At 38.0% G+C, this 142,350-nt stretch overlaps 4 protein-coding genes and 2 long non-coding RNA genes across 6 annotated transcripts in view; 4 read left to right on the top strand and 2 right to left on the bottom strand.

The window, feature by feature from the left end:
• The first annotated feature begins 8,746 nt into the window (after positions 1 to 8,746).
• commd5 (COMM domain containing 5) lies at positions 8,747 to 68,735 on the top strand. Its single transcript, XM_065253810.2, has 7 exons — positions 8,747 to 8,973; positions 9,190 to 9,344; positions 43,670 to 43,698; positions 43,862 to 43,912; positions 44,180 to 44,275; positions 46,373 to 46,448; positions 68,276 to 68,735. The coding sequence occupies exons 1-7, from the start codon at positions 8,859 to 8,861 to the stop codon at positions 68,375 to 68,377; spliced, it is 624 nt and encodes a 207-aa protein (XP_065109882.2). The 5' UTR covers positions 8,747 to 8,858; the 3' UTR covers positions 68,378 to 68,735.
• Positions 32,513 to 36,240, top strand: LOC135757488 (zinc finger BED domain-containing protein 4-like). Its single transcript, XM_065272029.2, has 2 exons — positions 32,513 to 32,834; positions 33,930 to 36,240. Exon 2 carries the CDS (start codon positions 33,930 to 33,932, stop codon positions 35,769 to 35,771), a length of 1,842 nt encoding a protein of 613 aa, XP_065128101.1. The 5' UTR covers positions 32,513 to 32,834; the 3' UTR covers positions 35,772 to 36,240.
• A 3,082-nt stretch (positions 68,736 to 71,817) lies between the features above and the next one.
• rnf128b (ring finger protein 128b) lies at positions 71,818 to 114,568 on the top strand. Its single transcript, XM_065253809.2, has 7 exons — positions 71,818 to 72,305; positions 74,943 to 75,181; positions 102,455 to 102,526; positions 102,663 to 102,745; positions 106,563 to 106,650; positions 106,804 to 106,906; positions 114,048 to 114,568. Exons 1-7 carry the CDS (start codon positions 71,873 to 71,875, stop codon positions 114,131 to 114,133), a joined length of 1,104 nt encoding a protein of 367 aa, XP_065109881.2. The 5' UTR covers positions 71,818 to 71,872; the 3' UTR covers positions 114,134 to 114,568.
• LOC135757476 (uncharacterized) lies at positions 81,333 to 94,391 on the top strand. Its single transcript, XR_010536261.2, has 5 exons — positions 81,333 to 81,630; positions 81,746 to 81,946; positions 82,185 to 82,303; positions 93,405 to 93,619; positions 94,102 to 94,391. It is a non-coding gene; the product is annotated as an uncharacterized lncRNA (long non-coding RNA).
• LOC135757475 (uncharacterized) lies at positions 94,678 to 97,124 on the bottom strand. The gene is made up of 3 exons (XR_010536260.2): positions 95,805 to 97,124; positions 95,321 to 95,539; positions 94,678 to 95,236 (listed from the first exon to the last, which is right to left on the bottom strand). It is a non-coding gene; the product is annotated as an uncharacterized lncRNA (long non-coding RNA).
• Positions 114,569 to 140,075: 25,507 nt separating the features above from the next.
• The window catches only part of gjb1b (gap junction protein beta 1b), a 4,872-nt gene continuing 2,597 nt past the window's right edge, over positions 140,076 to 142,350 (bottom strand). The window contains exon 3 of the mRNA XM_065253787.2: positions 140,076 to 142,350. This exon is cut by the window's right edge and continues 644 nt beyond it. Coding sequence (XP_065109859.2) covers positions 142,153 to 142,350 — 198 coding nt within the window. The 3' untranslated portion in view covers positions 140,076 to 142,152.

Below are 142,350 nucleotides of genomic sequence, written 5' to 3' on the forward strand. Positions count from 1 at the left end.
GAGGAAACTGTACATACTTTTGAGTGTGTAGCAAAAGAGTATGCACGTTCTGGGACGTACTTCGATGACGTCATGCAACGTGAACGAAAACGTGGTTGCCTACTCAGCCTATTGACTGTTAACAATATTTCATTCATTCTTGTAACTTATATCAAATATAATTTTACTTACTATTCCCATCTTTATTTCTCATCGTTTTTTTTTCACAATACATTTTACAATGTGTTCTACCAAGTTGAGGAGTGAAGCAGAGTGTCATTAGAACCAAACGCAGGTCGTTTGTGAGGCGGCTGGTTCTGACGTTCATGTGCAAAGCTACTTATTTTAAAGTCCAAATATTAAAAAGTTTATAGTATAACTATTGTTTAACGTATTTTATACTTACATATAACTCAAAAATACCCAGATGAAAATGAACCATGCTTTTACTACAGTAAAAGTGTAGGAACCATGTTTCTTTCGCTGGACTAATAAAGTAAACATTTCTACAGCCACAGTATTACTACAAATAAGCAAGAGGGTCAGTGTGGTTAAGCTCCTCCCTCCCGCACGCAATGGGTTGTGGGCAATATTAGCCGTTAGAGTGTGCATTGATCCAAAGAGTATAGAAGTACAAGAGGGGAAACTCTCATTCGTTTTTGGTGAACAGTCACTAGGTGGCGCTTCAGTAGCGCGGCCACCATTTTGGAATGAAAATTCTCACAGCCAATTCATTCTCAGTTCATTCACAGCGAAGCCAAATCAGAAGCGCAATAGTAAGTTTCTTAAATTAACATTTTGTTCACTTGCTACACTTACACAAAACGCTGTATTGTCTTGTATGTATGTTGATCAGAGAGAGACGCTGAGAGAGAGACGAAGAGAGGAGTCGCAAGCCCGAAGCTCCGTTGAGCTTATCAGCTAAATCCTATTTTTTCACTATCTTATTCCTATTTATATAATATAACTTATTAGTTTATCTTAGGAATACTTTACCTTGACGATTACTGAATTGTATTACTAAGCGAAACGATTTTATCACTAGTAACACCCAGTGTTAGCATATAGCCCGCTAGCATTTCTTACTGTCTGTTTACTTAAACCTGCCTTCGTTGGCGATCTAATGGCGGATTCATCCGAGGTATGCTTTTCTGATCTGTCCACACCAGATCGGGAAGCTGTGAAGGAGGTGCTGCCCAGCCTTCGCAGAGTCAGCGTGCCTCACATCACCCTGACCTCAGACGCTCGTAGGCGGCCGAGGCGTACTGGGAGCCAGCACCCGTCTCGATGCAGCTTCACGGACCGCGTTCAGGCGAACGGAGACGCCATCGCCCAGCATGAAAATGGTAAGACTCCGCTTGTCATTGTAACCTGCACTACTTGCCACATGTACAGTTTAGCTTCTTCCGTCAGCATAGAGGGGTTTACATGTGCTAAGTGTATTGAAGTAGTAAGGCTGACGGAGAAGGTTGCTGAACTAGAAGCGCGCATCCGAACGCTAGTTGAGGACAGTAAGACCGCTAATGTTAATGTTACAAACACTGTTTCGGGTGCGCCTAGTGTTAAGCGTAATACACATGGCTCGGTTCTGACTTCAGAGTCAAGGCGGCTGACTAACTGGGTGACTGTCAGGCGGCATAGTCACATTCGGCACCCAAATCACGCTCCTGTTTTAATATCAAACAGATTTTCTCCACTCAGCAATACACCGGCTGAGACGTCTGTTAAAAGTACCTTGGTTATTGGAGATTCTATACTCAGGAACGTTGACATTGAGGCACCAGCCACCATAGTCGATTTTATACCGGGAGCCAGAGCGTCTGACATTAGATCCAAATTAAAAGTGCTGGCTAATGCTAAACGTAAGTTTTCTAAGATTGTTATTCACGCCGGCACGAATGACACCAGACTCCGCCAGTCGGAGATCACCAAAGATACTATTAAAGAGGTGTGTGAAATTGCAAAAACAATGTCAGACAATGTAATTTGCTCTGGTCCCCTCCCCGCCTACCGGGGGGATGAAACTTACAGTAGATTAGTGTCTCTTCATGGCTGGATGTCAAAGTGGTGCCCTCAGCATAACGTAGGGTTTATAGACAATTGGAAGGATTTCCGGGGAAGACCTGACCTGCTAAAGAGAGATGGCCTCCATCCGTCTCCGGAAGGTAGTGCTATACTCTCTAGAAATCTGACCAATAGTCTTACTTTTGATATTGTCTGACTATCCAGGGCCCAGGTCAGGAAACAGACAGATCGGCTTACCCATCAGTCTGTTAGCTGCCTTGACATGTCAAGATCACATATATCCCAGCACATAGAGCCTTTTTTACCAGAGTACCAACACATCTCGACTGTGTCTATTCCTCGAACAAATAAATACAGAGCACCATTTACCTCGTCTCGTACAAATCTTATTAACATAAAATTAGAACACAATACATTAAAAGATGAAACTCAAATGTTAAAATTCGGCCTTCTTAACATTAGATCGCTTACCAATAAAGAACCTATTATCAATGAAATAATTACTGAGCAAAACTTAGATGCACTCTGTTTAACAGAGACCTGGCTTAAAGCAGACGATTACATCAGTTTAAACGAATCCACCCCACAAGACTATTATTATAAACACGTTCCTCGTCTAAAAGGGAGAGGGGGTGGTGTAGCTACAATATATAACAAAATGTTCAAAGTAAACCATAAATCAGAACTAAAATTTTATTTGTTTGAAATAATACTGTTAAACATGGAAATAGCTGATCGTAACAACAAACAGCTTTCGTTCATTTTAGCTACCATATATAGGCCTCCGGGCCACCACACAGATTTTCTTAAAGAAATAGCAGACTTCCTATCTGAGCTTACAGTCACTGTAGACAAAGCTCTTATCGTTGGTGATTTTAACATCCATGTGGATAACTCAAAAGATGCATTAGGACGTGCGTTTATGGATGTTCTAAATTCTCTCGGTATTAAACAAAACATGTCTGGACCCACGCATACTCGTAAGCACACATTAGACTTAATTCTGTCACTCGGACTCAATATTAATGACAACGAAATATCACCCCAGAGCGATGCCGTTTCAGACCATTGCCTTGTGTCATACACAATACTTCTAGATAGGACCGTTCAGTCTACAACATGCTACAGATTAGCCAGAACAATAATTTCCACCACTAAAGAAAGCTTTATTAGCACTCTTCCAGACCTGTCTCAAATGAAACATGTAGCAGATAACCGTGAAGATCTGGATATGATAATAGAAAACCTGAACAACGTTTGCTCTAGCACGATGGATGCCGTTGCTCCCATACGAAAAAAGAGAATCAAAGAAAAAACGCCAGCTCCATGGTATGACCATCATACTGCAGCCCTTAAAAAAGTAGCTAGAAAAATGGAAAGAAACTACCGAAACACAAAGTTAGAGGTATGGCGTTCAGCATGGAAAGAGAGTGTTCAACACTACAGACAGGCTATTAAAACCGCCAGATCTACCTATCTCAGTATGCTTATTAAAGAAAATCATAACAACCCTCGTTTCCTCTTTAGCACAGTTGCGAAACTGACTAGAAACAAAGAACAAACAGAAACCAATAGTAAATTCCAACACAATAGTAACGACTTCATGAACTTCTTTACTAACAAAATTATTTCTATTAGGGAAAACATAGAAACTACGCAAGCAGCCACCACTCTACCCAATAGTACATTGACTACTAGATTATCATACGAACATCTTGAGTCATTTAAACCTACTACAATAGAAGAGCTCTCTAAATTAGTAACGTCATCTAAATCATCGTCCTGTATATTAGACCCCATTCCCACAAAATTACTAAAAGAGGTATTTCATGTAGTGTCCGACACGGTACTAAATATCTTTAACTCATCGCTAGAATTAGGATACGTTCCAACAGCTTTCAAACTAGCAGTTATTAGACCGCTCATTAAAAAACCAAACCTTGACGAGGGAGATCTTAATAACTTTAGACCAATCTCAAATCTACCTTTTCTTTCTAAAATATTAGAAAAAGTAGTGGCAAGCCAGCTACGCACATTCATAGCGAATAATAATACATATGAAAAGTTCCAATCAGGATTCAGGCCCCACCATAGCACAGAAACAGTGCTGCTTAGAGTTACAAATGACCTCCTATTAACATCCGATCGTGGTGAAATCTCAATCCTTATATTACTAGACCTTAGTGCAGCCTTTGACACAATAGATCACAGAATCCTACTCAATAGACTAGAAAACTATGTTGGCATCAGTGGTCAGGCGTTAGCCTGGTTTAGATCGTATCTAACCAATCGATATCACTTTGTTTATGTAAATGAGGAAGAGTCCTATCACTCCCCTGTTAAATACGGCGTACCTCAGGGATCAGATCTAGGCCCTATCCTATTCTCGTTATATATGTTACCTCTAGGAGACATTATCAGGAAACATAACATAAGTTTTCACTGCTATGCGGATGATACCCAGCTTTACATCTCGTCACATCCTAGCGAAACCCACCAGTTTGCTAAGCTAACAGACTGCATTAGTGATATTAGGGACTGGATGGCACATAACTTTCTTATGCTAAACTCCAATAAGACAGAGATACTTATTATTGAACCAAATCGCTCCAAACATAATATGTCAGATTACAAGTTGCCCATAGATGGCTGCACGGTGGTGCCATCTTCCACGGTTAAGAATTTAGGCGTAATGTTTGACAGCAATCTATCTTTCGATAGTCATATCTCCAACGTCTGCCGCACAGCATTCTTCCATCTTAGAAATATCTCAAAAATACGCCATATGCTGTCTGCATCCGATGCAGAAAAGCTTATCCATGCTTTTATGACCTCTAGAATAGACTCGTTACTCGGGGGATGCCATGCAAATCAGGTAAACAAGCTACAGCTGGTTCAAAACGCCGCCGCAAGAGTGCTTACTCGATCTAAAAAGTATGACCACATTAGTCCAATTCTGGCATCTTTACACTGGCTACCAGTTAAATATCGCATACAATTTAAAATATTACTAATCACCTACAAAGCCTTAAATGGCCTAGCGCCCTCGTATATTAAAGAACTACTATCAGAATACAATCCACCACGTAAACTGCGATCACAAAATTCGGGTTACTTAATTATCCCTAGAATATCAAAAGTGTCTAAAGGTGGTACTTAGCCCCTAAGCTCTGGAATGATTTACCAAATAATGTTCGAGTATCAGACACAGTCGAACAATTTAAATCTAAACTTAAGACATTCTTCTTTAACAAAGCATTCACATAGACTGTCCAGTAAATGTACTTTTCCCGCAGTAGTTATTTTGTCTAGAACAAAGCACTCACATACCTCATATGGGTAATTTACTCTTGCCGCAATAGTTAGCCTGTCTGGAACCGAGCTGAATTAAACCACTATAATGTATGACACTTGCATTACATGCGAACAGCCCCTACGCTAATAGAATTCTGTTTTTGTCTCCCTATCTCGTCCTCGACCCTGAGGACAATGAGACAAACAGACCCAGTTCCTGTTGCTGTGAAGGTCATCGCACCACTGATCTACTGGCTGTCCTTCAACGTGACGCCCAACCGATGCGCGACCAACGGCCACCGGCTGAACCAGTTTAATCCGCTTACACGCTTCCTATCCCTACCGTGTCTATATATTATAAATATTAATATTAATTTCTCCCTAGGGTTTTTTGTCCTTCTAGGAGTTTTTCCCACCGGGTTTTCTCCTAGGGGGTTTTTTAGTCCCAGGGAGAGTCAGCCAGCTTTGGCTTAACTTAGCACTTTACTGTATACGTTACATTATTAATATGCTCGCTTACACGGTTTTTTATCCTTAGCCGCTATATTCTACTTCTTATACTATGTATTGATTTTCAATGTTCTCCTCTACATCTACTCATGTAAAGCTGCTTTGCAACAATTAACAATTGTGAAAAGCGCTATATAAATAAAATTGAATTGAATTGAATTGTTGTTATCAGTTGTGGAATCCAATCATTAAATAGATACACATTTGAGGTAGTTTTTTCTTGCTTTATTATGTAATTCTATTTTATGTTATTTCATATTATGTCAATGTTCAGCAGGAACTGGTACTCTCTCTCATGATCTCTCGCTGTTTTTTCTTCACATTTGAAGGGTTCCCAGTGATACAGGCATGAGGAGGCAATGGGAAGTTGCTATAGACGGTTTCATCGGATGCACGTGATACACGTCTGGATCCGAACCTTACTTCCGGTTTCGTTTTTTTTATGGTCTGACAAGTTACTAAACTGATCTCTTGAACGAATGCCTCGTCGAAAATAACAAATGTTTTGGTTTCCTATGTAATCTATGTGTTGTTTTTTTGCTTGTTATATAAATAAACTACGTTTAAAGAACTTTGTTGTTATTTATTCTTAGCGGAGTTTACCGGAAGTTACGTGCGGACCGCGACAGCTGCTTGTTTATGTTGTTACTGCTGAAACAGTCTATAAAACGGGAGGGTTTTGTTGTGACAGAGTCGTCAAAGCTCTGTAGCAAAGAGTATAGAAGAACAAGAGGGGAAACTCTGATTTGTTTTTGGAAACAGCCACTAGATGGCGCTTCAGTAGCGCGACCGCCATTTAGGTATGAAAATTCTCACAGCCAATTCATTCTCAATTCATTCATATTAAAATTAATTTAATAATCTAATTACAATACCCAAATACGTAAAAATTACATAAAAATTTTGTACTAAAGTACTTTTTACTTAAGTAAAAGTAAAAAAGTAGATGTTTAATGTACTTAAATATTAAATATAAACCAAAAAATTGAAATTATGAAATGTAGTGGAGTAAAAATTATGATAATATGCTTTGGAATATAAGTTTTCCAAAATAAACACTGATAAAATACAGATATGCCATACTTAAAGAGCATAATACAAAGTATTTTAGGATGAAAGCAGTATTTTTCAATGTGTGGCAGCGTCCTGTATCATAACTTAATCTCTGCCGCTTATAACAACTCAAACCGTGTGAAAATCCGGTAAGAATTATGGGAGTTATGATTATTCCTCATTAGAAATGAATGCAAGGGAGCGCACTGGAGACCCATCAAAGATGGCGGCCGCCCGATACGTCAGCTCCAACAGGCAGCTCAGTCCATAGACATCATATAGGTAGACGCCCTATCGACCGCTACTGCCTACTGGCGCGGTGAGATATGGGGCCGCCATCTTAGATCGGTCACCCGCTCCACTCAGTGTAATCTGTATGACTGGTGGATTGAGCTATCAGCGCATTTAATTAATCATATCTCAGTGAATACCGAACAGATTTTCACGCGGGTTTTTTTGCTGCAAAGGTCATTCATGGAGCTATGATATAGGACACATGGTTCGGCGTATTTTAACCCCTTATGTGCCGCAAATCCTGTTTGAGTGGGGGTGACAATGTGATGTACATCTTTAAATTAATATTTCTCTGGGATTCTTTGGGCTAGAAACCTAATCTTGGTCTTGTTTTAAAGAAGACAATTTAGGGTTTTTCACAAATGAGTTAGAACGTAAAAATATTAAATATAAATATTTTTATAGCCGTTTACCTTTATTTTAATATATCAAATTATGCAGTAACATATTAATTTATAAATAAAATTGCATAAAAGTTAATGTTTCACACAATAAATAATGTTAACATGAAGCAATATGTCTCAAGTAGTTGTGATCCAAATCACAAAAAAATTATGTTTGGGTCACAATTTTAATGGTTTTACCAACAACTGCCACTAGATTTTGCCACATACTCTTGTACTCTTCAAAAATATGTGGTGTAGGACATAAGATATTTTATAATTCACACACTATAAATATGACAAAGATGCAGAAACAGATAGTTGCAATAAAATAAGACTTTTTAATATGGTGAAGAAACAATTTAAAATGATTTATAAACCCCCCCACACACGCGCGCGCACGCACGCACGCACACATACACACACACACACACACACCCCTGAAAGAGGACTGTTTTCCAGAGCTTCTTTCCCGTGCTCCCTTTCTGTAGTTCAAGAGATGTGAGTTTGGCAACATGGTGGAGCCTTATCTTTAAAAACACAGACACAACCAGTGACAACGAGTCAGACTGATAGTTGTCGATTCCAAACCGAGTCTCCTCAATGTCCTCCCTACGAAGGAAAACATCCTCTGTCCCTGTTGACATCTTAGCTTTTTAAAGCTCGGCGGATCACGCAGCTCACAGCACCTTATAATAATAATAATAATAATAATAATACACATTTATATAGCGCTTTACACAATACTCACAACAGAGAAACTCTTGTAATTATTACTTTACTTTACCCCACTCTCCTTGCAGGGTGAACAGCGGCTGGTGCAGTAAACATAGCCTAGCGAACGTTAGCTGGCTACGATTTCAGTACAGTAAAATCAAAAAGCTGGCTCTTTCTCAATTTTCTGTTAATATTCTATTCACAAAATACAACCAATAGTACCGCGATGTTAAAAAGTACTTGTGAAAATAATCCTCCGGGCTCTATTTGCGATCGTCGGCCGATTAGAACAGGAAAATGCTCCACAGTGCTCTGACATCTTATCTGCTGCCATGCAACGAAACTAGGAGAACGACCGGTTTAAGATGGCCGCCGTATTTCTCAGTCCCCAGCGGCCAATAGGGCATCTAGTCTTCTATATGATATCTATGGCTCAGTCTACGAGGTGTCTACGTATATAATGTCTATGGCCGAAATCACCCATCGTCACTACGCACAACAGTCACATGACACGGAAGTGCTGCTGACGGTTCACGGGTGCTCCTGTATATCAAAAAACGCAGATTGTATTAATCTGTGTTGTAAAGTTTGTATTAGGAGGTAATGATGTCATCTGGTCCTGTGAGTTTATTTGGAGGTGCAGTGCCTGCAGATGTGGAGCTGCTCTCCAAACACCTAAAGGATCTAGACAGAGACACTTTCAAACAAATACTCGTAGGTAAGCTTATTTATTAATCTCGTTTGTATCCGTAAGTAGTAGTACTCTCTGTTTTCAGCATTGGATGTTCTGCACACCCATGCCTCCATCGTTGCAACTGGATGTCAGTGATCTATAGTCTTTATTGTGCACAGTGTGTTGCAACTGTAACAACACCCAGCCCCATCATGTGCTTATATTGTCTTGTTTTGTGAAATGTTCTGCTCTCTCACACAGCTGTGGTGAATGCTGTTGATGGTCAGGACTGCAGTGAGTCTATGAGGCTGATTGCAGAGAGTGGTTTAATCTCAGAGGAGACCTTTAACCATGTTGTGGCTGGATTATATGCCGTGATGAAAGAAGCTCTGTGTTTGCCTTCAATAAGACAAGAGGTTTGCCTTCATTCCTTTAACCGATGGCTCTACATTTGGTTCATTTAATTTATTTGCTTAAATATGGTCCTTTCTGGTCTAATCACAACCATGATAATATAGATTTATAACACACTCCTTCCACAACTGAAAACATAACATAAGACAGTACAACATTTACTGTACTGTAGGTGTCATGAAATGTACTTAATTTGAGAAATAACCATTGCGCTTTGAAATTGGCTGTAAGCAGTGTTGCCAGATTGGGCGGATTTTGAATTTGATTGTGCGGGTAAAAATTGGCTTGGCAGGTGTGCAAAATTTGGGCAGGTTTAAGATCAGTTGGGCGGGTGTGAAACGTGCATTTTATAGGCTAATTATTCAACAAAAAAACCTGCAAAAAAACAAGTGTGCATGTATTCCATCATGACGATACTAAACACATGCCAACTGCACGTGTTTGTGTTGACGGCATGTTGATGATGAGCCTGCGTTTAGCCAATCACAAGTGAAAGCAGCCAGCTCTGTCTCACCGGCAAAATTAAGATGTCAAAGTGGGAAAATATATAGAAATTATAGAAACTGGGAAAGTGACCCGAGCCTGAAGCAATGGATAATGCATCTAAATTGGAAAATAGCACTGCAAATTCTGCAACACAGACTCTGGATAGCAATGTATACACATCAGTTAATGCCGTTGGGGAATTATCGGAGCATTTCAGGTGCACAGAACCGGTTGTCGTTCAGTCAACCAGGCTGTACGTTATAGTTCTGAAAAGTTCAGATGTTCATGTAAAAAAAGATCATTCCTCAGCATTCTTGCAAGTTAACGCACCACCAACAGCATACTATTGTTCTGCATTTAAACGTTAAAGGAACAGTATGTAAGAAATTTATATCAATTAATCATAAAATGGCTCTGATATGTCACTAGACATTAAGAAATCATTTTCATTTCAAATACTTATATCACTCAAAACAGTGGTCCGGCCAGGATATTGTCATTTAAAAAGTGGAGTTGCAGCCCTCAACTGATGTTTATGTTGTCATGTTGTGTATTGGCCACCAGTTGTGAGATTGCAGTACCAGTTTTAGCCACAAGTTTTGTGATCGCAGTACCAGTTATGACCACAATCCTACATACTGTTCCTTTAAAAGTAAGACTATATGATCTCTCGTTCTCACTCACATACCTGTTTAGCAGGAGTAAAATACCTGTATATTATTAATTCAATTCAATTTTATTTATATAGCGCTTTTCACAGTTGTTAATTGTTGCAAAGCAGCTTTACAGGAGTAGATGTAGAGGAGAACACAGAAAATCAATAGATAATATAAGAAGTAGAATAATACAGTACAGTGCTAAGTTAAGCCAAAGTTGGCTGACTCTCCCTGGAACGAAAAAAACCCCTAGGAGAAAACCTGGTGGGAAAAACTCCTAGAAGGACAAAAACCCTTGGGAGAAATTTATATATATTTATATATATAGACACGGTAGGGATAGGAAGCGGGTAAGCGGATTAAACTGGTTCAGCCGGTGGTCGTTGGTCGCACATCGGCTGGGCATCACGTTGAAGGACAGCCAGTAGATCAGTGGTGCGATGACCTTCACAGCAGCAGGAACTGTGTCTGTTTGTCTCATTGGCCTTGGGGTCGAGGACGAGACAGGGAGACAAAAACAGAATTCTATTAGTGTAGGGGCCGTTCGCATGTAATGCAAGTGTCATACATTATAGTGGTTAAAGTCAGCTCGGTTCCAGGCTAACTATTGCTACAATAGTATATTACCCATATGAGGTATGTGAGTGCTTTTTTCTAGACAAAATAACTACTGCGGGAAAAGTACATTTACTGGACATTCTATGCTAATGTTTTGTTAAAGAAGAATGTCTTAAGTTTAGATTTAAATTGCTCGACTGTGTCTGATACTCAAACATTATTTGGTAAATCATTCCAGAGCTTAGGGGCTAAGTAGGAAAAGGATCTACCACCTTTAGACACTTTTTATATTCTAGGGATAATTAAGTAACCAGAATTTTGTGATCGCAGTTTACGTGGTGGATTGTATTCTGATAGTAGTTCTTTAATATACGTGGGCGCTAGGCCATTAAAGGCTTTGTAGGTGATTAGCAGAGGCGCACCTTGTCAACAGGCAAGGCAGGCAACTGCTTGGAGCCCCGAGCCACTAGAGGGCCCCCGAGTTTGTTTCTCGGATGGCTAGCTACACAGATGAACAACATGACTGCATATCAAAATTCCGATTGGATGGAATGTTGATTGACATTGGCTTAGCCCAGTCAAAATCCAACCCAGGTGGATAACTTGCCAGTTTTAAAAATGAACGTAGCGAATGGGTGACTATGTATCATTCAGTCGTAATGTCGCAGTTGATCCGTATGGATCACAACCCACGGTTTGGCTCGCATGTGATTGCCAGATTAATACGCAAATTTAAATAGGAAAAGTTTATCATTTGCACGTGTTTCAAAGGCTTGCAAATGATAACACTCAAGTGATTTAAAACAATTTAACCGCATATAAAAGGCGCTAAAGTGAGCAGCCCTCTGTACCCACATGTGGTTTAATGTGCACGGTCCAGCTCCAGTCAGGCACGTGCCCAAGTGTAAATCTTCTGGTGTAAATCTCAAGTTTAAATTTTAACAGTTAACTAGTGCAATCCTTTACAAAGACAATCGCGGCAAAAACAGATCTATATGCAATGTAGTTACCCAATTTACGGTTGTAAAAGCGACGAAGCAGTCGCAATGACGCGTGCACGCACGTATTCATGTCCGCGCGCATCTTTGCGTTCATTCGCGCACAACCGCATTCAAAAGACGCCACGCGAGTGAGGTAGCTTATGAAAACATGACGAGACTAAAGGAAGTTTCTAAATAACAATGCTAATTTTATTTTGACTCGATCATTATTGGCTTCTGTAGATATACATCAGAAATGTTTTGTGCAAAGCAGGGAAAGGGAAGCAGAAAGGAGAGATGATGACTTCATTAAGGGAGGTAAGACAAATTACATCCCCACCCTGTCAGGTCTCAAACATTATCAAACAAATCTCAGAAAAACCTTTTGTCAAGTCTGTAGAATTGCATTGTTGCTGAGAAAATCAACAGATGTATGTGTTATACTGTTCTGTATTTTCAGATATGAAATTAATATTTAGTTTACTAATATTTAACTCTGGGACACTAACTTACATAACAGTTAGCAGTAACTATGACTGAGATTATTTAGTAGCAGTCATAAAATGACTGGTTTCTTAAAATATTCTTGTAAAAATATTCTTGTAAAAATAAGTAATTAATCATTGCTATCATTGTATAATGTAGAAAATATTTCTCTGCTGTCATTATTTCCAAACATGTTATGCCATTTATGCATCCAAACATGTTAATAATGTTAGGTATGATGAGGATTATATGTATCTTTCGCAGTAACTATTGCACTGTAGAATAGTGGCAAAGGATATTGTATAGAAGTATTGCACACTTCTTGTACACAGGGAATTTTCTGCTTGGGGCCCCCATAGACCCTAGAATCGCCTCTGGTGATTAGTAATATTTTAAATTGTATGCGATATTTAACTGGTAGCCAGTGTAAAGGTCTTGACACACAGGGACGTTTTTCGTGCGCGTTTATCGTCGGCGTTTAACGTGACGTTTTTCTGCTTTCACACCTGTTAGATCTGGTCTCCACACCACAGACAAAATAAAAAATGATCCAGCCCCGGACACCAGATCACATCAGAAAATATAAGTTTACTTTGTTAAAGCATCTGTCAGATACAAGGCTGATCAATCGTTGCTAGAGGAGAGCATAAACAGAGTCGTGAGACGGAGGTTTAGATGATAAAAATAGAACAGAGTTTTATTGATGGACAGATAGTTTCAGTTGCATATGCCTCAATGTTCAAACCTCGTCTAACCCAGGAATACAGCATGCACGGTTATATCCAAAATTGCTCAGCTGCATCATCCCTTAGACCTTGGGCTTCCATAAACATTCTCTTTATCTATCTTGTTTACACACAGACAGAACAGCTCTATGAAACTTAACCACAAAGAGACATATAAAATATAGAAATACAATGAATTAATGAATGATATAATAAAATATAGAAATATAATAATGAATGAATAAATGAATAATGAATAAAAACAATAATGAATAAAATAAATTAATAAACAATAATGTAGTAATAAAAATGATAATAATGAAATTGATAATGATAAAATAATATTAAATAATCAAATACAATAATTAAATGGATAAAAACTAATGATTATAAAATGATTATGATGATTATGTAAATAAATGATTAAAGATAAAAAACACAATAATAAAAACATTCTGCATGTGAGGATCTAAGGTAGGATCCTTCACTCCCCCCTCTTAATCATATATGACCAAATTAAATGATTATTGCAAGCAAACTTTCATAATCTTTATCAAAATGTATCTTTGAAAAGCTTGGATGGTACCTATCCATACTTTTCCCTTCTACACATTCTTAAAAGAACAGGTCATTTCCGTCATTCCGCATACCAGCGTCGGTTGAGGGAGTGTGTCTTACACTGGATAATGGCCTTGATGGGCCTGTCACAGTCAAGTGTCTAATAAGTCAAATCAACACTTTTATGGCAATGCACAAGAGCAAGATGATAAACACTCCTGAAATTACAACTACCAAAGGTGCCTTCAGATGATTCCAAAGTGGTCCTCATATTGATGTAAACCACGCATCCCAATCGGATGAGAAAAGACCATGGTCTTCATTTAGTTTAGCTACTTGTTCGTGTAAAACTTTAGCAAGATTATGAACCACTTTCCCAGAACCGTCTGGAATGTATAGGCAACATTCGGACATTCGGCCGCAATTACCTTACATGTGCCCCCCCTTGAGAAGCCCATAGCATGTCAAGCGCCATTTGATTCTGCAAAACAACTTTTCTAATTGCATTTACTTCGTCCGAAATATTAGCAATAGAAATGAGAGTGGCATTCGCTGTATCTTCAAATGCTTCATTTAATGCTTGTACTTCGTTTTGTAAATCAGTTACTTCTCAAAATGGAATAAATCTTCCTGACCATTTCTCAGTATCAGAAATCAAATGTTTAGTATGTCTCATGATTAAGTGCTGTTTCACATAATCCTCTGACACTACTCATATGGCTGATAAAGGTACAAATAACAGGTTACCTCTCAACCCTTAGGAAGTAATGGATAAGCTTTGTTACCAGAAACGAAGTGTGTACCATTAGGAGTAATTAGTGTTTCATTTGTCATTATCAGAAGAGCTTTGTCACATCTGGAAAACTGGAAACGCATTTCTAGTTTGTGATGTTTACCCCGTTTCCTTCAATATCAGAAAGAATTCCCTTCAAATTTACATTTAGAACAAATAGATGGCTTGATTCAGTACTGTTGTACACAGGTAAATACCAGGAATTACTTGGATGGGATAACTTTTTGTAGTGGCAAACACTGCTTGTTGAATAGCAGACTGCTTTCCCATGAATAATCGACAACCTTAAAAAAACACATTTGTACGAATTTGACATTATCAGTAGTTCAATAATCATACACGTTGACACCAACTTCGCCTTGTGATTTGGTACAATTAGAATTCCCCCCAAAAAATCATGAAAATATACTCTTTACCACCCCTAAATGCCTATGCTATGGCCATTTCCAACTTTAACAACTTCCGCCATTTTCAGCATCTCTTCCCAGCAATAGGGCATAGTGAGATAAACAAATTGTCTGGTAAGGTTGCAACTTTCATACCAAAACCATCAACTGTGTAAACCACTTAGAGTGTTCAAAGATGGAATAGAGGTGTCGATTATCAAATCAATTAGAATTTTACAAATGTTACCCATGTTACTTTGTTCAATGATGGAGATCAAATCAGATAGCGGTAATATACGTACATACAGATGTAGACTTTTGAAGAAAAGATTGTCATATCCAACAATTGGAAATATTAGACATCTTAGCGTATGTATGAGCTAGAGTTACTGCCGAATTAAGATTACTGTGATTTCCATGGATGAAATAATGACTCTGAATTGTGAATCAGAAAAGAAATCAACACAGCAAATAACATTGTGTTTGTGTTAATTTGGCTCATACACTTCAGTGTCATAATTAAAAATGACCCATTTGCCTAGTTTTAATCTGGATAAATTTTGTATAACAGCCAAGTGTCTTAAATTTCAACACAAAACCCTGTACATATGTTAATTAATGGCAATACAAATACTGAGTGCATACAGTTAGAGTGAATCCATGAATCATTCTGAACAGATGTGAAACACACATCACATCTCTGACTCTGTGTCATGTCATGAAGACAACACTTGCAACTGTGTCAGTTGTGATTCTTGAAACTCAGAATGTCTCTGTTCATGGAATCAACTGGAATCCACGAAGTCTTGCCAGTCTGTCCTTCCGGCAGAATCTCGAAGTACAGCGGAGTTCCAACTGCTGTCTGCTGGAGGTTGGCGCCAATGAGACTCGTAAACATAAGGCTTTATTTTTCAGCGAATTTCTTGAAGGCCGCCGACATATATCTCTGCGAAAACATAAAAACAAAAGAGAGGAAAACAAGAGAGCTCCATGGCCAAAAAACAACTTTGTATAAACAAATTTATTAGGAAATATCTTGTTTTGACTATTGCTAGGAAATATCTTGTTTTGACTATTGCTAGTAAATAACTAGCTTTGACTCCCATAGAAACTATAGACACCCTCAGACGACTAGGCTGGTTCTGGAGAAGCTAAACATTTGCCCCCCACCCCATATCTTCAACATGAGGTGTCCCCCCCGTCCTAAAAAACGGGGATCTTCTCATGACCCTCCATCCCACAGCATTTCGCCTGTCTAAGATTTGGGGAGTATAAGCTAATTTGCATCTAGTTTTACCTAGCAACTTCACTGCTGAGTTTTACTGGTGAATTTTATTATTTTATTGCTGAAGGGGTACCTAGCAATAAGAATCGCCTTATTTTGGTTTTAGACCTGAGTATTGTTATTTTTATAAATTATTTGCCCTGGCACAATATTATGTTGTACATAATTTTTACAGCATCCTGAACCTGATTTTGCTTTTTTTTTGTACCGCTTCAGTCAAAGCCATACAATATGTAAAAAGAGAATCTGATATTAAATGTAAATTTACTTCTGCAAGGTCTGAAGTTCATGGCAGCTATGCCATTGAATCCCCAAAAGCCTACAGACTTCCTGAAATACCTGACCAGTAAAGTATTTACCCTGATCAGAATCAATAATGTTTAATTTCATCTGGAATGATGTCTCGAACCAGCATATTAGCCATTAAGGCAAAGCCTTTCTTTGTGAAAAAAACCTTTACACCAAACAAGAAAATTATCAGTTATAATTGTAATATCTTGATAACCCTTGCATTTAGGTAAGGTTATAAAGTCACTCTGCAATTCACAAATTCACAAAACAGCCCTGAGGTGTTCTGCTTACAACTGATAGAATTTGGGGGTGCCAAATTGTGTTTTTGAGAAGTTACGCATCCGCAAACAATTTCTTTAGCATGTTTCCTAAAACCCCTCGCCCACCAATTTGCATTAAAATGTAAACACATTTGAAAAACACGCCTAAGCGTCCGACACTGTATATCTGTGTGACCAAATAAGGAAAAGACTTCTGGATTTACAAATCGGTGTTAAAATTTCCAAATATTGTCATCCGCCAATTTGCAACTATTTTCAAATCATTCTCATTTCTCCTTTCTGGAGCAGTGAATTTGAAAATCAGCTTCTCAGCTATGTCTGTGAGCTGTGAGTAGTTTGTCACCATAGATGACACATTTGAGCAGTAAGAGTTCATGCCGTTCATGCGGCTGGCAACCGTAGCTGCCTGGTCAGCAAGGTATTCCCTTTAATATCACTAGAATCTCCCTTCAGGTGGGCTTTTACCGCAACCTGTTCCCGGGACATCTCAGGAAACCTCTCTGCTGCCAACCTGCTCGAGATTTATGCACAGCTCCCCAGGCATAACAAAATATTAAATATAAATGTTAGGTTTTCTGTTACTAGCCAATTCACATGTTTTTTGTGATTTTGCCTTTCATTTCCTTTTTGTCCACAAAAGATAAACATCATTGTAAATCAAATTGGAATTTGTAAGTGACAAATTGTCTAAGAACACTTAATGTTTGTATAATATCTACACAGTCACAATCATGGCTGTTTGGAATTGCTTCAGACAGACCAAGTAGTTTAGCTGGATTTGATGGTGTGCCTTCTTCAATGTCATACGAGCAGCTTTCTCTAAAAAGATAATAAAGCATAAACAGATTATGTTTATCAAATGGTTATCTTTTGACCAAGCAAGGCCAAATACACTGCCTGAATCGCTCGTAAACAAGGCCCCAGCTTTGTAAAACAAAGTCAAGTTGAGTTGTTGTGAATAATACCCATACAGTACAGGCTAATTTCGATCTTCTTGTATTAAAACAGATGTCATATTACCCCTTTGTTCGTTTACATACAATGTAAAAGACTTTCTGTGATTAATCATGCAAGTGCAGGAGCTTCGCATAAGGCTTCTTTCAATCCCTCAAAAGCTATTTTAACTTCAGGAGTCCAGTTAACTGAGTCTTGGGCCTTTGGATTACCAAATTGTTTAAGGGTTGTGATTTTTCTGCATACCCTTCAATCTAATTACATTTGTAATTACATAAACCCAGAAAAGAAAGAGATCTCAGCTCTTGAATAGTTGTTAATAGATGTTTTTTTTTTTTATAACCTCACAGTGACTAGGTGTTATTCGCCTTTTACCCTGCGATACACTTTGAATTTGGGTCAAAGATTACTTCTGTTTTGTTTTGTGATCTTTATTGTACAAGAAATCAAATAACCTGACGTCTCTCTCATGTTCAGCCTTGTCTTCTGAACAAATCAAAATATCATCAATATATTGAATGATGTCTGATGTTAAATCTAAATCTTTCAAATGTCTTTGATATCTTAAATGTCTTTAATGTCTTTAACAAAGACTGCTGGTATCTTTTTTACCTTAAATTGTAAAAGCAAATAATGATGAAATTTCTTTTACAATTGGTATAGACCAAAATCCATTAGTCACATCAAACACTGTTAACCATTTGTGTTCCGGTTTTATCAAGCTGAAACTTGTTGATGAGTCAGACACAAGAGGTCTTATCTTATCAATGTATTGGTTTGCTTTGCTTCTCTATAATCAACTGTGAGTCTCCATGATCCATAACTGCCATATTACATTTTAATTCTGAATTGCAAATCTGAATTCAAATTAATTAACACATCCAAACCAAGTAATGGCTGAATAATGTCACCTACTACACTGCAACAGTGACTACATGTGGGACTAACTGAAAAATGAGAGGAAGATCTAAACATCATGGATGAGTCCCCATTTATGTTACGAACCCCTGCCCAAAATATGCTTATCGGAAAAGGGTTAAGCAACATAAATGACACGTGACACTCACTCACACATCTCATTTCCCCTATTCTCGACAGGTGATTAAATGTTTAAATTATACTTAAATTTTACTTTAACACAGAGAAACATCAAAATAGAACACAAGTTATCTCGATAGGCCAACATCATGACGCACACAGAATTCACAGCTCCGTACCGCACAGCAAAGCTGCTGCCTAGGCCATAACACTGTGTTTCTCTGAGAAATTTCAAACTTTCTCCTGTTGCTTCTGTAACATGAAGCTTCGTTTCTGATTTTAGAGAAACTTCTGTAAGAAAATCAGATGGAAAGATTGTTATCTCTGCTTTTTATCAATGAGAAGATAAAATATGTATTTAAAATATGGACTCATAACATATAAAATAGAGTAGGCACATAAGCACTCTCTCTAAAAAGCTTTAAAGAGAGAAGAGAAAAGCTTATCGTTGTTTTGTTTTTACTTCAGCAATTGCTGGAAGAACAGATACAGCGCCTCACAAACCCCCTCCTTCGCTCACACAAATGTTCAGTGATTTTTAACACTTTCATTTATCCTTCATTTACAACTTGCAATTTCATTTCAAACTACTTACTATTGTACTACTATTGTACCTTCCTACATCAAACCAAACCTAAAGGTTTATCCAAACATCTCTTTTAGCTCTATCGTCAGTTAAATGTTCACTACTCAAAGTTTCACCAAGAACCTCTTCAAACTTTTTCCTGTCTGCTCATAACAGATTGACTGAAACTATGCTGAACCCATCTCTGACCAATAAAGAAAATTAAATCTCTTTCAGAGCTTCCAAACAGTTAAAACTGATCTTGGATTTAACATTCCCTACTTCCTTTGACCATCATAAACTTACTCCACTTACTCTAACCTTCATACACTTACTTTGAGCCCTCAACTCTATGAAAAACAGCACACTGTCTTTCACACACACCATTCGTATCTGAACATAAATTTACTGAGCATATTTTATTTAGTTAACAAAATGAGAGTTGAAACACTTTACCTTTATTTTACCCATTAAAATTTTTGAAAAATATTCTGTGGTTGTGTACGCTCCTGTGGAGCTTAATGAAATAGTCCTTTTATCAGACAGTTGATAGCAGCTGTAATCTTAACTCTAATTTGGAAGATTCAACCACAAATTTATAATCCTGTCCCTTAACTGTTATGTTTATACATGGCAAATTTCGAAAAGCAACTTCCTTAAACATTGTACAATTAAACGGCATATATCATATATATCATCGTATATTAACTGGCATTTGCAAAGGCAGATCTTCATTGCCAAGCACAGTATAGAAGTAGCAAAACCAAAATACAATTCTCATCTGAACTCACGAAGGACATGATTTACCCTTTTACAAACATCATTGTCTGTGTCAAAATCTGAAACTGGTTGTTTGGATGTCACTACCAGTGTTGCATGCATTGATGTCACTACCAGTGTCGTATGCATTTAAAATCTGGTAAAACTGACGTAATTTCCTTTTGATTAACAAAGAGTTGTAACTTAAACATAAGCCATTTTAGATTTTAGTTTATTTTCAAACTGAGCTTTTAACTTTTGACTCTCTATCTAATAACCCCTTCAGCATTCCCTCCATAACTTCTTTTATCTCTGTTATGTTTGTCTTGATTTTACATTTTCACTTTTCAATTTCTACATTTAGACAAAGTGACAAAAATCCAAGGGATACGCTTCGATTCTCGGGTTATCATTTTTTGAATTTTACACATGTTTTTTTTTTTTAACTCTTTATATACGTCTTTAATATGTCTTTACTTTTACCTTTGTCTTGGGAACCTAAAGACCGCTCAACGTACTTTGATGTTATATTTAGCAACTGAATTTTTCTTTTTCCTCTTGTTTGATCTAAAAGTTCTCTTTCAGCTGTTGTTTTAGCTAGCTTTTTAATTATATCATCTAGCTTGATCTCTGTCTCTGACTGCTCCATTATCAAAGTAATATAATCTGACCAGTAGACAAGTTACCAACACAGTACGTACTGAATTTTCCAAAATGTCAGAACAGAACACACTCACTCTTGCTTTTGCTTAAGTGGATGAGTCAGGAGAGAGGACACCGGACCAGCCAAGGTTAACCCTCCGTCTTCACTCGCGGCTTGGAGTCAGCAGCCAGTGGTCTGGAAACATTTACATCTGGATGTGCGAGAGAAAATCCCGACTCCTCGTTCGGATAGAGACAACAAAAATGTTTAAAAAATGTTATTCTATCCTGCCGACTACGCCATAACTGTTAGATCTGGTCTCCACACCACAGACAAAATAAAAAACGATCCAGCCCCGGACACCAGATCACATCAGAAAATATAAGTTTACTTTGTTAAAGCATCTGTCAGATACAAGGCTGATCAATCGTTGCTAGAGGAGAGCATAAACAGAGTCGTGAGACGGAGGTTTAGATGATAAAAATAGAACAGAGTTTTATTGATGGACAGATAGTTTCAGTTGCATATGCCTCAATGTTCAAACCTCGTCTAACCCAGGAATACAGCATGCACGGTTATATCCAAAATTGCTCAGCTGCATCATCCCTTAGACCTTGGGCTTCCATAAACATTCTCTTTATCTATCTTGTTTACACACAGACAGAACAGCTCTATGAAACTTAACCACAAAGAGACATATAAAATATAGAAATACAATGAATTAATGAATGATATAATAAAATATAGAAATATAATAATGAATGAATAAATGAATAATGAATAAAAACAATAATGAATAAAATAAATTAATAAACAATAATGTAGTAATAAAAATGATAATAATGAAATTGATAATGATAAAATAATATTAAATAATCAAATACAATAATTAAATGGATAAAAACTTATGATTATAAAATGATTATGATGATTATGTAAATAAATGATTAAAGATAAAAAACACAATAATAAAAACATTCTGCATGTGAGGATCTAAGGTAGGATCCTTCACACCCAAACGATTTTTACTGGCGCTGAGCCAAGTGAGGTGCAAATTCACCCCCTGGACATTAGATGGCGCTTAATACAAAACAGATATATGCCGGTACACAAGGGGGCGCTGCGAAACTTTATGCTTCTGTTCTGACACTCACTTGTCACACAGAAGAAGACCACACGCTAGTCAAAAACAAGTCATATGCTTGCTTTTAACAAAACATGGATATTACTAGTAGCAGCTCGATTTCTAGCAGCAGCAACTGTACAAAGACTACTTCAACTCACCATCAGCTACTTGACAGTATGATCATGTGAACCATGATTTTTTCAGATAAAAGCAAACTGTGCATTGGAGTTATAGTCATTATAATTACCATTTTGAAAACGGTGTGTTTATAATATAAATAAATATATATATATTCTTTGTACACAAAATATAAGGTAATGGGTGATCCGATGTGTGTATTTTTAACTAATCTTTTACAAGCACTTTCTCTTGTTAACAATTTTCTCACATTTCCTGCCAAATGTATTGTATTTTTTGATTTGGCTAAAGAAGTAGGTATGTAGTTATTACAATAAGAGGTCAACAATACTGATGTACAAATATATGCATAGTGTCAAAATGGCACGTTATTTTCAATTCGTTTTTTTAATCAAACATTTATTTTTGTGAATGAACTGCAGTTTGCAATAACAATCAGAGACATGACAGTAACATCAAATAAAACAGGAGTCAAAAAATGTTGGTCCAGAAAAGTCACAATGACTTTAGTGCAACTGAACGGTAGTGCAAATCAACATTTAGAAATTAGACATTTTCAAATGAATTTCTTAAATGTATAATCACTTAAAATACATAAGTAAAATGGTATATAATAAACATTAATTTGTGTGAACAAGAACTGGCAGAGCTGTAGAGCAAAAAAAGTCACAATGATAGAAGTCTAAGTGAACTGTAGTGCAAATAAACATATGTATGAAATGTACATGTTCAACTGTATTTCTTGAATGTATAAACATAAAAAAAAAAACTAAATAAAATGGTATATAATAAACATCTATAGGTGTGACCAAAAACTGGCAGAGCGCTCCTTCTGTGCTCCTCTTTCTTCTGTGCACTGCTTTAAAAATTTTTCCCTTTAGCATCTTTTAATAAGAGGTACCTCTCCAGAGGTTTGTCTCGGACTGTTTTCTTTTGTTTAGATTGGACCTTGTCACGGCTGGTGCTGGATGATCCTGAAGACGTGCTTGCTGGGGCCTCCTCACTTTTGCTCACATCATTTTTAGCAGAAATATTGCTGTGAACACTGTAAAGATAAATGTAGTTTTCATCAGAATCAATCTTTCACACTGAGGGCCATGCCACGATATCCATGAGGTCAATATTTGATTACAAATGTAATTTAGATTCATGGTATTTTATCTGACTAAACAAACTAGGTTACCTATACACAGAACACAAATTAACCTCCTAAAACCCGACCTTTGGTTTGGCTTGCATTTTAGATTTCTTCCAGTTATTTTTTTGGTTAAGAAATAAGCAATGAATGTAATAACCAAATATTTTTCTTTGAACATGAAGCAGTGTAATTGTCCACGTTTGTGTACAACAGGTTCCAGTTACACACAAAGTATTATGGTGCAAACAACAAAACGTGATATCACACGGTGTACAGGGAACATGCATGGTATGAAGTTAATCATGTTCAATGTCAGTGCATTACATATTGTAATGTAATGCACCAATAATCATTTTATTACTTGCACAGTTATAATGTAGATTTGCACTACTGGACTGTATATTTCATACTCCCTGTTCTTTTGCACTGCTGGACTACTTGAATTGCATCGTTTGCACCCCTGTACTATGTACTGAATATTAGAATAACTATTCACTGCACAATAACTTATGCCATTGCACTCTTAACTGACTAGTTACAATCCAAATTCATTCATGCACTACTTACATATTAATTTCACTACTGTTCTGTATAGCTTAATTTATTATGTACATATCCATTTGTAAATTTCTGTGTATTATGTTCATAGTACCACCCATAGTAAGTTTTTACATCGTATTACATAATCCTGAACCTACACAAATACTGATATCCTGCACTTTTTATAATGCTTTTGCACTTCTGGTTAGACCTAAACTGCATGTCGTTGCCTTGTACTTGTGTAATGACAATAAAGTTGAATCTAATCTTATGATATAGCCCACACAGCTATGTATTCTTATGTTCATATATCACGTTACCTTCGAAATTCAGTCGATGTTGTGAGGAACTCCGACACCTTCATAAACCTCCACAGCCTCAATGCTTCTTTGTGTGTTTACCTGGTCCACGTGCTCCGCAAGACCATTTTGTGCTTGAGCGCCACCAAGTCGTGTTTTACTGGAACGTCAGCAGCGCCAGGCACGTGAACCAAAGCGGAAATCTCATTGGTCGGACAACTTTTAACGCGCCGCGTCAAACCAAAAAACCGTGTCCCAGGCGTTTTTCTGAAAATGACGCATTTGCGCCTCGCGTTTTACGCGTGGGTGTGCGCACTCACATTGGGGCTCGTTCTTGAGTCACGAGACGTTAAACGTCGAATATCTAGCCCCCCCCACGCGCATCAAAAACCCACCGCAATGGAGATTCAATCACAAAATTATTAACAGTGACAGTCATAAACAGGGTTGTCTGGATTACTTTTTTACTTAATGTTTGAAACAGCAGGTTATCAACTTATGAATAACAAACTTATATATATAAAAAACGATTCAGAAGAACAGTTACAAACAATAACGTGACAACTTAAATAGCAGCATGAGTATATAGGCAGACGCAAACGTAATTAGCGCCCGCAGATTTCGGCAGAAAACTCCGCGGAATTCCGCGGATTTAATGCCCGTCATTGACAAGCACACATATCCCGCGCTTGTGTCAGCACATGATCATTTCAAATCCGTTTACAAGACAAATGCTGTTGTTGTTTAATATAAAGTTTACATTGCGTTGTAAAAATGATGAAATTATCTTCATACATGCTAATTTCATAATGCGAACGTATTAACACAAGCTTTTTATTCTGCTATAATATTTAACACTATAAACAATATGTCATTTTATATACAAACTATAATTCTATCTTGACATGCACATGAGGTTCATTTTGGTCCAATTTAATTCCCTCTCTTGCGCACAGTTGCCGTCGTCGGTCTCACTCTCAGCCTCCTTCCTATTACAAGGTGTTACTGTAAAAAATGCGTTACATATGGCATTTAAAAAACCGGATGGTTTATTTATACTTGGAATACGGATATTTCACGTCATGTTCGAATGCATATTCGAATATCGAATAAAAAGTGACAGCCCTACTGACCACTGATGCCAACATAGTTTTCTAGTCTATTGAGTAAGATTCTGTGATCTATTGTGTCAAAGGCTGCACTAAGGTCTAGTAATATAAGGATTGAGAGTTCACCACGATCGGATGTTAATAGGAGGTCATTTGTAACTCTAAGCAGTGCTGTCTCTGTGCTATGGTGGGGCCTGAATCCTGATTGGAACTTTTCATATGTGTTATTATTTGCTATGAATGTGCGTAGCTGGCTTGCCACTACTTTTTCTAATATTTTAGAAAGAAAAGGTAGATTTGAGATTGGTCTAAAGTTATTAAGATCTCCCTGGTCAAGGTTTGGTTTTTTAATGAGTGGTCCAATAACTGCTAGTTTGAAAGCTGTTGAAACGTATCCTAATTCTAGTGATGAGTTAAAGATATTTAGTACCGTGTCTGACACTACATGAAATACCTCTTTTAGTAATTTTGTGGGAACGGGGTCTAATATACAGGACGATGATTTAGATGACATTACTAATTTAGAGAGCTCTTCTATTGTAGTAGGTTTAAATGACTCAAGATGTTCGTTTGGTAATCTAGTGTTAACTGTACTATTGGGTAGAGTGGTGGCTACTTGCGTAGTTTCTATGTTTTCCCTTATAAACATAATTTTGTTAGTAAAGAAGTTCATGAAGTTGTTACTATTGTGTTGGAGTTTACTATTGGTTTCTGTTTGTTCTTTGTTTCTAGTCAGTTTTGCAACTGTGCTAAAGAGGAAATGAGGGTTGTTATGATTTTCTTTAATAAGCGTACTGAGATAGGTAGATATGGCGGTTTTAATAGCCTGTCTGTAGTGTTGAACACTCTCTTTCCATGCTGAACGCCATACCTCTAACTTTGTTTGGTAGTTTCTTTCCATTTTTCTAGCTACTTTTTTAAGGGCTGCAGTATGATGGTCATACCATGGAGCTGCCGTTTTTTTTTGGGATTCTCTTTTTTCGAATGGGAGCAACGGCATCCAACGTGCTAGAGCAAACGTTGTTCAGGTTTTCTATTATAATATCCAGATCTTCACGGTTATCTGCTACATGTTTCATTTGAGACAGGTCTGGAAGAGTGCTAATAAAGCTATCTTTAGTGGTGGAAATTATTCTGGCTAATCTGTAGCATGTTGTAGACTGAGCGGTCCTATCTAGAAGTATTGTGTATGACACAATTCAATTCAATTCAATTCAATTCAATTTTATTTATATAGCGCTTTTCACAAAAGTCAATTGTTTCAAAGCAGCTTTACATAAATAGAAGCAGTGGAAAGCACAGCAAACGACAGATAGCACAACAAAATACATGATAGCATGAGCAGTTAAATTTGCTGCGGCTATGACTCAATATTATAATTGCACGTATTACTAAAGCAACGTATAGAAGAGGAAGCTAGGTAAAGCCCAAAAAGGCTGCCTCCCCGGGGTGAAAAACCCCCTAGGAGAAAAAAAACCCCCGGGCTTTTATCCGAGGAAAAATAAGTCCTAGGAGGGAAAAACCCTTGGGAGAATGGAAATGGAGATTTAGCGGAGATTAAGCGGTTCTGCCGGTGATCGTTGGTCAGGTAACAGCTGGGCATAACGTTGAAGGACAGCCAGTAGATCAGAGGTGTGCCGACTTTCACATCTACCGGGACTGGGTCTGTTTGTCTCGTCCTCGGGTCGAGGACGAGACAGGGAGAGAAAAACAAAATCGTATTAGCGTAGCGGCCGTTCATATGTATTGAAGTGTCACACAGTGATGTGGTTTAACTCAGCTTAGTTCCAGACAGACTAAATATTGCGGCATAATTATGTTATCCACAGTTGAGGATTTAGCAAATTGGCGGGCCCAATGCGAGGGTATATATGGTAAATAAGGGTCACCTTCCGATCTTTAAGAGAAAATGAAACCTGACGACCCATTTGACTAAGGCCTAAAGCCCCACTGTCGTCGTTAATGCAGGTTCAGTGGCAAACGGGTCTATATTGTATACCATTTACAGGACCAGGAGAAAACGCCAAAAACATCGCAACCCGACCATACGTGTTAACCCGTTTGACTAAGGCCGGAAGCCCCACTGTCGTCGTTAATGCAGGTTCAGTGGCAAACGGGTCTGTATGGCATACTATTCACAAGACACACGAAAGCGCGAAAAACGCAACCTGACCATACATACCAACCCGTTTGACTAAGGCTGGAGGCCCCACTGTCGTCGTTAATGCAGGTTCAGTGGCAAACGGGTCTGTATTGTATACCATTTACAGGACCAGGAGAAAACGCCAAAAACATCGCAACCCGACCATACGTGTTAACCCGTTTGACTAAGGCCGGAAGCCCCACTGTCGTCGTTAATGCAGGTTCAGTGGCAAACGGGTCTGTATGGCATACTATTCATAAGACACACGAAAGCGCGAAAAACGCAACCCGACCATACATACCAACCCGTTTGACTAAGGCTGGAGGCCCCACTGTCGTCGTTAATGCAGGTTCAGTGGCAAACGGGTCTGTATGGCATACTATTCATAAGACTTACGATAGCGCCAAAATCGCAACCCGACCATACGTGCCAACCCGTTTGACTAAGACTGGAGGCCCCACTGTCGTCGTTAATGCAGGTTCAGTGGCAAACGGGTCTGTATGGCATACTATTCACAAGACACACGAAAGCGCGAAAAACGCAACCCGACCATACATACCAACCCGTTTGACTAAGGCAGGAGGCCCCACTGTCGTCGTTAATGCAGGTTCAGTGGCAAACGGGTCTGTATGGCATACTATTCACAAGACACACGAAAGCACCAAAATCGCAACTCGACCATACGTGCCAAACCGTTTGACTAAGGCCGGAAGCCCCACTGTCGTCGTTAATGCAGGTTCAGTGGCAAACGGTGGCAAACTATTTAATGCAATTCATTTTAAGTGTTCATGCAGAAAAGGTTTTTATTTATTTATTTGGTTGGTCTGTGTTATGACCGTGAGTGCTTTGTTCCGTGAAAATAACTATTGCGAGTTAAGAACCTTTACTAGACAAATTATGCGAATGCTTTGTTGAAGAGAAAAGTTTTAAGTCTAGATTTAAAATGATCGACTGTGTCTGATTCTCGGACATCGGTTGGTAAATCATTCCAGAGTTTAGGGGCTAAGTAGGAAAAGGATCTTCCACTTTTAGACACTTTTGATAGTCTAGGGATAATCAATAGGCCAGAATTTTGCGACCGTAGTGTGCGTGATGGATTGTATTCTGATAGTAATTCTCTAAGATATGAGGGTGCTAAGCCATTTAAAGCTTTGTAGGTGATTAGTGATATTTTAAATTGGATGCGATATTTAACTGGTAGCCAGTGTAAAGATGCCAGAATTGGGCTTATGTGGTCATACTTCTTAGATCGAGTAAGTACCCTTGCAGAAGCGTTTTGAACTAGCTGAAGCTTGTTGACCTGATTTGAATGGCATCCCCCGAGTAGCGAGTTACAATAGTCTATTCTAGAGGTCATAAAAGCATGAATAAGCTTCTCTGCGTCAGATGTAGACAGTATATGGCGTATTTTTGAGATATTTCTAAGATGGAAGAATGCTGTGCGGCAGACGTTGGCGATATGACTATCAAAGGATAAGTTGCTGTCGAACATCACACCTAAGTTCCTAACCGTGGAAGATGGCACCACAGTACAGCCATCTATGTGCAATTTGTAATCTGACATATTATGTTTGTAGCGATTTGGTTCAATAATAAGTACCTCTGTCTTATTGGAGTTGAGCTTAAGAAAGTTATGTGCCATCCAGTCACTAACATCGTTAATGCAGTCTTTTAGCTTAGAAAACGTGTGTGTTTCGCTGGGATGCGAGGAGATGTAAAGCTGGGTATCATCCGCATAGCAGTGAAAACTTATGTTATGTTTCCTGATAATGTCTCCTAGGGGTAACATGTATAACGAGAACAGGATAGGACCTAAAACTGATCCCTGCGGTACACCGTATTTAACCAGGGAGTGATATGACTCTTCCTCATTTACATAAACAAAGTGATAACGATTGGTTAGATATGACCTAAACCAGGCTATTGCCTGACCACTGATACCAACATAGTTTTCTAGTCTATTGAGTAGGATTCTGTGGTCTATTGTGTCAAATGCTGCACTAAGGTCTAGTAATATAAGAATTGAGATTTCACCACGATCGGATGTTAATAGGAGGTCATTTGTAACTCTAAGCAACGCTGTCTCTGTGCTATGGTGGGGCCTGAATCCTGATTGGAACTTTTCATATGTACTATTATTTGTCAAGAATGTGCGTAACTGGCTTGCCACTACCTTTTCTAATATTTTCGAAAGAAAAGGGAGATTTGAGATTGGTCTAAAGTTATTAAGTTCTCCTTGGTCAAGCTGTGGTTTTTTAATCAGCGGTTTAATAACTGCTAGTTTGAAAGCTGTTGGAATGTATCCTATTTCTAGCGATGAGTTAAAGATATTTAGAACCGGGGTTGACACTACAGGGAATACTTCTTTAAGTAGTTTTGTGGGAACGGGGTCTAATATACAGGACGATGATTTGGATGATGTGACTAGTTTAGAGAGCTCATCTATTGTAGTAGGTTTAAATGAATCAAGATGTTCGTATGGTATTCTAGTGTTAAGTGAACTAATGGGTAGAGTGGTGGCTGCCTGGGTAGCTACGATGTTTTCCCTAATAGCCGAAATTTTGTTAGAAAAGAAGTTCATGAAGTCGTTACTATTGTGTTGAAGTTTACTATTGGTTTCTGTTTGTTCTTTGTTTCTAGTCAGTTTCGCAACTGTGCTAAAGAGGAAACGAGGGTTATATGATTCTCATTTATAAGCTTGCTAAGATATGTAGATCTGGCGGTTTTAATAGCCTGTCTGTAGTGTTTAACACTCTGTTTCCATGCTGCGCGCCATACTTCTAACTTTGTGCTTCTATAATTTCTTTCCATTTTTCTAGCTGCCTTTTTAAGGGCTGCTGTGTGATGGTCATACCATGGAGCTGGCGGTTTTTCTTTGAATCTGTTTTTTCGAATGGGAGCAACGGCATCCAATGTGTTAGAACAGACATTGTTTAGGTTTTCTATTTCAATATCTAGATCGTCACAGTTATCTGCTACATGTTTCATTTGGGACAGGTCTGGAAGAGTGCTAATAAAGCTATCTTTAGTGGTGGAAATTATTGTTCTGGCTAGTCGGTAGCATGTTGTAGATTGAGTGATCCTATCTAGAAGTACAGTGTATGACACAAGGTAATGGTCAGAAACTGCATCACTCTGAGGTGATATTTCGACGTCATTAATATTGAGTCCGAGTGACAGAATTAAGTCTAATGTGTGATTACGAGTATGCGTTGGCCCTGTCACGTTTTGTCTAATATTGAGAGAATTTAGAACATCTATAAACGCACGTCCTAATGCGTCTTTTGGGTTGTCCACATGGACATTAAAATCACCAACAATAAGAGCTTTATCTACAGTGACTACAAGCTCAGATAGGAAATCTGCTATTTCATTAAGGAAATCTGCATGGTGGCCCGGTGGTCTATAGATTGTCGCTAAAGCAAAAGAAAGCTGTTTGTGGTTACGATCAGTTATTTCCATATTTAACAACATTACTTCAAATGATTTAAATTTTAGCTCAGATTTTTGGTTTACTTTAAACATTGTGTTGTATATTGTAGCTACACCACCCCCTCTCCCCTTTAATCGAGGTTCGTGTTTATAATAATAGTCTTGTGGGGTGGAATCACAAGGCAATGGTCTGAAACGGCATCGCTCTGGGGTGATATTGCGATGTCATTAATATTGATTCCGAGTGACAGAATTAAGTCTAATGTGTGCTTACGAGTATGCGTGGGCCCTGACATGTTTTGTTTAATACCGAGAGAATTTAGAACATTGATAAACGCACGTCCTAATGCATCTTTTGGGTTATCCACATGGATATTAAAATCACCAACGATAAGAGCTTTATCTACAGTGACTGTAAGCTCTGATAGGAAGTCTGCTATTTCTTTAAGAAAATCTGTGTGGTGGCCCGGAGGCCTATATATGGTAGCTAAAATTAACGAAAGCTGTTTGTTGTTACAATCAGTTATTTCCATATTTAACAATATTATTTCAAACGAATTAAATTTAAGTTCGGATTTATGGTTTACTTTAAATATTTTGTTGTATATTGTAGCTACACCCCCCCCCCCTTTTATACGAGAAACGTGTTTATAATAATAGTCTTGTGGGGTGGATTCGTTTAAACTGATGTAATCGTCTGCTTTAAGCCAGGTCTCTGTTATACAGAGTGCATCTAAGTTTTGGTCAGTTTATTGTTCATTGATAATAGGTTCTTTATTGGTAAGCGATCTAATGTTAAGAAGGCCGAATTTTAACATTTGAGTTTCATCTGTTAATGTATTGTGTTCTAATTTTATGTTAATAAGATTTGTACGAGACGAGGTAAACGGTGCTCTGTATTTATTTGTTCGAGGAACAGACACAGTCGAGATGTGTTGGTACTCTGGTAAAAAGGCTCTATGTGCTGGGATATATGTGATCTTGACATGTCAAGGCAGCTAACAGACTGGTGGGCAGTGTTGGTCAAGTTACTTGGAAATAGTAATTAGTTACTGATTACTGATTACTTCCCTAAGAAAGTAATCCCGTTACTTTACTGATTACTTATTTTCAAAAGTAATTAGTTACTTTACTAGTTACTTTACTAATTACTTTTCAAAAACATGATGCACGACCTGAATATGCTACAGTATGCAACAGGGCCCAGTTGCATAAAGCACCTTAAGTGTAATTTTCCCTTAAATTCACCCTTATGTTTCATTTCAACTTGTTGCAAACTTAAGCTTTTTGTGTTGCATCTCCATGGCAACAATAGTATTTTATAAACCTGGGTCGCTGTCGTGAAACATTTAACGATTACCCTTACCTAAGAGAACCATTTAAGGGATTATACTGTATGCAACACCCTTAAATTATTCTCTTACTGTAGGTAAGGGGAATTTACCCCTCAAGTGTCATACTTAAGGGAAAAACTTAAGGTGCTTATTCTATTCTTTCTGCATATTCCATCATCTGAAATTGAATCAAATGAAACATTATCTGTTTTAACCTCTTGACGCGCACTAATTCGTGGGCGTGATGGCGTCGTTTTTTTCTAAGCCTGCAAACAATATCTATATAGCATAGGGTTGGGCGATGTCCCCATAAATTGGCAGTTGACGATGGTTACGTAAACCATCGCGATGGACGATGATATTGTTAGGCGGGGGGGTATTTTAATTTTTCGTTATTATTCGTTATTATATAATTATTATTCGTTATTTTACTTTATTACTTCCACTTAAGAAGAGTTGTGCACTAGAGGTCGACCGATTCATCGGATTTGCCGATGAATCGGCGCCGATAACGATAACAATAACAATCGTTCATCGGCAAAAATTCTGACCGATAGTTTTTTACGGTTGTGTTTGTTGCATAAGCAACACAGAAGACAGTGGGGAAGCTCTGATACTGCTCTGCATTATAAAGTGGTAGATCGCCCTCTACTGGTGAAAACTAAACCTTTAATGCCTCGTGGTGGTTGTTTGGACATGTGACGTGAACCTACACACCGCAGGGATCCAGTGATTTGCCGAACAGAGGATACATCGCAGGTGGATGAAAGAATAAAACCAAGTGAAAAGGTACACTACACTACAGTTCACGTTGTCATATTATCTAATAAAAATTATATACCCGTACAAGTAAGAAATAGATTAGATGCTGCATTGTTTGTAACTTGTATGTTTCCCAATAAGGCTGAGAGGATGCTAACTTTAATAGGCTACCTTAAGCGTAAAAAACCCAACAACACACAAATACAAAACAATGTATACATGTCTTGATTGTTGCTGCGTTTTGCCTGCCCTTAGTTAATACCACATTTCACATTTTTAACGTGTCATAGCCTATAATATCAATATTTAAAGCGTCAGATTAGAGAATGGCGTTTAGCATTCATGCAGCCGAGAGAAAAGTACAAACAGTTAAGGTTTGGTCTCCGATTATTTTTATCATCATTGAAATACACAATTTGTTATTTTGATTAGATTAATGTGGTCTTAAGGCATTATAAGAAATCACATGACTCGACAGTGCGATCGAGCTGCACAGTCAGATATGCGGTTTCTTTACACAAAGTCAGATGGGCCTGCACGAACTGCTTGTCCTTTTCACACAGCGCAAGTTCCTAAGTCAGTCTGATCTTGCGAGGTTTTATGATCGCTGTACACAGCGCAGTATAGTCAGATATAGCATGCTGTAAATGATAAACTTCTGATGGTAACATCATGCCCGATGAAAATTAAAAAACGCGCTCTGTAAAAAAAGTTTAAACCGCTCGTTTGTACACTCTAAAAAAAGGTGATTTGTGTTATCCTATTTAACACATTATGTGTTATTTTAACACATTGTGTCATTTTGTGTTGATTTTTTGTTCAAATAAATTAAAGGGACAATACAAGATGTGTTAAAACAACACAAAGTGTGTTGTTCCAAAAATAACACAGATGTGTCTATTTAAGGACAACACATTAAATATGTTGTTCTTAACTAGACACAACATGTGTTGTTTTAACACATTCATTATTAGAGTGATGACATGGTTAAAGTATTCCTGTATATAGTTATTAAATTTTAAATAAGTGCATTATATTACTGTTTTTATTTTTTAACATTTTAAACTTTTGATTATTTACTTTTACCTGTAATATTTTAACTCCTATTTTTAATGTTTTTAGATGGCAAAGGCTTTGAGGAAAGTACCAGTGTGGGAGTATTTTGTTGAAGTGTCACCAGGAAAGGCACAGTGTAATATCTGTGACAAAATAATCAGCATGGGCTCAGCTACATCTTCAGGTAAAAATACCACCAACCTGTGGAGTCACCTTAAGCATGTCCATCCAGAAGCCAGTGAAGAAGCTAAAAAGAAAAAAGACACAAAAGACCCTTCTCAACCCTCAGTATCCCAACTTTTTGACAAAAAAACAGAATGGAAGAATACAGATCCAAGGTCTGTCAGGATTGATGCAGCTGTCACAGAAATGATTGCTGTTGACAACCAACCATTTTCAGTGGTGTCAGACATCGGATTTAAAAGGCTTGTGACCCTTATGGAACCAAGGTACAGGATTAAAGATGAAAAATTCTACAGAACAAAAATGCTGGATGAAACGTATTCCAGAGTTTTGACCAAAGTAAAAAGTCTAGTGAAACAGGACAAAGCCCCTTTCATGGCCTTTACAACTGATTGCTGGTCTGGTACCACCGAATCCCTGATGAGCCTAACTGGCCATTTCATTTCTGAAGACTGGTCCAGAATGCAAGTGATGCTCAATGTCAAGCCAATGACTGGATCACACACAGGCAGTTATATCCAAGAAACATTCCTCAAAATGTTAGAAGATTGGGATATTGCACCAGAGCGTGTAGTTCTTGTCCTAAGAGATGGAGGAGCAAACATGGTAAAAGGAATGACTCTAGCTGAACTACCTCATGTAAGCTGCACTGCTCACACCCTTCAGCTCATTATCAATGATGGTCTATCTAGTCAGAGAGCTGTCCTGGATATTATTGGTATTTTGAAAAACTGTGCAACTCACTTTGGGCACTCTGTACTGGCCAAACAGAGGCTAAAGACCATTCAGGAGGAGCTGGGCCTTCCAGTGCACACCATCATCCAGGCAGTTCAAACTCGGTGGAACTCAACACTTCACATGCTGCAGAGAATGTACGAACAGAGACGGGCACTGAACGTTTATGCTGGTGAACACGGCCATATCTCCTGCTTATCTGCTTCACAGTGGGACATTGTCTGTAACTTGATTGACACGCTGACTCCTTTAGAAGAGATCACATTGGAGATGAGCCATTCTGAGTCATCAGCAGCATGCATTATCCCCAGTGTATCTGTTTTAAAGCTGATGCTGCAAGCAGAGGGTCCATACACGGGGGGGATTAAAACATTACGCAAGACAATGCTAGACAGCCTGTCAAAGCGATTCTCTAAGGCAGAGGAAACAAAATGTTTGGTCCTAGCAACTCTCCTTGATCCTCGATACAAGGGCCATGCCTTTGCCTCAGAAATAACACTGCAAAATGCAAAACTGTGGCTACAGCAGGAAGCTGAAGAGCATGGTGCACCCAGAGAAGAACGTCCGAGCTCTACTGCAGAAACACCTGAAGGGGATGAGGGTTCAGAATCAGATCCTGAGGCAAAGAAGCAGAAAATGCATCAGTCCACCTTACTGGACACACTGTATGCCAAGGTCCTTGGAGCCACAGCTATTTCTAAGGGGCTGTACAGCTTTGAAAGTGAGCTTGAATGCTATTTGTTGGAGCCTGTCATTGAACGTGGTGACAATCCTCTGCAGTGGTGGCAGAAAAATGAAGTGCGGTTTAAAACACTTGCACCAATGGCCAAGAAATTCCTGTGCCCCCCACCATCCACTGTGCCAAGTGAAAGAGTGTTCAGTGAGGTGGGCATAATTTATGACTCCAGGAGAAGCCGACTGACTGGACATCATGCTCAGCAACTGTGCTTTTTGCACTATAATTTAAAAAGTCTGAAGTTTGAGTATTAAAACGCACATGCCAAAACAAACTTTTCCTAGACTTTTTGACATTTTATTTTATATCTGTTTGATGTTCTTTGAATAAGTGATCTTTGTGAACTTTAGTTCAGTCTTGTTATTCTTATTTTAAGTTTTATATTTAATATATAAATATATTTTATTTAAAAATTTATACCAGGCATTTTCAGCCAATGCTGTATTTATTTTGTAACTTTTTTTACAATAGTTAATGTTATACTGTTTACATATTTTGAATCTGTTTTTATTGTTCTTTAGTGTGTTACTTGGGTTTAGTATTATTTTAATTGGCCTACTTTATTTGTTGGTTTTGTAATAAAGTATGTTTAATTTCAGTGAATGAGTGTTGTGTTTTGAATTCAGTAAATGGTCAAAAACTATCGGTTAATTTATCGGTTATCGGCAGTTAGGTCCCACTTAAGCTATCGTTATCGGCAAAATCCAATATCGGTCGACCTCTATTGTGCACTTTTTATTTTAATATATATTTTACATAAATACTATTCTGTACTTAAAATCTATAATTTTGTTATTTTACTATCCCAACTAATGTCTCTTTCCTATAGGTTGCACATAAGGGGAAAAAGTAGCTTTAATCCACTGAAGAAGAGTTGTGCACTTTTAAGCACCTTTTAATCTCTTTACATAAATATTTTTTTCTATTTAAAAGCTATAATTTCATTATTTTACTAACCCAACGACTCCTCCGCGCTTTCCAAATTTTGCACGTAAATATCTGTGCATATGTGCCACCAGTACTCCGTCAGAGAGCGGGTCTTCAGCACCGCGGGGAGCAGCCAGCACTTCAATCCGCAGCTTATTAAAACTAGACAAAGTGAACAGGGCCAGACACATCTAAATTTAAACATGGTCTGTGTATGTAAATCCCGCGTTTCGGTCGGAGTGTTGTTCCCGTTTTCTTGTTCTTGACGTTCCCTGAATTCTGGGTTTATATCTTAATCTGCCGCTTCAGTGCAGTATAGCCTCAATGTAACAATGAGCACGATCTCCCGAGACACTACAAAAGGCTACTAATAAATGATTAATATGGGCTGTTTTCTTGTATAAAATTAAATATTTTAAGATAAATGTACAACATCTAAAAAGACAAGATTCTAGCAATGTCAAGATTAGGGATGGGCATTTTCCAGTAATTTACTAATTTTTTTAATATTTAATTTTTCGAATATTTAAGCTCTTAAAGAACGAATATTCGTTTATTTAAATTATGTTACTTAAGACATGCGTGTTTTGTATTTTTCATTTTGTCATAATTTCACAGAAGGCTTATAATTAGGAAATATCCACAGCAAGCTAAACTTATATTCTGTATGTATATATATGTATGTATTTTAAGTCGAAAACATTGTAAAAAAAAAAAAAAAAAATATATATATATATATATATATATATATATATATATATATATATATATATATATATATATATATATATATATATATATATATATTTTAAATTCTTCTTAAAAAATATCCTTCAGAAAAAAATGCGTTAAAACTTAATGCGGAGCGAGTCAAATCCTTAGTTTCAAGTCGGTCGTTAGTATTAATTCATTACTGTTTGATGTTACATACATTATATTATACCAAATATTATACACTAACCCCAAATCTAAGCGAAGTTTGAGGACTTGCGAAGTTTAAAGTTTGAGGACTTGACAAAGTAGGCTATCATCATTTAAACAGACTCAAAACATCAAGAGCCCGGAGCAAACGAAAAAACACATCTACATAACCGACTGCTCAGTCGCCATATAAATATCTTCTCAGTTTAGTTTGACGTATTTGTGAATAAAGAAAACCATATTTATCCTACCTGCTTCGGTGAAAGCCCGTTCTTCTGACTAGATACAATAATGCCGGTGCTGCGGAGAAAACTCTTCCTGATGATGGTTATCCGATAAAAACAACAGACGGATTGAAGAAGATTGAAAATCTGTATTTAACATTATTTTACAAATAACGTAAGCTGGCTCGATACATTATTTTTGACTGTGCAAAGTTACTAACGTTAGCTTAATTTAACAACATTTTACAAAGACGGTGCTTTGCTTTAAACTGCCAAGTGCAGTTATCCGGTTCATTTTCGAAAGAGCACCGCATATAATAAATGCTCTCCGTTTCATTTCGTTCTCCGTGTCTGTCTCTTTATTAACAAAATAAAGTAGACTTTATAACAGAAAGCTTACAAATCTCTCATGATGTGTTGATTCGGGCGGCGGAGAAGCACGTTTAATAACACGTGAGCCCTCACTAAGCCAGTGGCCAAATACGGCGCGGCGGGGACAAACCCGGAGATAAAAGGAAAAACTTAAATTCGTCTGCAATCTGCATTGCCAAACAATCAGAAATACATACAAATTAGTGTTCATGTATATTTTACATTTAACTCTGTAAAAGACAGTATAGATGAAGTGAAAAAGCATTAAATAAGTTGTTACCCTTTGGTGGCACATTAAAAACAAACAAACATTCGAATAGCATTTTTTAAATTCGAATTATTATTGCCATTCGAATATTCGAATATCCGTGCCCATCCCTAGTCAAGATCAAATGCCCGACAGGATATTTTCACAGACTAACACACGTCACGTCTCACGTCTTCTATTTAATTTATAGAGCAATTCACGCAAAGATATTAGGTTAACTATAGTCTATATAGAAGAGAGTAAGTGTATGTCGACTCGCAGCGGAGTGGGGAGGGGGCGTGGCATCACGATGGTGTCTCTCCATCGTGATGTCAGTCAACCATCACGATGGACGATAATATCGTCTATCGGCACAACCCTAATATAGCATACTGTCTACAAAGATTACTAATATTAATATCAACATTACTATACATCGTTTAAAAGGTCTACGGGTTTAGCATCATTGTATGGTGATTGTCTCTGTTTTGAGATACATGCTCTAGCATCAGAAATGTATTTTGTTACAGAAGTCCAGATGACTAGATGCAAAATATAAACGGGACTTCTTATCTTATAACGATCGCGAGTCGAATCCGGTTTGTTTCAGTTGTGTGAATAACCCATGAAATCAGTCTAATAAAATTCATCAAATGAAAATTTTTGTCCACAAATGCGTATAATCCATGAAATATAGTAGTCTGTTGTTTACATCAGATTTCGCGTGCACGTGAGATGGAGCCGCAGCGGTCACGTCAGCTTGTCCAATAATCCATGAAATACAGATATATAGTCTGTTGTTTTACATCAGATTTCGCGTGAACGTGTATGAGATGGAGCCGCAGCGGTCATGTCAGCAGGGTGTTCAGGGATTTTTTCAGTAAGTTTCACATTGCTGTGCCGGCTTGCTAGGTGTTTGCTTAGATCTGAGGTGGAATTTTTTCGCTGTGGATAAAAGTTTTATTCCCACGCAGAGTGTACAGCGGACGCTGATGTTTTTGTCACCTTTAACTGGGTTAAACTCAAAGTAATGTCGGTACTTCCAAGCATTAAACGCTGCATAGTCTTGTTCTCTTCCGCGCTCCATGTTGTCTTCTCACGTTCAACAATACACTGACTGACGGCGCGGCGCTCATACGTCATTGTCACTCGACTCGCGTCACGACACGAGAGAGTCTCACGAAACAAAATCAAGATTAAAAAATAACGCAGTAACGCAGTCTGCTAACGGGGAAGTAACGGTAATCTAATTACTCGTTTTGCAATTGTAATCCCTTACTTTACTTGTTACTTGAAAAAAGTAATCGGATTACAGTAACGCGTTACTTCTAACGCGTTACTGCCCATCACTGCTGGTGGGTAAGCCGATCTGTCTGTTTCCTGACTTGGGTCCTGGATAATCAGACAATATCAAAAGCTACACTGTGTAGGATCTGCTCCCATCTAGCGGTGAAATTCTATATGACAACCAACTGAATCTACCCCCCCTCCATTTGAAGCGTTTTTTAAACTCCTACGGTGGTCGTTTCATGCCATGGTTAATATGGCTTACAGTGCAAGGCAAAAGCAATAAAAATAACTAAAATTTACAGTGCCCTTTGCCTGTGTTCTGTCATAGCACACTGATTTATGTTTAACATGGAAAAAGTCAGATTTTCATGATATGTCCGCTTTAAATCACATACAAAAAGCAAACATAAACGTAGCTTAGACACTCCTTTTCCATCGACATGAGGAAAAATATCCCAGAGGCTATTACACTCAGTATAAAGATGTATTTTTGTCGATCGGATCACAAGTGGATGAGAGAGACACATCACGTTTACACCTGGTATTTAAATCCGTCTCTTTTGTCAGCTTTCGACCGCTTCTCTCCACATTACTGAGGGGATGGTCTGTGGACAAAACCCTCTCCTGTCATTTAAACATGAGCAGGAGTAATGACGGGATTAAATGGACGCAAACTAATATTATGTCCAATGCTTGTTGTGTTTTAATTTATACAATGTTTTGTCCGTGTGTATGTGAGCGCTTTCTCTGATATTGCTGGAATAAGATCGGCCAACTTTCACACGCTTGTAAAATGAAACCAATGAAAGCCGCGCAGATCAGCCGCTTTAGTTTTATCAATGAAAGGCTAAAAATAGCGCTATACATCGTGTGTTCTTACTAGTGGTCAGAAAAGTTGTAAAACATTGATCTCAGTACCTCAGATTACATAATTGGGTGGAGAGATGGCGTGTGGCTGTTCAAACACATTAAACCACTTGCGCGTTTACACTAACAAGACGTAGTGTTATGCATAACCATGCTACAGTTAGCCAAGGAACTATAAAACTTCAAGTTTACACAATAGACTGTATGGATTTAAACGAATATGCTGAATTACTTGTTAAGAAGACAGAAAGCAGGCAAATTCGGCGTCCCTTGCACCTCATGATCTTGGAAAGCGAACATTACTCCAATATTAGTTTGAGCCTCAGACGTCACGCCCACAGAATGTTGGCTAAACTTCTAATGTTTATTGTACACTGTCCTGGAAACCCTGTGGGAATGTCGAAGTCGTCTTTTGATTGGTTGAAATAAACCGGATTTCCAGGAGACGCGAGTGTCGCGATTAGTTTCGGTCCCTGGAAAACAAAGCTCCGACGTTCCATAGAGGAAGAGAATCAGCCGTGTTCAACTTAGGGCTGTGACGGTTAGGATTTCTTTCTTACCGCGGTGAAGCATCAAAAAATCACGCGGTTATGCACAAACCCCCCCCTCCCCCCGCAAAGCATTGGGAAACAGTATTCTTATTTATTATTAAAACAACAAATTATATTAGCAATAACAACATGAAATAATATGTATTTCCGTAGCTTTTTTTATATATATATGTTTTGAATGTGATAGGAATTATAGAATTTTTTTGTCATCATTTATAACCCATTTTGTACAATACATGTCATAGAATAGCAACCTGAAAAAACTAGAAAGAACATGCCGAGCTTAGCATTGTTTCTTGTAAGCAAAACCTTGATTCCAATTTCTTTAGAAATTTTTAGAGTGTTTTTCGGGTAACACTTGTGCATATAACGCACTCCTCCAAACGCAACTGGTTAAACATTAAATAATTTATTGCACAATAAAATAAGGTTACAAACAATGACAAAAAATGTTCCATAATTCATATTGAATTGAATTGAATGGAATATTAAACTCAAAAGATATTGAAAATAAATACTATTTCATGTTACTATAGTTAATGTTTAATTAGAATTTTTCAAAGCAGATATGAAACGAAATAGCCTATTGCATCATCCTGTAAATAACTGCGCAAAACTTATGGAAACTCCAATCAATGCTTTACATTTCTGCTGTCCATTTACATAATTAAGAAGATATAATAAGACTTTTCTGATCCCGAGCTGGAGAAATTAGTTTAAAGCATTAGCGAGTCACGCTGTCAGTAAGCGCTCACCTGCCTGATTACTGTCACTCTGGTACTTCGCTTCTCTCACAAAAGTCTTGCAGATTCCCAACTGTCGCTGCTGGGCTGAAGTTTTATGCTTTACTAAGGTATGTGTGGTGCTCCCAAGTCCGACAAACGCCACATGATAGTTAATCATCACAAGATGTGATTTTAGATAGTGGCATTACAGCCGATCGCGCTAGCCTTCATAACTAAAGTTGGCATGTTTGCCCATTATAGTTTTAAATAATTATGCTATTATTATCATCACCAACGCAGATTTTGTGCTGACTGGACACCTTCTTGCACCTGAATAATGTAATGTGCGTGGCTGTGAGATTTCCTTGCACTTGAGATTTTGTTATTCGCGCAGTGAGTGAGTTGGTACCGTTCCATGGCATGCAAGAAATATCAAAGCACCTGGGTGTGACACGCTTAAATGAGTAGCTTCGTGTTTAAGAAGATTGCGCCCGTGACAGTAGGCTATTTGTGTATATTTAATTGAGCATTTTCTGTAGACACCAAGTACTGAAACTAAGCAATTAAATAACAATAATCAGACACGCGCACATAATAAACCCCTATATATGTTTAATGGACCGTACCTCCCCCTTGTGCTTAAGCATTTTTTTTCTCTAGAAGCCCTTGAACACATGATGGAAGACAGTAAATTATGATTAACAATTCATTTTGTGTATAGTTCATATCATACACCATATGACTTCTGTAACTTTCACCAGCAAAATAAATAAATTATGAAAATATAAAAAAGTGCGGGGATGACGATGATGACCTCAGCACTGCGGTAGACATCTCATTACTGCGGTGATGCGGTGACGCGGTTATCGTCAAAGCCCTAGTTCAACCAAGCTGAAGCCTGTTGACGTTACATTTGTAGGCAGCATACGTCATCAAGAAGTATTAACAATTATAAAGCTGACAATTATTCTTAGTTAATTGTAAATTGATGTTATATGTTAATGCTCAGTTAACGTAAATTAACCAGGCTTTATGACGTATGCAGCCTATTAGCGATAATACTATTGTCTATCGGCACAACCCTAATTTGTACTGTCACACTGATTGGCAAATATTTCGTTCTTTTATTTCACTTCTCTTTCGTTGTCATTCGGTGTATCTGTGCCGGCTACTGAAACATCACCTAGTAATTGTTACCAAAAAAGCATCAGCACTCTTGGGTTCGGTACTCTTTGACTTAGGGTGTTTTCACACATGTTGGTGCGCACCGTGATGTGACACTAACCAAAATTATTAAATCCTAACTGCTACTCTCTGCCATGTTTGTTGTTTACCCACAATTAGGTCTGGGCGATAAAATGATATCGATATGTAGGGGAGAGCGGGGCACAACCTAATGCTTTTTGGTTTTGGCTCAATCATTCAAAAAATATTTGAGTTTGATTAATTATATTTTACACACACATCTCTGTGTGTTTGATTATATTATAAGCAACACACACACATCTCTGCTACAGATGAACATTTTAAGTTTGTTTCTAGTACTTACCATTCTTGGACAATTACACCAAACGTGACAGAAGTGAAAACGTTACAACTTACCCCATAGGTGGGGTTAATTGTAACAGGCAGGGGGTTAGTTGACAACTTGTAACACTTGCTAAAAATTAAGTGCATGAAAATATTTCAATACTATTTTGACCATCATCTTATATATTTACCTGCTTAAATGCATATTACCTACCATTCACTGCTATCATAGCCACAGGGTGGAAGTGGCACTTGGGAGAGCCTGATCAATGCTGCTTGCAGCTTTAATTAAGGAATCAAACTTTGATTAAATAGTCACTTTTTTAATCTAGTTTAACCTGTAAATATTATTCAAATGCACATTTAAACTAAGTTTTAATTTCGGTGCTTGGAAATAAAATTTCAAAAGGCCTAGCGAAATTTTTTTATATTTTTCTTCTTGTATAACAATATGCCACGTGTTTATGAAGACAGTGTATTTAATTCTCTTTGTTTTAGGTTTTCAGTGAGGACCTCAGAGCACTTAGGTAGGAGTAACAGAATAATGATTTCTTAAAATATATAAAAATGCATAATTATAAAAAATGTAAAAAAAAAGTGTAAATATTTCAATATTATTTCAACAACACATGCTATTATATTGAATAATGACTGTGCATAATTATATGGAGTGTTACTGTCTGCTAACAGAGTTACTGAAGACTTCATTGCAGATGTGTCTAGTGTTGTCTTTGGAAACAGGTATGTTTTAAATCAAGGGTTCTTAACGCTATCCCTGGAGGCCCACTGCCCTGCACATTTTGTATGTCTCCCTTATTTAACACACCTGATTCAAATCATTAGCTCATAGAAGGGATCTCCATGAACTGAACTGAGTCTGTCAGATAAAAGAGACATACAAAATGTGCAGGGCAGTGAGCCTCCAGGAATAACGTTAAGAACCACTGTTTAAAATTAACATGATTCAACATTTCTGACAGGATTAAAAGATTCAAATTGCTTTTCCAGGCAAACCTCAATGAAAGTTAGTCCTGCACTTCAGGGACCAAGTTTTCCAAAGATTGAGGAGTTCAGGTGGAGAGTTGATGTTGCCATTTCAACAAGGTATACTACTAAAATACCTCAAACTATTGTTTTTAAAAAATGATAAAGAATTTAAAGTGCCCATCATATGGTATTTTAAAGTTTCCTAATATTCTTTTGGAGTACCCTAAAATGGATTTAAGTGCATACAGGTCAAAAAACACTGTTATTGTCTCAAAATATACATTTATATATCACATAATTTCTCAAAGATTGCCGAACTTGTTCATTAGAATCGGTTCAAAGGTTTAGGGCCCTATTTTAACGATCTAAGCGCATTGTCTAAAGCGCACAGCGCAACGTCTAAATGGGCGTGTCCGATGCCACTTTTGCTAATTTAACGACGGGAAAAATGGTTTGTGCGCCGAGCGCAGGGTCGAAAAGGGTTGTACATATTTCCCTAATGAGTAATGGGTGTGTTTTGGGCGTAACGTGCAATAAACCAATGAGAGTCTCAGCTCTCATCCCCTTTAAAAACTAGTTGCCCTGGCGCTATGTTTAATTCCTATTTAGATGACGGACTTTGTAAACTGAAAAACTAAGCGGAGGAAGAAGATCCCCAGTTTAAGATTAATGTTAAATAATTTTGTTGTTTTTCACTTGTATTGAAATTGTTATTTTTTTTTTATTAAAAACTTTAAAACCCTTTTTCTTTTAGTCATGGAAGTAAAAAAGCAGGCTTTTAATTGTTTTAAATTTATGGTTATCCAATATCATCAAAAAAATAATTTACAAGTATGTAAGAAAAGGTTTGTACTTTAAAAATACTTTATTTGTAACAAACAGGAGATAAAGAATTTACAAACGTGCGGAAAGCCGTTTCAGCACTTGGACAGCTTCCTGAGTTTTTTAAGCATTACTTAAAAATGTTTCTCATCTTACCATATCCACAGGTAAAGAGTCATCATATACAATAAATCCGTGAGGTAGCATTTAAAAAAAACATTTAAAAACAGATGCATTTGTTTAAAGCAAAGCATTTATTTACTTACCAGGCTACAGGTGAAGCAGCTGTTTGCGCCTTCTATCGTCTCATAATCGGTCCTCATTTATGTCCAAGAGACTCAATAATAATCTTTTAGATTAAATGCTTTAATCTTTCATATTTAAAAGTGTTTTTGTGCTGCTGCATATTCATGTTGTGTGATAAGCAAACCCGCGTATTCGTCCCGTTTATAGACGCATATTACTAATGTGCTCTTTAAATAACAAAAAACACTATAGCGTATAACTTTTTGTTGGTCAATGGCGTAGTCTATTTTAGTTGCCTCAAAATAGCAACGCGCCAACAATGCGCCTGAACACACCTCGTTTTCAGACCAGAACGCCCATGGGCGCAAAAGGGGGCGCAAATGCATTTGCTATTTAAACAACGTGGCGCTAAACGTGAAAATGATCATTACGCAGGGTGGAAACTAGCAAACGACACTTGTGTCGCGCATTGCGCTGCATTGCGCCGGGTGTAAGATGGAGCCCTTAGTCTCTTTAAACCACTCCTTGCTGTGAGCCTACTCTGCTCTGATTGGTCAGCTGGCAGAGTTTGCTGTGATTGGTCAGTGTAGACACTGTTAGTGATGAAAAGGCCATAGGCTGGCATCATGCAAATGTGTTATGCAGTGACGTAGATCCGTAACCAATTTAAGATTCGAATTAGAGAGAACTCGTTAAAGCGATACAGAGTTGACTATTGGAAGACTACTATTGGAAGACAATAACCGTGCACTATTTACCGTGCACTTTCAGATGAACAACTTTGCAGAGCGTTTTCATTGATATACATTACACACTGCAATAAATGTAATTTTAGAAAATCCATCTGAGGGGCACTTTACAGATCGGGCTGGGTGAGAAAGCTAAAAAATGATAATGATATTTGATATCTTTTCATATGAATATTTTTTAATATTTGAATAAAATTATTAAGTGTGTAAAAATCAAGTTGAATATTTACAATATTTTTTACATTTTTGTCATCAAATTATATATCACACAGCCCTACATTCACTACACATGTATGGTTGCTGCAAGTTGTCAACATAAATATGATACACTGAGTTAAAGATTTAATTATGTCATTGTAAAATAATATGATTTATAATTCATGTTTGCTTGATTCAGTTCGCTGTCTCGAGCTTTGCAGCCCTCCGTTCTTATGCAGATGAAACTGTCAGATGGGTGTCTGCATCGCTTTGAGGTAATGATGCTTCAATGTTTATGGAGCCTCTTGTTAAAGAATTAACATTGTATTGGCCGATTCAAATTGGTTGCGGTGTGAAAAGGCGACTAGCCACAGAACCGCGCCTTTGTTCATGTTCAACTACAGTATTTCGTGCCTTATGATAGGAGATGATGGACAATGTCTGCCCTTCACTATAGAGAGCTTTAAACTTATAGAACAACAGGAAAACTAATTAAAACAAAACAGAGAAATAAAATATATTTGTTTTCTAGCACTATGAGCAATGCAGATTAGCTGGTTAGTGTTATTCCTACTGAGAAATCCAGCTAACACCAGCATAAGCTACTTGGTATTAGCTTGGTATTAGCTTGTTTTGCTTGTGTCGCAAGCTGGTCTAGCTGTGTTTTTGTCACTTTTTAAGCTGGTCTAGCTGGGCTTAGCTGGTCAGGTTGGAAGACCCGCTGACCCACCAGCTTTGCCAGGCTGGTAGGACCAGCTTAAACTAGCTACTGCCACCTTAAACCAGCTACCATCTTTTACTGGTCTTAGCTGGATTTTTCAGTAGGGATTTTAAAAGGAGACTGTGATATGCACTTGTGTTAAAAGATAAATAGGGAGTTACACAACTGATACAAACACACTGTACTATCATTTTGCAAATAAACTTGAGTTAAGATGTGCTTGCAGAATGTTTTAATACCCATGTCATATTTTGGGCCCTATTTTAACGATCTGAAATGCAAGTGTGAAGCGCAAAACACAAGTGACTTTGTGGGCGGATCTTGGGCGCTGTTGCTATTTTCCCGGCGGGAGAAATAACTCTTGCGCCAGGCGCAAATCAATAAGGGGTTTGTCTGAAGTATGTTCATTATTCATAGGTGTGGTTTGGGCGTAACCTCAAATAAACCAATCAGAACGTCATCCAACATTCCCTGTAAACGCAAGTGCGCAAGTTCCATGGCGGGTTGCTATTATTATGACGGATTTACCAGGCGCACGCCAGGAGCGGTTCACAGCCGAGGAGACCGACGTTCTTGTAAGAGCAGTCAAAGACAGAGAAGTTGTTTTGTATGGGGATGGGAGAAACCCTCCCAAATCAGCGTTGGTTAAAACATAATATGGTGTGGGAGGAAAGAGCCACAATTGTCTCATCAGCTGGCATCCCCAGGACGTTGCGCCAAGCGCTACAATGATGTCAGGAGACGGGGGAATCCCAAGCTTGCCAGCATAAATCGGGCACGCCGTGTAACGGGAGGTGGATCTGCCTCCACACATGACCTGACACCAGCAGAGGACAATCCCTGCGTCCACCCTCACCACTGAAAGTGTTGAAGGCGGTTTGGGGGCTTTGAAATCGGACCCAAGAAACGCAAGCAACCCCAAAGTGCACTTACAAATCCAGTTCACATACATTAAGGTTTCTTATGAAAGCATTTTAATTATTATTTACATAAAATTAACATAATACAGCCACCCAACAAACTTATGAAAATATTTTAATCGTTATTTGCATGAGAATTTTTTTACGCAGCCACACAATAAATAAAAACTATCACCACAATGCTCACCACAATGATTCCCCTTATCTCATGTGTTAATATTTTTTATTGTAACAATTTATCATTTGCAAAAATAACTGTTGCATCTGTGTAGATTAGAAAAGCAAAGTGTGTGCGTGTTGTGCAGGCTATACATTATGGTCAAGCATGCTCCCTTAAAATAGCAAAATGAACAACGCGCAACGCGCCACTGACTTTAGACTAGTTTTTTTTGGTCAGTGGCGCAATTGTTTTTTGAAACTGGAAAATAGCATCAGGGATGGTTTGCGCCGGAACACGCCTCCTTTTTTGCGCTGAACCGCCCAGGGAGCGCAAGTTCATTCCCTAGTTTGCTGACGTGCGTCAGGGGCGAAAATTTCATTTAAATGTTGGGGGGGGACATTAAACATAACATTTTTCAAGAACAATTTTTGAAGGGGACACCAATAATACAGGCAAAATTGTACTTGCAAGGAAATGTGTACAGATAGAAAACGTTTCTCTTTCTCTATGAACGTACGCAAATTAAATTTTAATACACATGAATGCAGAGGTGGAAAGATAATAAAATATTCTACTTAAGTAAAAGTAAAGTTACTGGTCTAAAAATCTACTCAAGTAAAAGTTAGTCATTTTAATTTTACTCAGAGTAAGTTACTTTTTTACAGCGGGGAGAGGTTTCTTGTATAGATCAAAAAGTACAAGGGAATATAAATCTCAAACTAGTTGTTTTTTATTGTAGGAACATCTTAACAATTAAAGTGCAATGATAAAAAGTTAATAAAAAGCTTTTTTATAACTAAGAAACATTTATGGAACTGTTTAATGATTTTTACTGGTGAGTTATGCACTTGAAGCAAAAATAATATGAGGTCAGCAGCTAGTAAATAAAATCACTATAGTAAGGTTGTAATTGATGTATTGCTGGTAACATACATTATTTTATTAAACTATATACCTAGTTTAAATGAGCATATAATGAGATGAGTGCCATATACTTTTATCCTTTACACGTTTATTGTATTCTAGCTTCCCAGACCTGTGTACCTGATGTCTTTCAATCTCTCTCTATCTCTCGCTCTCTCCCTCTCTGCAATGTCTAATGACATGCGTATTCCCGAGGACGTTGTTAAGTTGTTTGACTTGACGCGAAGCTGATAGACCTCGAAGGATAATGCACATGTATTAAAAACACGTCGTGCAAATTAGCGGTAAAAACCCGGCTCAATGAAACAATCGCTTCGCGTCATTGGCCAGGGGTTTCTTTCATAAGAATTGAATTGAGGGTCTGCATTAGCCCTCGCCGGTCTCGTCCCTCTCCATGGCTCTTTTTGCGCATTCCCCTGCCCATCAATCAATCATGCCTGGCGCTTCTTTATCACCTTGCTATTTTATTTTTTACTCAGTAACAGATATGATTTAAAATGTAGCGAAGTAGCCTACAATACTTTAAACAAAACATACTTATGTAAAAGTAAAAGTACAGATTTTAAACCTACTTAAAAAAGTAAAAGTACACAAAAAAACCCTCAATTACAGCAACGTGAGTAAATGTAATTTGTTACTTTTAGCTCTGCCTCACCTCTGCATGAATGCATAAAAATGTTTTCTTGTTAGTTTATCTGCTTCTGTTCTCATAAAACGAAATATGTTCATGTTTATATGTCCAAATAGTCCCGTTTTAAAACATATGAGGTTAAACTGATAAGTGATGGGAAACGTTGGTTTGTAGGTATATAGCTGATTAACGCGTCGGCTCCATACACTTCTCAACCACCCGACTGTGTGGCGCTGGCAGTGGAACAAACCACTGTGAGGCAAGGGAGGGGGAATCAAAATGTTTACAACGTTTTTTGTTGTTGCTCCGTTTGCATTTATATTGTTTTACTTCTTACAACTTTTCGTAGTTCGTTCATTGTTGCTGGTATGTCCTTGTTGATAAGTTCCCCGATATATTGGTGGTATAGTTTTCACGCTCTGCCTTGACCTCTTTTGCCATGTCGCTGTTGTGGGGTGTACAGGACGTACTTGTTGATCAAGTCACTCTCATGTCTTCTTAGGGAATGTCCTACAAATCTTAACTGCCTCTGTTGTACTTGAAGGACAAGTTGGTTGCGGCCGACTCTTTCATAAACCTCTTTATTGCTTTACTTGTCCAGACGTTTTATGCCTAGCATGCATGATTCTGTAACAATTGGTAGCAAAGCTGTTAAGTTGGTCTCTGAGTTTGCTGTTAAGGATCCAGCTCTCGCAGCCAGGATTGAGACACACGCAGATTCAAATATATAGATTTTTAGTGTAATTGGAATAGTTCTTGACTGGAATACATTCTTCATCTTCCAGAAGGCCCCCCATGCTTGACCTCTTCGGATTTTGATGTCAGATTCGCTAGAGGTGATATGGGAGCCAAGATATTTAAAGTTCTTTGTCCATTTCATTGTTTGTCCATCTAGCTCTATGTGCTGATGATTATGTGTTGCCATGTCCAGACTGGTATGTTCTTGATTGTTTGTCCATCTAGCTCTATGTGCTTATGATTATGTGTTGCCATGTCCAGACTGGTATGTTCTTGATTAGTCATAGCTTCTGTTTTGCCTATATTAACTTGAAGGCCTTCTCTCCTGGCCCACTTTGCTGTTGTTGTACACTATAAAAAATATGCAGCACACTGTAAAAAATAAAAAGTTGACTGAAATTTTTAAGGCAACTTGCTGCACAGCTTTTTTGAGTGTACTCAACTCTTGGATGATGTAGTTCACCTAACTCAATTTACTGATTAATGTTAACCTAAACCAACACGTTGAACCAACTTAAACTGATTGGGCAATGAGCAAATTTCTGTGTTTACTCAACTAGTGACTAAGTTGGGTAAAGAGTAATTTAGTATATCCAGTTCAGCTAACCTGCATGTTTTGGACTGTGGGAGTGTACACAGAAAGGTCTCCTGAACAAACTCTTTGTCTGACTTAGCTCTTGCTTGAACCAGAGACCTTTTTTGCTGTGAGGCAACAATGATGCGCGCTAACCCACTGTGCCGTCCTCTACACTGAACACACACTTCTCAATCATGGTAACAATGAACAAACATCATTCCTTTAAAATAACTCTAAAACCAACAAATAACTAACATTAACAACATAAATAAATCCAGCAAACATTAAAAAAGTAATCTTTTAGGGGCCAAGCCCGCAGGGCGGCAGGCCACTATTGCGCTTGATGGTTTTCTAATGATTATTATTATTATTATTATTATTATTATTATTATTATTAGGGGTCAAGCACCGAAGGTGCTGAGACACCTATTGCAATTGATGTTATTATTATTATTATTCTTTCTCTTGTCCACTGGGAGTCTATGGCAGCCCTATGAACCGTAAGTAGTAGAGTGATGAAATTTGACACAGTTGTAGTGGTGGTCCTAAATAGTCATGTGACCAAAAATGGGGTCTCTAGCTGTAACTCTATAGCGCCACCATCAGCTCTAAAATTCAATGTTCGAACTGTTATAACTGGTGATACATTTGAACTATGAAAATCCTACTTAGTATACGTGATTGCCCTTCTCACATTAATTGCTTTTAATACCTTACTGTAAGACTCCTCCCATTACAGTAGCGGCCATTTTGAAATGTACATTTTTTTGTTTTTTCGCTACTCCTCCTTCAAATTTGGTTCAATTGTTATAAAATTTGTCACAGGGGATCTTCAGAGTGAGCTGCATAGAAATGACTGAACAGAATTTTGATATTTATCTATATTCAAAAGTAATAAATGCGTGAACTTAACGAGGTTGACGCAAAAATGGTTATGAAGCTGTATCTCTGTCATTCTTTGATCAATCGAAATGAAATTTGGTACACTTCATGTCGACCATGAACTGGGGGTCCATATCAAATTTGGTGACAGCGCCACCTATGGGTCATGAGATATGGAAAATGGCTATATTTGACCATAACTACTGGAATGTTTGTCAGAAAATTATGTTATTGGTGTCTCTGGATTCCTTGACTCATGCCGAATATGTGGATGTGTCCAGCTGTGATTGATCAAACCAGCTGTCCGCCATTTTGAAATTTGTCATAAAGTGTGATATCTTTTGAACTATACCACATATTGGCACCAAAATTGGTAGAAAGCATCAGCATGATGTCCTGAAAGTACATGGGAAAATACAGAGCAGCGCCACCTAGGGGTTATAAACTGTAACAGAACTGCTTATAACTTTTGAACACTTTGTCAGATATTAACTTTCTTTGTATAATTGTATTCCCTGGTTCAAGCCGATTGTAACAATATGTCATTTGTCATTTTCCAAAATTTTGTTCATGTACTTTTAAAGTTTTGTTCTTCCTCATCAATTCTTCTCAACCTGTCTGTAGTTCACATACAGAGGTGGAAAAAGTAATAAAATATTATACTCAAGTAAAAGTAAAGTTACTGGTCTAAAAATCTACTCAAGTAAAAGTAAAAAGTAAATCATTTTAACTTTACTCAGAGTAAAAGTTACTTTTTTTTTACAGCGGGAGAGGTGGAGGATTCTAGTATAGTTCAAAAATGACAAGGGAATATAAATCTCAAACTAGTTGTTTTTAATTGTAGGAACATCTTTACATTTAAAGTGCAATAACAAAAAGTTTATAAAATAAAAAGCTTTTTTAAACTAAGAAACATTTATGGAATTGTTTAATGATTTTTACATGTGAGTTATGCACTTTTGAAGGTGGTCAGCAGCTGGTAAATTCAATCACTATAGTAAGGTTGTAATTGATGTATTGCTGGTAACATACATTATTTTATTAAACTATATATAGTTTAAATGAGCTTATAATGAGATGAGGGCCATGGTTATATATTTTTGACACGTTTATTGTCTTCTAGCTTTCCTGACCTGGGTACCTGATGTCAGACCTTTATTCTTCTTTCTCTCTCTCTCTCTCTCTCTCTCTCTCTCTTGTATTTCTCTTAATATTTAAACTGTTTTCTAAAGCAATTGTCAGTTTAATTTCGCAGCGCTAAATCGCGCGTAGGTATGGAGCTAGGCAGCGATTTTTCATGTTTGACTCTCGACCACGGTTGCAAGTGCACGCCGGATGATTCCATGTCAATCGAGGATGTATTGATAGCGATCAGCGAACAGGTCGGTGGTTTAAATATTAAATCTGCCTCAAGAATAAACAGAGCGCTTGTTATATTTCTTAAAGAAGTTTCAATGGTTAATGAGCTGTTAGAGAAAGGACTTGTTGTGAAAGACAACTTTCTATCGGTAATGCCTTTGTCAAATCCTTCTAGGAAAGTTGTCCTTTCAAACGTACCACCCTTCATAAAAGAAGGGACTTTGAAAGAAATCCTTGAACGGTATGGAAAATTAACTGCTCCGATTAAGATGATTCCTCTGGGTCTTAAAAATCCAAACTTTAAACATGTTATGTCTTTCCGACGTTTTACGTACATGATACCGAACTCGCAACATGAGCCACTTAATCTGGTGCTAAAAATAGCAGTAGAGGGTAAAGATTATACAATTTTTATCAGTTCAGATCATATGCGGTGTTTTTTTATGCGGCAAACATGGACATCAGAAACATACATGCCCTAAACAAGAAAGTGCTAATACTTCGGCAGATTTACAAGGGGGTTCAAAGAATAATGTTCATGAGAATAATATGGCCGTTCATGAGAATAATACTGCCGTTCATGAGAATAATACTGTCGTTCAGGAAGTGATAGATGATGTTTTTGAGAGGAATGTAGAAGAAAACAATGGAGTTGACCGGCCACTAGGTGGTGCCATATGCGCTGATACTGCAGGAGAGGAAAGTGAAAGTGTAGCAGTACAAAGAGTATCTTCTCAGTCTGAAGACAGAGAAGATGAAGAGTTATTGATGGAGGATGTAGAAATAAATGATAAAAATGATGATAAATCAGATGAAGAAATAAATGAAAATTGTAGTCAGTTGTCTGCAGCTGGCCCTAGTGCTGTCAGGTCTGATAGTGATTCAGATAATGAATGTGAGAGTGAAGGGAGTTTCTTTATGGGAGACATTGATTCTCAAACAGTCACATCACAAATGAGTGGCTGTGAAGCAAAAGTCTATTCTGTTAGAGAGATTAGTGCTTTCCTTGATGAAACTAAAGGTGTAAGGAATCCACAGCTTGACTTGTTTTTTCCAGATTCAAGAAGATTCTTAGCATCCTGTAGGGATGTGATGATGAACGCGACAGATGAGGAGTTTAGTAGACAAAAACGGTATGGTCTTAAAAAAATAATAACTAAAGTTAAAAAGACGATTAGTCAAGATATGAACAATAGTAGCCGTTAGAGGTTTGGTAAAAGGCAGCTTTGTGTAGATGTCACCTGCTGTATTAAGATATTATGACATCCTTAAATATTGGATCCTTAAATGTAAATGGATGTCGCAATAAAGAAAAGAGAAGTGCGCTTTTCAAATTTTTGGCTTTTAAAAAGTCAAGTGTGGTATTTTTACAAGAAACACACACAGATATTTTTAACCAGGCAGAATGGCTAAATGAATGGAAAGGACATACTTTTCTTAGCCATGGTTCCAGTGTAAGTGCTGGAGTAGCTGTTCTTATATCAGGAAGTGTGCAAGGAAATACTTCCAATATGATAGAAATTATTCCTGGAAGAATGCAGCGGGTAGACATTTCTTTACAAGGCCTGCCTTTTTCTCTTATTAATGTGTATGCTCCAAATGTTGGGCATGAACGAGTCTTGTTTTTTAAGAGATTACAGGATGCTATGACTAATATTCCTCATGACAACTTGGTTATTTTGACTGGAGATTTTAATTGCACCCTTGACCATACACTTGATCGGAATCATGATGAACCGTATCCTAATTCTGCAGAAGCTCTAAAGAGAACAATAAATTGTTATTCATTTGTAGATGTGTAGAGAGAAGCTTTCCCCAAAAGTAGACAGTACACATGGTTGAAAGTAAATTCCAATATAATATCAGGGGCTAGATTAGATAGAATATATGTTCAGAAATGTAGAAGAGGAAAATTCTTTGATAGTAAAATCAGTCCTACACCAATTTCTGACCATTTATATGTCTCTGTTATAGTTTCAACATCATGTACTATCTTAAAACCTTATTGGCACTTTAATAATATTCTGTTGCAAGATCGCACGTTTGTGCATTTATTTGGTTTCTTTTGGAAAGCTTGGAGAGAGAGAGAGAGAGAGACAGAGTTCAAATCCCTAAGTCAGTGGTGGGACATTGGGAAAATCCAAATCCAGTCTTTCTGCCAGCAATATGTAAAAAACAACACAAAAGAAATTCAGAAGAAAATCGAACAGCTGGAGCAAGAAATTATGAGATTGAACAGCTCTATAAGTGAAAGCGGCGGAACAGGTGTGGATTTGATCGAACAATATAATTTTCTCCTGAAAAATTTACATGAAGAAAGAGATCATGGAACAATAGTACAAAAAAGATTTACTCAACTTAACGACATGGACTCTTCAACATCCTTCTTTTTTGCTTTGGAGAAAAAGGTTCGAGAAAAGAAGTTGATTAATCATCTTAAGTTGTCTGATGGAAGAGAGACAACAGACGAAAAAGAAATTACTTCACACGTCTTATCTTTTTATGAAGAACTTTACAGTGCTGAATTTTGCGATCCTGAAGCAACAGATATTTTCTTTAATGAAATTCCAAAACTAAATGAAGATGAGAAGAATCAGCTAGAAAACCACTTTCATTTGGAGAGTTGAGTGCGGCTGTTAAACAGCAGTCTGCGGGACGATCTCCAGGACTGGATGGACTGACCGCTGAATTTTAAAGGCTTTTTGGTCATTGATTGGACAAGATTTGCATTCTGTGTTTCTTGAGTGTAAAAAATCAAGAATTCTTCCTCTCAGTTGCCGAAGAGCGGTAATAACGTTATTGCCAAAGAAAGGAGATTTAGGAGTTTTGAAGAACTGGCGCCCTATTTCTCTTTTAGGAATAGACTACAAAATACTTTCAAAAGCATTAACAAACCGCCTGAAAAAGGTTATGAGTTACATCATTCATGAAGATCAGTTGTATTGCATTCCAGGGCGTTCCATCTTTGATAATCTTTTTCTTGTGCGAGATTTTTTGCACTTCACTGAGATCTATGGACTCGATGTGGGCCTCTTGTCTCTCGACCAGGAAAAGGCATTCGACAGAGTTGACCATGGATATCTTTTCAATGCCTTGTCAGCCTTTGGGATTGGAGAACAGTTCATTACATGGATTAAGATGCTTTATACAGACGTTTTTAGTATGTTAAAGATAAATGGAAGATTAACGAGGACATTTCCTGTGCATAGAGGCATTAGACAAGGATGCAGCCTCTCAGGACTCTTATACACAATATCTATAGAACCTTTGCTAAGAGTTCTAAGAGAGAAGCTACATGGTATTTCAGTCCTTAATCCCGATATTTCTGAAACTACTACAGTAAGACTAATTGCCTACGCTGATGATGTTACGGTCATTATAAGATCTCAAGAAGACATCTTACAACTGAGCAAGTGTCTGGACTTGTTCCAAAAAGCATCTTCAGCTAAGGTCAATTGGAATAAAACTGAAGCATTACTTCGAGGCCAGTGGCGGGAAGAAGTTCCACCTCTCCTTCCACAACAATGCCACTGGAATACAGAGGGATTGAAAATCCTTGGAGTTTTTTTCGGTTCCCAACAATATATGGCAAAGAACTGGGATGGAGTAGTCGACAAGGTATTGGGAAGGTTGAAGAGATGGAGTTGGATTCAGCCACAACTATCATATAGAGGCAGAGTTTTAGTTATAAACAACCTTGCTGCTTCAATGTTGTGGCATCGGCTGACTGTTTTAGATCCTCCAGCTGGACTTTTGCAGCTACTCCAGAAACATTTTGTCAACTTTTTCTGGGGAGGACATCATTGGCTTCATCCAGGCATATTAAATCTTCCTGTGTTTGAGGGTGGTCAAGGGCTCATTGATCTAACTTCTAAATGGAAAGCTATGAGATTACAATCGGCTCAAAAACTGCTGTATAACACTGAGCCACATCCATGGATTATGTATGGTCTAGCAGTATTACGAGCTATTAGTAAAATGGGACTTGACAGACAACTGTTTTTAATGTCTAACAACGGAATTAAAGGTTTGGCCATTAAGGGGTTTTATCAGTCTGTATTAAGAGCATGGAGTATATTTAAGGTGGAAAGAGATAATCATTTTGGTCTTGAAGAACCACTTTTTCATAACCCATGGTTATGTCATCCGTCTAACTTGCCAAGCATTGGGATTAATACCTTCCTTTCCTCTGGCATTTTAAAAGTAGCAGATTTAGTGGATATAGAGAGAAAAAAATGGTTTTCTGCACAAGAAATAACAGAACAAATGGGTAAAAATATATGAAAATATTTTAAATAAGTTAAAATTATCGTTTCCTACATCATTTAACAGGTTTCTTGAAGATTTTTTTGCTAGTGGATTTAGTCCAAGCTTTTTTTCCTGATTTGTTTGTTACACCGTATAATTTGCCGGAGATTGAGGATATGAGACAAATTCTTTCCTTAAAAGACCTCCATTATGTGTCCTTTCTGGAAAGTAACAAGCGACACCTGTATATAGCTTGTGTGAAGTCAAGACTTTGTGAACTGTTTAAAAACAAGACGAATACAAAATGGAGGAGTTATCTATCTGTCCCCGATGATCAATCACCTTCATGGCATTTGTTTTATAAAAGTCCATTGCCAAAACGATCAGGTGATTTACAGTGGCGCATTTTGCACTGTGCATTAGCAACTAAAACTTTTTTGTTTAAGTGTAACTTTAGCACATCTTCTGTTTGTAAATTTTGCAATGTATCAGATACTGTGTTTCATATTTTTGTTGATTGTTATAGAATTATACCTCTTTTGAATCTTTTAGAAAATATATTTGAAGGCTTTGGATGGGAGTTTTCAAAAACAGTTTTTATTTTTGGTTTTAAATATCTTAAGTCTCAAAGTGAGTCCTGCACTTTTTCCAATTTTTTAATTATTAATTTTAATTAGTATTATTTATTATAAAAATGTGATGTTTTTCTTATAATATGATGTAAAATAAAGAAGTGGTTAAACGTCTCTCTCTCTCTCTCTCTCTCTCTCTCTCTCTCTCTCTCTCTCTCTCTCTCTCTCTCTCTCTCTCTTTCTCTCTCTCTCTCTCTCTCTCTCTCTGCAATGTCTAATGACCTGCGCATTCTCGAGGACGTTCTGAAGTTGTGTTTGACTTGTCGTGAAGCTGCTAGACCTCGGAAGATAATGCGCATGGTATTAAAAACGCGTAGTGCAAATGAGCGGTAAAAACCCGGTCGTTTTGTACTCAAGAGCATGAATCCTACCTTTCATAGGAATGAAACACTCGCTTCGCGTCAGTGGAAAGTGGTCGCTTAAATATGGCCAGGGGTTTCTTTCATAAGATTTGAACTGAGGCGCATCTGCATAAGCGCGCGCCTGTCTCGTCCGTCTCCATGGTTCTTTTTGCGCTTTCCCCCGCCCATCAATCATCCGTTGCGCGTCTTTATCACCTTGCTTTTTTAAAATATTTTTTTACTCAGTAACGGATATGATTTAAAATGTAGCGAAGTACAATACTTTAAACAAAACATACTTAAGTAAAAGTAAAAGTACAGATTTTAAAAACTACTAAAAAAGTAAAAGTACACAAAAAAACTACTCAATTACAGTAACGTGAGTAAATGTAATTCGTTACTTTCCACCTCTGTTCACATATGTTCTATTTTTGCCATGTTTGTTGTGTTTTTCTGCATTGTGGTGGTCCTGCTCCTGATTGCTATGCCTTGCGTGTTTGATGCGCTGTATGATGCTTGCTGTGCTTTGTGTGCTTGCTGTTCATTGTGAGTTTGCTGTGATTGGTGTGCTTGCTGTGCTGTGTGTGCATTGCGCCGAAGGTGCTTGACCCCGTGTTGCTGCTTGCAGCTATATTTAGGGGTCAAGCACCGAAGGTGCTGTGACACTTATTGGAATTGTTAGTATTATTATTATTCTGCTTCTTCTTCTTAGCCATTGGTGTCTATGGCAGCCCTATGAACCGTACATAGGAAAATGATGAAATTTGGCACAGCTGTAGAGGTGGTCCTGAAAAGTCAAGTGACCAAAAATGGGGTCTCTAGCACTAACTCTATAGCGCCACCAGCAGTGCAAAAATTCAATGTTCAAATGGTTATAACTGCTGATCCGCTTGATCTATGAAAATTCTACTTAGTACACGTGATTGCTCTCCTCATGCTTGTTGTTTTTAATACCTTACAGTAAAACTCCACCCATTACAGTAGTGGCCATTTTGAAATGTACTGTATTCCGTTTATTCGCTACTCCTCCTTCAAATTTGGTTCAATTGTTATGAAATTTGGCACAGGTGATCTTTGGAGTGAGCCGCACAGAAATGACTGAACAGATTATTGATCAAATTATGATCTTGATGTCTATGGATTGCTTACCTCATGCCGCATCTGTCGATGTGTATTATGCCGGGTTTGACCGAACCGCCTGTCCGCCATTTTGAAATTTCACATAATTTGTTATATTTTTTGAACTATTGGACATATCTGCGCAAAAATTAGTAAGGAGCTTCGACATGATGTTCTGAAGGTACCTGGGAAGTCAGAGTACAGCGCCACCTAGGGGTAATAAACTATAACAGTTCTTATGGAACTGCTTATAACTTCTGAATACTTTGTCTGATATTAATTTCTTTGTGAAATTGTATTCACTGGTTTATGCCGATTGCAACGATACCTTGTTTGTCATTTTCCAACATTCTGTTCATGTGTTATTGTAAAGCATATGGTAGATGATTTTTTCGCTACTCCTTTTACAAATTTTGTTTATTTTATGCCAGGTACTGCTCGTATAATGTTTGGAGCAATCCGCACAGAAATGACTGAACAGATTTTTGATATTCTGTTCTCTTTCTTAGAAATACCACTTCAAAGTTGACCGTGCCTGTGACGTTGTCTATTTGTCATAGTAAATTAATGTGACTGTATATTACATTGTATAGCATTACTATACAGAATGATCTTCTTGTCTTCAATCTCACTTGAGCTTTTCGATTCTCATATACATTGTATTTCTGTTAGTTCTGCTCTGCACTGTCATTTTTGCATCTGTGATGATTGGCATATGTCAATCCTTGCAGCACCTAAGCTGTTCTTTTGCTGCCCTTTGAGCTGTGTTAACTGAGTTGCGCATCTAGTTAACCATATGCCATGAGATTCTGAGGTCATGGGTTCGAATCCCATGTGCAGTGATATTTTGTCTTAACTTTTTTCTCACTTTTGTATTTCAGTTATTTGCGCTCTCTGTTGTCATTTCTGCACTTTTGGTAATTGCTGGATATCAATGTTTACAGCTCTAAATCTCTATTCTATAGCTTGAACAGACCAACTCAGTGGTTTAATCGTTTGCTCAGTGGTGCATGTGGTTAGTGCCGTGCTTTGAAAACCTGAGTTCATGGGTTCGAATCCCATGTGCAGTGGTTTTTTGTCTTAACTTTTTTTCTCACTTAAGTTTTGTGATTTTCATACTATACATTGTATTTCAGTTATTTGTGCTCTCTCTTGTCATTTCTGCACTTTTGGTAATTGCTGGATATCAATGTTTACAGCTCTAAATCTCTATTCTATAGCTTGGAAACACCAACTCTGTGGTTTATTGTTTACTCAGTGGCGCATGCGGTAAGTGCTGTGCTTTGGGAACCTGAGGTCATGGGTTCGAATCCCAGCTCTTACTTTCATTTATTGAGATTTCCTTTTGTCTTCCCTTTTACACGTTCTTCTCGACCTGTCTGGTTTCCCACACGTGTTATATTTTTGCCATCTTTTTTACTGTTGTTGCTCCGCACTGCAGTGGTTCTGCTCTGCATTTGCTTTGCTTCGGGTTCGGGCTCTGTATTGCGCGCTTTCTGCGCTTTGTACATTTGCTGCGTCGTGTGGTGTTTGCTGTGCTTTGAGTTTTCATTGCGCAGAAGGTGCTTGACCCCGTGTTGCTGCTTGCAGCTATATTTATTATAGTCTTCCCCAATGGGAGTCTATGGCAGCCCTATGAACCGTACATAGGAAAATGAAAAAAATTTGTCACACTTGTAGTGGTGGTCCTAAATAGTCATGTGACCAAATATGGGGTCTCTAGCATTAACTCTATAGCGCCACCAACACTTCAAAAATTCAATATTCAATTAACTGTAGAATAATTTGATCAACAAAAATTATACCTAGTACATCTGATTGCTCTCCTCACGCTCATTACAATGAACACCTTACATTAAGACTCCACCCATTACAGTAGCGGCCATTTTGAAAAGTACAGTATTAGGGCTGGGCGATTAATCGAAATCGAACCGCAATCGCGATGTGCAACGTTGCGATTAGCAAATCGCGAAAGGATGCGATTTGAGAAATATGCAGAGAGGCTTTGTGACAGTCTAACCAATTGAGCCAGCGCAAGTATGTCTGTGCTTTCTCCGTGAGAGGCACGTCAACCAAAACAGCGCTTCTCCTAAACTGACGAGGGGTTTCAATTTAAAGCATACGCGCAGCCTGTGTCTCTCAATGCTTGTTAAATACTCGCGCCTGTTTCCCTATTGCAAGACTTTGCGCGTGCGTCTTCCACAACAGACAAGGTGTTTAAACTTGACGCACACGCACAGCCTGTGTCTCTATGCTTATTAAATACTCCCGCCTGTCTCCGCAAGTCTGCATCACAAGACTTTTAGTGCGCGTCTTCCACAACAGACAAGGTGTTTAAACTTGACGCACATGCACAGCCTGTGTCTCTATGCTTATTAAATACTCACGCCTGTCTCCGCAAGTCCGCACCGCATCGCCCGCGTCTCTCAAAACGGATGATGCGTTTTACACACACACACACGCCCAACAATGCTTACAAGCATGGCTCCTTATTTAAAACAAACTAAAATACCATTTAACTGGGTTGCTTATGTCACTTGAATGAAATGACATGACATTGAACGCATTTGGATTTTATATTCATTTTAAAAATCCCAAATGTAGCTTTTTAATATTTTGATAGTTATGAAGTTGAGTATTACAGTTCTTTGTTTACAAAAACAAACAAACATGCATTCAAATCTTTTCAGTAAATTCAGTCACCCATTTAAATATTTTAAATTGTTGTTAAAGTTGCAGCTATAATGAACCCACTTATTTAAATACTGTTACAGTGTTAGTCCAAGCTAAAGATCATTTTACATTTCATACAATAAGAAGTGTTAATTATATTCTTAATTTCTTTGTTTTTGTTTCCTTATTTTCACAAAAAAAAAAAAAAAAACATAAGAATACAGTTAAATCACCAGACCCATAAGCAGTATCAGTAAGATCTAACCATCTAAAGAGGCAGATGCACATTGCATCTGCACATTGCATCTGCTACAAAATTTAATCGCAAACCGAATCGCAATCGCAATTCCTGGCAGAAAAAGCGCAATTAGATTTTTTCCCTAAATCGCACAGCCCTATACAGTATTTTGTTTTTTCACTACTACTTTTGCAGCGTTCATTGCATTGTTACGCAATTTGGCACAAATAATCTTTGGACCGAGCCGCAGAGAAATGACTGAACAGAATTTCGATTTTTATCTTTGTTCAAAAGTTATAAATGCGTACATTTATTGATGTCGACCCAAAATTCGTTCTATGTCATTATCTCGGTCATTCTTTGATCAATTAAAATGAAACTTGGTACCCTTCATGAGGACCATGAACTGGGGTACCATGCCAAATTTGAGGACAGCGCCACCTATGGGTCATGAGATATGAAAAATGGCTATTTTTGCCCATAACTTTTGAAATGTTTGATAGAAAATTATGATCTTGGTGTCTATGGATTCCTTGGCTCATGACAAATCTGTCTATATATATTATGCCAGAATTTACCAAACCGCCTGTCCACCATTTTGAATTTTGTCATAAATAGTGATAACTATTAATCTATATGATGTATCGCACAAAAATCGGTAGGGAGCATCGGTATGATGTCCAAAAGGTACCTGGGAAATCTGAAAGCAGCGTCACCTAGGGTTTATAAACTATATAAATCAGTCTATAACTTCTGAAAACAATGTCTGATATTCATTTTCTTTGTGAATTTTTATTCACTGGTTTATGTTGATTGCAACAATATCTCATTTGTCAGTTTCCAACATTCTGTTCATGTCTTATTTCATAGCATATGTGAAGTAGTTTTTTCGCTACTACTTTTGCAAATTAAGTCTATTTTATGCCAGGCTCTGCTCACATAATCTTTGGAGCAATCCGCACAGAAATGACCAAACACATTTTTGATATTCTCTGCCATTCCCGAGAAATACCTGTCCAAAGTTGAATGTCCCTGTGACCTTGTCTCTTTGTCATATTAAATTATTATGACTGTATTATAACATGTTGTGCATTCCTATACAACATGTTTTTCTTGACTTTAACTCTTCTCACTTAAACTATCTGATTCTCATATAAATTGTAATTTTGTTATTTCTGCTCTGCAATTTCATGTCTGCACCTTCAATGATTGGGCCATTTGAATGGTTGCAGCTCTGAAAACCTCGGTCAGCTACAACCACTGTGTAGCACAGTCTAATATATCGCATGCATTCAAACTCCCAGGTTGAGGGGTCGAATTCCATCTGATGCATGTGTGATGTTTTTCTATTTATATTTGTTTTGAGTTTATTCTCACCTATTATTCTCAACCAGTCTGTTTTTCATGTTCTGCACGGCTTGCAGTAATTTGGTGGCCAAGCATCATCACCAGTTCAAAAATGCAGTAGCGGCCATTTTGAAAAGTACAGTATTCAGTTATTTTGCTACTACTTTTGCAGTGTTTGTTGAATTGTTACATAATTTAGCTCAGATTATCTTTAGACTGAGACCCATAGAAATGACCAAACCGAATTTTGATATTCATATTTGTTCCAAAGTAATACATTTGTCAATCAGGAATAACTTTTAAACCATTTAATCAACTAAACTTCTATGGAGAATATTTGATGGGGTAATGTATGCCTTCACAGTAGCTCAACCAAATGCGTGATGGGCATGAAATCCAGAGGTTGTGGGTTCAAATCCAGCTTAGGGCAGCAATTAAAATGGTTGACAATTTTGTGTCATGTAGAGTCAAATGTTCGAACAGGTTTGACTACCTACAGGGGATTTAAAAAAATATTCTGTTCTTGAGAAAAATCTCTCCAAACTTGAACATACACATTGTCAATTCAGCAATCTGGCTTAAGCAGCTGTGTGTAAGTATGTCTCCCCTGTCTCCTCTCAACACGCTGCGTTTCGCGTAACTCTAAACAGTGAATCTAATAGTTTGTGTAATCTCTTACCTTAGTGAATCTAATAGTTTGTGTAATCTCTTACCTTTTGGCATAACAGTTAGTTAATGTAATAGATTACGTAGTCGTAGTCAATTTTCGCAGCAACTGCAGGTAATCTTGTGTTATAGACCTCAGCAATGAGCTTCAGTGTCATTTTAAGTGCTCGTGCACTTGAAGTTCAAATAGATTTTAATGCCATCAATGGTTTATCCTTCATCAGGTGGGAAAAATCGCTCAGAAAGTGATCCCAATGATGTCGTTCATTGTATCTGTATCGTTATAGTTTTGGTGTGGGCTCCGCTATTCTCTTTAATATAAAACGATTTTCAAAACTTTATTTTTTATAGTTATTGTTATAATGTGAACCGCCCTTAATTCCCTACCTAGTATCAATGCCAGACCTATTATGTTCATATAGTTATTAATACTAATTTAATAACTGTCTCAATTTATGGCAGCTTATTTGAAAGCGCAGTTTCAGCCACTGCTTACAGCTAACCATTTGTGATCAAATGATGGGGACAGACTTTGCTGTGATGCATATATCCCTAACGTTACCTGTGGTAAAATGATGGGGACAGACTTGCTGTTGGGAGTCTCTCCTTCGCTGGTTCAACTCTGTCTCCTTCCTTTCATGTTTTCTGACAGTCGGTGTCGCATAAAAACTAATTCCGGGGTTCTTTTTGCTGTTGTTAGAACAGCCGTGTATTACACCACACACCATCGCGCGGTTTAAAAAAATTACATCGATAATACCATGGATAATACCCACGCTGCCTCGCTTGTCAATTGACAGACTGACCGTTCCCTTTCAGTCGGTCACTACGACGTCACGTCGTGACCGACGAATTGGGAACTCGCTTAGAGAGACCAATCTGCTTCGAATACCACTAAAACGCCAATGAACTTGGCATTGAGATATTTGCATAATCCTGGCGCCGCCCCACCAGGTGCGTATATAAGCAGCAGGTGCAAATAGGGAAATTAGCTTTTTATCGCTTCAAAAGCCGGCAGTATCTGCTACTGAGAAGCTTCTTTACTCTGTTGGGATTCGATTGCTGAAGTTGGTTGGACTGGCATTACCACAGCGGACGCTTCGCTTATTCCACGGCTCTACATCTGTTTGTTTGTTTTGAGCTTAGTGTGTGCGTTGCCTTTCCCTGTGCGCATCATCAACTGAGCATCTGAGTGAATTTCCCTAAGAGAGTGATACGAGAGAGCTTTGTGCCTTGTTAAAGGCAGCCACTCTCTCGTATATCCGGAGATCAGCGTCCTTTTCAGGATGGCTTTTCGTCCGTGCGATCTTGGGTGCGGCAAGTACATGGGTCCGAGGGCAGTCACGAGCGTTGTCTTTCGTGCTTGGGCATCGAGCACGCTGAGGCAGCGTTTGCTGGGGGTAAGTGTTCTCACTGCGAGAACATGTCCCTTGTGGATTTGCGGAGACGGTTGTCTTTCCTTCGGGAAAAACGCAACCCTCGTCATGCGAGTGCTGAGCGCCGCCACGGGGCGGCTGTGAAGCTCTCAAAAGACGACCTCCGCATTACTGTGCTGAGCCGGTCGGGGGATTCGTCCTCCTGCTCTCAGCCTCCTCATCCACAGCCGGTTGATGTGCCAATGGAGACTTTAGCGTCATGTTCTACGATATCTCTAGAATCTGTTGTGCCGCCCTCCGAATCCACAGAAGCCGCAGCATCGGAGGGTGGGCCTCCTCCCCCTGACGTGGACCCCGACGCCCTTCCTCCCTCTGGTCGGATTGGGACGCCGGAGTTCGATCCAGAGATGGTGGCCGTGCTCGCTCGAGCGGCGGAGACCGTAGGGTTAGAGTGGGTTAACCCCCCTCAGCCCGAGCCGTCCCGCCTGGATGATTGGTTCTTTGGAGCTGCACGGGTTTCACAACCCTCTCCTCCGGTACCATTCTTCCCCGAGGTGCACAAGGAGCTGACTAGAACCTGGAAGTCGCCGTTTTCTACCAGATTACGGCCGTTTCAGCCCTCCCCCCTCACCTCCCTCACCAGCGGAGCAGTAAGGGTTATACGGGGATCCCCCCGTGGAGCGTGCGGTCGCGATGCAACTGTGTCCGGCCACCGCTCCCTCCTGGAAGGACCGCCCAACCCTCCCCTCTTGTGCTTGCAGACAGTCATCCGGTTTAACGGGCGCTGCCCACCAGGCATGTTACATCCGTAACCGAGACGTTCTATGTCAACAATATGGCCACCGCGAACATTGATGACGTAGATCGAATAACTCCTATTGCATGTCCTTTCGCCTTCGTTGCGTGTTGCAGGACCATTGTTGCTTGGCCCCGTATCGCTGCTTGCAGCTATATTTTTTGTAAATATTAACCAAAGAAGTGAATATGTCACAATGAATGTGAATGCTGACCATTGTTTTTTTTAAATTGCTTGTTCAGATTACTTAGTTTGGCAACTTGGGTAAACAAATTGGACAAAAACTTATATATCTAAGTCCAGTCAACAAAATATTTGTTAGCTCAGTGATTATGCTTTTTCCATTCAGTGAACACAAAATAATAAATTGATGCCCTTCAACAAAGAAAAAATCTTTGTTTATGTTACTGTATTATCTTTGTTGAAAGAACATTTTGAAGTTGGATTTTTACAGTGCATTTTTATCAAATCAACATATATTTTTATGTTAGTTTAACTTAAATAATTAAGTTAAACAATTTCAACTTGATTTTATCAACTTTTTAAGCCCAGATTTATATTAGTAGGTTAAATTGACTCCATGCTCATTTTTTACAGTGTATTTACTTCAAAAGAGCTCTGTTTATGCTGTTATGTTTATTAATTAATCAAGGACATCATACATTAACATTATATTGCGCAGTTTAATGATTTAAACTGAAGGAAACGTAAACTAGAACTTTGTATAGTGAATGCCTATTTATTTTGAGCTGAAAACCACAATGAAAAAAGGAAGAAGAAGAAGAAGAAAACCACAATGTGCACAATCATTACTTTTATACATATCACATATATCTAAAGACATATTTCATTTCATATAAATATATCTTACGTATCAGGCATAAGATTTAAATCATGCATTAATACTGATGAATATTTAAAACATAATTTTTTTGTTGTACATGATGACCAACACCCCAAATAATGACTGTTCTCTTTACATTTACATTTAGGCATTACATTTAGGTTTTATCTAAATTGGCTTACAAACATTAGGAAACAATCAAGTGATTTGTCATAGGGAGGCAATAATACAAGAAGTGCTTATACCAAGTTCCAATTTTTCCCTATTCTGAAACCGTACATGTTGAGAGAGAGAGTTAATTGTTTTTTTGTGTGTACTGGGCTTTCTTCTTATCTTCTTCCTTTCTCTTCTTGTGTAATATACACGTGTTGTGTTGGTTTTAAGTGCAACATTGGGCAGAAAATAACGCCTCACCGCTCCCTTTATTGTAAAATAATACTTTGTTGATGAAGGTACAGTGATTACATTTTTATTTGTCACTATGGTAACAGGCATCGTGTGTGAATTGTACATGAGTTTGACAGTTGTTCGTTAAGGGTTCATATTCATGCATACTGTAATAGAGCTTTGACTGTAAACTGTGGACAGAATAGACTCTGGAATATTAATGTATGTGTACTTAATAGTATAAAAATACAAATTTCTGTGGCACTTTACAGTAAGGTTGTATTTGTTCACATTAGTAAATGCATGATCTAACATGAACAAACAATGAACAATATAGTTTCAGCATTCTTGTTTATGTAAGTACGGTTATTCATGTTATCAAGGTGCATTAACTAATTCACTCGTCAATGGCTGTGAAAGAGTTAACCTCTACTGGGTCTGACATTATACCTAAAAAAAAAAAGGTTCCTGATTCCTATGAGACTTTATCCTGGTCATAACAAATGTTTTTTCTTCTTCCTAGGTTCCAGTTGCCAAATTCCAGGACCTTCGGTATAATGTTTCTTTAATTTTAAAGGAAATGAACGATTTGGAGAAAAGAAGTATTCTAAAAATACAAGACTAATAAATGATCTTCTGCTTTTTACATGTTTTATTAATGTGTAAATGTTAAATTCAGACTTTTCTAACAGTGTTGGCTTTTGCATTAAACATTTTACTGTATTTGTCTTTAAAATTTAACAGTGATATCTCAAAACTGTGGGAAATGTGAGTTGCCAATTATTCTGGAGTAGCATGTTATTTGTTTCTTAAATAAGTTTCCACTATTCTCACATTTTGCAATAAAAAAATTGTGCACCAAAAAAAGTCAATATTTTACTCATCCTAGATATATGGGTCAATGATGTATAAGAATTTCCAAAAATTTTAAAATACAAAAATTAAATGGTTGTGTACACATAAATTCCTATTTAAATGTTTAATTAAAGGATTTTAGTGATTTTTTTTTATTAATTACAAGATCAATTAGCTGTAGCCTTAACATTTTTATGTGGTGTGTGAGACCCTGATTTCTTAAAAAAAAAAAAAACCAATATATGTATTTATATGTATATAATTACAAGTTCTCCATAATTTAACATACATCTCATGGTCTGTAATTTCGGAGTTCCCTTCATAAATGTAGTTAACAGACTTATTTTTAAGATACAATTTTTTCCAATTACAGTAAATTGCTATAATTGTTTAGACCACATGATGAGTGGTCGCCCTAAATAATGCACGTACCAGCAACTTTGTCACTGTAAGTCGCCTGTCTCTTTCAGTGAGGTCATTAAGAGGTGTGCCTAATTCGTGTTGTCTTAACAGTTGAGTATCAGTACACTGTAGTAACTGAGAAAAGATGGATGTGAACTCCACGCTTCACTTCCATTGGTAGTTGCTCCAGAAAGTCGCTTTAACTTGTTTTAACATTGGCGCATCACTAGACACGGAAATTGTCAGCTTTCCATTCAAATGAATGGGATCTGTCACTTTGTCATTGTGTGTAGGTTGTAACGTTAATGAGGCATAAATGACACAAAGTAGTGATGGGAAAATAAAGCCTTTAATGAAGCTCCGAGACATCCCCAGATTCAAAGCCTAGAGAGTGTCAAAAACAGCAGCATATGTTGGTCAATAAAACATATAGCAGTTGCTTCTGGAAGAAGCTCCATTGAATGAAGCAACCAGCTGATGAAATTCAGATGAATTTTAATGATATGGGTACAAATAAAGTTTAGATTACACATGTGTGTGAATGGTCAGTATACTAAATTAATTTAACCAAGTGTGCAATAAATTTAAGTATGAGTTAATATTCTTACGATTCGATTCTGTATTGTACAGAATAATGTTTGCCAACACATAATAACACACACACACACACAAGTGTGACTAAAATATAAATAAGGCAAAGAACTCATAAAAAACCTGTGGTTGGAAGGTTCTGACATGCAAGCACACATGTGACTGAGCAGAAAGTGAAGCTTCGTTTGTCATAGGTCACATTAGCTCTACATTACCAACACAAGCTTCAAATTGCACGCCCATTTTTGTGTGAGACAAGGTCTGAAGCCTCAGCTTGAACATAACATCAATGACACATAACTAAGACATATTGTTAAAAATCTACAGAAATCAGTAAGCAATAAATTTTTATACAGAAATAAATTTAAAACAGATTTCATTACATTTTCACACAATTGATGCGAGGATTGTGGATGCTGGGACAACACATTTAGTGTGTTGTTTTTAACACATCCATTCCAAGAGTGTATGTTGTGTTGAACAATGAAACTGTATATGACACACGTGTGAATTACATTGTGCACCTGTTGTATGCCTATATATGGGAGTTATGTATAGATATTAAATCACACATTAAATTAAATTAAATTTTATTTATATAGTGCTTTTCACATTTGTTACTTGTTGCAAAGCAGCTTTACATGAGTAGATGTAGGGGAGAATACAGAAAATCAATAGATAGTATAAGAAGTAGAATATAGCGGCTAAGGATAAACCGTACAAGTGAGCGTAGTAATAATGTAAGGTATACAGTAAAGTACTAAGTTAAGCCAAAGTTGGCTGACTCTCCCAGGGATGAAAAACCCCCTAGGAGAAAACCAAGTGGGAAACACTCCTAGAAGGACACAAACCGTTTGGAGAAATTAATATATATTTATATATATATATATATAAACACAATGTAGGGATAGGAAGCGGGTAAGCGGATTAAACTGGTTCAGCCGGTGGTCGTTGGTCACGCATCGTCTGGGCATCACGTTGAAGGACACCCAGTAGATCAGTGGTGTGATGACCTTCACAGCAACAGGAACTGGGTCTGTTTGTCTCATTGTCCTCGGGGTCAAGGACGAGACAGGGAGAGAAAAACATAATTCTATTAGCGTAGGGGCCTTTCGCATGTAATGCAAGTGTTTTTGAACATTATTTGGTAAATCATTCCGGAGCTTATGGGCTAAGTAGGAAAAGGATCTACCACCTTAGACCCTTTTGATATTCTAGGGATAATTAAATGACCAGAATTTTGTGATCGCAGTTTACGTGGTGGATTGTATTCTGATAGTAATTCTTTAATATACGAGGGCGCTAGGCCATTTAAGGCTTTGTAGGTGATTAGTAATATTTTAAATTGTATGCGATATTTAACTGGTAGCCAGTGTAAAGATGCCAGAATTGGACTTATGTCATACTTTTTAGATCGAGTAAGCACTCTTGCGGCTGCGTTTTGAACCAGCTGTAGCTTGTTTACCTGATTTGCGTGACATCCCCCGAGTAACAAGTTACAATAGTCTATTCTAGAGGTCATAAGAGCATGGATAAGCTTTTATGCATCTGATGCAGACAGCATATGGCGTATTTTTGATGCCAACATAGTTTTCTAGTCTATTTAGTAAGATTCTGTGATCTATTGTGTCAAAGGCTGCACTAAGGTCTAGTAATATAAGGATTGAGATTTCACCACGATCGGATGTTAAAAGGAGGTCATTTGTAACTCTAAGCAGCGCTGTCTCTATGGTGGGGCCTGAATCCTGATTGGAACTTTTCATACGTACTATTATTTGCTTTGAATGTGCGTAGCTGGCTTGCCACTACTTTTTCCAAAATTTTAGAAAGAAAAGGTAGATTTGAGATTGGTCTCAAGTTATTAAATGTAATTGTTTGTTAGGGCACTAATGGTCTGCTTCAATGTAATTCAAATGAACAAATCAAATCTTTATTCAATCAACTGACAAACTATATTTACAAGGTCTAGGACTTCAGCTGCAATAACTGAACTGAAAATGTAAATAATTTCTTAATTTGTGCTGAAATTACATATCGAAACCAATTTCAGTTTGTTTACCACTTTGTAGCAATGCGTTTTTACTTGAACAAATTGAGTTTTTCTTTTATTACAACAGTATTACAACAGCAGTTTCCTGAAAAGGCCAAAGCCCAACCCTTTTTTATGAATATTATCTAATCTACCATCCAAAGTTCACAGTGATAAGAGCACTTCAGCCATTTTGGCCTGCTAAAAGGCATCTTGCTATTGTCAGTATTAATACTGAGACTGATGAGCAGCACAGCGGGAACAAACATGGATAACAGAGGCAGGTGCAGAAATGTATCAGTCTGGCTGATGGTTTTAGTTTTCCAGTGCTGCATACAATTCAGTGCTTCCTTGATCTATTGGACAGCTTACGTGGCAGTCAGGTACACATGGATGAATAAAACTGTGGGTAGTATGTGTGAATGTGGTGTGTTTGGAGTGAACGCACCTGTGGAATCAGCTTCTGGACTGGTAGTGCTTCCAAACTCAGATCCTCTGGCATGCTCGGACAATACATCATTCACCACCAGCCATGAGCAATGGATTGCCCTCATCAAGAAAGGAAACTGTACTTATTCACAGAAGATTCAGAGTGCCAAGCAACAGGGAGCCTCTGCTGTGGTTATTTACAACATAGATGGGACAGGCAATAACACTAACCTAATGGACCACTCAGGTATTTAATTCAAGTTTACATTTATGATACTATATATAAAAAAGTTGTAGGATTATAATCAGTCCATTTCATTTGCAGCCCTTTTAAGTGGGTGTGTCAAATTTTACTTAAGTTGTGCATTAGCGGCAGTAATTGTAAAACTCATTGGGGTGGTTTCCCGGACAGGGTTTAGGTTAATCCAGGACTAGGCCTTATTAATATTAGGTCATTTTACCAACATACCTTACAAAAAACAAAACAGGTGTGCATCTTAAGTTGTTAAAATTAAACAGGACAAGGTGTTTTTAAATTACAGCAGCTCAAACATGAATTTTAGTCTGGGACTAAGGATTAAGCCCTGTCCGGGAAACCACCCCATTGTGTCTTAATATATGATCACATAGTCCCCTGGTTCCATAGACAAGGCTTAAGGCCAGTCCTAGACTAAAACACATGTTTGAGCTTTCTTAACTAAAATTAATTTGGATTGACGGATCATAAAATTTGCCAGTGCTACTGATTTGTCTCAAATGGACGGCAGTAATGTCTTAGGCATGTAAAACATTTAATTAAGGCTGTGAAACCACGCTAGTGAATGCTAAATGGGCATATATATGCTGGCTGAGTGTCAGTGATGAATGTAAGGACAATAGGAAGGATAAAAAATGAAACATTTAGACTACGTTCAAACTCTCGGGTCAAATCCAACCATCCACTTGTGTAATGGGAAAATGATCTGTGAACTGTTCACATCTGATTTGTTATGTATGGCAGCTTTTCTGTCTAATAATTGGCAAACTTGGACAAGCATGTTGTTTATTGGCTCGAGATTCATGACGACAATACTAAGCAATTGGCATATAAATAATTTGTCCAACATTTATATTGTTTTAAATAATACATTCAGAAAGGCTTTAACATGATTTGGGTTTTTAGGTTAATACTAATGGTAATCAACATGGTTTTGGCAGGAAGGGTTACTAAAATATAAAGGGTCTTCGGAGTAAAGAAGATAATTTTTTGTGCTACTATATTGTAACAGAAAAAAATATTATGAAGATATATCACAAAAGCAGTAAAAAAAAGTTAGAAATATTGGTCATTTTTCTTCTCAGTCTAAATTTTTAGAGATAATTATAAATAAATAAAAATCATTTGTTTTTTTTTCGGATGTTTTTGCACTGTGAAATTATTTATTTATTTTCTGCTGTAATGTGGCTTATTCTTATTTAAAACATTGTACTCCTTTCTCCCTTTTGATTTAAAATGTAAAACATACAATGTGCCTACTTGTCATCATAATCTTAAACTGCAAAAAAATGTGTTTTAATGACTTTTTAAATGTGACCTGGAAACATGGCAATTATATGTTAATTATGAGGTGGGTAATTCATATGAATTTGTAAAATCTCATGGAATATTTGCCCCAAACATTAGGTTTAGGGGTGGGGTTTTATTCATGCATTTCTCTATCAGCATGTTTTTGTATGATTCACGTTGTACTATTTCATAAGAATTAGCCACCTTGTAAAATATATAACACTCATGAATTCTAGAGTTTCTTATTTTCATCATCACACACTGTCTATGGGATTTTATGCTATCATGTATAGTTACGAGAAACTAGTTAACTCTTTGGGATCATGTGATTTCTGTATGAATAACCCTAATCTATACAGTTTTATAACAACAAATAAAAGTACAGTAATTTTAACAAAAAAAAAATAGTTGGCATCACTTTAGAATACCTTTATCATTAATCCTGATTATTAAGTACTGTAGGAATTGTTATACATTAACGGTGAGGTCACAACTAAAACATTTATTATACCTCCTGGATTTTACTGACTAAGGTTGATTTTATATAACTATGACTCATCTACTCACCAAGTCATAAGTAAGGCAAGTTAATTTATATAGCATACACAGAGGTTATTCAAGTGCTTAAGATAGAAATTATTTACACAGGTTTTCACTTGCCCTGCCAAAACTTTCACTGGCCCCAATAAAAAAATGTCAGTGTCACGTTTTTTTAAAGAATAATTCCAAAGTCAAATATAATTGTATACATTGTAAATAGACATGTTCCAACGAAAAAAAGGCTCCCAACTTTTCTGCTTTACCTGTAAACTGACAGCAAATTGTGCAAAATATTGCATTGTTTCTTTCGTTGTGTTTTACCCAAGTAAATGTCTGCTTCCAAGATGTTAAATAGTATACACTGATGAAAATATATTTTAGTAACTGAGGATGAAGCATTGGCCCGATCGGGCAAATGACAATACTTTTTACTGGCCCGAATGTCTCTCACGCTTGCCCGGGCCACCGGGCAGTCCTTTATGTTGAGCCGTGGAAAAAATTTGATATTTTAAAATCATATACAAATAAGCATAAAATTGTTAGTTCAAAAATAAACAGAAATAAAAATGACAAATGTAAGTTCAGTCAGTGTGAAGCAGCACAGTGCTAATTCAGTAAATGCACGGTTAAACCGATTTCAATCTGGATTTAAAAGTGCAAGGTGCTCATCTGGATGGATGTCATCAATGATCCATTTCATATTAGGCCTGAACAGAAACATTAATATGTACAGTCAAAGGCATAACCTGATCATTTTAGTGGTGTTTGCTAATAATTTGTATTACTTTATTTCTGCAGATGCTGATGACATAGTTTCCATTATGATCGGCAACATTTTGGGCACAGAAATCACCAACTTGGTCAAGAATGGCACAGATGTCTATATGACAATTATAGTAGGCAATGCACATGGCCTGTGGTTGTGGGCATATGCACTGTTTTTTACCTTCGTGGGAATAACAGCCATCAGCTTGTTTTACTTCACTTTTCTGTTTATCAAACGCATGTATATAAATCGGCAACTTCATATGCAACAGGTAAAATTATCAATTTAAATTTTCTTACATTTAGCTGATGCTTTTATCCAAAGCGAATTACAATTGCTATATATGTCAGAGGTTGCACACCTCTGGAGCAACGATGGGTTAAGTTTTTTGCTCAGGGACACAATGGAGTGTCACAGTGGATTTGAACCCAGGTCTCTCACACCAAAGGCGAGTGTCTTATCCACTCCGCAAACTTCACCACTTACAGACTTCATGTTACAGGGTTGTGTGCCATTTAGAATAAAGAATCCATTTACATTCAAATGAAAAAAATAATAATTATGGTAGCAAACAGGTTGTAGAATTGTAGTGTTAAGAAAGCAGAATTAAAAATGTCATAATATTCAAATAAATTGATTTAACTGGTTGAGTATAATTTACTACATTTAAAACTTAAAGCCCACAAACCTAAAAAAGCACTTTTAAATGTGTTTCTAGTGGAAAATGAGTTGCCAGAGTGTGTGCAGAAAGATCCTGTTATTATACAAAACCACAACAGTTACAAAAAACAGGCTGTTGAGGATCCCCTATCAATGTGATGTCACATTGATTATGCCCCAACTATAGCCAGCAGCCATATCACCCTGTAGCCCAAGACAGCTTCCCCACTGAAGCTTATGGCGCTTTTCCATTGCATAGTACCCCACGGTTTAGTTTAGTTTGGGTCGGGTCAGCTCACCTCACTTTGGCGTGGTTAGCTTTTCCATCGAGTTTAGTATCACTTCGCAGTGGGAGGAATTATAGGCGTGTCGTTATATTTGCGCTGCCTGCTGTGACATCATACAAGTGAGAGTGTTGTTGTACATTCCCATACAGTTATTTATTTTTCAGTCCGCCACAAAATTAAAATTGACCACCACAAACAGATGTTTGCACATCGCGTTTATCACTATACCTCTGTCTCACATGACAGTTTCTGTAAAAAACACCCGCGGTGTTAGCCGACGGCGCTCCGCGGAGCCTCATTTAGGTTGCATTTAAGCATATATAATGCTGATGTGCTCGTCGCAAATGTTCCGCCACAAACTGCAAGTCTGGAAAAAACTGTTATGGTGTCACTGATTCTCAACCTGTGGATGTTTTTCATCGCTAAATGGGAGTTTGGGAACTTATAGCAGAGCAGATGACAACATGTTTGCTCGAGACAGCGCAAGCTAGCACAGGTAAGCTAATCTACATTATAGCGATGACGCTGTAGTGACAAGTTTCTCAGACCAATCAGTGATCTACTGTGTTTTCGCGTCACGTTTGGTATCAGCTCGGGTCGCTTGGAACCCCAACCAAGGTAGTTAAGAAAAAAGTATCGGGTACTACGTATTGCACCCAATGGAAAAGCTCCCAAAAGTAAGCTGACTTGACCCAAACTAAACCAAACCAAACCGTGGTGTACTATGCAATGGAAAAGCGCCATAAGTAGGGTTGAGCCTGGTTAGTACTTGGATGTGAGATCTCATGGAAAAACCAGGTTGCTGCTGGTAGAGGTGTTAGTGAGACCAGCAGGGGGTGCTCACCCTGTGGTCTATGTGGGTCCTCCTAACACCCCAGTATAGTGATGGGGACACTATACTGTCAAAAAGCACTGTCCTTCAGATGAGATGTTAAACCAAGGTTCTGACTCTCTGTGGTCATTATCCCAGGATATCATTTGAAAAAGAGTAGGGGTGTGCCCTGGCCAAAACTTGCCCATTGGCCTACTAATCATTCCCTCATATACTAATTGGCTATTTCACTCTGTCTCCTCTCCACTAATAAGCTGGTGTGTGGTGGGAGTTCTGGTGCAATATGGCTGCCGTTGCATCATTTAGGTGGATGCTGTACATTGGTGGTTGTTGAGAAGATTCTACTTTCATGTAAAGCGCTTTGAGTGCTGCAGAAAAGCTCTATATAAATGTAACAAATTATTATTATTATTATAACCGCTCACAAACTTAAGTAGTTGAGCAAGTAGTTCAGTCTTCTGCCAAAGACACATGTTTTGATGTAGTCTAGGGTTGCCACCCATGTCTGATAAAAAACCTGGACATATCGATGACCCGGCCAATTGGTTTGCTCACAAGCCCCCCCATAGCATAATATTTCTATAGGCCAATGCAATTATTGGCAACACTTTACAATTCTCTTTTTTTTCAATTCTTATTTGTTAACATTAGTAAATGTATTAACTAACATGAATTAACCGTGAGCAGTACATTTGTTACTGTATTTGTTAATCTTTGATAACGTTAGTAAATAAAAATACAGCTGTTCATGGTTTATTCATGTTAGTTTACAGTGCATTAACTAATGTTAACAAGATTTAAATAAATGTATTATTAACATTAACAAAGATAAATTGCTTTATGCTATAAGTGCAGTTTATTATTAGTTCATGTGTTAACTAATGAACCTTATTGTAAAGTGTTACCCAATTATTTGTTCATTATGTTAAAATATGTAAATCAGGTTTACAATTTATTAAAGCTGCTTATACTATTTATGTAAAACTGTTTTTATTTATATTCCATTGCAACTTTAAACGGGTCTAAATAGCAACTAGCAAATATGCACATGAAATTATACTTGTTGAACTCACCTCAACATGTATTTTACAATCATTTAACCCGCCATGGGTAAAGCTGAAGTGACTGTTACAAACTCTACACCATGCAAGATTTTAACTCTTTTAAGACAGGGATACACTTTCGTGTAGTCTGGTGTAAAATGTGTCTTATATTTTCGCTTTTGGGGCACTCTCCCTCTGGCATGGCGCTCCTGTTTCTAGATACATTAGTTTGGTTCGGGAGAAGAGATAAAAGCCCGCCCACACTGACAATTGATTGGATGATGTCCTGAAACAGGCCAATCAGGATGCTCTCTGTCTTACATGCGCTAAATGAGGCAAACACACACACAGACGCAAGGTCTCCCTCTCTGCCGTGCGCGCGCTAAATTTCATATTCACATAGCTTTTCGAAAACCGGGACATTCAGTGTCCCGGGAGAGTTGATAAATTTCCCGGGACAGGTTATTAAAAAGAAGGACAATCCCGGTAAAACCGGGACAGGTGGCAACCCTAATGTAGTCCCAAGCACATGTGTAAGCTCTCTACTCACTACTTTGCTTATGGGGACGGGAACAGAAGCTTTTTTGCATTTAAAGAAACAACACAAAACAGCACGTTTTTCATTGCAGCCACAAATGGCCATGTTCAAAATCGTTTAAGGAAATATCTGTGGTGTATTTTGAGCTGAAACTTTACAGACACATTCTGGGGATATCAGAGACTGTTTTTAAATTGCTGAAAACACCTAGGTTAGCAGCCCTTAAATCCTTAAAGAAACATTAAATGGTATTAAATGTATAATGTTTGAAATGCACCTATATACAGGGGCGGATCTAGAAAATTATTTTTGGGGTGGCAAGGGGGTGGCATGAGAACTAGGAGGGGTGGCAATGAAGCATCCTTGCATGGTTGTCGTGGATACAAGAAATTATATACTGTATATACTATATTCGGTGTATACACTGGACCTCAAATTTTTATAACATAAAAAATGCAAAAACAAATGTTCCTATAAGTACCCAAGCAGCTACCTTTAGCATCTCTACTGTAGCACCCTTTGTCTTAATACTAAGTTAATACATACATCTTACCATTATGTAAAAAAACACTGACTGTAACCATGATGAGCAAGGTTGAACATAATGGTATAAAGACTGTTATATAAATAAAATAGGTTTGCCTAGTTTATATTAATGTAAAACATATTTGAAAGGCACACATCTCTTTCTCTCATAACCCTCTTCTTTTATCCTTTCACTCACTTCATGATGGATTGTTTCTGTTTTTTCACTTCTTTTAGCTCTTCACCATCCATTTCTATGTTTCTTTCTTTCATGACTTCATCTACTCCTCTCCCTTCCACAACATATTTTTGTTTTATTTGTACCTTCCACTCCCATAGTATTTGATTTTTCTATTCTTTTTGGTTAAAAAAATGGATATCAGCCTTTCTTTTCATAGTATCCTGGAAAATGCAACATTAAGTTCTTTCAAGCTTTCTAAACATACACAACACTGAATAGTTTTGTCTCCTTAATGAAGGCAAATAAAAACATTAGACTATATCATAACGAGTGATTTCATATGCACGTATGGAATATTTTGATTGCTGCAGTAGCTAACAAGACATGACGGGCTAGAAAGAACTGCTTAAAAGATATTTACTGCTTACACAAACCTGCAGTTCAGTTATAACTACAAAGCAACTACCGTTACCTCAGGCAATATTAAACAATCAAAGTTTAATTTTTGTATTTTATCCTGAAGCAACATTTATCTTGAAAATATGACCGTATTCAGTACTCTGATTTGCTGATGTGATGCTCAACTTAATCACTTTAAGACACTAAAGAGAAACCACTAATGTTTTGGCAGCATGTGATGATGTGAGGTGCTTTATTAGATCAGAATTACTCGCTACAGACGTGAAGAGACTCTTTCTTCATGGGCATAAGTTGCACGTTCATAAACATTCTTGCCTTTCACCGCAACGATGGAAAAGTAACGTTTGTGCTTTTTATACTTTGTGCTTGCTTCCGCTACCTTTGTTTTGAGATCGTTGTACTTGTCATCGCTCTGTTGTTGCGGGTTTGTGCGACTCGGAATAAGGGATGGACTGCAGCGCGAGAACCCGGTTCATGTGAGTGCCCTGGATGGGGCGATGCATCCTTTCACGGCAGTTTCCAAAAGTCTCCAACCACGCCAGAAAAGATCGCTAGATTTGTCCGTGTCGCTTTTTTGATAAAGTCGCTAAAGGGGTCTAAAAAGTTTCTTAATCTAGCGACAAAGTCACCAAATTGGCAAGACTGCGCAGACTTTTTTTACACTGTAAAAGACTTTCTGCTGGGACTGACTGTTCATGCTTGTGTATGAACTCTGCTGCCTCTGGTTGGCTAACGATGGAAATTAAGCCAATCATCATCAGCTATGTGGTTGTCCCACCCCCTCTAAGACACACACACCAATCATCGTCAGATATGTGTCTCCCACCCCTAAACACACGCAGAGGAAAACTCCATTGCCTTTCTGGTTAAAAGAGCCTACTCGGGTATATATTAGATATATTAGGATACCAGCGCTGGGGTGGCATATGGGGTGGCAATGCTTTTATTTAGGGTGGCAACTGCCACCCCGGTAGATCCGCCCCTGCCTATATAGAAAACATCTTGATTGGGACTGACAAAGAGAATGAGACGTTGTGTCAGTGACAACACTAGGGTTTTTCTCTTGGGAGCCCAAAAATTGAACAGAATTTGCATGCCAGCTCTGCTGCAGATATCTGGGTATTGCTTACACTATTTATTCAGAGGATCCAAAAGGATTAGGCCAATTAGGGGATGGTTCGGGGTCTTGGTTGTTGACAACACCAGTTGCCACAGCTGAACCACTTCATGATATACTGGAGAGCAGACACAGACAAGTGAATGCATGTCAGACAGAATCCATATCCTCTCTCCTGATTCTGCTATACTTGTTGGCAGCCTTTGCTAAGGATCATAGGTACTTCTCTCTTATGGTTCGAATCCTACCTCTCCTATAGATCCTTTAAGATGTCATGGAGGGGTGCCTTGTCCACAGCTCATGGTCACTGGGGTCCCTCAAGGATCAGTTCTTGGACCACTTCTTTTCTCAATGTACTTTTCATCTCATTTCTACGGTGGCCGAGAAGTGCGAAACAACATTACAATGTGTGAAACACTTTTACAAACCTCGAGACAAATTTACATTTTTACATATCATAAAACACATTTACTTTACATTTTAGAAAACAAATTAACAAGACGCAAAACAGTTTTACCAGTCCCGAAACAAATTTACAATGACAGATTCTAACGGAAAGGAAATGTACCAGTCATCGGAACTGACGCTACACCCACACACCGGAAGTGACGCGGTGAGGTTGCGTTATTGGTGGTAAGCGTCAAATTCGGTTTGTGGTTGTGGAGTAATAGAGAAACAAAGTTTGGTGAGCGTACAGGTAGGACTGCGGCCAAGGGATGTTTTTTACGTTTTGTGTTCAACATATGAGCACCGTAACGCGGTTTTGCATCACGTGTGGTCGGTCTTCAGAGTTTTTGAACGACACGGACCAGACGGAAACACCGGGGACATCTTGACAGATGGACAGTGCTAAGCAAAGTAAGTTTTTATATTTTAGTGTAGCAAAATGCTAGATATCTGAGGCCATTTGAATAAAAATATGTAATGCTAATACTTATTTTTTGAGTGGCTAATAACTTTGTTTTGAAACGGAACTCTGTCAGTTTCAGCAGAACAACAACCATGCCCATCATACAAACAGTTCATGGAGTACAGAAGCTCAAAGTCAAAAGAACGGCAGTCTTTTAACTATGGGCCAAAAGGCAGATTTAAGCCTAAAGAAAGAAAACACGTCCAGGTAAGTTGTACTGACCGTCCTATACATTTTGGAATGCTCCATATGTTTTTATGTGTATGTGTATATTTATTTTATCTATGTATACATTAATTATATACCTTTGTTATTTTACTAGATAAATGTAGGACTGATGGTGCCACATGAAACTGATGGAACCGATTTAAAACCTCTAAGAGGGAAAACACTCCCGTTATTTACAGACCCAGAGGTAGCAGCACCTGATCTACTGAAACAAGCTGTACAGAAAATTTGAACATTTAATAAGGACATGCACGAAGGACCATACAATGAAGAAATATGGAAAGCTTTGCAAGAGGTAAGAATAGCATAAGGTTACGATATGGTAGGGCAGAGTTTTACATGGAGTACTTCAGTGTTTTGAGACTGTGTTTACTTCCTATATGCAGTACAGAATTTGTTTCATTTGTTAGTTTTTGATGGTGTAAGATAGATTACACTATGTTGCGTATGTATCTCATTAAAAAAATAGGCAAAGAGATACAGTGCTTACAGTTATTTTCTGGGGTGTTAATGTCCCTTTTCGTGTGTTTCAGATTGAAAATGCTGCTTCATTGAATGCTCTGTGGCTACTGTGGAAGAAAAGAGAGAAATTGTTTCTGACTTCCTCCAGTGGTATATTATTGACTGTAACTCATCTGTAATTGACAGCCTGGTAAGATAATATTTGTAGTAATGAGACTTTCTTTTTTTATGCATTTATAGAAGAATTTTTAGTTTGAAATACATTGAGACCCCATCTTTGGTTTATGCAGGCATGTATGTGACAGCATTTGTAACTTTTTTTAAAACGAAATTTCAACTGATATGTGTTGTCAAACTACAGTGCCTTTGTTTTAAGTCTACACACCTTATAGATTCAATTTAAAATAGATATTAATGTTGTTTCTTGTGAATCTACACACAATACATCATAATGTCAAGCCAAAAACAGAAATTAGATATTAAGTTTTTCCTCCTGACTAACTCCTCCATAGAGTTAAAATCAGTCCAGTTACACCTTAAAGTGATCCATCAAACCCTTGATGACTTGCTGCTGTTTATCCAACCACCTGCTCCATACTCTGCCAGTGTCAATTACATCAGAATCTATTCCTGCCCTTATTGGTGTGGTGTAAATTACTAGAATGGTTGGGTCTTTGTATATTATAGAGTGTGGTCTAGACCAGTGGTTCTCAAATGGGGGTACACGTACCCCTAGGGGTACTTTGGGGTACTGCAGGGGGTACGTGAGAGAAAGTGGAAACTGACATTTAGGAATAAATCAATAAAATCAGTAAATCATGATGATAGTATTTTTATATGACACAATGACTACACAAAGATGCATTAAAAAATCATAATTTTAAAGCACATTGTACAAAATGCATGTGCAAGTTCAACCTGTTGATCTTGTCTGCCACATGCGCTAAAGTTTATAGTTCAGCAGCTTCAGCAACGGAGATACACGGAGTCTGCTCCTGTTATCATTTCTTACTTAAAGTTAACTTTATTTTGTGGTGCTGCTGTGCGTATATATATATATTTTCAAGTAAGTGACATCTGTCAGTGTTGTAAATATGTATGTTTGAGTTTTATTTGGTTAAGTGTACCTCATTAAAGCTTCCATAATAACCTTGGGAAAGCAGCTGTAATCCACACAAAATAGATAATTCAAAGGTTTATTTTCAATTTAATATGAATGTCAATCTATTTAAATATATATTTATGCCATATTTGTTCAAATGTAAGTTTAATTGCATGTGTGCAAATCTGATAATAGCGCATTGCGGTGCTTCGACTGACCCACACTCATTTGTAACCTGACACCGCTAACCAGCTGCAGTTGCAGCGGCCAGCACACTTATCTTTAATACTGCCATATTCAACTTGTAGCTTGTAGTTTATACTTTGCTATATTGTTACTGCTTACTGCTGTAAGTTTAAACCTTTTGTTAATATATGTTCAGTACTAAGATCATTACCAGTATTTATTGAGACCTATCCAGAATCAGGAGCAGGGTCTGTGCGAAATAATGTGAGTTAGGAGAGGTGGCTTCTTAAAAGAGGATGCTAAAAAGAAAAAAACAAACCAGAGCCTCAAAAATACCACCAGTTTCGTGATGAATACTAATAAGCAATAAACCTGCTCTGGGGCATCAGATATAATAACTGTCTCACTCCCATTTCGCTGTATTTTAAAGCTAAATGTTCTTGTCTGGTTAAGGGGTACTCAGCTTGAAAAAAACATTAAAAGGGGTACTTCAGCAAAAAAAGTTTGAGAACCACTGGTCTAGACCAGTGGTTCCCAACCTTTTTAGCCCTAAGTACCCCCACAGCCCTATCAGTAAGGCTCGAGTACCCCTTCATCGAAACTAAACCAAAGTTGTGTTTTAAAGACAAATAATTAGTAATATTAATTAATTAAATAATTTTAAACATTAAAGTAAAAAGCACTGACTGATGAAGCATGTTTATTTCAACAAACCACTATCATTGCGATCAGTGTTTGCATTTTATCAGCTCATTTGCATTTTAAAAGATACACCCAAAAATTGCACATTTTGCTCAGGCCTACAAAAGGGCAATTTTGACATGCTATAATCAGTGCTTTAAGTGGCCCAAAAGAAGTGCCGGTACTCCTTTTGGTAACACTTTATTTTACGACCCGCAAAGTACCGCGTAATTAAACCGAATTTACAGCGTACCTATTTGTAACAACAGGGTAGGTAACCTGTAGGTATAAGGGAATAATATTTTAAGTTTGGGGTAATAAGGGGGTAAGAATATGAAGAATTATAAATTATTTATACTCTAAGTATTTTATAACAACAGGGTACCTATTGTAATATTATATGGTATGTATGACTTAGTCAAGTCTATGGGGAAATTATGTTTTATTTATTTTTTATTGTGAATTTTTCATATTGACTACTGAATGTTGTATACAGTCAATGTCTACGAGCCACATCGGCAAATAAATAACAGCATATCACTTTTATTTTAGTAGCCTATATTACTTGCTTTTAATAACAAAAGTCCAGCTGATTTAATGTGGTTATCTTTTTTTTAAGGTAAGTACAATACAAATAGCAACTTATTCCCTATTTACCAGTACCCGGTTGCATGAAAGTCCTTAAGCTAAGAAATCCCTTAAATATAAGGTTAAGGGTACCCTTAATAAAAAATGGGTTGCAAGAAAAACCCTTAAGTGAACCTTAAGGCTGTCAATAAGTATTTACCCTTGAATGCTAAAGTATTACCTTAAGTTCTGCTATGCGTTGCTACAAAGTCCTTAAGTCCCATTTTCCCTTAAAAACTTAAGGGACTAAAACAGGTCCCTTAACGTCACACGCGATGGCTGATTTTATGTTTTTTTTTTAAGAAAATGAAGCACAAATGCGCATTTCTAACAATCGTAATAATCCCTAGAGATAAGTGATGCGCATTTATCAGAAGAATGGCGGTTTGATCGTCCGTCAAAATAAAGTGTTTCCAGTTTGAATTACTTTGAGTATTCATGCATGCGGCACTTTACAGTCTGTTATTTGCGATGTTTCATTGTACACAAATTCGCCGTCTGTTGAGCTGCGTGCGTTGATTTGTTTACGCTGTGAGATTTTGTAACCGTAGCAACTGCTTCTCCGCTGCCGTGTTTTGGCAGAGACTATCGTAAAAAACTTAGTATCAACACTTAGGTAAGGGTGACAGTTAAGACCTTTGTTGCAACGCTCTTAAATAAATCCCTTACCTCAGGGATTTTTTCTCCCTCAGGGAAACCCTCACTTAAGGAGTTTCATGCAACCGGGCACAGGAAACTCCTACATTTGCGGACATATTTGAAGTGGTGCTTTGCAATTTATTTACTGTAAACACAAGTATTTTAGCCAAATATAATTTATGAAATGGCAAACCAGAATGAAACAACAGCAGATATCAGCTCCCGCTAAAGCAAAAGACGACTACATGCGTAGGTTAGTGCGCAGGTGTAGAGCGCGCGGCCGTCTGCAGGAGGTTTGCTGGAACGCGATCCTGAGGTGAAATTTCTTTAAGAGGTTTTAAAAACGTTCTACACTGTGGAGTACAGCTGCGAGTGATGTTAGCAGGTTCCGCATGCTGGATAAGGTGACTGGTTTTGTTAATACATGACTCACGCATTTCAAACAATGTTTTTCAAGAAAGTTGCTAGCTAACGGTAGCCGGTTAGCTAGCACATAAGTAAGCCTAAAATTTATAAACGTAACTGGCTTAGAAAACTCTGTTTCTGTCAAGGCACAGTGAAGAAACATTTACTGAAGGCTTTCATTTATGTTTTTTATATGTAATGCAGAACAGCATTTGTGAGACGACATCAACTCATCATCCGAGTGGACAAGAACACCAACAGAGGAAGCCAAGCCGCAAAAACAATGAAAAATTGTCATGACTTTTTATTTTAAATAAAAGTTATGTGATAATAAACATTAAGTGTTGGCTTAATTATAGTGTTTTAAAGATGTTTTGAAATAAGTTGTTTTAAAATAAAAATAACAATATTCTGTATGTTTATGGTATTTACCCTATAACAAGAGGTGAACAAAGCACCACTTTAGTTTACAGCCCGCAAATATGAGAGTTACCTGGTACATACACAGAACAATCGGGGAATAAGCCCCACTTTAGTTTACAGCCCGCAAATATGTGAGTTACCTGGTACATACACCGAACAATCGGGGAATAAGCCCCACTTCAATTTACAGCCCGCAAATATAAGAGTTACCTGGTAACTCCTGTATACATATAGAGGTCTACACGGAAGACCCGAGACCCGAAGACCCGGGATCCGACCCGGGACCCGTACGGGTTCGGGTCTATATTTTAAATGATCAGCCGGGTCCGGGTCGGGTCTCAATCTATTACTTCGGGTCCCGGGTCTGTTTAACATTGTGGGTAATACCCGAGGTCAATCGGACTCGGAGAACACACACTCACATTTAAATAAAATATTTCAAAATCAGCAACAAAAACTTAGATGAACTGTCGCATAAATTTTTTCTATGACGCTAAAATTGCGTTAAAAGGTTTATATTTGGTTGCTCCAACCAGGCAGCTAACGCGCATGCGCTCTTGTAATGTTTCTCTGGCTACCAGTCAGGAGCTTCTGCAGTGAGACGCAACGACTTTACCTTTGACAATTGGCTCTTTTATTTAGAAGGCGGGACCTATTCCGCCGTACCGCGCATTTTGCACTGACTTCTCTTATTTTTATAATAATATTATAAATTGACCGTCTTGCTGCTCTTATATCTAAAGTTTTCGCGACTCAAAGAGCACATAGATGATAGCAAAGAAGCAAAGCTAACGAAAGCAGCCATGGCACTGAACGAGCAATCGTTATTATAATTCAAATGGGCAAACATTATTAAGCAAGTTGACCCGATGTAAAACTGCGTTATTAATCACCATGACTGTAAAGTGGACTTTAAAAGCTGGAATAAGCATTAAAAAATTCAATCGTCAAGAGAGGAATAACATGGATGGAACTTTCTTGGAAATAAGGATTGTGCATCACACAGACAGGTACAAGGAGGGAGAAGACTAACTTCTATGGGTAAGACAAAAAGTTTAATTTTCGCTACTTGTTTATTGACTTATTAATAACATTTAGCTAAGAATATTTGCCGGTCGGGTCATTTTCGGGTCTGTGTCTTCCCGGACGGGTTCGGGTCCAGATTTTAAATAATAGACGGGTCTTCGTCGGATCCGGGTCCAGCTTTTAAATAATATACGGGTCCGGGTCGGGTCCGGGTCCAGCTTTCAAAACAACAGACGGGTCCGGGTCGGTTCAGTGTAGCACATTTGCGGGCCTGATCGGGTTCGGGTAGGAATTTTTGGACCCGTGTAGACCTCTATATACATATACAGATCAAAGAGGTACAAGTTGCTATTATTTTTATTGTGTGTTATATTTTATTTGCCGACGTGGCTTGTAGACATCAACTGTAGGCTATACAAAACACTTCATCAGGTAAGTAGCAAATATGAAAAAAAAAAACATATTACACATAGACCATATTACCCATAGACGTAAGTCATACATACCACGTAATATTACAATATGTACCCTGTAGTTATGAAATACTTAGAGAATAATTTTCCATATATTCTTACCCCCTTATTACCCCAAACTTAAAATATTATTCCCTTATAACTACAAGTACGTACTGTAGAGGTACTCTGTTGTTACAAATAGGTACGCTGTAAATTCGGTTTAATTACGCGGTACTTTGCGGGTCGTAAAATAAAGTGTTACCCTCCTTTTTTCTTTTTTTCTTTTTTTTGCTGACTGGACTTCTATATTGAAGGGGTTTTATATTCAGCAGTCAACAGATGACCTTGTAAAAAATAATAAATCCTTATATAAGTTTGTGGATTTGCTTGAGCTAGAAATAGCTATTGAACATACATAAAATGTGCAAAAGGTAGATATATAAGTAAAATTTTCAGCATGGTCAAATGCTACAACTAGTTGTTCAGATAGAAAGAGCTTAAAAACAAAAACTTTAAAATGACACCAAGACCATGTCTATGGGTTCAAGAATATCAAAATACTGGCAATTTAAAACTAGAAAGTCGTCACTTTATTTTTCCCCATGGTTTTCCATTTTGCGGGTGGTAAAACTACTGTGTGCGTCGTTCAAATTCATTGAAATTTCGTTGGGCAGTGTCCCAAACCAAAAAGGGCACTAAGGGGGGTGGTACTATTAGTATGGTTTTAATAAAGTATTATAAATATGATGTGTTATATTACTAGCATCAACTTAGACAAGTGATTATAATAATAACATAGATTTAAATAATAACAAGAATTAAAGTGTGACAAAAAAATATTCAATATGATTTACCTGCTGGCTTAATGGATCTTTGAATCCATGTTTGCAATGTTGAACTGCCTTTAGAAGCACTGAAGCAGCCTCCCTTTCCCTCCCTGTCTTTATTTTGTGAAGGCATTTGTGTTTTTTGTATTTTTTGCCTACAAAGTGTGCCAACAACAGCAAATTTAGTGTTTATATTAATGACTTTGATCTGATCGGGAACATTACATCTATTACACAAGCGAGAATAGTAAGAATGTGGATATTTTTTAACACTTTTACATTTTACAAATACATAAACAAACTTCCAAATGAGTAATTCTGCGGTTTAACAGCTGATATAATGTAATAAATCTACCTGTTAATGCAACGAACTTCAGAAACTGTCGTCCAAGCAGAGAGTGCACACAGACATGCTGCGGAGCGGGCGGGAAAACACGAAGTGGATTAGCGGAATCAGTGGATCTTTAGCAATCTTTAGGATCTTTTTATAGATCACAACCTTTGCGTGCGAAATTACGGAGGATAAAATACGGGAGATTTAAGGGAAAATACTAATACGGGAGGACGGCGGGAAAGAAGGGTAAAATACGGGACTTTCCCGGCCAAAACGGGATACTTGATGGGTATGGTGAGTCACACCTCTCCACAACACGTTGAGGCTGACTGAGAGCAAAGGCGACGCATGCGCTTTTAACTTGTAAACTCAAGGGTGTATGGGTAATGTAGTCTCTGCTGTCGGTGGGACGAATTAGGAAGTGTACATTGGGAAGAGCGCTCTGAAAAGCGGCAGCGCAGCCAAAGGATTAAAACCTCTGATTTAAACAGATGTGCAAATGAGCGTTCCGGTACGCTAAAAGCATGTTCTGGGCTCAGGGAGAGGTGGTGGTACGATCAAGAGCTATTTTTAGAAGTGGCGGTACTAAGTACCGGCGCGTTCCGGCCCACTTAAAGCACTGGCTATAATTAATTATCTGTATGGTGTTTTGAGATAAAACTTCACATATGGACTCTGGGAACGCCAAAGACTTATTTTACAAATTAAAAAATGTCATCATATGACCCCTTTAAAGGCCAGATACTAAGAGCTTGCGCAAACCATCATTTTGGCGTTAAATAACGACTGAACTTACTAAAGACACGCAGTAGATATTTAGCTCTGAAAAGGTGTTATTTTTGCGACCTTATTGCATTGTAAGGGCTGGTGCTTTGAAGAAAGCGAGTGAGAAGGAGAATCCATTTGCAAAAGGTGTTTATTTGAAAAATCCCAAAAAGGGCCAGCAAACATATCCAATAAGGGTGATCCAAAAACGTAATCCAAAACTAGGCACAAGGTCAAGGCAGGCAGAGTTCAATCAAAAATCCAAACAAACAGGCACGGGTCAAACACAGGCAGATACACAGGCAGAATACAGAAAACAGAATACAGGAACAGACTACAGGTAAACGGGTTGGTTGGGCTAAGCATTAATCAGCCAGGAACAGGTGAACAGGAAGTGACTTATATACAAAAACAAACAGGAAGTGTGAAGCGTGACATGGCATGATGATATTCAAAATAAAAGTCAGAACAGAGCAGGATATCAAAATAAAAGTCCAAACAGAGCAGAGAATCAAAATACAAGTACAAATAACAAAAATACACAAAATACAAGACAAAACCTTACATGCATATGCATTTGTGGAAGTTTTCCTTTTAGAAGCAACATTAATGCGAGGAGAGTATTAAATTTTGCCAGAGGAACATACTTTAAAAATATATATAGTTTGCCAAGCCATGCTGTGTTTAATTTGCTGAAGAAAAGAGGAGGAGAACTCACGAGGAGAAGTCAAATCAGGTATTTCAAAACTTCTTCTACCCTTCACCTTTCGTCCTCCGGTTCTTAGTGTACCTTTACTTAGCTGGAATTTCACACTCCGCAGTCCGCATTTTCATTGCGATGTCCTGCCGAGGTCTCTTATTTGCGACCCTGTACTAGTTTGCGCTGCTCTTATAGATTGCAATGGTCATTATAGAAATGTGCTTATGTCATTATTTTGCCTGTGTATTTTATTTGCGCCTTTGTAGTAAATCACTCCGGCGCTTATTGAGCTCTCCTTTTTAGTAAATGCCCTAAATTTACTAAAATCTCAATTTAAGTCACTGATAATTAAAGTGTGCAAATAATTTTTATTATTCTGTTCAAATATAAAGAGAAACAAAATGTGTTAAGACATTCTATAAATACAAAAGACATCATACGGGACAAAATATGTTAGCCAAAAACATTGCTAAAGGTTTTTTTGCATAATTTGAAAATTTAATGGCAGCGGGAATGAATGTTATAACATTATTTGAACATTATTTATAGCTAATAAACTTTGTGTTTTTAGAAACTATTCAGGTTCATTGAAAATAGTCAGATCGTTCTTGAGTTGGACATCGCTATTGCGTTTTGGATCATACAGCGCATATACTCTTGATGGCAAATTATATTAATGATAAGATTAAAATTACGAAGTTCTCCTTTTTACAATGCTTTCCTCACAAAAATCAATCTTAGGTAAATGACTGGACAAATGAAAGACATTTTTATTAAAAGTAAATGAGATCAAAGCAAAATGTAAGTCTTTTCGCGTACCCCCTGGCAGAGGTGGAAAGTAACGAATTACATTTACTCACGTTACTGTAATTGAGTAGTTTTTTTGTGTATTTTTACTTTTTTGAGTAGTTTTTAAAATCTGTACTTTTACTTTTACTTAAGTATGTTTTGTTTAAAGTATTTTACTTCGCTACATTTTAAATCATATCCGTTACTGAGTAAAAAAATATTTAAAAAGCAAGGTGATAAAGACGCGCAACGGATGTAAATGGGCGGGGCCCGGGGAACGCGCAAAAAGAACCATGGAGACGGACGAGACAGGCGCGCGCTAATGCAGACCCGCCTCAGTTCAAATCTTATGAAAGAAACCCCTGGTCATATTTAAGCGACCACTTTCCACTGACGCGAAGCGAGTGTTTCATTTCTATGAAAGGTAGGATTCATGCTCTTAAGTACGAAATTGCACGACGCGTTTTTAATACCATGCGCATTATCTTCCGAGGTCTAGCAGCTTCGCGTCAAGTCAAACACAACTTCAAAACGTCCTCGAGAATGCGCAGGTCATTAGACATTGCAAAGAGAGAGAGAGAGCGAGAGAGAGAGAGAGAGAGAGAGAGAGAAGAATAAAGGTCATCAGGTACCCAGGTCAGGGAAGTAAGAAGATAATAAACGTGTCAAATGTATATAGCCATGGCACTCATCTCATTATATGCTCATTTTAACTATATATAGTTTAATAAAATAATGTATGTTACCAGCAATACATCAATTACAACCTTACTATAGTGATTGCATTTACAAGCTGCTGACCACCTTCAAAAGTGCATAACTCACATGTAAAAATCATTAAACAATTCCATAAATGTTTCTTACTTTAAAAAAGCTTTTTATTTTATTAACTTTTTGTTATTGCACTTTAATTGTAAAGATGTTCCTACAATTAAAAACAACTAGTTTGAGATGTATATTCCCTTGTCGTTTTTGAACTATACTAGAATCCTCCACCTCTTCCCGCCTTAAAAAAAGTAACTTTTACTCTGAGTAAATTTAGAATGACTTACTTTTTACTTTTACTTGAGTAGATTTTTAGACAAGTAACTTTACTTTTACTTAAGTAAAATATTATTAAAGTAACTTTACTTTTACTTGAGTACAATAATTTATAAGTTTTTCCACCTCTGCCCCCTGGAAACTCTTCACGTACCCCTTGGGGTACGCGTACCCCCGGTTGGGAATCACTGATATAGGTTATTATATAATATAAAAGCAGATAAAACATATAAAATCAGATATAAAGCCGCCTTTCCACTGCACACGACATACGGAAACGACAGTCGGAGTTCTCCCCCTAGTGGGAGTCGTAATGAAGTTTCAGTTTAATCGTATATGGGAGAGAAGCTCATTCCAGCGCAAGAGGCTTCATTCTAAAATGTTTACCATGGTGAAATAAATAAATGAACGCAACTGAATGAAACAAGAAACAGCTATGCATATATGACAAAGATTGCAAAAATTTTTTTGGAGAGAACATATAAAGACAAGGTTAAAATAATAACGTACACAAATTAAATTAATAATGTATTACTTATCAGTAATCAAAAGTGTTTTTTTAAGGATTCAAGTGTTACTAATAAAGTTAAACCAAAAGGATTAATAATTTTCACCTTACACACAGTTTGTGATTGGAATACAATGAAAATCATAACTTCCGGTCGGCATATCGCATGCGGTTTAGTCGCACAAGTTCAAATTTTTTAACCGATCCAACGCTCAAAACGGATCCGATATTTACGCATCCGCAGATGGTTGGCACCTCACGCAACCGCTTTGCGACTCTCCATAGGAAATGAATGACTTCCGGCTAATCGGCCGTCATTTGTCGTGTGCAGTGGAAAGGCGGCTTAAGAGTGTGCTGATGTTAATGGGTGTGTAAAGCCAGACTGGAATTATTCCAAAGGTGGTTCAACAGCATACGGAGAAAAGGGTTCATTAACTTAAGTGAATGTGATATTTAATTTTTTAATTAGATTGGCTACAGTTTCTAAAAAAACTATTTTTGCTTTGTCATTTATGTATTGTGTGTATACTGATGAGTAAAAAGATTAATATGATCATTTTAAATTGAATCTGTCACACAAAGTTTTGAAAAAGGTCATGGGGTGTGTTCAAGCTACTCAGTCGTGAAAATAGGGGTTCTTCAAAATCAATTTTCAATACGACTATTTTTCGCCCAAATGTACGTTTGTTAAGGTGGATGGTAATTGTAGAGAAAAGTATATTTAATAGTTTTTTTTATTTAAAGTCAATTGCCACTACAACAATGTTTGTGTTCACCCTTTAGATTCAGGGAGGGTCTTTCAAGCCTGAAGTTTTTGAATGCACTATAGCAATACCCTACTTTGCTGGCCCCTGTCCTGTGCCAATCTGAAAAGCAACTCACTGCTTTTGATCTGGAGATGCTCTTTAAACCTGACCTCAGTCCTTCGGGAAGTAGTCGAAGACTTAAAGAAAATAAAACCATGGGCTACTGGGCAAACTATCTCCTTGATTGTGAAGGTTTGTTGGTTTATTTGTTTTTATAACTAGTTAATTTAGCAATAATGTAACCACCTAAATCACAGAAGGCAAAGAACATCAGGCAACATTATAGTTACCATAAGAACTATATCGTTTTCAAAGCTTTTTGAAAGTTATATTGCCAGCTATGGTCCGATCTCCATGAAATTTTGCTGCTTCTTTTGAATGTTATGTGTCATATGCTCACAAATTTGTAAAGTTCTGAGTTTTTGCTTAGGATTTATAGGCTTTGGGTGTTCTGCCACACCCATTTTCTAAATGGTCCTGTTATGGCTACCCAAATGGTAAAGTTAAACTTTTTTAGATTATTATCCTAGAGAGTACAGAGAATTGTACTGCACTGGTTTGGTTGCGTAAAAAAAACTAATAAAAAAACCCTAATAATAAAAATAAGTACAATCACAATAGTGTTTGAGCTCTTTGAGCCACTAATAATGTATCTGAATTGTTTTTCTTTGCAGAAGGCCAGGCTGCTGTGTCGGTGGAAGATGTTTTGATGTTTGCTACTGGGCTGTCTTCACTTCCCCCATCTGGCTTGTAACCACTGCCACAAATAGAGTTCCTCGATGACTCTGTGTTCCCTATGGCAAATACATGTGCAAACTCCTTGAAATTACCACTCCTGGACTCATACACTTTGTTTAAGTCACAATGGACTTTGGAATTTAAAATAGTCCAGGATTTGGCTGTTTTTAAGCTAAATTCTGGATGAATTTTAAGACTCTCAAAAGGTTGTTGTTGAAGGGACAGTTCACCGAAAAATGAAAGTTCTGTCATCATTTATTCACTCTCATGCTGTTACAAATCTGTATAAATGTCTTGGTTCTGATGAACATAGCAAGATATTTTGAGAAATGTTTGTGACCAAACCGTTTGTAGACCCCATATACTTCCATAGTATTTTTTTTTTTTTGCTACTACGGAAGTAAATAGGGTCCACAAATGGTTTGGTTACAAACATTTCTCAAAATATCTTCCTTGGTGTTCATCATAATAAAGACATTTATGCGGGTTTGTAACAACATGAGAGTGAGTAAATGACAGAATTTTCAATTTTTGGGTGAACTATCCCTTTAAAGGTTCACTTTAAAGTGCAGTTGCCAAAATTGTTTTATAATATAACAGTATGTGAGCATGTTCTTTTCTCAGTGTTAACATTTTGAAAATGTTTTAGATTTGTGGCTCTCAAACTGGGATGCTTTGTGAATTACTGTTTTAGATAGAGAAAAAGTAGTGAAAGAAGTTTTGTTTTCTGTACTACAAAAATGTAATAAATGTTTATTGCTGTTTGATTAATTTACTTCACACTTTAAAACAATCAAGCTGTGGGTGACAGATTCATAAACATTGTGTTCAGACAGAGAGGACTATTCGACCACTACAAAAACCCCTCCCTTTTTGATCATTTCATAGCTGAGCCATTTCTTTTAGCTTCATGTACAGTTCTCTGGCTTCTGTAACTGACTGTGTTCTATGGCAAAGTCCAAGTACTCCTGCATGTTTGGGTCCCCACAAGGAGTTATTGACAGGCTAGCCTCAGGAAAGTCATCCATTTCAGTTTGTTCAATTTGAAATCCGCGGTCTCTCAAGCAAAACCTATGTTAAATAGAAAACATAAGCATTTAATTTAAGCCAAAACGTTAAAATAATACTTTTATCTGTTTATTATCAAAGCATCACCTGTGTGGTAAGTAGTAGAGTTCATTGGGCACTCCTCCTGGACACGCTGCTGTTCTGGAAGGGCGAATTCTGTGACTGTTCCACAGTCTCACACACTCATCTAAGTCCTTCTGAATGACATCACCAAAGCAGTATCTCAATAGACACTGATGCTCATGACTCATGTTGAAGTACCCAGCTTCTCTAAGGTCTGCAAATAACTCCATCCAGAACTGAGACCTATAGAAATTGATCCAAATTGTAGTTATACTTTTAAGCATATACACATGTTTGAATAATAAATTTAGAGGTTAGTCGTAATGAAATTTATGGTCTGCATGTTTTGGTCATTCGATTTTCTTTCAGGAACTACTTTTCCTGGCGGGCTGTATCTGTTTTACATTTTGCATTGATCTTTATTGTGCTCGTTTTTTGTTTTTCATTACTCGTTCCTGAGAAGAAAATCGAATGACCAAAGCAAGAATGCAATATGAAGTCCACTTACCTTCCCTTTCTAAATATAGACCACCAGTTCTACTCTCACACCCTCGAGGATTAAGCTCCCGGAGCAAATTCATCACAAATTGTACTTTTGTTTGAGTAGCTGCCACATCGTGCGGTAGCCAAATAGTTGTCCAGGTCCACGAAGTTCCAATCTGATGGTGTTACAAACGGAGTTTGGAGAGGAATAATCCTTTCTACGCTACAACCCAGCTTTGTTTAGTTTACTTTTAAGAGTCCTCAAGCTGATGTTTACACCGCGTAGACTTGACATCATGTCCACGATTACAGCGTACGAGTGGCCCTCGTTAAAATATTGAACACATTGATGCAGTATGTCCCGTGTTTCCATCTGGTCCGTGTCGTTCAAAAACTCCAAACACCGACCACACGTGACGCAAAACCGCGTTACGGTGCTCATATGTTGGCCACAAAACATCCCTCGGCCGCAGTCCTACCTGTAGAATCTGTCATTGTAAATTTGTTTTGGGACTGGTAAAACTGTTTTGCGTCTTGTTAATTTGTTTTCTAAAATGTAAATTTGTTTCATCCTTGATAAAAGTGTTTTACCCAATGTAAATGTGTTTTATGATATGTAAAAATGTTTTCCAAAATGTACATTTGTCTCGAGGTTTGTAAAAGTGTTTCACACATTGTAATGTTGTTTCGCACTTTTCGGCCACCGTACATTTCACCCAAATTATCCCACTGTATCAGCTCACATTTCAGCCTGTTTAGTAGACATCTCTGCTTGGATGAAAAAACACCAGACTGATTGGTAACAGATGGTGGCATGATCAGTCCCAGGGCCACAATGAAATAGGAGAAGGATGGAGCGTGGACGTAACAAGGGTGGAATGGTGGGTCAAGTTCATGTGGTGGAGGACAGAGTGAAGCCGGCAGAGCAGGAAGCCAGGGCGGTGCAGGCAGAGCAGGAAGCCAGGGATGAGCAGAAGGTGAGCTCAGAGACCAGCTGTGGGAGGGACCAGAGACCAGAGCTGAGTTAGCCGCCAGGGTGGTGCCGCAGGCAGGACCAGAGACCAGAGCGTAGCTGGAGACCAGGGTGGCGCTGCAAGCATAGCCAGAGACCAGGGTGCAGTCACAGGTGACATCAGTGAGTTTGTCAGGATCGCTACCCATGGTGGTGCTGGAGGTGTTCTGGACCTGTGAACAAGGACAGGAGAGAGAGAGGCTGGCAAAGAAAGGGAAACAGATCTAAGAACAGCATAGAGACTGGTTAGTTCATAGACAGCCATCTTGGACCAGGCAGAGAGTTCCGAAACGGACCTCTTGGACTATGTAGAGTTCAGCGAGCTTGGGATCGGCCATCTTGGGCCAGGCAGAGAATTTAGGGAGCTCGGGATCGGCCATCTTGGGCCAGGCAGAGAGTTCAGGGAGCTCGGGGTCTGCCATCTTGGGCAGGACAGAGAGATTAGAGAACTCGGGAACGGCCATCTTGGCAAGGGCAGAGAGTCTATGGAGCTTGGGAGCGACCATGTTAGCTGACCTACAGGACACAGGAAACTCAGGAATAACCATCTTAGCCTTTAAATGAACCTCAGGGAACTCGGAAACAGGCCTTATGGTCAGGTCAGAACATTCAGGGAGCTTAGAATCAGCAAACTTGGTTGAGACAGGAAGCTCAGGGCACTCAAGTGCAAACTTCTTAGCCATAACAGAAAGTGCAGATGACTCACGTGACCTTGGTGATTCTGATGATTCACTTGACTCTGGTGATTCACTGGTGACATAAAGTGCATGAGGCTCAGGTTCGGACCTGCCAGTCGTGATAGAGAGTGTATGTGACACAGGTTCGAACCTTCCAGCCGTGACAGGGAGTTCAGGAGACTCAGGTTCATGAGTTTGAGAGATTTTCTGTGAAGCAGAAGAGCAAGACGCAGTCCCAACACAACACAAAGCCAGAGTACACACTGATTATTCAATGGACTTGGCTGTCTCACTCGGTTCAGATGACTCACTTGGCTGAAATGACTCACTCGGCTCAGAAAAAGCTAAAAATACGGTCCGATCGGCACGGCTGGTTCCATTGACCCGATTGGCCTGGCTTGTTCCGTTGACCCGATCGGCCCAGCTTGTTCCGTTGACCTGATCGGCCCAGCTGGTTCCGTTGACCATCGGGTATCTGCTAGGCTAGACATGTACCTCTGGATCCTAGCATGAACTGACTCAGGACTGGTGGCAGCCATCTTGTGAACAGGCTTAGAAATGGCCTAGTATTCCATTCTGAGGTCTTCCAAAACTAACATAGAGCTGATCCAAGCATATAAAGCTCATACGTTATTATGTTCCATGTAGATGCAGAGTGCACATACTAGACATAAGGATGAGTCTCCATGGTCTGCAGGCAAAGCTTGCAAGTTAACTATCTTTTCCCTAAATGGAGTGGCAGAAATTAAGGGCATGAACCCAGGCCAGGATCTCAAGATTACGTGAGAGTTGAGGCCAGTGAAAGCAAGTCTCTTTTATTCAATTCAATTCAATTCAATTTTATTTATATAGCGCTTTTCACAATTGTTAATTGTTGCAAAGCAGCTTTACATGAGTAGATGTAGAGGAGAACATTGAAAATCAATACATAGTTTTTTATCCTTAGCTGCTATATTCCACTTCTTATACTGTGTAAGCGAGCATATTAATAATGTAACGTATACAGTAAAGTGCTAAGTTAAGCCAAAGTTGGCTGACTCTCCCTGGGACTAAAAAACCCCCTAGGAGAAAACCCAATGGGAAAAAACCTAGAAGGACAAAAAACCCTAGGAGGAAAATTAATATTTATATTTATAATATATAGACATGATAGGGATAGGAATCGGGTAAGCGGATTAAACTGGTTCAGCCGGTGGCCATTGGTCGCGCATCGGTTGGGCATCACGTTGAAGGACAGCCAGTAGATCAGTGGTGCGATGACCTTCACAGCAACAGGAACTGGGTCTGTTTGTCTCATTGTCCTCGGGGTCGAGGACGAGACAGGGAGACAAAAACAGAATTCTATTAGCGTAGGGGCCGTTCGTATGTTATGCAAGTCTCATACATTATAGTGGTTTAATTCAGCTCGGTTCCAGACAGGCTAACTATTGCGGCAAGAGTAAATTACCCATATGAGGTATGTGAGTGCTTTGTTCTAGACAAAATAACTACTGCGGGAAAAGTACATTTACTGGACATTCTATGTGAATGCTTTGTTAAAGAAGAATGTCTTAAGTTTAGATTTAAATTGCTCGACTATGTCTGATACTCGAACATTATTTGGTAAATCATTCCAGAGCTTGGGGGCTAAGTAGGAAAAGGATCTACCAACTTTAGACACTTTTGATATTCTAGGGATAATTAAGTAACCAGAATTTTGTGATCGCAGTTTACGTGGTGGATTGTATTCTGATAGTAGTTCTTTAATATACGAGGGCGCTAGGCCATTTAAGGCTTTGTAGGTGATTAGTAAGTAAAGTTTTAAATTGTAGGTGATATTTAACTGGTAGCCAGTGTAGAGATGCCAGAATTGGACTAATGTGGTAATACTTTTTAGAACGAGTAAGTACTCTAGCGGCAGCGTTTTGAACCAGCTGTAGCTTGTTTACCTGATTTGCATGGCATCCCCCGAGTAACGAGTTACAATAGTCTATTCTACAGGTCATAAAAGCATGGATAAGCTTTTCTGCATCTGATGGAGACAGCATATGGCATATTTTTGAGATATTTCTAAGATGGAAGAATGCTGTGCGGCAGACGTTGGAGATATGACTATTGAAAGATAGATTGCTGTCAAACATTACGCCTAAATTCTTAACCGTGGAAGATGGCACCACCGTGCAGCCATCTATGGGCAACTTGTAATCTGACATATTATGTTTGGAGCGATTTGGTTCAATAATTAGTATCTTAGTCTTATTGGAGTTTAGCACAAGAAAGTTGTGTGCCATCCAGTCCCTAATATCACTAATGCAGTCTGTTAGCTTAGCAAACTGGTGGGTTTCGCTAGGATGTGACGAGATGTAAAGCTGGGTATCATCCGCATAGCAGTGAAAACTAATGTTATGTTTCCTGATAATGTCTCCTAGAGGTAACATATATAACGAGAATAGGATAGGGCCTAGAACTGATCCCTGAGGTACGCCGTATTTAACGGGGGAGTGATAGGAGTCTTCCTCATTTACATAAACAAAGTGATATCGATAGGTTAGATACGATCTACACCAGGCTAACGCCTGACCACTGATGCCAACATAGTTTTCTAGTCTATTGAGTAGGATTCTGTGATCTATTGTGTCAAAGGCTGCACTAAGGTCTAGTAATATAAGGATTGAGATTTCACCACGATCGGATGTTAATAGGAGGTCATTTGTAACTCTAAGCAGCGCTGTTTCTGTGCTATGGTGGGGCCTGAATCCTGATTGGAACTTTTCATATGTATTATTATTCGCTATGAATGTGCGTAGCTGGCTTGCCACTACTTTTTCTAATATTTTAGAAAGAAAAGGTAGATTTGAGAGTGGTCTAAAGTTATTAAGATCTCCCTGGTCAAGGTTTGGTTTTTTAATGAGCGGTCTAATAACTGCTAGTTTGAAAGCTGTTGGAACGTATCCTGATTCTAGCGATGAGTTAAAGATATTTAGTACCGTGTCGGACACTACATGGAATACCTCTTTTAGTAATTTTGTGGGAATGGGGTCTAATATACAGGACGATGATTTAGATGACATTACTAATTTAGAGAGCTCTTCTATTGTAGTAGGTTTAAATGACTCAAGATGTTTGTATGATAATCTAGTGGTAAATGTACTATTGGGTAGAGTGGTGGCTGCCTGCGTAGTTTCTATGTTTTCCCTAATAGAAATAATTTTGTTAGTAAAGAAGTTCATGAAGTCGTTACTATTGTGTTGGAGTTTACTATTGGTTTCTGTTTGTTCTTTGTTTCTAGTCAGTTTCGCAACTGTGCTAAAGAGGAAACGAGGGTTGTTATGATTTTCTTTAATAAGCGTACTGAGATAGGTAGATCTGGCGGTTTTAATAGCCTGTCTGTAGTGTTGAACACTATCTTTCCATGCTGAACGCCACACCTCTAACTTTGTGTTTCGGTAGTTTCTTTCCATTTTTCTAGCTATTTTTTTAAGGGCTGCAGTATGATGGTCATACCATGGAGCTGGTGTTTTTTCTTTGATTCTCTTTTTTCGAATGGGAGCAACGGCATCCATCGTGCTAGAGCAAACGTTGTTCAGGTTTTCTTTTATAATATCCAGATCTTCACGGTTATCTGCTACATGTTTCATTTGAGACAAGTCTGGAAGAGTACTAATAAAGCTATCTTTAGTGGTGGAAATTATTGTTCTGGCTAATCTGTAGCATGTTGTAGACTGAACGGTCCTATCTAGAAGTATTGTGTATGACACAAGGCAATGGTCTGAAACGGCATCGCTCTGGGGTGATATTTCGATGTCATTAATATTGAGTCCGAGTGACAGAATTAAGTCTAATGTGTGCTTACGAGTATGCGTGGGTCCAGACACGTTTTGTTTAATACCGAGAGAATTTAGAACATCCATAAACGCACGCCCTAATGCATCTTTTGAGTTATCCACATGGATGTTAAAATCACCAACGATAAGAGCTTTATCTACCGTGACTGTAAGCTCAGATAGGAAGTCTGCTATTTCTTTAAGAAAATCTGTGTGGTGGCCCGGAGGCCTATATATGGTAGCTAAAATAAACGAAAGCTGTTTGTTGTTATGATCAGTTATTTCCATGTTTAACAGTATTATTTCAAACAAATTAAATTTTAGTTCTGATTTATGGTTTCCTTTGAACATTTTGTTGTATATTATAGCTACACCACCCTCTCTCCCTTTTAGACGAGGAACGTGTTTATAATAATAGTCTTGTGGGGTGGATTCGTTTAAACTGATGTAATCGTCTGCTTTAAGCCAGGTCTCTGTTAAACAGAGTGCATCTAAGTTTTGGTCAGTAATTATTTCATTGATAATTGGTTCTTTATTGGTAAGCGATTTAATGTTAAGAAGGCCGAATTTTAACATTTGAGTTTCATCTTTTAATGTATTGTGTTCTAATTTTATGTTAATAAGATTTGTACGAAACGAGGTAAACGGTGCTCTGTATTTATTTGTTCGAGGAACAGACACAGTCGAGATGTGTTGGTACTCTGGTAAAAAAGGCTCTATGTGCTGGGATATATGTGATCTTGACATGTCAAGGCAGCTAACAGACTGATGGGTAAGCCGATCTGTCTTTTAGTAGAAAATGACTTCTTTAGGCTTTATTACATGAACAGTCCGCTGTTTATGTCATTCTGTCTGAATGAATGGTGCATTGCGTCTCATTTTACACCTGGATATTCGGGGTGGAGCATGTTCAAATTCCATTCGCCAATGTTCATTGGCCTTTTCTAAAAAGATCTGAGGTGACTAGGCTCCCAAGGGTGAACCACTAGTGTCAGCATGTACACAACATATGATCAATTAATACAAATGTTAATGTCCATATTGAATTTATGAAATTATCTTAAAACAACATGGTGTTTTGATTGCTATGTTAATTGTAGTATCTTATGTCAGTAGTAATTGTGTAATAACCTTGGCTTGTATCATTTTAATACTCATTATTTTTTGTTGTTCATTTTTGCAGAAGGAGATTAAAATAGAGGCCAAAAAAGCAATAGCAAAGTTACAAGTTCGGACTCTGCGGAGAGGTGACCCGGTATTGTATCATTGCTAAATCATTGACAAATAGCTATTTTAAGATGAAGAACTGACAAAAGAAGCATTTCAGTTTAATTGCGAAAACCCTAATGCTATAAAAATGTAATAAAATTCTCATGTCTGTGTGTTTGTAGGAGGTTGAATCAGAAGACATAAGCTGTGTAATATGTACTGACTTGTTCAAGCATGATGAACAGGTCACAGTTTTACCCTGCAGGTGCAGTATGAGAAAATCAACTTGTCACTTCTCTGTGATTTGTAAAGCCTAGCATTACTGAAATTTTATAACTTAGAAAATGAGGACATACTTACTGAGCTGTGTTTGTAGATGGTTTTAGCGGCAACAACATAAACAAATGGATTTTGTGGCCCGTAACTGATAAAATTAAGCAAAGAATCGATAACAACATAGTCCTTATTCAGTAGATTATTTCTGATAACAAGCAAAAAAAGAACAGTTAATTAAATTAAAGCAATAGTTCAAAATTATTATTACCCTATTATTTACTTACCCTCAAGCCATCCAAAATACATACAGTATGTCCATCATCTTTCAGACGGACACAATGTGAGTAATTCTAGAAAATTTCCTGGTTCTTCCAAGCTTTATAACGCTAGAAAACAGGGTCCATGACTTTCAAGCCCAAAATACTGCTTCACAGACGTAATCTATGTGATTTTGTAAGAAAAATATCCATATTTAAAAATTTATAAACTATAATAACTATCTTATAGACTATATAAACTATATAACTGGCGCAGATGCCACTAAACTGACAAGGATAATCTTAGTGGCCCCCCACACACAATCAAATTATATATATTATATGGTTCTTTTGTTAGAAACACCTAAACTTTTACAGGATTTACACCGACACATCACCAAAGAGAGGGTGGACAGTTTCACTATTAACATATTTCTATAATGTTTATAATGTGTTTGCACAAGGCAGTACATCTTTTAAATTATTTTGGTATTAAAGGTACGATTTGTAAGATATTTGCAGTAAAATATCCAAAAAAACACTAGTCCAGTGTTATATATTTTGTCCAGCTGATAACTAACAATATCTCTAATGTTTTCAACTACTTGTAAATCGTGAGAAAATTGCCATTCTAAACATTGACACGGGGCAGTGCAGTCGCCTGTAAATGAAGTTAATATCCACGTTATCCTTTGTTACCACCTTTACTGATGTAGAAACCACATAACAACAGTGTCTCGTGGATAAATGCGGAAGTAAAAGCGTCTGTCAGGCCACTCGCTTGTGTATGTTCAATTTGTTAATCTGAACACTTAAATCTGTGCAGTGTTTTATATGGAACATCTATGACTAACAATTACGTTTTGAACATTACATGAAACCACATAATGAAATAAAATTATGCCATCAGACACAACATTTATAAAACTTGATTACTTTACCTCATGTGTTAACATGATTTCCCGTAAAGTGATAAAGTGTGTCTGATTCACAGACATCAGTTGGCAAATCATTCCAGAGTTTAGGGGCTAAGCAGGAAAAGGATCCTCCAACTTTTAGACACTTTTGATATTCTAGTGATAGTTAAGAGACCAGAATTTTGCGACCGCAGTGGATGTGATGGATTGTTTTCTGATATTAATTCTCTAAGATACGAGGGGGCTAGGCCATTTAAGGCTTTGTAGGTGATTAGTATTATTTTAAATTGTATGCGATATTTGACTGGTATTTTTGAGATATTTATAAGATGGAAGAATGCTGTGCTGCAGAAGTTAGAGATATGATTATCGAAGGATAAATCGCTGTCGAACACCACACCTAAGTTCTTAATGGTGGAAGATGGCACCACAGTGCAGCCATCTATGGTTAACTTGTGTTCTGACATATTTTGGAGCGATTCGGTTCTATAATAAGTATCTCTATCTTATTAGAGTTTAGCATAAGGAAGTTATGTGCCATCCAGTCATTTATATCGCAAATACAGTCTGTGAGTTTACAGAACTGGTGTGTTTTGTTACGATGTGAGGAGATGTAAAGTTGGGTATCATCCGCATAGCAGTGAAAACTTATGTTATGTTTCCTGATAATGTTTCTAAGAGGTAAAATATAACGAGAACAGGATAGGACCTAAAACTGATCCCTGCGGTACGCCGTATTTAACCTGGGAGTGATATGACTATTCCTCATTTACATAAACAAAATGATAACGATTTGTTAGATATGATCTAAACCAGGCTAGTTTTATATTGAGTAAGAATGTGTGATCTATTGTGTCAAAGGCTGCTCTAAGGTCTAGTAATATAAGAATTGAGATTTCACCACGATTTGATGTTAACAGTATGTAAGAAATTTAGAAATGTATATAAATTAATCATAAAATGGCCCTGATATGTCACTAGACATTAAGAAATCATTTTCATTTTTAAATACTTATATAACTGACAACAGTGGTCTGGCCAGGATATGTCATTTAAAAAGTGGAGTTGCAGCCCTCAACTGATGTTTATGTTGTCATGTTGTGTATTGGCCACCAGTTGGGTAATTGCAGTACCAGTTTTAGACACAAGTTTTGTTATAGCAATACCAGTTTTGGCCACAATCCTACATACTGTTCCTTTAAAAGGAGGTCATTTGTAACTCTAAGCAGTGCTGTCTCTGTCCTGTTGTGGGGTCTGAATCCTGATTGGAACTTTTCATAGATAATATTATTTACTAAGAATGTACATAGTTGCCACTACTTTTTCTAATATTTTAGAAAGAAAAGGAAGATTTGAGATTGGTCTAAAGTTATTAAGATCTCCCTGGTCAAGGTGTGTTTTTTTAATGAGCAGTCTAATAACTGCTAGTTTGAAAGCTGTTGGAACATAGCCTAGTTTTAGAGATGAGTTAAAGATATTTAATACTGTGTCTGACGCTAGAGGGAATACCTCTTTAAGTAGTTTTGTGGGAACAGGGTCTAACATACAGGACGATGATTTTGATGATGTTACTAATTTAGAGAGCTCTTCTATTGTAGTAGCTTTAAATGACTCAAGATGTTTGTATGGTAATCTAGTGTTAAATGTACTATTGGGTAGAGAGGTGGCTGCTTGCATAGCTTCGATGTTTTCCCTAATAACCCAAATTTTGTTAGAAAAGAAGTTCATAAAGTCGTTATTACAGTGTTGAAATTTAGTATCGGTTTCTGTTTGTTCTTTGTTTCTAGTCAGTTTCGCAACTGTACTAAAGACAAATGAGGGTTATTGTGATTTTCTTTAATAAGCTTGCTGAGATAGGTAGAACTGGTGTTTTTTATAGCCTGTCTGTAGTGTTGAACACTCTCTTTCCATGCTGCACGCCATACCTCTTACTTTGTGCTTCTATAATTTTGTTAAATTTTTCTAGCTACCTTTTTAAGGGCTGCAGTATGATGGTCATACCATGGAGCTGGCGTTTTTTCTTAAATTCTCTTTTTACGAATGGGAGCAACGGCTTCCAGCATGCTAGAACAAGCGTTGTTCAGGTTTTCTATTACAATATCCAGATCTTTTTAAATAGCTACTTCTCTGAATTTACACATTGTTGAAAACATGGGTAAATATAGGTACACACACTGTAAAAAATTTGCTGTAATTATGCAGCTGGTTGCCAGTAACTTACTGTAGAAGATAAAGACTGAAAATGTTTCATGTTCATTTAACTTTGAACAAACTTTTGCCCGTAAATAACATAAATGTAAAATCTACAGTAAATTACTGGCAGCTAGTTGCCAGTAATACCCAGGAATACTGTAATTTCTACAGAAATGTTTTACAGTGCATTAACAGAGATTCTGTAATATTTGAATGCAAAAATCTAACATAGCATGCCTCTAATCAATTTTTATTTTGTTTTCCTAAAATAACGTAAAATCAAAGTAAAATAAAATGTTTTATCTGTTTACAACAGTTCTCTAATGTAAAGTGTTGTTGAACAAATATTGGTGTATCTGCCTGTAGAGATCTGCCTTTGTATTTTAAGATCTTTTACCATTTTCAGTTATAAGCTCTTTATTGTTGTTGTTGGTTTTAGGCATCTGTACCATAAGAAATGTATAGAGCCATGGTTCCTGGAGCACCCTACCTGCCCAATGTGTAAATATAACATCATCAAATCCAAGGTCAGCTTGCCTACATTTACTTGTAATGTGTGTCTGTAGTGTTGCAAGTATAGAAATTCATTGCATTGCATTCAGACAGTATCACGGATACTCCTGGTGTTTTGGTGCTACTCCATCTGATATCGTTAGATGATGTGTGTTGTATGTGTTTAGATTGATGACGACAGCAGTGAGACAAACTTTTGTCCACCAGTAATGACACTCACATCAGCTGGTCAACATGACACATCACATTCAGACATCCAGAGCATGGACAGTAAGTCTGTTAACAGAACACATTATTTGTTAGTGTCTATTGAATGGGTAAAGCTTGGCTGTAATTCTAGCTTTGTGTTTAAGATGCGAAATAGTATGTAAAGGGGTTTGAATTAGGCATATATGATTTAAATTTTCTACTTCTAATATGATTATATGGTTCTAGTAAACACTCCAGTTGTTGGATTTTGAAACAAACTGGAGCTTGTTTGTATAAACCACAGAACATCCACACATGAATGCATTAATTATGTCACCATAACCAGGATATGTCATATATTAGTGATATTTAAGGCTACATTAGGCTGTTTTATTAACAATGGAAAAGTGTTTATACCTTCACTCTAGAAGACAACACAAATGTATAAATGCATCTCTATTCCCATCCCTGTTTTAAACATTCCTCAAGGGTTTATCATTTGCCACAAAACCAGACTTGACAGTTTTAAACCATTATAAAACTATAAATTGCTTTGTTTTTGACTTGGATCGTTTAATTTTGGTCACGTATCTTAATTTCGTTAAGATTCGTGACATGTGCTGTATTTGTAATTATGGAAGTGATCCCAGAGTCAACTACGAGACATGTTTCCATTTGCACAGAAGGCACACTGTCAATTTTATCAGAATTTTCTGAGATCAACTATGCACATAGAAGCCCCCTTTTCACCCATAGATTACAGAAAATACACAGAAAATGTTCTTCATTTATGGTGTTCTTGTCGTTTTAGGCTATAGATGGAATCCATTTTTTTTTACATTAAGTACACCATTTTGTACACTTACATTTACAAGTAGGCATTTAGAAGATGCTTTAATACAAAGCGACTTTCAATGACTAGAAAACAATAAACCGATTTGTCATAGGGAGGCAATAATACAAGAAGTACAAGAGAGAGAGAGAGAGAGAGAGAGAGAGAGAGAGAGAGAGAGAGAGAGAGAGAGAGAGAGAGAGAGAGAGAGAGAGAGAGAGAGAGAGTATTTTTTTAAGATATAGGAGGTGTTGTGCAGTATGCTTCATAAGGAAGGGTCATATCTTTCTGATCCTGTATAATGCAAATCGACATCATTGCACTGTCTCTGCAATGTTATCAGTAGATGTTTCTCAATTTCAAGGAAGGATCCTCGGAAGCCAGAATTTTGAGGATGCTACGTTATCGACATCCGTCGAAGGACTGTTCCAATGTCGAGGATCTTCAGAATTTCAACCAAGGACTGAGTCCTTTTCCGAGAAATATCCCATATACAGAAAAGGATCCATATGTGTAGCCTTCATGCTCTTTGTGCTCTGAAATCACCCACAATCCTATGCGCGGAATGATGAAAGCACACCTTTTCACTGACGCAATGATGTGCACTTGCTAGCCTGTTCCATTTACGTGTTCTCCAAATGCTAAAGAAGAGCCTCGCCTAGCCTCTGAAGGAAGTGACTTGTAAGGAACAGTCCTGCAATGGAAATATCCTTGAAATTGAGAAACAGCTAGTGAAGGACAGTTCGTCATCAAAGACTAAACATTTCTGACAGTTTTGGAAGGAGTCAGGGGCGGACTGGCCATCTGGTAAACCAGGCAGTTTCCCGGTGGGACGACGTACTTTTTGGGCCGATACATCTCATTATATCTTTGTCTGAGCAGCCCAGTTAGCGTCTTTTTTTCTAGACAGACTGGCCCACTGACATATAAGCATCAGCCCATTAGTTATTTTTTTTTAAACGACATTAAGCTGGCCCAATGACTGACCAGCCCAGTCATCGTCCTTTTTTTCCTAGATAGACCGGCCCGTTCACATTTAAGCAGCAGCCCATTGGTAAATTTTATTTTACTGACATTAAGCTGGCTCAATCACCGCTTTGGTCTCTGTGCAAGCAAGAGTGCATCGTCGGTCAGTTCACGTGTCAAAATAGAGAGAGAGAGATGGAGAAAAAACGCAAGGGAGGCGCAGAAAAACTGCGCGACAAAAAGAAACAGGCTCTTCAGGCAGACGCTGCAAAATGTGTTAAAATAACACATAGGTTTTCTGCGGCAGCAGGACATTCAACTCGCATCGCTGGTGATGATGATGATGGTGGCGGTGCGGTGGTGGCACTGGCAGCACAAGCACGCAAAGTGTCCGTGAGGAGAGGGAGAGAGACGAGGGGGAAGTGAGTGTAGTGCCTGGGGTAAGCAGATTTGCTTTCAAAACACAAGTGTAGATAGATACCCCTTGATAAAACTGAGTCAAAACACAAAATTATAGTTATAAAGCCGCAATAAAATAATTGCACTCTTTGCTCTGTGACTACGAGAGTGTATCTGATCCGTAGATTTTTCGTTGATTGTCTGTTTCAAAACGTATCATTTCTCTTCAAGCAAAATCAAACAATCCAGGAGTTCTGCTTACAGAAAAATATATGAAGAGTTTGGTTCCAAAACGCAATAAATCCATTTTAACAAATTTTGGTAAAAACGTGTTTTCTATACCAAGAAAGTGTCAAAATGAAAACCACTATTTTCTGTTACAAACTTTCACATAGCATCTTTAGGTTATAAAAACATAAAAAATTCAAATCCGTAACTTGATTTTCAAAGATTTATTATAAAAACGGATTATTTTTCCACAAAATGCAATAAATCCATGACAAGTTTTTATTCAAAATGCTATAAATCTATTGAATCAATCGCCTATATAAATGTGCATTCATCTTCGCCATGTTATATTCATTTAGTTGAACAGTTGTACACACTGATTAAAAAAATAAACATTAATGTAATTAATCAAAACACTTACTTTGTGATATTAAGAACACTGTCATTGCTGCGGTTATACTTGACGTCTTCGCTTAACGTTTTTCACAGCGATCAGCTGTAAAATTTTTTGGTCCGGCTCGATTTTCGTTGACTTTGAGTAAAATTATGGAAAGTTTTTCATAAGATCCCCTGGGGTCAATGTGTTATCATGACAGAAACTTGATGCTGTCGGTCCGGGCAAACAAGCGATCGTCTCCCAAAGTGCCTCTTGCGTAAATTATTAGATGTTGATGACTTACGTTTCCATCACAGGTTTATCAATGCTATTAAAGTATTATTTAGTTTTTGTTTGTTTGTTGATCATGAAGTACAAAGTAGATGAGGAAAACTAGGACTCCGTGTACTCAGCGCGCCGCCATTGTTTGTTTACATTGCGTGAATGGTGCGCTGTAATCTGTGGAGTGGATTTATGGCATTCTGTAAAAAAGGAGGAGCGGCGTTTATTGCGTTTTGGGAAAAAAGGGAGAAAAGATGACAGAATAACACGGCGGATATTGGATTTTGCGTAAAATTAAGAATTTACTTTTTAATACTGACCTGATATAATACTGGTTCTGGCAGTAACTCATTTTTTTCAAAAATGGCGTTTATTGCGTTTTGGAACCAAACTCTTCATATGTTTATTGTAACAACACACTTGACAGATCATGTTAAAAATCTTTATTACTGTAATCTCACAAGTTTAGTTCAATGAATGTAGTGAATACTTTCCTGTAAGTACTGCAAGTATTAATCAGTTTTCAACATTACTGTAAGCAGCACTTGTATTTTGTAAAAAGTCAGCAATTCAATAGCAAATTTGCCATTTGCATGAAGCTTGTTTTAGGATTCATAAGTGTGGATTATACAGTTTTATTGCATTAATAAATAACACGTTCTAGCAGTGTTTGTTGTGTCAACTCTCACTCTTTTCTACCTGCTATTAATTGGGTTTAGTGCTTTTATGGAATTGGAGTTGCTATTGCTATACATATTTAAAGGCGTGCAAAGATGGGTGGTATTTGTAATTATATACACTGCAAAAAAAGATTTTCAAGAAAAAAATTCTTAGTATTTTTGTCTTGTTTTCAGTAAAAATATCTAAAAATTCTTAAAATAAGATACTTTTTCTTGATGAGCAAAATGACCCAAGAAAAAAAGTAATTTTGTTCATCAAGAAAAAGCATCTAAATGTAAGAATTTTTTGATATTTATACTGAAAACAAGACAAAAATACTAAGAATTTTTTTTCTTGAAAATAATTTTTTGCAGTGTATGTAGTGTGGGCCGGTTTGGGCCAGAATGCCAGGGCCGAATTTTTGTCCCAGTCCAGCCCTGGAAGGAGTAATGGGCCAAGTTGAAGAGTATTTTAACTCAAACTGCAACAAAAGTCGCTATTTATTTACTTGCATCACTGCTGATCTTTTCAAATCATACACAACAAGGTGCTGTTTCTTCTTTGTTTGTGGGTAACTTGCCAAGCTTCTTCTTCTTTGACGGTCACACTGCTACTGTGGTTACACGCGTGGATACTGCCTACCAGCGGCCTGCATGTGTGTTTGCACGTTGACATGGATAACGACGCAAAAGTATAAATGAAAACCGACGCGGAACCTACGCCGTCGTGGTTATGCACAACTATAACAAGCCCTTAAGCAGGCTGTAATGCGTGCTGCCATGGTGGGCTCATCTGGGTGAAATGAGAAGAAGATCTGGGTGTCATCAGCATAGCAGTGGTAGGAGAACCCATGTGTTTGTATGATAGGTCCTAAGGATGTTGTGCAGATGGAGAAAAAAAGTGGACCAAGCAGTGATCCCTGAGGGACCCCAGTGAAAATCTGGTTAGCTGTGGATAGCATGCCCCTCCATGACACCCTAAAGCAGTGGTCACCAATCCTGGTCCTGGAGGGCCGGTGTCTCTGCTGAGTTTAGCTCCAACCCTTATCAAACACACCTGAAGTAGCTAATTAAGTTTGATTAAGGTTGGAGCTAAACTCTGCAGACACACCGGCCCTCCAGGACCAGGATTGGTGACCACTGCCCTAAAGGATCTATTGAAGGTAAAAGATTTGAACCATTGGAGACGAGTACCTGTGATCCCTAGCGAAGATAGGGTGGCTAGTATGATATGATGGTTTACTCTGTCAAAGGCTGCCAACAGGTCTTGCAGAAACAAAACTAATGATTTGGATTCCGCCTTAGCTAGTTGTAATGCTTTTTTGTAATTTTTTTTGTAATTTGGTTGCTGATGGATGATGTTTTGTTAGTCAAAAGGTTAGCAAAGTCATCAGCTGACAATGAGGAAGTGGGCAAAGAGGGGAGAAATTAAAGTTTTGAACAGTTGATTTGTGTTGGGTGAATTACATACCTTTGTGGTAAAGTAGGATGTTATAACTGTAGTGATGTTGGATAAAAATGGCAGAAGTTACTGGTAGTGACAACGTTTGGCAGTGTTGTTAGTTTTGTGCCATTTCCTTTCAGCAGCCCTGATTGTAGTTTGTTGCTCCTGGAGCAGGTGTCAGATAGCCAGGGGCAAAGGGAGTAGCATGAGCTGGTCTGGAGGCCCAAGGGCAAAGAGTATGTAAACATGATATTAGTGCAGAGCATAAGGTGTTAAATGCAGCATCAGCATCTAAAGATGAAAAGAATGCCACCTCAGTGGAGAGGCTCCAAGGGGGAGAGAGCGATGGTTGAATGTATTGGAGGCAGTGTGAGATGTAGTATTGTGCATGTTGAAAGTTATTAAAAAAGTGGTCAGATCGATGAAGAGGTACAACCTTAATGTTGTCCATAGTGCAGTTGCTGGTGTAGACCTGTGTGTGGCAGCAGTGGTGAGCCGAGTTAGGTCGAATAAGGAGGTGAGTGTGAGGAAGTCTGTAGGGTAGGGCTTCTCCAGGTGGATGTTAAAGTGGACCTTAAGTTCAGTAAACTACAACGACATGAAGTTGAGTAGGAGAGTTGGCGTTAACAGCATGGTATTCAAAATAATTATTTGTGCATAGTGAAGTAAGTGGATTGTAATTCCAGCTATTGTTAAAGGCGCAAAAGAGGAAGTTTTTCGCCGACTGAGAATCCAAAAACGGTTACTCAGTTTTCTTTAAATGAGCGCATGCGTAAGAACAGCCTCCCTCCTTCACAGCTCATTTCTAGGGAACGCCTTCCAAAACTCGTGCACGAATTCTGTATTCTACTGTAAAGAATATACTTTTGGTTTACATGTTTATAATTTTGTTGTATGCTAATGTATACAACAGTAATGTTTGGACTAAAAAATATTTTCTGTTTCAGCATTGCATTGGCGTTTCCGGTGTACTTGTCACCCCTCTCAGCAGATTACTTTCATTGTAGAACATTGTATTGAAATGTAGATATAAGCCTATGAAAGACCAAAGAGCTTTAGATTTAGAACAGCAGTGTTTAGATGGTATATCCAAAAAATTATTATTATGAGTGTTGCATTTTGATAGAGATGTGAGCTACTTTGCATTTTGTGTGTGCAGTTTTGAGAGTTGTGTGTAGAGTTTTGAAAAAAGGAGACTTAGTTTTGAAAATGTGTGTAAGCAATTGGTAACAACTGTAATATAGACTACTTTTTTGTTCTTTAGAACATTAATATGAAATATGCTAAAATGTAATTTAAAAATGTATTTAGGTACCACTTGTTATACATTTGAACGATTGTAATACATATTAATACATTGTAATACGAGAAAGTATGTTAAATGCATTTCAGTTCATATTCATGACATCTCAAAATAACACAGATAAGGACACCTATGTTTTTAAGATTAACTAAGTACTAAAGAAGAATTTTTGTTATATTAGAAAATAGGGCACTTTAAAGTTTGTGTGTGTGTGTGTGTGTGTGTGTGTGTGTGTGTGTACCTGGTAATTATCACGTTGTGGGACCAATTGTCCCCACAAAGATAGGAATACAAGTGTTTTTGTGACCTTGTGAGGACATTTTGATGTCCCCATGACGAAACAAGCTTATAAATCAAACAAGATGATGTTTATTGAAAATCTAAGATACAAGAAGGGTTTCTGTGATGGTTGGGGTTAGGGAATGGGGCAGGTAAGGGGAATAGAATATACAGTTTGTATGGTATAGAATGCATTAAGTCTATGGAATGTCCCCACAAAACATGGAAACCAGAATGTGTGTGTGTGTGTGTGTGTGTGTGTGTGTGTGTGTGTGTGTGTGTGTGTGTGTGCACGCGTGTGTGTGTGTGTGTGTGTGTGTGATAACAGTACAATTAGTACCATAGTGTCTTGATGGGGTAGGCCTACTGTATACAGATAATTTATACGTATACAATACTGATATGAATGAAGTATTAATATAAAGTGCTTAATAATTTTTCTTTATGTCAGCAGCAAACTGTGAAACAGACCATGTGGATGTTCAGATAGAGCACATTTATGAGAACCCAGCATTTGAAGATCATCAAATTTCAATCTAGTCCTGACCTTGATTAAGTAAACAATTAATTGTAGATGGAAAATCTTATTAAATGTGTAACTAAAATCCATTTTAAATGATTAAACGATGCAGGAATAGCCAAACATGTCATATTGGATCAAACTGAAAAGAAATAAAGGTTGATCAATGTGTTTGAACAGGCTGTTTGGCATAAGTCGGTAAATAGAGACTCTTAATGGACTTGTTTAAAGGCAACAGATACAATACCTAAATTAGTGAAGTATGAAATTATTACTATGAAATCTTCCAATGTGCTAAGCTGGTCAGGCTTTACAATTTTAAAATAAATTAAGACAACAGGTTTAAAATAAATCGCATGTTATATGAAAATGGTGTAATCTTAAAGAAATGTATCCTACATGTACAGTATATATACAATAGTATAAAGTAAGTTTAAAAGTTAATTAAACAAATATCAGAAGATGATTCATTGTTATTTTTTACTGATTGTACACTTCTGTTAGTTGACTGTTCATTTATAAAATTGTCTTTTAAAATAAAGGCTGATGTGAACTATTATATATACAGTCTACTGCATTCACTTTAAATTCTATGGAGCTGAAATGTCCACAAGGAATGTAAAAAAGATTAATTGTTGGAACATTCTTTTGTGAACTCTTGTTAGGAGCTTGTGGGTTCTGCCATTCATGAGCTTAATATAACACAGAATATGACATCTTTGAAGTGCTACTCAACATAAGTGAAAGCTGGTATGCCGCTTAGTTTGAGTTGATGGCAACAAATGTAACCAATTACACTCTTCACTAAAGAGCGTCTTCGCTAGACTGGATATTTTTTCTTCCATGTATTTTGCCTCCAACTTCTATACAAGTACACACAAAAAGCAAACTTGATAATTTTGTTATTGCATGTACATTATCATGCAAAAGAGCACCTAAAACTTACGAGACAACAAACTGCTTTATGTTAACATAGCTGTATGGAAAAGCTGTATGAAAACATGTTTGTTTAAACTTTCGTTAATTTTCAACTTTTAGAATTTCCAGAATTTTGTGTTACTGTATATATCCAGAAATGTTTTTTTAACAGTCACTGGGGGAAGGCTGTATCTTGAGAGAGATGAAGCATTTTAGATGTTTACTGCTTGCAGTATCATCATCTACGATACACATATCTCGTGGCTTTAATTTAAAGGTGGAATATGTAGAATTCGCCACTAGAGGGCGCCAAAAACAATCAAAACATTTACAATTACCTAGATTAATGACGCTTTGAGGCAGCGTGGAATTATGGGATTTGTAGTCTTTAACTCAACCTCTGATGGCCATCAATCAGACGCGAACGCGAAATCATGTTGACGGATAAGGTAATCAAGTGTTTTAAATGTTGCGTTTGATGGCATCGTTTTATTTCATTATGTAAGGTTTCATGTAATGTTCAAAACTAAATTGTTAGTCATAGATGTTACAGTATTAGTCCAATTCGATGGTGTGTTGACACAGCACAGAATTACGTGTTCAAACTTATAATCTACAATGATTTTTCACATAATGTATTGACAGTACAAATGTTATTGTGAGATTATGATGTAAAATAATGATAGACTGTACAGTACCAAACTCTACTCTGTTAGTTAGTGTCTGAAAATGACCATTTTGACATGACAGTACAATACCTCTTGATGTGCATTATATCGTCCGTGTGAAGACGCACTGATTACAGTCTACACACCAATCTTGTGTTCGATATAATAGTGTAGCAGGGTGACTGAATTCGTTAGTGAGCATTTCATTCACCTGTGCTTAATTTAAGCCCCACCCCTTTCTTGGTTGATATAAGGGATGTGTGTTTGTCATATGGCATGCGTCTTGGTATCGGCCTTGTGACGTCATCCGTGGTTGCCGCAGGCTTGGACTGTAAGCTGGTTTCCTCGTCTGCTGTGTGTTGGCTGCCCACGCCACACAGGTATGAGTAGCCGGTTTTATATAGCAAGAAATTGACCGCGGCTAATTATTTACATTTTGTTTTTGGTGGCATTGATAGCATGTCATTGATAGCATGGTGTTCCTGACTGAGTTGCTTTACTGCAAGATGGTGCGCGACTGCAGAGCGGTTTGCGCGGCGGGATCGTTCTTCGGTATGTACACTTATAGCTTTTTGTGTTAATATTTGTTTCTGTTTTTAATATTATCTTTCTGCTCAGCAGGACTTCCCTGCATAACTGAGAGCCTCTTGGGCTAGTCGCGAGAGCGTACCAATGATGAACTGTGATCATGTATAATTGCGACTGCGTCGCTGTTTTGCCTCGACGTTTATCCCCATAGCAACCGTTGTGACTCTACTGGCTACTGGGTATTGTGTCCACTATTCCTCTGACTGTGCAACTGGTTGGGCGTTTCATCTGGCCCCAGTTTATTCACTTCCACTGGTCTGAAGCACCTCATATGTATGTTTATTTGGTTTAATTTAATGTTAATGTCAATGTGTTTTGTGGTATTGGGTCTTATTTATGTGATGTGGTTAGACCCTTGGATTATTTGACATGTGTTATTATTTTGGATTGTATTTTTGTTTTGTGTGTTTTCAATTTTTGTCTGGTTACAGGAGCTATGGGGTTTCTGGAGGATGCAAGCAACGTCGCCATTTGTGTGGTGTATTCACACTTAGTGCTGTGTGTCTTCTGACATTTTAACCCTTCACGTGTGTGTGTGGGTATTTGTAGTGGATTATTTTGGCGAGTAGGTTTCCAAATTTGGCAGCCGGCCTGGACCTCCAGATACCTCTGCTCTTGAGATTCTTAAAATTGAGAATTGTTGTGTGTCTTGAGTAGCTTCTTCTTGATCATGTTTAAAATGCCAGTCTAAGTTTTAAAGTGAAATTTCCAACTATTTATAGATTATTGACAAATAAAACTCTTCTATTTTTCTATATTTGACTCATGTCCTCTCACCCACCCACTCAGAACGAACCTGTGTGCCCTTAGGGCTATTTCCCTGGGTTTCCAGGGTGGCGTAGTCGATCATATATTGTCATCTGGTAACAGTGTGGTAAATCTTACTCCACTCTAGTACCCACTCGGTGCCGTACTGCTACAATAGCATGCGGTTTTATTTTTTTTTTTTTTTTTTTTTTTTTTTTTTTTTAAGGGTTACGAATCAAAACAACTCACCCGTTGCGTAAAACACAAGCAAGATCAGCATCTCTGTCTAGTTAAATGTTGTCGCGAAGCTCTCTCCATCCAGATAATGCAACACCGATATTGAACCTCATTCTTTCTCTTGTCTTGTACCAAACTCTTCTTGGGTCATTTGGTTTGCCCGTACACTTACGGGAGTTGTCTTTGCTGACACATCCAGCGGCATATGGTAAAGAGTAATCTTAAGAGTCCATAAACAAGCGCGTAGCCCAACAGGCCCTAACGCATACTTCCGCATTTGTCCACGACACTGTCATGTGGTTTTTACGTTAGTGTAGACGGTAACAAAGCGCCAAGTGGATATTAACATCATTTACAGGTGACTGCACTGCCCCATGTCACTGTTTAGAATGGCAATTTTCTCACGATTTACAAGTATTTGAAAACATTAGAGATATTGTTAGTTATCAGCTGGAAAAAATATATAACATTGGCCTAGTGGTTTTTGGATATTTTACCCCAAATATCTTACATATTGCACCTTTAAGGAATATTAAAGAGCCAGTAAGATGACAATTTTAAGCATCCTATCACTGTTTATAAGTCCCGGACAACAGGTTTAAATACATGCAAGGTCAAAAAACACTGTAATTTTCTCAAAATATAAATTTAAAATTACCCCATTTCTCAGAGATCCCCAAACGTTTCGTGTGAAGCCGTTCAACGACTCAAGTCTGCCTAAACCCCACCTTTCAGTAGTCTTCTCTGCTCTTATTGGTCAACTGACACAGTGTCTTTGCACATATCACAAATCAGTCGCACAGACCACAGATCAGTGGCACAGACCAACAATAGTGCAACATGTATTGACCTTGTGCTAACATGATTTACTGAGAAGACATTGTCAACATCAATACACATCATTCATCATTAATCCAGGCAATAACAACGACGATTGAAACTATCATTTTACACTCATTTAAGCATTTATGTAAACTTACCGGGTCATAGCAAAACCGTAAGTGAGCATGCGTTAGCCGTTTGCTAACGTGACTCTCTGACAGTAAATTAAGAGTTTAAACAACAAAATCATTCATCATTAATCCAAGCAATAACAACGACGATCGAAAATAAACATTTTACACTCATTTAAGCATTTATGTAAACTAACCGGGTCATAGCAAAACCCTTAGTGAGCATGAGTTATGTAAACCGCTTGCTATCGTGACTCTAACAGTATATACAGTTTAAACATCCAATCCAAGCAATAAAAATGACTATAGACATTTTACACTCATTTAAGCATTTATGTAAAATAACCGGGTCATAGCAAAACCGAAAGTGCAGCATGCCTTAACCGCTTGCTAACGTGACTCTCTGACAACGACATCATTCATCATTAATCCAAGCAATAAAAATGATGATAGACATTTTAACCCTCTGGGGTCTAAGGGGTTTTTAGGGCCCTTGGGAAGTTTTGACATGCACTCACAATTGTGCTTTTTTCAGTTGCTTAAAAACATATTAATGGCAAAAGTCTCATAACACTGTGTTCATCACAAACTGGGCTACAATATCATATAATCAACATGTATGTACATGTTTGTATTTTTGAGAGAAAAATGTTTATGCGTGGTTTTTGAAAAAGCACAATTTTTAAGTCACTGATATAACTCCACAAAACTCATTCTAAACATGTTTTCCCAAGACTTTCCAAACTGGATCTAGTAGTCTAGAGTTTTTTCTTCAAAATGATGTGAAAATCATATGGCCTACTCAATCACATAAAGCAAGATATTGATTTACAATTTCTAAGACACTTTTGCTTGGGAAAGGCTGTATGCATGGAGGCGGGAAAGCTCCTGAATAATCAGTGATTGACAGCTGAGAGACAAAAGAGTTGAATAATGAGCCACTAATGAGCCTTGTGTGGATGTTCAACACGAATAACTTTCTCTGTAGTAAAACCATGATAAGGTTTACTTTTCAATATAATGTAAATACACACACACACACACACACATTATATATATTTATATATATTTCTATTGAAATATTTTCTATTAATTTCACAAGTATAAGTTACCTTTAAAAAACCATAGTAGCTTAATCATGGTAAAGATACTGTTTGGCCATCTTAACATGAACACACTTCAACCCAGGGTTAGTGTTTGGTTGGCCAGCGAGAGGTTTACTTTTGTGCAGTAAAAAGCTCAAAAGAACAACTGCCTATCGTTGTCTGGACTCTTATTTGTGTATTTGTAATCATTATAGTAGAAACACAACAAGGGACACGCGTGGTAAACGTATCAATGTTTGTTTACAACCGCCGCCATTACCTCACGTGTTGATCATGAAAGCAGTGAATGTGTGCCCACGCGAGTGATCCTGTGTTTAATAAACTTGCTGTGCGGAGATATGCGCTTAGACGCAACTAACGCCACCGTCGACCCCAGAGTGTTAAACTCATTTAAGCAAGTGTGTAGCTATAATCATACTTACAGGTTGTTGTTAGGAGATGCATGTTGTTCCAAATAAAGTGAGTATTGAACCATCTTTCATTGCCAAACGTCTACATACTTCCATTAAAAATAAATTTTGTAAGAATTTTGATTGATCCTGACCAAAAGGTCAGCCCTTCCTGGGAACACAGCATGGATGCCCGAGAGTGCAGTGTGTGTGCCCTGTAGGTGCCGGAGGCAGCAAGGACATCAAAAGAGAACTTTTTGCAACATAACAAGTTTCCTCCAGGACTCACAGCAGGGGACCAAGACCCCCAAAACACCCCTCTCGGGAACCAGAACTTTATCTCGAATACAGGAGACTCCCTGGAGAGTTACACTTGATTTTCAAACACCACATCTCCATACAACAACAGGATTCAATGTTAATCTGTGACAATAAGTAAACTTAACCTAATGTTGGGAGACAACTCCTACCTTAGAGATGTATGTTGACCAATCACCCACTGTATATATATTAGGCAACACCCCTGAATTTTACAACAACCAATCAAAACCAAACTCCTATATGCTTAGTCTCTCTGGATATTTAAGGGAATGATGGTCAGGGGGTCTTTCTGTTCATGGAAATTCACCCCATCTTTGATACAGCATCATGTATTTTATTTTACTTTGAGAAATCTGTAACCAGATATTCATCATTTGCCAGGTATGCATTATTCTCAATTGTTTCCTCGTATTTGAATTGGAATGTAAATTGGCTTCTGAATTATGTTTTCCCTACCTGGTTAATAAATTGTTTGATTTTATTCTCTGTTGCTCGGTAAATGTTGACATTGCAAGTAATATAGTTGTATCCGTAGTTACCGTAAGGACTGAAATCAGGCTAGGATCGGCCCAATCCCGGTTAGATAGTGAATAATACATCAGCTGAGGATTTGAGAGATACGACTAGCAATTGGTGTTAGTTTAAGTGTACTTAGAAGCGTGGAGGCTGTGTTTCCGTTTAAAGTAACATTTCTGATTACTCTAAATAGGGTCAGCCTCAACCTCTGTTTATTTCAATATTATACTATTCATTAACTTTGACTAGAAATAATTATTGTAATAATTAAGTGTCACCTCTAAGGGGACTAAATAAAATATGTTTAAAGTTGAGCACGCAGAGAGCGGCCACTTAAGCGTATAGTCCAACCTCTGGCAGCGACCAACACTGATTCGCTTATGATCGTTGACCAGTATTTTAATTATGAGGCCCGTACTAGGATCATGTGCGACTGTGAGAACCGAATGAACGAGTGTAATACCAGAGCTTTATCAGAATAAATAAACAAACATCCATCTAAATTCTGTAAGTTTTAAAAGTAATAATCAAACCGATTTGTAATATAATATAAACTAAATCTTTGTCTTTGGAGTCAGATTAGAGATAAATATACCTAAATTACATAACGCCAAAACGTCATCTGCAAAGCGCCGGAAAAGACCGAACGCGCTATCAATCCTTCGCCATGCCGTTGGTTCCACCATTGGGCCAACGTATGGATGGGGACATAATTTTCACCCCCTTACAATTTTAACCACTGATTCTTCACAGCCAAACACGTTTAGTATATCCCTCCTCGAAAAAGTCTCCTTTGGTAGTGAAAACAACACAAACTGAAAACACAGCGTGAGCTGATGTTTACACACACTACCTAGCTGTGGGCTGGTCATAGTTTTCGTTTCTCCCGTGGGCAAGGCTGTAGGCGGAGATTAGTATCTCGTGTGACGTGGATGCGTTCGTGTGACGTGGATAAAGACAGGCAGGAGATTCAATTCATATAACGACTCGTTTCAGCGATTCAGAGTCGACTCCCTGCTTTAGAAGCCAATAACTTTATTAATCGTGCACTTTTTGGTTCAACTACTTTACACGTTGTTTACATTGATGGACAGCTACATGACACACTGCAATACAGGTCAGTTTCGATTTTGGATCTGTGTGGCTCTTTAAAGATGTTTAGGCTATTTTTTAACTATTCCAAAGTCATGAAAACTATATGTTGTGAGAAATGTTAAATGGGTTACCTGAATGCATTGCTCAAACATCAAGTTACTGACACCTCCTTTATTATTGATTTCTAAGACTAATTATTCCTGAGTCTGCTGAATTTGGAAGCCAGGTGAGGGACAACTATTTATAGACACCTCTTCATGCTGATTGGTTGTATCACATGACCATGCTCCTCCCGAACTTAGTTAAATAAACTTCATTTAAACATTTCACTGTCTGAATATATTTTAACATATTTGCCCCTTTCGGTCTGCTGCTATGTCACCCTCTAATTCAGGAGGCGATGACTTCAAGTGAGCCATTTAAAGGCTAATAGTAGTGTGGCAAGGTGATATACAAAGGGAATTACAAATTAAACTAATGTCCGACTACGCCACCCGGAATACACCGGGAAATTAGACCATAAGGCACGATGGTTCGTTGTCAGAGATGGGGCGAGGAGGACAACACAAAAATATAGAAATATATAAATTCTTTGTTTTATACAGTTAAAAATAATCGCCCCTCAAGGGTCACAATTTGAGCTTCACAACACATACCAAAAGACAAGACAATAAAACTAAAGTGAGAGTTGCTGGCAGGGATTGTGTAGTTTACACCCCACACTCAATACCGCAAAGTTAGTGAAGCACTGCAAAACAGCAAACAACAATTTGTGACATTTTATCCCCAGCCAACGCATCCCACTTTAATTCAAACAAAATACAATCAAAACAATTACACTCTTATACAAAAAGACAGACATTAATAACTAAAACAAAAAGAAAAGAATAATCAAGACAATTTAATAAAACGATAAACAACCTGAAGGATCCTACCTTAGATCCTCACATGCAGAATGTTTTTATTTTTGTGTTTTTTTATGTTTAATCATTTATTTACATAATCATCATAATCATTTTATAATCATTATTTTTTATCCATTTAATTATTGCATTTGATTATTTAATATCATTTTATCATTATCAATTTCATTATTCTCATTTTTATTATTACATTATTGTTTATTAATTCATTTATTCATTATTGTTTTTATTCATTATTCATTTATTCATTCATTATTATATTTCTATATTTTATTATATCATTCATTAATTCATTGTATTTCTATATTTTATATGTATCTTTGTGGTTCAGTTTCACAATTGGGAAGTCTCATAGAACTGTTCTGTCTGTGTGTAAACAAGATAGATAAAGAGAATGTTTATGGAAGCCCAAGGTCTAAGGGATGATGCAGCTGAGCAATTTTGGATATAACCGTGCATGCTGTATTCCTTGGGTAGACGAGGTTTGAACATTGAGGCATATGCAACTGAAACTAACTGTCCATCAATAAAACTCTGTTCTATTTTATCATCTAAAACCTCCGTCTCACGACTCTGTTTATGGTCTCCAGCAACGATTGATCAGCCTTGTATCTGACAGATACTTTAACAAAGTAAACTTATATTTTCTGATGTGATCTGGTGTCCGGGGCTGGATCGTTCTTTTTTTTAATTTTGTCTGTGTTGTGGAGTCCAGATCTAACAGTTTTGGCGTAGTCGGCAGGATAGAATAACGTTTTGTTGTCTCTATTCGAACGAGGAGTCTGGATTTTTTCTCACACATCCAGATGGAAATGTTTCAAGACCACTGGCTTCTGACTCCAAGCCGCGAGTGAAGACGGGGGGTTAACCTCGGCTGGTCCGGTGTCCTCTCTCCTGACTCATCCACTTAAGCAAAAGCAAGAGTGTGTTCTGTTCTGACATTTTGGAAAATTCAGTACGTACTGTGTTGGTAGCTTGTCTACTGGTCAGATTATATTACTTTGATAATGGAGCAGTCAGTTAGTGTCAAATGTCAATCAAGCTAGAAGATATAATTAAAAAGCTAAAACAACAGCTGAAAGAGCACTTTAAGATCAAACAAGAGGAAAAAGAAAAATTCAGTTGCTAAATATAACATCCAATATAATATAACATAAAGTACGTTGGGCGGTCTTTAGGTTCCCAAGACAAAGGTAAAAGTAAAGACATATTAAAGACGTATATAAAGAGTTAAAAAAAAGTGTAAAAAAAAAAAAGTGTCAAATTAAAAAAATTTAAACCCGAGAATCAAAGTGTATCCCTTGGATTTTTGTCACTTTGTCTAAATGTAGAAATTTAGACAAAGTCTAAAAGTATTATCTTACTTTGCCCTATTGCTGGGAAGAGATGCTGAAAATGCCTGGAAATTGTTAAATTTTGAAATGGCCATAGCATAGGCATTTAGGGGTGGTGAAGAGTATATTTTCATGATCTTTGGGGGGAATTCTAATTGTACCAAATCACAAGGCGAAGTTGGTGTCAATGTGTAATTATTGAACCACTGATAATGTCAAATGCTTATAGAAGTGTTTTTAAGGTTGTCGATTATTCATGGGAAAGCAGTTTGCTATTCAGAAGCAGTGTTTGCCACTACAAAAAGTTATCTTATCCAAGTAATTCCTGGTATTTGCCTGCGTACAACAGTACTGAATCAAACCATCTATTTGCTCTAAATGTAAATTTGAAGGGAATTCTTTCTGATATTGAAGGAAACAGGGTAAACATCCCAAACTAGAATGCGTTTCCAGTTTTCCAGATGTGACAAAGCTCTTCTGATAATGACAAATGAAACACTAATTGCTCCTAATGGTACACACTTCGTTTGTGGTAACAAAACTTATCCATTACTTCCTAAGGGCTGAAAGGTAACCTGTTATTTGTGCGTTTATCAGCGATATGAGTAGTGTCAGAGGATTATGTTAAACAGGACTTAATCATGAGACAGACTAAACGTTCGATTTCTGATACTGAGAAATGGTTAGGGATATTTATTTTTTATTCCATTCTGAGAAGTAACTGATTTACGAAACGAAGTACAAGCATTGTATTAAGCATTTGAAGCTACAGCGAACGCCACTTTCATTTCTATTGCTAATATTTTGGACGAAGTAAATGCAATTAGAAAAGTTGTTTTGCAAAATCAAATGGTGCTTGACATGCTGTGAGCCTCTCAGGGGGGCACATGTAAGGTAATTACGGCCGAATGTCCGAATGTTGCCTATACATTCCGGAAGATTCTGGGAATGTGTTCATAATCTGGCTAAAGTTTTGCACGAACAAATAGCTAAGCTAAAAAAACCATTTCTTTTCTCATCTGACTGGGATACATCAATATTAGGATCACTTTGGAATCATTTAAAAACCATCTTAGTCGCAATTTCAGAAGTGTTTATCATCTTGCTCTTGTACATTGCCATAAAAGTGTTGATTTGTCTTATTAGACACTTGACTGTGACAGGCCCATCAAGGCCATTATCCAGTGTAAGACATACTCCATCAACCGATGCTGGTATGCGGAATGACGGAAATGACCTGTTCTTTTAAGAATGTGTAGAAGGGAAAAGTATGGATAGGTACAATCCAAGCTTTTCAAAGATACATTTTGATAAAGATTATGAAAGTTTGCTTGCAGTAATCATTTAATTTTGTCATATATGATTAAGAGGGGGGAGTGAAGGATCCTACCTTAGATACTCAACAGGGAGAGTAATTGATTCAATTTTAAAGAGAGTATGCCTCAAAACATTTTTAATTCATTTATTCATTATTGTTTTTATTCATTATTCATTTATTCATTCATTATTATATTTCTATATTTTATTATATCATTCATTAATTTATTGTATTTCTATATTTTATATGTATCTTTGTGGTTCAGTTTCACAATTGGGAAGTCTCATAGAACTGTTCTGTCTGTGTGTAAACAAGATAGATAAAGAGAATGTTTATGGAAGCCCAAGGTCTAAGGCAGTGGTGGAGTGGCAATCGGGAGAGTCTGGACTTTTCCCGGTGGGCCGGTGGTGTTTTAAGGCCGCGAAGGACGGTCTGATAATAGCCGTGCTTTCAGTCTTAAGTCATGCACTCCGGCCACACTAAAAACTATTTATCATATATTTAATATGCTTCAGCTCTCAAAATGTATCTGGCCGCACCGCTCTCTCTATCAAGCCCGTCTCCCCTGGAGTTCTATCAGCCAATCAAAAAAAAAGAAAGAGGCTACACAATAGCCAATCAGAAAATAGCACTGTTGTATATGGGTAAGATTTAACGCAACAACCAATAAAAAAGCATAGCCTCGCACACCCTCAGAGGAATGGAGCTGCAGTCCGAGCATCACTTTGAGCAGCACAGAGTAAGTCTGATCTTCTGTTTTAATGTTACAACAAATGCACAACTTTGACACAAACAATGACAACTTGACTGCTGTTAGAGAATGTTTCCCAGATAATCAGCATCAGTTATTCACGAGTGTCTGTAACTTACAGCCAACAGTTTACAGCCTGTTCACTGACAACACCTGCTCAGAACATGTTCACGCGCTCCTTTGTAGTCTTATTATAAACAAAAATGCACGCGAGTTGTTTCTGGAGAGAGAAATAATATATAATATGCAAACTTCAGACGCTGCGTAGAAGAGAGGGCGGGACTTTCAACAGGTCACGTGTCTTTCCGGGACCATCAGATGCCGTGTAATCTTGGCAGTGTGAACAAACAAAAACTCTAACCATTCCGGAAAAATCCAGGATGCATTTTACGTGTATTTTCCGGAATGTGTGTGTGAAAAGGGCTTTAGTCTAATGCTGTGTTCCAGGCAACCGGTAACCCGTGAATCACGACTTCAAAACCACGACTCTGAACTGGAAGTACATTGATCTAGTACAAGTTCACGGGTGGGAAGTCACGAGTTTGACTGCCGTTCCAGTGCACTTTCACAGGTAGAAGGATGTAAAAACACGGGTTACAGGCTGCCTGGAATGCATAGAGTCGTGGTTTTGAAGTCGTAATTCATGGGTTTACAAACCTGCCTGGAACGCAGCATAAGCCTCGTTATATTTTCGTTATCACACGATGACTGACATTTTGTCACATAAAACATCTCTCTCCAAACAGGCTTAATAATTTTATAAGCAACTGCTTTGCAAGCATAGTAAGCTTAAGCTTACCTAAAACTAGGGAACTGTTGTTGACTTTAAGATCTTTTAAATAATAATTATTACACATGGTATTTCATGTTGTTGTGCAGTCATTTTATTGTAATTTTAGATTTCAGCATTTGCTTATTTACAGGGAACCATTTTCTTTTTTCTTTTTTTGACCACGGAGGGCTGGTGGTCTATGATATTTCCCGGTAGATTTTTGGGTCCCACTCCGCCCCTGGTCTAAGGGATGATGCAGCTGAGCAATTTTGGATATAAACGTGCATGCTATATTCCTGGGGTAGACGAGGTTTGAACATTGAGGCATATGCAAATGAAACTAACTGTCCATCAATAAAACTCTGTTCTATTTTATCATCTAAACCTCCGTCTCACGACTCTGTTAAAGTATCTGTCAGATACAAGGCTGATCAATCGTTGCTGGAGAGCATAAACAAAGTAAACTTATATTTTCTGATGTTATCTGGTGTCCGGGGCTGGATCGTTCTTTTTTTTATTTTGTCTGTGTTGTGGAGTCCAGATCTAACAACCATAAACGGACAGCTGAAGGTAGTTGGGTCATGTGTACTCCCAGCAACCAGAGAGAAGGCTGCACTTTAACAGCAGTGGATAAAACAGTCAATTCGGACCTTCATAATCACAGTCTCGTAGTCAAATGACGTGGTCAATGCCGTCAGCACCTCACCTCAGTCCTATAGCAGCCTAAAGGGGAGCAATATCATTGTCGTGGATTGAGCGTCCAATTACAAAATTGAGCGAATGAAACCCAGGCAAGGCAGCAGTGCAGTCATCTCAGGTGATTAACACTTCGTCCCATTTAGTGTGGTTACGGGCACCGTGAAGGTGTAGGCTACATGTCACCTGCCAGGCACAGAACACTTAATTATAATATACGCCAACAAATACCCGGAATAAATTATGGTAAAGCTACATACCAATTCATTCCCAAAGGTTACAAACATCACATACTCGGCGACGAGAACCCGATGGAACGATCATGATCCTGGCACAAGTATAATAAAATTAAAACTTTACACAAACACAAATTTACGCGTAGAGCCAACACTTACCATTCATTCATTCATTCATTCATTCATAAAACCCGCGTCCGCCGAGAGGGCGGTACCACTGGATGACCCATATCACTCCCTAACCTCTCAGAGGTTTTATACCCTCTGAAGTGTCCTCCAATTGGTCCGTGGATTTACCACACATCAACCAATGACTAGGCTAGGCTATACGTCATCCTGCTACAGTAGCTTATCTCTTTCTTGCTTGTTTATATAACATTGCCTGGATTAAATAAGAATATATGTACAGTACAGTCAGGGACATTGTGTCCCTGAGCAAGACACTTAACCCCTAGTTGCTCCAGAGGCATGTGACCTCTGACATATATAGCAATTGTAAGTCGCTTTGGATAAAAGCATCAGCTAAATGAATAAGTAAGCAAGTAATATAGTATATTTTGTATAGACTTATCACACTTCAAAACCCCCATAAGACTTGATGTTATTGATAATTAGCCAGCACTTGCAACAATAAGAGCTTTATCTACAGTGACTACAATCTCAGACAGGAAATTTGCTATTTCTTTAAGGAAATCTGCATGGTGGCCCGGTGGTCTATAGATTGTCGCTAAAGCAAAAGAAAGCTGTTTGTGGTTACGATCAGTTATTTCCATATTTAACAACATTACTTCAAATGATTTAAATTTTAGCTCAGATTTTTGGTTTACTTTAAACATTGTGTTGTATATTGTAGCTACACCACCCCCTCTCCCCTTTAATCGAGGTTCGTGTTTATAATAATAGTCTTGTGGGGTGGATTCATTTAAACTAATGTAGTCGTCTGCTTTAAGCCAGGTTTCTGTTAAACAGAGTACATCTAAGTTTTGGTCTGTAATTATTTCATTGACAATAGGTTCTTTATTGGTAAGCGATCTAATGTTAAGAAGGCCGAATTTTAAGATTCGAGATTCATCTGTTAATGTATTGTTTTCTAATTTTATTTGAATCAGATTTGTACCAGATGTAACAAGCGGTGCCCTGTATTTATTTGTTCGGGGAACAGATACAGTTGAAATGTGCTGATATTTCGGTAAGATTGACTCGAAGTGCTGGGATATAAGTGGTCTTGACATATCACGGCAGCTAACAGATGGACGGTTAAGCCGATCCGTCTGTTTCCTGACCTGGGCCCTGGATAGTCAGACTATATCAGAATTAAGACTATTGATCAGATTTTTAGTGAGTATAGCACTTCCTTCCGATGACGGATGAAGGCCATCTCGGGTTAAGAGAAATGGTCTTCCCCAGAAATGCTTCCAATTGTCTATAAACCCTACGTTATGCTGAGGGCACCACTTTGACATCCATCCATTGAGAGACACTAATCTACTATGTGTTTCATCTCCCCGGTTGGCGGGGAGGGGACCAGAGCATATTACATTGTCTGACATTGTTTTTGCAATTTCACACATCTCCTTAATATTATCTTTGGTGATTTCCGACTGGCGGAGCCTAGTGTCATTCGTGCCGGCGTGAATAACAATCTTAGAAAACTTCCGCTTAGCATTAGCCAGCACTTTAAGTTTGGATCTAATGTCAGACGTTCTGGCTCCCGGTATACAGTCGACTATGGTGTTTGGTGCCTCAATGTTAGTGTTCCTGAGTATAGAATCTCCAATGACCAGGGCACTTTTAAAAGGTGTTTCAGCTGGTATACTCCTTAGGGGATCGAATCTGTTAGAAATTGTCGTTACGTTATGGGTCTTAGAAGGACGGCTTATATGACTATGCCGCCTAACAGTCACCCAGTTTGACCGCCGACTTGACTCTGATGACGGAACCGAGCCATGTGTATTTTGATAAACACTATGCGCGCTCGATACAGTATTTGTAATATTTATATTAGCATCTGATGTCGGAACCGAGCCATTAGTCTTTTCGCTCGATAGATTATTTGCGACAGTAACATTAGCGGTTTTGCCATCCTCAACTAGCGTTCGGATGCGCGATTCTAGTTCAGCAACCTTCTCAGTTAACCTTAATACTTCAATACACTTAGTGCATGTAAACCCCTCTATGCTAACAGCATAGAGGGTTTTTTTTAATGTCTATGTGGACAACCCAAAAGACGCATTAGGACGTGCGTTTATAGATGTTCTAAATTCTCTCAATATTAGACAAAACGTGACAGGGCCAACGCATACTCGTAATCACACATTAGACTTAATTCTGTCACTCGGACTCAATATTAATGACGTCGAAATATCACCTCAGAGTGATGCAGTTTCTGACCATTACCTTGTGTCATACACTGTACTTCTAGATAGGATCACTCAATCTACAACATGCTACCGACTAGCCAGAACAATAATTTCCACCACTAAAGATAGCTTTATTAGCACTCTTCCAGACCTGTCCCAAATGAAACATGTAGCAGATAACTGTGACGATCTAGATATTGAAATAGAAAACCTAAACAATGTCTGTTCTAACACATTGGATGCCGTTGCTCCCATTCGAAAAAAGAGATTCAAAGAAAAACCGCCAGCTCCATGGTATGACCATCACACAGCAGCCCTTAAAAAGGCAGCTAGAAAAATGGAAAGAAATTATAGAAGCACAAAGTTAGAAGTATGGCGCGCAGCATGGAAACAGAGTGTTAAACACTACAGACAGGCTATTAAAACCGCCAGATCTACATATCTTAGCAAGCTTATAAATGAGAATCATAATAACCCTCGTTTCCTCTTTAGCACAGTTGCGAAACTGACTAGAAACAAAGAACAAACAGAAACCAATAGTAAACTTCAACACAATAGTAACGACTTCATGAACTTCTTTTCTAACAAAATTTCGGCTATTAGGGAAAACATCGTAGCTACCCAGGCAGCCACCACTCTACCCATTAGTTCACTTAACACTAGACTACCATACGAACATCTTGATTCATTTAAACCTACTACAATAGATGAGCTCTCTAAACTAGTCACATCATCCAAATCATCGTCCTGTATATTAGACCCCGTTCCCACAAAACTACTTAAAGAAGTATTCCCTGCAGTGTCAACCCCGGTTCTAAATATCTTTAACTCATCGCTAGAAATAGGATACGTTCCAACAGCTTTCAAACTAGCAGTTATTAAACCGCTGATTAAAAAACCACAGCTTGACCAAGGAGAACTTAATAACTTTAGACCAATCTCAAATCTCCCTTTTCTTTCGAAAATATTAGAAAAGGTAGTGGCAAGCCAGTTACGCACATTCTTGACAAATAATAGTACATATGAAAAGTTCCAATCAGGATTCAGGCCCCACCATAGCACAGAGACAGCGTTGCTTAGAGTTACAAATGACCTCCTATTAACATCCGATCGTGGAGAAATCTCAATTCTTATATTACTAGACCTTAGTGCAGCATTTGACACAATACACCACAGAATCCTACTCAATAGACTAGAAAACTATGTTGGTATCAGTGGTCAGGCGCTAGCCTGGTTTAGGTCATATCTAACCAATCGCTATCACTTTGTTTATGTAAATGAGGAAGAGTCATATCACTCCCTGGTTAAATACGGTGTACCGCAGGGATCAGTTTTAGGTCCTATCCTGTTCTCGTTATACATGTTACCCCTAGGAGACATTATCAGGAAACATAACATAAGTTTTCACTGCTATGCGGATGATACCCAGCTTTACATCTCCTCGCATCCCAGCGAAACACACACGTTTTCTAAGCTAAAAGACTGCATTAGCGATGTTAGTGACTGGATGGCACATAACTTTCTTAAGCTCAACTCCAATAAGACAGAGGTACTTATTATTGAACCAAATCGCTACAAACATAATATGTCAGATTACAAATTGCACATAGATGGCTGTACTGTGGTGCCATCTTCCACGGTTAGGAACTTAGGTGTGATGTTCGACAGCAACTTATCCTTTGATAGTCATATCGCCAACGTCTGCCGCACAGCATTCTTCCATCTTAGAAATATCTCAAAAATACGCCATATACTGTCTACATCTGACGCAGAGAAGCTTATTCATGCTTTTATGACCTCTAGAATAGACTATTGTAAATCGCTACTCGGGGGATGCCATTCAAATCAGGTCAACAAGCTTCAGCTAGTTCAAAACGCTTCTGCAAGGGTACTTACTCGATCTAAGAAGTATGACCACATAAGCCCAATTCTGGCATCTTTACACTGGCTACCAGTTAAATATCGCATCCAATTTAAAATATCACTAATCACCTACAAAGCTTTAAATGGCTTAGCACCCTCATATCTTAGAGAATTACTATCAGAATACAATCCATCACGCACACTACGGTCGCAAAATTCTGGCCTATTGATTATCCCTAGACTATCAAAAGTGTCTAAAAGTGGAAGATCCTTTTCCTACTTAGCCCCTAAGCTCTGGAATGATTTACCAACCGATGTCCGAGAATCAGACACAGTCGATCATTTTAAATCTAGACTTAAAACTTTTCTCTTCAACAAAGCATTCGCATAATTTGTCTAGTAAAGGTTCTTAACTCGCAATAGTTATTTTCACGGAACAAAGCACTCACGGTCATAACACAGACCAACCAAATAAATAAATAAAAACCTTTTCTGCATGAACACTTAAAATGAATTGCATTAAATAGTTTGCCACCGTTTGCCACTGAACCTGCATTAACGACGACAGTGGGGCTTCCGGCCTTAGTCAAACGGTTTGGCACGTATGGTCGGGTTGCGATTTTGGTGCTTTCGTGTGTCTTGTGAATAGTATGCCATACAGACCCGTTTGCCACTGAACCTGCATTAACGACGACAGTGGGGCCTCCAGCCTTAGTCAAACGGGTCAACACGTATGGTCGGGTTGCGATGTTTTTTGGCGTTTTCTCCTGGTCCTGTAAATGGTATACAATATAGACCCGTTTGCCACTGAACCTGCATTAACGACGACAGTGGGGCTTTAGACCTTAGTCAAACGGGTCGTCAGGTTTCATTTTCTCTTAAAGATCGGAAGGTGACCCTTATTTACCATATATACCCTCGCATTGGGCCCCCAATTTGCTAAATCCTCAACTGTGGATAACATAATTATGCCGCAATATTTAGTCTGTCTGGAACTAAGCTGAGTTAAACCACATCACTGTGTGACACTTCAATACATATGAACGGCCGCTACGCTAATACGATTTTGTTTTTCTCTCCCTGTCTCGTCCTCGACCCGAGGACGAGACAAACAGACCCAGTCCCGGTAGATGTGAAAGTCGGCACACCTCTGATCTACTGGCTGTCCTTCAACGTTACGCCCAGCTGATACCTGACCAACGATCACCGGCAGAACCGCTTAATCTCCGCTAAATCTCCATTTCCGTTCTCCCAAGGGTTTTTCCCTCCTAGGACTTATTTTTCCTCGGATAAAAGCCCGGGGTTTTTTTTTCTCCTAGGGGGTTTTTCACCCCGGGGAGGCAGCCTTTTTGGGCTTTATCTAGCTTCCTCTTCTATACGTTGCTTTAGTAATACGTGCAATTATAATATTGAGTCATAGCCGCAGCAAATTTAACTGCTCATGCTATCATGTATTTTGTTGTGCTATCTGTCGTTTTCTGTGCTTTTCACTGCTTCTATTTATGTAAAGCTGCTTTGAAACAATTGACTTTTGTGAAAAGCGCTATATAAATAAAATTGAATTGAATTGAATTGAATTGAATAAATAATAACAATAAGAAGAAGATCTTGTCTGTTTAACATCTTACATTTTATTGGGGACAAAACAAAATAATAAAAGTATATCACTGAAATATTAAAATAACTGAGCTTATGCAAAAGGGATGTAAAATCCCGCAGGTGAAATATTAAGTGTTAGTTAAGGCTGTCATTAACTTGATTAAAATCTGAAACCAATTAACATTTACATTCAAATAAATGTAATGGAGCCTCAAGGCCATTTGTTCTGTGTTTTCAATAGGTTTGTATTTGCAAAACTGTGAAAGACTCTTTTTAATAAACATTCTTATAGTAAAATATAGAACATTCACATAAAATGCATTTAAAAAAAGACATATTTCTAAGAAATTGTTCCCAAATGTTACACTATAAACATCACATGAAAAGGCAACTAAAAGTAAACAAAAAAGGCATTTTGATCAACATTTCGGGCAAAAAACTATAACATTATTGCACTTTGGTATTTTTTGAACAACTCTCTTATAAAAGACCCCTCTAGTAAGTTTTGCATTTCTTTAAAATATTTATTTTAATGTGTGATCACACGCATCTGCAAAGCATGCCACAATGAACATGAGGTTGTATCTTAAAGAGTAACTAAACCCCAAACCAACTTTTTTTAGTTAATGATCTGTAAGAATGATGCTTTATTAGTGCTGTTCATTGATTTTAGTAAGTTTTTTGACATTTGGATATAAAGTGTTTCAATATTACAATATATGGTGTAAAAACGTCTGAGTGCTGCCCTCTTGAGGTTGAACGGTGGCTACTGCAGTTGAATTTTCCTATTGGATGTTGGGTCCAAGAAATGACTCGTGACGTAAGCAGGTTCAAGCTCACCACGCCCTTGTTACGATCTCACCACACACTTAGTTCGTCCCCTCTATCTCCGTTGGGATCTGCCCACTTTTCTTGCATTTTTCAAATATTGCAGTGGGTGGAGTCAGGCTCTGACCAGGGGTTTAGTTACGCTTTAAGTACACAGTTTGATATAAAAATTGGAATGTCATCACTGTCATGGTCTATCAATACATGCCCAGTCTCGCACAGCACCACCTACTGGTGCAAAGATTTGGAAAAGTAGTACCTTGGTATACTTTGGTCTGAAAACATTCTTTTTCCTACACTTTTTAGACATGCTAATTAGCAATGCTAGACCATGAACATGTCTACAGAAAGTATATCTTATCTACAGAAACTTCTTCAGATCTTCAGAAGGAAACTTGACTGGCCTGTTTAGGACTGTGCACAATTTGTGAAAACCTTGGCTACTGGAAGGTGCTATCACATTTTATGTGGGTGTAGAAGTGAGGGGAAATGTTTTTTTTTTTTTTTTTTACATATTTTTAGGGAATATGGTGATACAGTACAAAATACAGAAAATAATTAAATTAATTCTAATGATAAATTCTGCAGAGAAGAATATGCTGATAAACTATGTATAGTGTGTATAAGATTTATTTGTGGTTTACTGTTTTCTACAGAAAATCACCCTAAATAATGTAAAGAACATTCATTGATAATATAACCACTGTAGTATTGACTGAGTAATGTCATGTCAGCGATTGAAATCATAGTGAAATAAATGCTTGATGCTCTATGATGCTCTTGATCTAACAATAAGATCTTAGACTTTAGTCTAGTTTTCTTAGTGACATACTGTACACTTAAGCTGTTACACACACCAATAAAACTGTAACATTTAAAACTGGCAAACAACATTTCTAGAAATGTACCTTTTGCCTTAAATAAGACTGGGTCAAGAAATGCTTGCTCAAAGCTTGTATAGCTTGTATTATTATGATCATCATTATTCATAAGGTGAATTACAGATTTCACACACCAGCAGTAGAGCGAAAATAACGACATTGAAACATTGAACTTGAGAAAGCTTCAGATTAAATTTCAGATTTTTCAGACTTTTTTATCAACAGGATTCTAAAACGAAGAGGACAACTATAGCAGATTACAGCATAGATTTCCATTGAATTTTTTTAAGCTGTTGCAAGGTGAGAAGCTTTAATATACATTACTGGACTAGTTTAGCCTTAATTGCATTTCTGTCTCATCACAATCAACTCTCAGATGCATAAAAATACTTCCTTGGTATAATTTGTTACAAAAAATTGGGGTGTAACTGATGAAATTTCTAGTTTATATTAATTAGCTTAGCCTATATGTGCTATTTCAGTGGTCTCTAACATGGTGCCCGGTTGCCTGCCAAAGCACGTTCTATGAACAGCAGTGGCGGTTCTACACGGAGGCCAAGGGTGGCCCGTGCCTCTGTAGACATGTCCCTGGCCACCCCTGTGGCCACCCCGTGCTGACCAAATAAAAAAGTATAAATTTATTTTTTTTATTTTTAAACGCGAGCGCCAAAAGCGGAACTAATGCGACGCAACGTTCTACACGGACAAATTAGAGCGGCTCACCCAACCACTGTAGCCGCCTGTGGGTGCTGCTCGACCAGTGTCTCAATTCGTTCCCAACCTCCCGATGTTGAGAATGTGTATGCAGGTTTGGGCACTGGTAAGGACTCTAGCTCACTTCACATTGGGACACACTGTTCACTTGTTCTCCTCTGACGTGGCTGCATGTTGTGATCATTTACAGCTTTTACTCATCAACAACCGGCAAAACCAACATCTCGCTAACTTTTTAAAGTTTACACATTGTAAAAAGCGCTGTAATTATGCTCTTACATATACGTGCATAAAATTGGAGGAATACAATTAAATGTTACATATAAACATTTTTACAATTTAAAATAAACATTATTTTAAATGTTGATTAGATTGTGGTCCCTAACTGTCTAGCAATGTGTGTTTATATGTAGACTAAAACAAACGTTTGTCTTTGTAAAGGTTTGCATTTCATAAAGTTTATTGAGTAGGCTTGCATGCTTTTCGATTGGGGGGCTTAAAAAAGAGCCCAGCTCCCCTTTTGCACCTGCAATCACTCTTGTATTAATTAAAAAAGTATATGATTGTAAAGTAAAATAAAGTTTACGGGGTAGTTTCCCGGAAAGGGACTAGTCCTAGACTAAAATTAATGTAAGAGCTGTCCAAACTGAAAACAACTTGCAATGCCATATCTTAAAACACAGCTTTGTTTTGCTTCAAAATGCACATAAGTAATGTATAATGTATGTTAAAACTAGTTATATTTCCTAATTAAACTAAGGCCTAGTTCTATCTTAAACTAATTCCTGTAACCACCCCTATAATCTTTAAATATAATTTCTTGCCATTTTTTATGTGCCCCTCTGGTAAAACACTGGTGTCATGGGCTTGCCAGATCTTTTGTATTTTACTCAGGTCTGAGTGTATCTGGCAAGACCATGACAGTACTATGTTCTGTGTGAGGGACATGTGGAGTGATATTATATGTGTGGCTTCCACATGTTCCCAGTGTCTTGTGGCTGTCATGGTCTTGCCTGACCTTGGTTATTATCCAGAGGGCAAGACCAGGGCAGCATTGTGTTTATGTGGGAATACGTGTTGTTTCACATCATGTATGTGTAACACGTGTTCCCAGTGTCTTGTCACTTTTACCCTACTCCCTTATGTAATCATGTCTTAAGTGATTAATTATGTTCACCTGTTCCCCATTGATGTTGTGTCTTTATAATGCCCTTTCGTTGTCTGTCGTGTGCGCGTTCATTGTCTACAGTTGTTGTAAGTCAGTGAGTTCATGTATTTCGTGTTTCTGACTTATACTTTGATTCCAGTGTTTTGTTACTGTGTTTCGTTCCCATCACTGTGTTTATCTATATTCTGTTTTACCTAGTGATGGGCAGAGCGAGGCTTCGTGAAACACTGAAACAGTTGAATCAATTGTGTCGAGGCTTCGAAACATGAATCGAAACCGCCTCCACAGTGACACCTAGTGGTCATTTGCACGTATTGCCATAGAGCAGCCTTGACAAGGTTTTAGACGAGCGCTGACAAATTGTATCCCACATGTTGTTTAATTTATACGAGTGATCAGGTGGGAGAGTGGATAATGTCTTCGACTCGCATGCAAAAGCCCGCTGGATCGAACCCCGGAAAACGCATTGTTATTACCGTCGTCACAATTAAGTTACATATTTTTTGTTGTTGTTTTAACATCTGTTTGACAACTACATGAGCTTTTAGGCTCATCATTGTCAATAACTATAAGCTGGTCTATTTAATAAATAAATTGAATAGAGATAAATACCACATAAACAATAAGAAATTAATAAAATATATCAAGCCACCATGTCACATATAAATATCTGCTGTGTGTGGAAGGACTTAGCCTACTTCTTTTTTTACAGATAATTTCTCCAGCCTTTGAAAAACTCCTCTCACAAAAACCCACAAGGTCAATATGCGTTTATTTCACTTTTATAGATATGTGCGATTGTGTTGTCTGTTCCCGACCGTGCCAATCAAACGCTGATTCGGCAGACCACACCTGATGAAACACTTAGTGAAACACTTCGAGGCTTCGTTTGGTCATAGTCACGTGACATGGGTGTTTTGAATCACGCTTCGGATCAGTGTTTCGACACATCTGCGCTTCGGGATCTCGCAAAGCTTCGGAACGACTGTTTCGCGTCAGCCATCCCTAGTTTTACCCCCTCGTGGGTCTTTTGTGTTTGTTACTGTAATAAACTCCCAATTATTTATATTTATCGTCTGCGTTTGGGTTCACCCTCTTTTGTGCACAAGCCTGCCGTGACAGAATGAACGCGCCACATTGAACCCAGCGGACATAGCATGCAGTGTGTGTCGGACCCGGAATGGTGGTCCTCGATCGCCAGCCAGACTCTCTCCGGCAGTAGTCCCTTCCCACCGCAGAAGGGGCTTCCCCTTAATGACTACGCCCGGGCGGTTGAGAAGAGGAAGGGATGCTACCCGGAGTTCCTAGCCAGCGCTTATCTGGTGGCGGGAATGGATGACCCTCCACCAATTCAGGAGCGAGGTAGTTTACTCCAGCTGTCCTACTGGGATTTGGTAGACTGCCTCGCTCAACGACAGAGCCCAGCTGAGACTGCCCGACCCCTTTCACCCGCACCTAAGCTAGGGGGTATCCTTACGGGAGCGATCAAGCTGGGAAAGCCTGCTCTCGTTTCCTCGGTGCGGGAGATTATCTCCGTGGCCAGTCTCCGTCCTGACCTCCCTGCCTCTAAGCGGAGGAAGAAGAGGACGAAGAGAGCTTCGGAGCCGGCGCAGCCGGAGACACGTCACCCGCCGGCGCAGCCGGAGACACGTCACCCGCCGGCGCAGCCGGAGACACGTCACCCGCCGGCGCAGCCGGAGACACGTCACCCGCCGGCGCAGCCGGAGACACGTCACCCGCCGGCGCAGCCGGAGACACGTCACCCGCCGGCGCAGCCGGAGACACGTCACCCGACGGCGCAGCCGGAGACACGTCACCCGCCGGCGCAGCCGGAGACACGTCACCCGCCGGCGCAGCCGGAGACACGTCACCCGCCGGCGCAGCCGGAGACACGTCACCCGCCGGCGCAGCCGGAGACACGTCACCCGCCGGCGCAGCCGGAGACACGTCACCCGCCGGCGCAGCCGGAGACACGTCACCCGCCGGCGCAGCCGGAGACACGTCACCCGCCGGCGCAGCCGTCTGCGCAGTCTACCGCGCAATCCAGGACATTCCACTCCTCTGCTTTTCAGCAGAGGTTTAAGACTCATTTTCCACATTCTGGACATTTGTTTCCCCCTGTTATTGCCCCACCACCCCTTCATGATGTTCTGTTTTTGTTAAATCACCCCAACCCGTTTGTCACGTATGTTTGTTTACCGTTGTTGTTTATTGTGATGTTGTCATGGTTGTCTTCTGTTGTGCAGTCTCTCGTTCCTCGTGTTTAATGTTTTGTTTTGTGACGTCTTGTATCCGTCATTAAAGAAGGGGGTACTGTCATGGGCTTGCCAGATCTTTTGTATTTTACTCAGGTCTGAGTGTATCTGGCAAGACCATGACAGTACTATGTTCTGTGTGAGGGACATGTGGAGTGATATTATATGTGTGGCTTCCACATGTTCCCAGTGTCTTGTGGCTGTCATGGTCTTGCCTGACCTTGGTTATTATCCAGAGGGCAAGACCAGGGCAGCATTGTGTTTATGTGGGAATACGTGTTGTTTCACATCATGTATGTGTAACACGTGTTCCCAGTGTCTTGTCACTTTTACCCTACTCCCTTATGTAATCATGTCTTAAGTGATTAATTATGTTCACCTGTTCCCCATTGATGTTGTGTCTTTATAATGCCCTTTCGTTGTCTGTCGTGTGCGCGTTCATTGTCTACAGTTGTTGTAAGTCAGTGAGTTCATGTATTTCGTGTTTCTGACTTATACTTTGATTCCAGTGTTTTGTTACTGTGTTTCGTTCCCATCACTGTGTTTATCTATATTCTGTTTTACCCCCTCGTGGGTCTTTTGTGTTTGTTACTGTAATAAACTCCCAATTATTTATATTTATCGTCTGCGTTTGGGTTCACCCTCTTTTGTGCACAAGCCTGCCGTGACAACTGGCCCCTCCTTGGCCCCCCTAGTGAAATTTGTCTAGAACCGCCACTGATGAACAGCCTCAATTTTAATACTTATTTATTACATATTTTTTATATTAGCTTGGCTTCTTATATGTATGTTTACATTTTAAATAATGATAAAACATAGCAACAAGTAGAATAAAATAAACAAGTAAACAAAAATATTTTTAATAAAAAATATAAAAAGTAGCCCTCCAGATTGTTTTAATTATTGTGATAGCCCTTGCTCACAAAAAGGTTGGAGACTCCTGGGCTATGTTAATTAATACAGCTTATAAGGGCTGACTTCGCGTCATAATCATAACACAAAACAGGAAACATAAATCTGTATTGTATTGCTTCTGCGCACTGATCTATATAAATTACTGGATTGCGCATATCGTATCACGTATCAGTCAAACAAGGTAAATTTTTAGGATTTTGTACGTAAATTAATTGTTACTTATGGTGTTATTTGCAATGTTTATGTTTTAATCGGGCAAGATAAGAGATTTATATAAAAAAGTTTAGGTCTGTCTGCTGTGTTCTGTTAGTGACACGGGCATAAATAAAGTTTTTTGACATTAAGCTACACGGTCAGCGTTATTTTTGACATTAAACTACACGGTCGGTGTTATTTCAGACTTGGAGAGATAACATAATTACAAAACCAGCCAATTATTGCATCACATACAAAGCATGATTATTTATTTAGATTTTAGAATGAGCATGTTTGTCATTAATATTAAATATGCTGCGATCTGTCCGCTGATCTGAAACTGCAATGAAGATGAATGTAAAGTAACTTACTGTTTAAACAGCATAATATACAACTTTCAGTAAATAACTATGTACACACTTATGTTTGCATTGTAATAATGTACAGGGAGACTTCAGATATAAAAAGTGATCTTTTATCATTAAAATTTTATAGAATTTTTGGGCATACCAATATGGTGGAGCGGTGGCTTCACAATTGTGACGTCATGCGCAATCCAGTCATTTATATAGATCAGTGCTTCAGCATCACATGATTTAAACTGCATTTATAGTAACTGCACATATGCAGATGTCATAGCAAATAGCAGTTAATACACATACCTTTCTCTTTTAAAGTTCACTAAAAACTCAGAGTAAAGACCGGGCAGAGCAAGGGAGAGAGGGCCAAGTTAAGGGGGTTGCGCATGCTTCACAGTCCATGGCTGGGGACTTCAAAATGTAATGGGCCATTAAAATCATATTAAGCATCCCTCTTGCGGAGCCCCGTCGACACAGGCAGGTTCTCCTTGTTCTGCTCGGTCCTGCTCTTCAGTGGTGATGAGAATGTGCAGTTAAAAATTTTAAGCAAACGGCTTTGATAGTGGGAGGAAACAATCATGATTTTGAAAAGTGAAAATTACATGTCCTATTTCTAAAAAAAGTATGCACTTTAAGGTCTTAAAACGCTTGTACCCTGCTGATTGCTTCTTGCAGCTATATATTTTTAATTTGTTATTGTCTGCCGTGCAAAAATTATGTCTGATTGCTGAAGAGTAGTAGCATATGTTTTCTCTACATCCTACAAATTTTGAGGTAGCATGTATTTCCATAGCACAACAGATACAATTAAATGCAATACTTAAGGTTATGGGTTTGAGAAAAGTATGAGAGAGCAATGCTTGCAATGTATGAAAATAGCAATGCTTGCCTTCGAAAAACAACATTAAAAATGTTAAAAAAACATATATTATCAAAACTTTTCTTTTACTGCAAACCATGCTTGGTTTTTACTCTCTGCATGTTTGAAATCTCGTCAAATGTGTTTTCACAACAAACATTTTTCAGATCAGAGTTCATCAAACCTAAACTTTATGAGACACTGACAGAAAAACCTTTAACACATGCATTATTTTTCTGTTCCAGCTTTCTCATGTTTACATGCGTATTGGTGGAAAAGTCTAGTGTAACACCAATTTCATTCCTTTTAGAAAAGACAATGTTTGGACCCATTAGAATTAGCAAATGTTAACATGTTTGCATATCTTCCCATGATGATTTCTCACATGTATATAACATTTTAAATGATTTTACTTAATGAGTGAAAATGAAATAATATCATCACTTACATTCAATTGGTTATTGACAGATCAGTATTAGAAAGCAGAGCAGCGCTCCCCCTTGTCAGTAGCAGGTCTACGGCCCGAATTAAATCTGGGTTTGAATGAGTGCTCTGATATCAACTGATTTATTTCATTCTGCTTGTAGGAGGCCAGTTTTTTAGTGAGCCAAGTTCCTTTTGTTTCACTAGCTGCTCCGTGAAAGTATCTGATACATGCACCCCCTATTAAATA

This window comes from Paramisgurnus dabryanus, chromosome 16 (assembly GCF_030506205.2).
Source record: "Paramisgurnus dabryanus chromosome 16, PD_genome_1.1, whole genome shotgun sequence".
NCBI lineage: Eukaryota > Metazoa > Chordata > Actinopteri > Cypriniformes > Cobitidae > Paramisgurnus > Paramisgurnus dabryanus.

Coding starts and splice junctions, on each gene's coding strand:
- rnf128b (XM_065253809.2), top strand. CDS start 71,873: ATGAGCAGCACAGCGGGAACAAACATGGATAACAGAGGCAGGTGCAGA. Junction 72,306..74,942: donor TAACCTAATGGACCACTCAG/GTATTTAATTCA, acceptor TTATTTCTGCAG/ATGCTGATGACATAGTTTCC. Junction 75,182..102,454: donor GGCAACTTCATATGCAACAG/GTAAAATTATCA, acceptor TCATTTTTGCAG/AAGGAGATTAAAATAGAGGC.
- commd5 (XM_065253810.2), top strand. CDS start 8,859: ATGATGTCATCTGGTCCTGTGAGTTTATTTGGAGGTGCAGTGCCTGCA. Junction 43,699..43,861: donor GAGGACCTCAGAGCACTTAG/GTAGGAGTAACA, acceptor GTCTGCTAACAG/AGTTACTGAAGACTTCATTG. Junction 44,276..46,372: donor GATGTTGCCATTTCAACAAG/GTATACTACTAA, acceptor TGCTTGATTCAG/TTCGCTGTCTCGAGCTTTGC.
- LOC135757488 (XM_065272029.2), top strand. CDS start 33,930: ATGGCAAAGGCTTTGAGGAAAGTACCAGTGTGGGAGTATTTTGTTGAA.